Source organism: Salarias fasciatus (assembly GCF_902148845.1).
Source record: "Salarias fasciatus chromosome 7 unlocalized genomic scaffold, fSalaFa1.1 super_scaffold_4, whole genome shotgun sequence".
NCBI lineage: Eukaryota > Metazoa > Chordata > Actinopteri > Blenniiformes > Blenniidae > Salarias > Salarias fasciatus.
The window spans coordinates 21,605,462-21,727,357 of record NW_021941229.1 but is presented as its reverse complement, the minus strand read 5'-3'; the positions used below and the strand labels follow the sequence as shown (position 1 = coordinate 21,727,357).

The 121,896-nt window shown below is 43.7% G+C and overlaps 1 protein-coding gene across 2 annotated transcripts; it reads right to left on the bottom strand.

The window, feature by feature from the left end:
* Nucleotides 1–17,716: 17,716 nt before the first annotated feature.
* Nucleotides 17,717–91,670, bottom strand: col5a1 (procollagen, type V, alpha 1). 2 transcript variants are annotated; one of them, XM_030084604.1, is made up of 66 exons: nucleotides 91,274–91,670; nucleotides 74,279–74,446; nucleotides 67,986–68,199; nucleotides 67,407–67,569; nucleotides 57,368–57,499; nucleotides 56,518–56,619; nucleotides 55,978–56,427; nucleotides 54,894–55,382; nucleotides 54,729–54,785; nucleotides 53,234–53,275; nucleotides 52,775–52,837; nucleotides 52,599–52,673; nucleotides 51,080–51,172; nucleotides 50,739–50,795; nucleotides 50,526–50,579; nucleotides 50,367–50,420; nucleotides 50,170–50,223; nucleotides 50,025–50,078; nucleotides 49,884–49,937; nucleotides 49,412–49,456; nucleotides 48,691–48,744; nucleotides 48,189–48,233; nucleotides 47,420–47,473; nucleotides 47,286–47,330; nucleotides 46,027–46,080; nucleotides 44,942–44,986; nucleotides 44,687–44,740; nucleotides 43,919–43,963; nucleotides 43,603–43,656; nucleotides 40,338–40,445; nucleotides 38,119–38,172; nucleotides 37,631–37,684; nucleotides 36,571–36,615; nucleotides 36,336–36,389; nucleotides 36,202–36,246; nucleotides 36,062–36,115; nucleotides 35,916–35,969; nucleotides 35,778–35,831; nucleotides 34,755–34,862; nucleotides 34,119–34,208; nucleotides 33,686–33,739; nucleotides 33,338–33,445; nucleotides 33,138–33,245; nucleotides 32,079–32,132; nucleotides 31,901–31,954; nucleotides 30,686–30,793; nucleotides 30,545–30,598; nucleotides 30,349–30,456; nucleotides 28,902–28,955; nucleotides 28,136–28,243; nucleotides 27,995–28,048; nucleotides 27,858–27,911; nucleotides 27,724–27,777; nucleotides 27,582–27,635; nucleotides 27,383–27,490; nucleotides 26,181–26,234; nucleotides 26,041–26,094; nucleotides 25,539–25,646; nucleotides 25,393–25,446; nucleotides 25,275–25,310; nucleotides 25,116–25,169; nucleotides 24,746–25,013; nucleotides 22,811–22,923; nucleotides 21,136–21,204; nucleotides 18,025–18,258; nucleotides 17,717–17,935 (listed from the first exon to the last, which is right to left on the bottom strand). In XM_030084604.1, exons 1-66 carry the CDS (start codon nucleotides 91,371–91,373, stop codon nucleotides 17,789–17,791), a joined length of 6,015 nt encoding a protein of 2,004 aa, XP_029940464.1. In that variant the 5' UTR covers nucleotides 91,374–91,670; the 3' UTR covers nucleotides 17,717–17,788. The 2 variants fall into 2 exon arrangements, with proteins under 2 accessions (XP_029940464.1, XP_029940465.1); XM_030084605.1 differs by lacking the exon at nucleotides 21,136–21,204 and adding an exon at nucleotides 21,013–21,081 and having other exon boundaries at nucleotides 17,789–17,935.
* Nucleotides 91,671–121,896: the final 30,226 nt, after the last annotated feature.

The window sequence follows — 121,896 nt, the reverse complement described above, 5'->3', positions numbered from 1 at the left end:
ATACCATTAGATGAATTATTCTCCCCATCAGTCAGTCTGGCTCCGGACAGCGAGGAGGAAAAGCCTGACAGGCGTTTCTGCGGCCGGTCCAGCTTCACTCATCCTCTCTGTCTCCCCGATGTCATCCCAATGCACAGAGCACATGAACAGAGACTGCACGTTCAAGTATTTCACTTAACATCTGTACTATTTTTAGTCGCGTCGGCCGTCAGCTGGCCTCTCATGGAGGATGTCTTGACAGCATAGGAAGCAAAGGTGTGAAGTGTTCCTGTAATGGTCTGGATGCACCAGAATCTCAGATCAACTTCAGGGAACACGGACAAATTCCCCCTGTTATCTAATAGTCATTTTTCTCCCTGAGACACAGCAGATGTACACTCAGATCATGGCGGTTGCTTCATAACGCAGGACGACAGGGTTTTTTTTCCCTCTCATTTCAGTATGAAGAATAAAAGACAAACAGATCTGAATTCAAAAACCAATCTGCCTCAAACAATGGTGATCAATAACTGAATACATGTTCATAGTCTATATATGAGCAGTTCAATATTTTAGGAACAGTGCTTTAGATTAGAGAGTATTCAAGCATTGACAAAAGCCATTTAGAAACTACAGCATTTGACCTCTTTTCATTGCAATGAAGAGGAGTCTTAGTTGATTTAGTTTTACATCATATCACCAGAATCTTACTTGATGTTCAGTTGTTTTCAGTAACACTAAACTTCAGAACATTGGTGTCAAGCATAAGGCCCGTGGGCCAAAAACGACCTCCAACGGGCTCCAATCCAGCCCGGCAAGCCAGCAAGCAAATATTGAAGAAAACATTTATGTATTTTTGTATTTATTAAAGTAATTTTCATCTTTTTTTTTTTTTTTTTGCAAAAGTATATACATTCTCTTCACATATATTTGGTGCAGGATTATTGTAGCACTATTTTACCAGTCTGGCCCACCCAGGATGTGATTGGATCACATGTGGCAACTGAACTGAAATGTGCTTGATACCCCGCAATTAGAATGTGGTTGAGGATTTAGCACAGTCTGGTGCATTGCGGTATTTGCGTTTTCCTATCGTAATGTTTTTCTTTATTCATAATTAATGCATAAAAAGCTTATGCTATTTCTAATATCATCTGTACATGCATAGTGGTGGAGTGATTAGTATTCCTGCTTTATCAATGCAACATTCCCAGTTTGAGTCCAGGCTGGGAAGGGTTTGAAGTGCTGGGTTTGCATGTTTGGGTTTTCTCCCTCCGTCTGGAAACATGCATTTGAGATTAACCATGAGTCCTATAGTCTTGAATACGACTGCGTGTGTCTCTGTTGTGACTGTCCGGGACGTTTCAACTGCTGTAGCGCATCCTCTTCCTGAGTTAGACAAAGATGAATAGATTGACCACGGATCACATGATCTCAGTACTGATTTGCATTGTCGCCTCACAACAACGTGGCATGGGTTCGACTTAGGGCTGAAGCATGTGTGGAATTTGTATGTTCGAGCCATGACTAAATGTCAAGACGAGCCCGTGAGATTAATTTGACGAGACCGGTTGGTAAAATGAAGAAGACGAATGACTGAATTCATGTTCCTTTGATTGAAAACTGTGATTAAAGACAAGGATGCTATCAAGCAAATCCAACATTAGAGGATAAATCCACTGTGGGGGGAAAAAATGTGACACTGATGTTTACAAATGAAGTTAATGGTCTTAAATATTCATGTTACTCAATCTGAATCTTTGATGAACGGGCATGTAATAATATTGACACAAACCGAATGTAATACATTCTAATATCCTGCAGCAAGTATCCGCTCTGCAGGAACAAATACACAATCATTCAAGCTCTGTTTGTGTGTTCACACACATGCACAGAACACACAATCATTTACAGGTTTTGGAAAAGGTCACATACAAAATTGGCATCATTATATGCAGTCTCATTAATCACATACTGAATTAACACCCAGAAAAACACAATAATGGTGTTTAAACACTGCAAGGAGTGAAGCCCAATATTGAAATGTTTCTCCTCAGGACTGGTTGGAAATCTGTCTCCTGCAGGCCAAGGATGCTTCACCGCTTTGACTCTCCTTGGCATCGCCGTCTCCTCTTGATGTTTAATCAGAGGAAGCTTTTTGACCTGCTGGAAAGGTGTTGATGCTGAAATGACAGTGATGAATTACCTCCATGTGCTGCGACCTCAGGTGGCACATTCACACGTTGGTAATTTCATCTTCCCTCCCTTTTTGTTTTAAATAAATAGACAGGTTTTTATGGCCGAAGGGATTGAAACTGGTTTGTTCCAGGTGATGCTCGTCAAGACGGACGAGTTTGAATTTTTTAAGAAAAAAAGAACTGAATGCACGAAAAGCAGAAAGTTAAATAATGCTAATGATTTCTTTCCCTGCACACATGCAATGACAAGTCATGTCTGTAAAAGTAGGATTACAAATCTTCTAAAAAAAGCCATTTGCATGATACATTGGCATTTGATGGGGTCAAGGCTCGTCCAAGGATTAACACAACTGTTATTTCAGTCTATTAGGGTCAGCGTCTCTATCTGCTAAGCCCCAGAGGTCAGAGAGCCTTAGGATCTTCTTTGTATATATGTATATACTGTGATCTATAAAGCTGACAGTTTTAAAGAGAGCACTGAAATGCACATTCCGAATCGAGGTGGGGGGGGGGGGGGGTGAGCCCTACTTCGAGCTGGCAAATAAACACTACACAGACTGGGCGGGAAGGCTGGATAAATAAATACACCGAGGTAGAGGGGGAGAGCCAGAGCACGAGCGGTGCCAAAAACAGCCCCGATAACTAGAACAAGAGCAGAAGCACAATAACAATGATGATCTGGCGGCGCGTGGAGGGACGGCGAGATTCCGAGATTCTGCAGCATCGACACAGCTGAGCTAATCAGACAAGTGGCTGCAGGTGGGCTGGCGGCAGGGAAATGGGAGCAGGTGAGGTGGGCGTGGCCAGCTGGAGACCGGACACCTTCGTGACCTCTGGTGGGAGGAAGCTGTGAGAAAAAAAAAACCAAAACAGGTTGTTTAAACTGAGAAGTGTTGAAGAAAAATGATTCCGACTGAAAAATAAGCATCTGATGAATTTATTCAGGCTGTTTTGCTTGGTTGAATTGTGAAAAGTGCAGCTGATGAGGCAGCAGAGGAGCTAAATTAGCATTTTTATTCTTTCACACGTGCACTAAAAGTCTAACGGTAAGTCAATTTCTGAAGTTATCAGATTAATCAGGAGGCCATGTAAACAGCATAATGCAATCTGATTATGACAAATCAGGTCAACACAACTCACATTTCCCCCATGTTCCACGTTCTCGCCTCCGTTTGTACATTCCAGTTCATCTCATTTATTTCACACTTTGACATCTCTGAACATGAATTAAAAATAAAGTGATGAAGATGGAAATAAAGACGTCACAACATAAACGGAAGACAAAACGCAACAGGAAAGGCAGTCTTGGGCGTATGTACTGAAAGTCACCATGCAGAATATACACACACACACACACGCACGCACGAGCACACATCCACTATGGAAAAATCATTATTGCTTTTTTCATATGCACATAAATGCTTCAGATCTGATTATTACCATTATCTTACTGTCATCACATTTTCCCCAGATGTGATATTTAAGCTGTCTGATAAGATCGGCTGGTTGCCGACATCAGTACCGGTATATCAAACTGGCAGTAGTTCCCTCGTAAAGCTTCATGTTTCCACGTCCATCAATCTTTCTTTACCCATTTGCAGCTTACTCAGAGAATTTGAACTTTATCCGACACTGTAGAACTTTGATACTACTTGCTTGTTCACTTTAATTTAACTTGATTTTCTTCAATAAATATACCCTAAACTTGAGATTTGAACTCTGACTTTTTATTATATTAATGCTGTCTGATTCAAGCCCGGAGCAACCAATAATGTAATAATGTCCAATAATGTAATTCTCGCGATTAACAGAACCATTCTGGCCATTTTAAATTTAATGAAGCCAATCGCATAATAACTCTATAATAAAATAGAAAGAAAAAAAAAGATTTACTAGCATAATTGGGAGAGACATTTGCATCCTTAATGAACATAATGACTGTGGTATATATTATATTTAGTCTTAAACATTATTGGCTGCAGTTTTTTACATTTGCAAGTAACTGTGTTAGTGCTAATTTCATAAAGTAATGGCTTGTTCAATTATCGTCCAAATTTTATTATGATATTCCCTCAAATACTGGAAAGTGATGGCATTTATTGCTTTATTATTTTTAAAATAAATAGGCCTATAATTTTATTGGCAGGTATTACGTCACCGACCATAAATACAGTTTTGTTTACCGCAAAGCCAAAAGCCGAAAAATAGGGCAGCGAGTGCAGAGTTACGTGGAGGAATAGATGTTTAAATTGGGAGAGCTGGGTCAAGGTGGAGGTGGGTGTGACCATCTGATAACCAGCTACACAAAAGAGTCACTGGGGACCTCTAGAGGCTCGAAGGAACCAAACAGGAAATTACTCTGCTGGAAGAATGACTGAAGGGCACAATTATGGCCGTGCGCACGCAGACTAATGCTTGTACCTTAGTGTCCTTATGCTAATGTGTACATATGTTTTAGCGGCCGAATTTGCATCTGCAAATCACCTTGGCTGGATTCGATTTTATCATTCTGCAAATGATTTAAACAGCGCGTAAAACCACGGGAGGAGATTGCGAGATGGAGCCGCCGGCTCCGCTTGCGCGAGCGTCATGAAATATTCAGTTGAGAGTGCAGACACTGAAATGATTTTATCACCTGATTCATTTGGATGGAGTAGGCATGTGCTGACGGGGAGCTGGGAGACGTGGTCTCCTCGCAGACGAGGAGCGACTGATGAGCGACTCCAACTGACTTTTTCTTCATATCCTTTAACTCCATTTCTTGAAGTCCGTGAAAAGGGATATTTCACACTGTGAAGTTTATCTGACCTAAATCTCATAACAACACATTATTGGTTTCTTAGAAATGTTTCCTGTCGCACCAGTGCATCAGTGAAAATGACACCACAATGTTTGATTTTGTTTTTTTTGTCGATTCTTACAAATCAGCACGGACCTGAATGTTAAACAACGGCACATCAATGTTGACACAGGCTGATTTCCTCTCCTTGCAAATCCAATAACAACTCCCCACCTGTGTTTAACCAGCAGAGTCATCAGCCAGGATGCAAACGAGTTGTGACGAGTGGGATGAATAAGGAAAGACGAGGACGGGGGGGGGCTGAAGGGAGGAGGCACAGGAGTGCAGGGAGAAATTGCTTGCTGACAGCTAACAGAGTCACAAATAAAAATCTCTCGATTGAATCTGAGAGCAAACAATATTGGTTTCTGTGTTTATCGACCCCAGTAAGCCCTGCTCAGTATATACAGAAGCTTTTTTTCCTCCTTTGTGTCTCTAAATGTCAGAACATAAGAGATCTCCATCCCCTACTCCGACTCGAACGCTGAACTCTTCTCATTGAGGAGTTCAGTCTTATGAAAGGATTTTATTAAAAAAAAAAGTCATGTTCATTGCCTCAGGTGATTTGCTCCCTAAACTTAAAGCCAAACGTCTCGGCTGTATTTCACAATGGGGGCCTCTAACGACGGCTGCACTGAAACCGCCCATTTCCCGCCTTATCGGACGGAAAACGGGCAATCTGTTATGAGACCGAATGGTCTTGTGTCGTACAGTGAGATCTGCTCATAAATGATTCACATTATGTTCATGAATCAGCGAACACCTGTGAACACTGCAAAGTCTCCACTTTCACAAAGAAGGTGAGTTTCTCACATCATATGATTATGTGGAGTTTTTATTTCTCACACAGCAGCTGCCCTCAGGCCGGTGCCCAAGCTGTCGCTTTCATTACTGCCTGACATATCCACCCTCCTGGTGAGCCGTATGTGTTCTCTAATTCTTCAAAGTAATGGGAAATAGCACTCTGATAGCTTTGTCCGATGCAAACCTCAAAGCACATGTGGACGGAAAAAAAAAATCACTTTGAACCAGGTAGGGTCGGATTTTCTTGTGGAGAAAATTTGACAAAGGCACTGAAAATATTGAAATAATCAGTTCAGTTAAGAGAAAGTAAGTGCGTCATATTTGTATTTGGTCAGAGAAGGGCTGATCTTTATTAGAGTGGTTGTGGCTGTTTTGCTTCGTTGTAATGTTTTGGCAAATTTGAGATTAGAAATCAGGTCCAGGGGAAACTGGAGGGGCTCCAAGTGAGGAAACCTCGGGAGCCACTGCTTTACAGAATGCCAATGCAGATTAATTCACCAATAAAATCTTATTTTTTTCTTCACAGCAAAGGTCGGAAGGTCAGGATTGTTTACGACGGACGCGTGCTCCGGCGCATAGCAATGGGTTGAGTTGGTCAGTTTCTTTCTGTTGCCTCAAAGCTGCAAAACAGTTTCAGACTAACATGCTCACGGATGCACAGATGGCTACAAGCGATGCCAAAAATACAACTGCATTGGTGAAATTACTAGCTAAAACACTTGAAGTCACGATGCACCTGCAGCATGATGGGGCTCGAACGCTTCGAGCCGTCAGACCCTTCAGGTTTAGGGTAGCGTATACGTCGCACAAACAAAACAAGAGAATTGAGTTAAAGAGCATCATTTAGGTGAGTAATTAACTCTGTTCTTGTTTGTCTCTCTTGAATGACATCAAGGGAAAGAAAACTTGCTCAGACTGAGGTAATTAATTTTAATTTCGGCCTGTCCTTGGCTGCTCTTTGGTTCCTGCATCACGCCGTTCTCTTTGACCCCGTCTCACTACAGGGGACCGGCGAACGTGTGGTGGAGAAGCCCGCGGCTTCAAAGCCGATACTCTGGGATCCCGAAAATAGAACAGAGCTACTGTATGTGAGTGAAGGGAGGGAAAAAGTGCAGGACCATATGCTCTTCCTTCTGGCCGTGAAGCGAGACGATCTAATTAAATCAAGTGCTAAGTTTTACATGAGTGGGACAAAGATGCTCCTGCTGAGAAAAGGTTCAAAGTCATATTGTTAGCTGTTCTTTTTTGGCTCAGAGTTCACAGAAACACTTCAGTGCCGAGAGTTCCTGGAGCAATCGCGTCTTTGAAGGTCGCATCCACCTACACCGACACGCTGCATTAAAAACAAGATGCACAAAAATAAATAAATAAATGTGTTGTTCGTGTTAACGTGACAGATTTTAATGTTTTTAATTTCAAACTTTCAGCCATTTTCTTTCCGGAGACACGTGAGCCTTTCTCCGACCCCCCTTGAGAGGATCGCGTCTTCTGAGGAAGTGGAATTAACGACATCCCAGATGTTCTCATCCCGGCTGACAATAGCTGAAAGGAACAAAGGAGAGGCGCAGGACGACGGGACTAATTCAATCTCAGCATGCTAATGATATCCACCGACACTTATTTGAATATTATTCTAAATTTGAACCGAACTCATGCGTTATTTACCTGAGTGTCTGCAGGGAAAACATCACCGGGTGTGTGTGTGTGTGCGTGTGTGCGCTGTATTTACACATCAAACACCTCCCTTATTCCTCCATCACTCCTTTCCTTGTCTTCTAGCTTTTCTGCGATATTCTCCCATCTGCTGCTATTATTGGTTTTACCTGCCTTCTAATCATTTTGCATCACTTAATCTTTTTTTTTTTTTTACCAAATTGTCTGTCCCTCAACACAAAGGACAAGGCTTATCTTACAATCATTATCCCGCTAATCTTCAGCACTAATCATCTCAAAATGAGACCATAAAGCGAATGATTACCTTTGTTACGTGTGCTTTAGCACTTGAAATTAAATGAAAGCTGAACAGCTGAACAGAGGCGTCGGCGCCGCAGATCAGAGCTTAAAATGCTCGAGGTGATCTCCGATACTTTTAAGATAATGAGGAAGCGCTGACACAACAAAATGAGATTATTCATACTTTGGCAGCTCCCATTGAGAGTCTGCGTTCCCGTGCAGGCGTTGGAAGTGATGCACTGTGGGCGCGTTTGACTGACATCTTCCTCACTTTTTTTTGTTGTTAATAATACGAGGGGGTACCCAAAAAAAAACGGAATTTGGTCAGAAAACAATAATAATAATGAGTTCCGACTTCTGGCCGTCACATGTGCTGCAGGTAAACCTCATGCACATCTGTGAGAAATTTGAGCTCCGAGAGTTACACTGACGCCTGTCAGGAGCTATTTATAGCAACAGAGTGCAGAGGAGGTCTGCGATTTTTTCCAAAATGGCGACATTGACGGGGAAGCCAGAGCAGCGCGTAAACATTAAATTCTGCTTTCTGCTGGGAAAAAACAGCAGCAGAAACACTCACCTTGTTGCAGCAAGCCTACAAGGATGATGCTCTGGGGAAGAATCAGGTCCATAAGTGGTTCGGGTGGTTTAAAAAGGGCCAGATGTCGGCGCGTCAGGTGCGCTCAGCCGTGAAAACAATGCTGAGCTGCTTTTCCGCTGTCCAGGGTATCGTCCACAGCAAGTTTGTCCCTCCAGGTCAGACTGTAAACCAGGACTACTACATGGAAGTCCTCAGACGGCTCCGTGAGGAGGAAGCGGCCCGCGGAGTGGCGGAGTGGAGCCGGTTGATCCACCACGACAGAGCGCCAGCGGACACGGCGCTGCGCGTCACGCAGTTCCTGGTGAAGAATAAGATGAATCTCCTCTCCCATCCGCCTAATTCGCCAGATGTAGCCTCGAGTGACTTTTTCTTGTTCCCCAAGCTGAAGAAAGAGCTGAAGGGACAGCGGTTTGCAGATGTGGAGGAGGTGACAGAAAAATCGCAGCCGGCAAAAAATGGCACTTTTACGCGCGGGTCTGACGACGCATTGGTGAAGTGGGAGACACGGCTGGAGCGCTGCATTAATGCAGATGGGGATTATTTTGAAGGCGACGGTGGTGTTTTATTTTGAAATGTCATAAATAAAAAGTTATAATCAAATTCCGGTTTTTTTTGGGTACACCCTCGTAACAATAAAATGTTCTTGTTGTTCCGGGAACTGAAAGATTTGTGTCTTCATTGGAAAGCTTGCAGCTTAAATTCTCCTCCAGCTCGCCATTACAGGATTTACAGCCCCGGCCTGATGCTGGGCGCAGTATTAAATCCAGCTGAACTGCAGCGGAGGTTGTGGCACAGTTTGACCCGTCTACAAGGCGGCTGCAGAGAAAGAGTGCCAGTACAACGTATTATAGCCACGAAGGTCGAATGAAAAAATGGCAAAAAAAACCATAAATTGGGCTTTTTGCTCAATAACTACTGAGGTTATGTCCTTGGTATTTAAAAAAAAAACTCAGTGTGTGTAGAAGTGCACCTCCTTTGAAAGTGCAGATATTTGCTCGAAAGAAAAAAACTGGTTAAAGCAATAATACAGTTTCAGCTTGAAATGGAGTAAACATAAGACCGTGGCCATGAATGTCGTTGTTGTGTATCTGGTTCATTTCCGATTCACTTGGATACTTTTTTTGTACGCCACCTTGAAGTTTGTTTGGTTTCACAAAAACGCAATAATTGACAGGAATGGATACTTTCCATTGTTTAATCCAGAAGTATCAAAGACATTTTAGTTCAGGGGCCACATGTGGTCCACTGTCCTCTTCAGAGGGACGAACCAGTATAACATGGCCATAATGATCTTTAAAATTAAACTTTGAAATGTTCCCCTGTTGTGGCACAGAGTCTTTTTTTTTTTTTTTTTTTTTTTTACAAAACCAAACAATTACTACTCAAAATTAATATAATCTCAAAATTTTAATGATAAAATACAGTGAAACGTCAAAAACACTTCTCCTGCATTATGGAGGTTTTTGAAAACTCACCCTGTCTGTGTTTTTAGTGTAGTTTGTGTTTTTATTTTCATCTTTCATGGCAGCATGACCGATATCTCAGCTCAGACGTCAGTGTTGCGTTGGGTCTTTTACTCTTGAGAAATTTGTTTCAAAATCATTATTTTGTTTGAAATGAGTTCCGTTCACTTGATCATTTCCTCTGCTGGATTGGAGCCTCTTACGGGCTGATTTTAGCTCACGTTTGACACACCTTATTGAATTCATTAGAATTTTTTTTTTCTTTTTTTTGTATAACAGCTTATTGGAAGTTGGAATTCCTCTTCAGTGGAAACTAAAGAGAAATTATGCTCAAATTGGAGCTGAAAGATAAGAACAACTCTGCGTACGATTCTCATTACAAGAAGAGATAAAGCTTTAACTTAGCACAAAATAATGTCAAAAAAGGAATGTTCACACAAGTTTGGTGAATGAATAACTCCAGATTGATCATAAAGTAAGCAAAAATGCAATTTTTAAAAAAGCCAAAGTGACCATGTGCAGTTACAACATTGGGAGAAGTGGTAGCCTACCAGTAAAATGTGAAACACACACAACTTGCAAACCAAGTAATGTACTTTTTAGTTTTTAATCTTTGCTGGGCTTAATCCCACCTGCAGCTTTCCTAAACTCTTTCACTGCAGCTCATTCATATTCTGCTGGTTTATCACTGACGGCGTACATGCAAATTTCGGTTTTTGCTCAATTTTTATTCCAAATTCCATCTTAATAATTCTTTTTATTAAAAAAAGGTTCTGTGATTTACTGTTCCGCTGCCTTGGATGTGCGTCCTTTCGCTCCACGGAGATATAATGACTCTGCTGGAGGTTGTAGTAGCTTTTCCCTGTCTTTTGTATCAGCTAATTGGATCAGCTAATGACTGAGGGCCTGCAGCTGTGAGGGTGGAGTCGGACCGCTAAGGCGTCTCACCGCAGTGAACGTGGCTCCGGGCCGCTGCAAGATAAGTGTTCAAGTGTCTTCTGCCAGCCCAGGATGAGTCTTTCTCTGGGTGGCTCAAAGTCGTCAAAATCTGCTACAGTAAATCTAGAAATTGGAAACAAAGCAGACCTGTTCTGTGTATCCAGTGACCATGAGGCTGAAACTGAAACAACATGCACACTGCAGTGAAGCGGCATGTAAATTCTTGGGTGGCCATTCCTAATCACATTTGGAAAAACTAGCAATTTAAAGCGTACTGTAGCGCAATATCCAGTTATTAATATTCTAATACGTCAATGGCCGTGTTGTGACACTATCTCCTTCACTCTGCGCTATCTGATTCGTATGTAAGTAGGTCAGTGGTGCCGGGGCCGGGCTATGAATGGGCTCTGTTAGCCCCAGATCCACAGGCTCAAAGCAATTACACATTAACTCGAGGGGCTCCGTCCCAAATTTCCCTTTTAACATCGGGCACTTGATCGTTCGGGTCCTCTCCAACCGGCCCGGACCTCACATTAAACAGCACTTTTTAGCTTCTGACTTGGACAGACGGAGATAATTGTTTTTAAGTGACCCGGAAACTTCTTCCTGACAAGAGCCAACAGAAGTTTCCGACATCTGAATCAAATAATGGCAAACGTCATGTGACAACTCCTCCTGAATACTGTTGATTTACACAACACTGGTGTCCAGGAACACACTCACAGTGTGTTTGGGTTTTTGAACGGGATCCTGGTTTTCTGGGACGCCTCAGAAATGGCAAATAAAAATCCCAGACAGACACAGTCTTTGTCTCCCCGTCAACCAATAACATAGAATAAGTCCATAAACCCTCTCTAATGCACAGTAAACGTGAAGGGCGTGAGCTTAAAATACCTTCATTTGCTGCTATTTCAGGTTTCATTCCAGAAGTTGGGTTATTTCTATTACTTGAACCGTTTTATATTCCTCACATGGCATAAGAAAGTTTCACATTCTCAACTTGAGCCAGTTCAACACTGAAGGCGGACTTTCACCTTGCCTTCTGCATTCCTCACATCGTAAATCCAGTCCAGACTGTGGAGGAATGTGATCAAAGGCATTAGGAGCTGCAGTTAATGTGATGGCGTTTTCAAAAATAGCAATACGAACAGGTCACGCCAACCTTGACTTTATATTTCAGCTGAAGATCATTTGTGGCGAATACAAAGTCGTGATCTCAGGGATTACTGTTGATGATGCTTAAATGAACAGGGGCGCCCATGGAGTCACGTCGACCTTGACTGTTCATCTGTCGCCACCAAAATGGAGCTTTTCTTTTGAGTGAGAGGGAATATCTCCACACGACACATCCATGGACGTTAAAGATAGAGTTTTTGGTCTGCTGGTTGTTTTTTTTTTTTTTTTTTTTTAGATGATGCTTCTTTTCAAACATGTAAAAACAAAATAATCAATGAATCCAAGTATTTTTCTGTAGCACAATTCAAACAGAAGGCAATTCAAAGTGCTTCACTGGGGCAAAAAAATGCAAACAGTTACATTAAAACCATATAAATAAAGCAAGATATTAGGAAAAGAAGACCATTTAAAAGAAAAAAGGAAATTAAAACTGGAGTGTAAATAGTTAAGATTGAAAATGAACCTAATAAGGCATTTAGAGTAATGTACTATGAGTGTTTTCCATATTGACTGCTGTCTCATATCGCCCACAAATATCACGTCCTCTAATCAGAGAACTGCACGTCACGCTGTTTTCCTGTACCCTCGAAAACAACTGCACACCACATTCAGTACAGAAATAATTCGTTTCTACATGAGTGGATTAAGGGTTTCACTGCATCACTTCCAAAATTAATCTGAGATTAATTTCAAGGAGGAATTTTCAACTCAATCCCTTTTCCAGATGAGACTTAAAGGAATTAAAAACAGCATAAAAAAGAGAATATAGGATACAGATAAAATGTCTCTTGTCTCATGCAAATATCAGTGTTTTAAGTCACGATTTAAAAGAAAGAAAATGCCTTTCTCAGGGACCAACACTGACTTTTAGGCAATAGGATGTGAACCAGCAAACTTGTGATTACAACGATGCTTCATTAAATCAAGACCAAACTCCCCATGATGAGTCAAAACCCCATGAATCTGTTTCCCAGCCTATTAAATTAGAGCCCCCACTTCAGAGTAGAGCCCATCTCAGCTAACTGTGGCCGAAGGCAGGGTGTCTGGACTGACTGCCAGTCTGCTGCTGCATAAACAGACACACACATTTCAGTGTGGGAATAAAAAAGCCAGGAGTCACAACCTTTGACCTCATAGTTCAAACCACCACTACAACACAGAGAGATGGATTCAAGACATCTCTGTTTCCCCCCCCCCAGATTTCTGTCTGCAACAGCATAAAAACAAAGATTAATGCAAAACTAGACCAAGCCTGAAAGCAGCATGCAGGAGCTGGCAGGGTGTGACTTTTATAGAAGTGAGGGCTTAACGAGACACAGGTGAAGACAATCAATCAGAGGGGGCGGAGCAACAGCACACCTGAACCAGGGTCCTTCAGTCGCAAGAGCACAGCCTTGAATGATTTAGAAATCACACACACTCACACTATCAAGAAACTATAGAACCTTTAGACCAAAACCAGACATCATGCATTTTGATTCAATATAAAGAATTTCCCCCGCTGTGATGAATATTCTGTGTTTTGGTCCAAGAAGACACCGGAAACGTGCAGGAGACCCCTTGACAGTTTTCGGGTATCATTAAATTAACATATGTATAAAAAGCATGTTCCACCTTTGTCAGCTTCATTTATTCATTCAAGTTTAAAGAGCTATTTGTGTAGAAGACTTACCTTTATTTTTAAGATGCCTTGTCGGAGTTTGCAGGGTTATAAATCATTTTAATTGAACCAGTTTCCTAATTTTTAAGAGTAGCTCTCCTGTCATCACCGGGCTGTAAGTGTTATTATTTTGGGGGCTTAAGACAGAAACAGGGCAGCAGCGAACTGCAAAAAATAGAAGCTGAAAATGAGCTGGTATCGCCGAGTCCAACAATGAAATCTGCTTTATCTGGTGATCCTCTGGACAAGGGCCAAACTGTGGGATTGTTAAATAATGACTGTAAATCATGACAAGATCCTCACAGTTCAGAAGCACAATGTGTTTTTCATTTGCTTGTATCTTTCTGTTAATAGACTCTTCTGTGTGGTGAAGGATTTGGGTACTTTTTTTAACTTGATCCCTGATCTCACTTGGCACACTTCAGCCTGAAGACACATTTCCTCCTCTATAGATTTCCTGGATTCCTGCTTTGCTCTGAGAGTATTTGCATGTCCCATATTGATCTCTTCATCCATCCTAAATCTCGGCCCATCCCAGACCTGAAAGCTCTCACAAGCCTAATAGGCTCGGCGCTGCTGTAGGCTTTTGACACATCACCTGTTGCCATAATTGCATTGAAGCTAAATCCCCACCCCCACCCCCCCATTCCTTCCTTCTCCATCCACCACTCCGCTTTCATGCCCCACTTATCACCTCCGCCATTGTAAGTGCTCGGTTGAGGAATTAACTTTTCGCTTTGGTCTCCGCTCCGCTCACCCAGGATGCTGCCTCAGTAGAAATCATGCATTCTGATCATCCCCATACTATCCTGTAAACAGTGCATTAAATATTGATCCCGCCGTCGTGCAGAACAACTTTTAAAATTCTTTTTTATTTTATCCGCCTTGCTGCGCTCGGCTTAATACTCACCGTGCGAGGTTTTTCCTCCTAATGAGACACTTGAAGCGCTGCAAGTCGTCTCCACTATCACAGATTTGATCAAAGCTTCGCAGATTGTTGAAATTACTGTTGGATGACAGGGTCGAAGCACGCTTTTATTATAATGATTCCTGCAGAAGGCCTGAATAAGTGCACACAGCAAATAATGCTTTCTTTTTGTTTTTTTCCTCCTCCTCCTCCGCCGCTTATCGTAATGAGACGCAGGCAGGGGAAGGAAAGACAGGAACACATACATAAACTATCCACAAACGAACGTCCAGGAGGCCGGAGGATGGCGGCAGATCTGATGCAGTCTGCTCCTCTTGTGGTGGAGACAGTTGGACACTATTTAAACATCCTGTGATACTTTGACCCTAATGGATCCAGTTAAACAAAGATAGCACTTGGATGATGTAAAAGTTTACCCAAAAAGCATGTTTCCTCTCTCTCTCTCACACACACACACACACACACACACACACTCACACACAACAAACTCTGTTTTTTTAAAATAATGTCATCATCACATGGTCATTTCCAGAACTTCCTTCCATGTGCCTATAAAGAGGGGGCCTCTTACACTTACACTATGGTGTCATTTAACATTTATTCTTTTTATTTTTAAATAATACAATAAATATACTACAAACGAACATTGCGGCTTCTGTAGAGTTACAAGTTCATCATTTGCTCTCCACTTCACAATTGCCGAACATGACCTTTGGTTTCATCTTGCAGCACTGATGAAGAAAGTCGGACGAATCCTGATGAATTAAGCGCGGACTGGAGATCGTGTCACTCTACAAAAATCATAACAAGAGAGGAAAAACTTTACAGATTCATGCATACAGATAGGTTTTAATGCTTCAAAAGACATACAAGAGTGGATGGCCACAGTAAACTTGAATTTATTGACATAAAAACCAATATATCTTCTATCCTCTTATCCTTACACAGGTTTGACAAGACCGTGAAAACAAACAAAACAGACAGACGAACGGAAATCTACAAAATGAAACAAAACATTGGCAGCATCACTGCTGGTTTCTGGAAATTTACAAAAAAATGGTTTGTCCTTTTTTTCTTTTATTAAGAGCAAAGTGTTAAATTTGGGCGTACTGCATCACAATGGAAAATAAAGCCAAAGATCTACAAGCATATTGAGTTGTTTTAACAGAAATGGTTCAAGTCACATATTTGAAGATTAAAAAATAAAGGAAACAAAAGCCTACGTATGAAGAGCTGTAAAAAAAAAAAAAAAAAAGAAAAAAAAAGAAAAATTCTGTGGTAGATACTAGTGGTCATAAGCATAGAGAGTGCATAGTTCGAACAAAGAGCGTTGTTACAAATAAAGGCGAAAAAGTCGACCGGCGCTGAGCGAGCAAACTCCTCCATCGAACTAACTGTGACTTGTTTCTACTCTGATTAAATCAAGAAAAGTAACTTTTCAAGTTGTTTCCCATGTAAAAAAAAACAAAACAAAACACAATTTCAAGCCACCTTGAGTCACTTAAAGCTACATTTAAAAAAAAAAAAAAAGAACAACCTTTGGTGGATAGTTTTAAGGCCTCAGAAACCAAACCTTTGGATGAATCACTTCCGGTCAAACTCGAAGCGGCAACGAAGATCGGACGACGCAAGAGTCAAAAACACAAACACACACACACACACAAACAAACAGAAAAAGCTGCATCACAGAGCAATTGATACGCAAAGCCAACGGCAGCGTCTCGTCTTTCCTCTCATAGTTCCAACATTCGGCGCGAGTGTCGGACACCTTCACCGATCTGCCGAAGCATGAGAGAACACGCGGCATGCTGCGCTGATCGCTGAGGGGAAACGTGGAGGAGAAAGGGCATGCAAATATCACAGCTGAACGTAAAAGAAAGAAGAACAAAACAACAGCAACGGAAGAAAAAAAAAAAAGAAAAGAATGCAGCAAAGGTAAAGGTACGCCTGTGTCACGCGTGGTGGAGGGGCGGCGGCGGGTTACGGACTGGGACCACCACAAAATTTCTTTTTCGTTCAAATAACAATAAAACAAAAAAAAAAAAAAAAAAAAAAAAACTAGAAAATAATACATAGCACCACAGAAGAGAGAAAATAGCACCTAGGTTTTGATTTCTTTTGTGTTTTCATTGAAATGTGACATCTCGCACTGCATAGTCAGACAGGTAAAGTATTTCAAGAAAAAAACAAACATAGAAGCCGTTTATTAAGTTAATAATATAGCCACCAAGGTAGGCGTTCTGTTCAGAGGGCAGCAAGAGGAGGAATGTTTTACTTTTTTTGTTGGCAAATCAACTGTCACATAATATCACAGAGCTTGTTTTCTTCTTTTATTTCCATTCTGTTCTTAAATTACAACAAGGTGTGCTCCACATCTGCCACAAGACAGGAATACGTCCACCCCCCCCCCTCCCCCTCCCCCTAGTTTTAACGTCAGTTTACAACTCGAATTTCCTCGCTTTCGGTGCGTTCCTACAATTTAGATGTTATCCCCCTACCTCGCACTTAATATAGTCACATGCATGTTTTGAAGCCAGAAGCAATAAACATTACCAGGAAAAAAAAAAATATACAGAATGTACTTACAAACATTAAAAAAAAAAAAAAAAGAAAAAAAAATCATTTATATATATTTATATATATATTTAAGGTCCATTCCAAGAGAATGGGGAGACAATTATGCACAAACGAAAGCTCCCATAGTGACTGAGCGAACAAAACCAACGATAGAGAAGAAACAACAAAGCCAGAGAGATGAGGGGGAAACATGAGCCGAAAGGAAAGAGAAGCACCAAATCAGACGGAGTCCGTGGCAAATACTGCGACCATCTGGATCGGCTGCAGCTCTCAGGGTCGCCTTCGATGTTTGGGATGAAGGAAAAATTTAAAAAAAATAAAAAATAAAAAAAAATGAAGTGATGACTGGGGGCTAGGCTGTGTGTGCGAGCGTACTGTGTAGGAGGCAGGATCTGACATCCAGTTTCAAAACTTGCATGTGATGGAGAAGGCACACTGAGGTTTCAAGGTTATTTCGTTTTTCCTCTATCCCTATAAAATTTCACTGTATCCTCAACTTGATTTCATTTAACTCATACGCTTGTTGCTTTATGGAAAAAAAAGGTACTTTTTTGTTTTTTTGTTTTTTACAAATAGAAGTGTCCTATTATTTTTTTCAATTGTTTTTTTTTTCTGAGAAAAACAAAAATATGCTTCTTTTTTTTTCTTTCTCCATTTTGCTCGGTTGGAAAGTCTTAGCCCATGAAGCAGACGGGTCCCACTTCGAATCCGAACTTCTGCGTGGAGCCGCCAAAGTCGTTGAACATGATGTCCACAAAAGGCACCTGCTCCACCTTGGGCGTGCTGATCTCAAGTACTGTCTTTTCGTAGCCCTTTTTCGACTGCGGGAGACAGAAAGCAACACGGACAAGAGCATGAGTGCGAGGGGCTTTTCGAACGCCGCGAACGCAGGCGCCGCCTCCCGGCTTACCGCGCAGCCGTCGACCAGCGCGTGGATGTAGGGGTTGTTGTCGTAAGACATCTCCTCGTCGTTGGAGCCCAGGAAGCGGATGGCCTTGTCGTAGTTGTCCTGCTCCTGGTCGTGCCAGGCCACCGACTGGTAGCAGTTGTACGTCATGTTCTGCTTGGCGGCGGCGCTGAGCAGCCTCAGGAAGGTCATCTGGACCACGCCGATGGGGTTGCCCTCCGCGTCCACGTAGGAGAGCTGCCGCAAAAAAGAAAAAAAAAAAAAAACCAAGGCGGGAGGGCCCAGTTGACGTTGGGCGTGGAAAAACCGAAGCGGTGGCAGAAGGGGACAGAGTGTGAAGAGTTGAGTGGGCCAACAGGAAGACGCTAAAAAGACTGGCTGTCGTTTCCACGCCGCGTTGGGTTTCTGTCACCCGGGGAGTCATTTCGGTGTGATTGATGGTTCGTAATTTGTATTCTTGTTTTATGGCCGCAGCGGGGATTTATAGGGCGTGCATCTTCTTGACAACAATGTCAATAGGAGGTGTCATCCGAGGATACAGAGTTAATAAACTACCAGGCTCTGCGGTGGCAGAGACAAAACGAGCGCGACTTCATTCGGCGGTCAGTAATATAGGAGAGCATAATGACCCTAATCGCAGAGGCCGGTGTTAATCACCTGTCAACTCGTCTCATAAAAACGGGGAACCTTCACTGTTCACCTTTCAATAAATTCTGTGTCCTCTTTTTAACACCCTGCACTATTTTTTTCTCTCTCCACTCCCGAAGAGGTAAATCTTTAAAAAGAGATCATAAAAATTCAGTTGTCGGATTAAAAAAAAAACCCCAAAACCTCTGAACTGAACTGTAGACTGAACGAAAAGCCCAAAAGGAGACAAAAGGATCAGAAAGTGCATTTGTTAAGAGTCTATTTTCAGCTGTAGGTCAATACAGATTTAGTGCAACATGAAGGATTAAGAACCTTGTAGCGGCCTGCTTTAGATACACAATACTAATTAGTGCATTAATTAATGATTGATTCTTTTTTCATTAAATTAAAAAAAAGCTGTCTTCCCCTCTAGTAAAGCACATTTATGTGTAGGACGCTATTTATGAGAAGGGAAAATATATATTTATTCCGATTAAAATTTCCCAGTTATTTCAGTTGAATTTTTTTGTGTCACAGTTAGAGATTTTACTTTAACAGTTTTTACTGTCTGGTCTGCTGTGGATACACCGTTTCCCCGTGTGTGCTACAAATAATTACGCAGTGGGGCGATCACAGGATTTACTGTATCCCACCCATTTATTGTGTAAATATTTAAAAGTTGGGATCAAATTATTCATGCTGGATAACTTCGAGGACAAATGCCTGAAAGTCATACTGAGTCTTGATGCTTCTAAACCAGTCAAACTCCAGAATATATAATTAAAGCACAACTAAAGGCCTCTTTTTTTACCTTAATTGTTTCACTGTGCAATTTGATATATTCCCATTGTGAGCAAATTACAGTAAAATGCTAAAATTCTCCTCTATCTTAGGAAATACATGGCAGTAATCATATATAAATATTATGTTAATTACCCTATAATTAACCTACAGAGTTGTTTTTTGGCATGTGGAAACACTCTGAGCTCTGCTATGTCCCTTTGAGCCGATTATAGCTCTTCTGCTGACGAACAAGTGGGGAGATTTGGAAGCAGCCTCGTGTTTATTGTCTGCATGTCTGTATACCAACCCTCAGAAATCCATAAGATCCACACGGTCGCTTGGTCTTTCAGACAAACAGGACTTACTGAGTGGAAAGCGCATGCAGAGCTCATGCCATGCAGCTGCAGAGCAGCGAACCGTCCCGGGGTCTGACTTTTCTTGACTTGTTCTTGCACAGAAGCAAACATTCACACACACACACAAGCATGCATGTATTTAAAAAAAAAAAAAGAGGTGCTGACACTCAAATTTGACATTAACAGGGATAATTCATTATTATCTCTGTCAATTTGAGCATCAAGTTAGAGACAATGATTGATTTAACCAGATAATTAATCACAAGGTCTAAACCTCTGTCGTCTAATTGAGTGTCTGCACCGAGGCTCAAACGAAAAACCTGTTTGATCCTCAGTCCGTCTGAGGGTGAAACAGGCCACGCCACGCTTTAGTCATTCACCCTCTGCTCTTCTTCCCCGCCCGCCCGCCCGGCACAGCGTGTGGATCCAGCCCGACATCGCCAGAGAAACATTACCTCTTTATCATCACAGTCGCAAGTCAACAGTGGCTGAGGACCCAGAAGCCCCTGGGTTGTGACTGAGTGCCTGACCTGCTTGGCACGGCGCTACTCTGCTGGATCTAAGTACTGTTTGAGGGAGATACTGCCGTCGTGAGCGTGGCTGCGAGGCGGCGGCGGCGGAGAGGAGAATGGCACTTATGCCTCTCCATTTGTCGGGGGATGGACAACCTGCTGAGGCAGGAGCTTTCCCCAGATCAACAACTAAAAAGGAAAACAACTAAATGTGCAGCGCGGAGACGCTCAAAGTGATGTATTCACTCTGAAATGTTTTGTCCGCACCATTAAATCGGCTGTCTGTGGCTATACCGATGCTACTTGAGACGTGGGGGAGAGTCGAGGCACACAGTCACTCTGGAAGAGATGCTCTCTTAATGTGGAAGAGGTCTGGCGGAGTGGATAATACGATCCGAGAAGCTTAACTGCAAGGATCGGTTTATGTCTTTTTAAATGCATTAGATTGCCAGATGTATTCGTCCGCCGCCTTCGGTTCCCGTCTGCCCGGTCCGCCGGCCTCTCCCGCATTTCCTCATGAGAGCATCGCCTGGGTTGTTGGACTGAAGTTGAGTGCAGCTCGTGCTGAATCATGCACCTCCATAAAGTGTGACAAACCACCAAGCAAGGAGCCAGACTGTACATACTTTATGTGGCAGAACCATGCAGAGCCTCGGCCTGTCGGAGTCCAGGCCACGACCAGGACTCCGAGGCCACAGGCGGGGGCCACTTACCAGGGAACCTCTCTTGTAGTGACTATACCATGTGCCTGGCGAGTCTTTCGGCCATTTTGCCATTTTGCTCTGTAAAATATGAGAAGCATTCAGGGAGAGGAAAGGGACTGGGGGCAGACTTACCAGTTTACCACGTTTGAATTCACTGAACCAGGAGCCGGGATTCTCCTTTACCCAGGATGTGAGCCTAGTCTGAGGGCACGGATTGACAAAAAAAAAAAAAAAAGGTAGAGGAGGAGGAGGAGGAGGAAAAAACAGGCGTGTTAAAGAAAGGAAACTGACAGAATCCCCACATCCCCTCCTTTTCCGTCTTCCTCGTTTGTCCTTGATGGGTCTTCCACACCTGCAACAGTCACTCAGTGAGATCAACCACACCGACCGGGCCGGGGGGGGGGGGGCACAACACTTTTGTAAGCTATCATGCCCATTTTGTACAGTACAAACTGTAGCCGGCGGCTAATTGCTGCTGAAAAATTCATGAGTACACAGTGATTAATTACGAAATGATCGCCTCGCAAGGAGATCTTATACGGCGCCTCCGCTCCCGCTGCTCAGCGTCGGTCCTGTGCAGCAGTGGCGTGCTAACTTTGTTCTGCCATTAACCTGAGAATTGGCCAACAGGGCACAGCTCTAATGGCCTCAGCCGTGACAATGATGGATTCCTCTATAATTAGCGAGCAGGGTTTGATATGGAACTGTCATCAATAGTTTAATGCGTTAATGAATGGGCCGGAGATCACTTATCGCTGGGAGACGGCATACATTAGGCCCACGCTGGCTTGAAGGTGACCTCCACTTGTTTTATTTTTTTTTTTTTTAAAGCAGTCTGGAAATATCTCCTTTTTTTTTTACCACCTTGAAAAGTAGCATGTCTGGTTTTCTGGCTGTGATTCTATAAAGCATGTTGGACAGTGTAGGTAACCTTGCAATAACTCTGTCAATCTCAAACACGTGGGAGTGTTTTTCAGCGAAGACTGACAGCGCCGGCTTTTCTCTTCACCCCCCACCCTGACACAAACGAGAGGCGCCCATCGCCAGCATGCTATATATATATATAGCATATATATATATATATATATATATATTAAAAAAAAGTTGGCTTCATTATTCTGAGCTTAAGCAAACTCCAGCTCCTCTGAGGCCTGGTGAGTGGGATCATTAAAATGGCTGCAGCGCTGTGCCATTACACAACCTGAGACTTGTCAAAGGCGGCGTGCCCGATGTTTCGCCACTCGGCTGCTCCCCGCGCCTCTACACACTCATGCATAATGAAGCGGCAGTCATCTCGGCGAGCCCGTCACCTGCCGGAGGATTTCACATGTGATGAAGTTCCTAATTGGCATTCCGTCTAAAGATTTTCGTGCTGAAACAGGAGAATATACGGCCAAAACGTTTGAATTAGAGGGATGTTTCCTTGGAGTTATGCATCGAGAGAACGAGCGTGTTTGGAGAAACTCTCACGGGAAGCTCGTGCTGAATCATCTCCTACACATCCATGTTAACAACACACGTGGAGGTGTAATATATGGGCGCAACGGAGGTTTGCAAATAGCATCTTGTGATGTTCCGGTTATTTATACGTGCGCAGCAGTTAGTCCCACATGAGAGCAAAACACAATCATTTGTTATCTGGAGTATCCTGCTTACAATTCTCCTGCTTATCTTACCACAAGCCGCTTGCTGAAAATATATATTTCTTTTTTTTTTCTCCACCTCAACCTTTCTGCTTCCAGTACGCTCATCCCGGCTGTCTCCCGCGAGCAGCGGTGAAATCTCGCGCGCACGCGGTCGGACTCACCCCTTCAGATTTCTTATCTGGGAAGATGCAGCTCTCTCCGCCCGCTGTGAAGTTGCAGTAAACCTTGAAGGAGTCCCGGGAGCAGCCCTGGTTCGGATCAATCCAGTACTCACCTGGAGAGATGAAGCGAGAGCCAGAAAATACGAGAGACAGTGAGCGCAGAGATACGATTTGATGCTCTGCTTGTTGAGGTCAAGGCAATGCCTGACATTGCTTGGCTATCACACAAAGAATATCCGTGTCTGTGACCGGTAAGGCTGCGAAAAACTGGAGAAAAAAAAAAAAGTGACACAGCAGTAACTTTTTTATTTTCCTTCTGTATTCCAGGCTGCCTGGTCATGCAGAGCGCTTTACTTTCACTATGTTTGCATGTTTTCTATTTACTTTAAATTGTCCATAGTGTGTGAATGTGAGTGTTTGCTCTGTGATGGACTGGCATGAAGCTTAGGACAATAAAAAAAACCATGGAGCTGCATGTTTAAAATGAAGCTGAAAGTGAAAATGAGTTATTTTGGTTGGTATTTAATAATTAACACTCCCATCAACAAACAGCATAAAGTAGAACCACAGCCAACACTTAAAAGGCTGCAAAGACTCGAAGGTATGAACTCTTTCATGTTTTCACATCAGGTTGGGGCGCAGGAGGTAGAGTGGGTTGTTTTCCGAACCCACGGCTGGCGGTTTGATCCCCATCCCCAACTCTCTATGTGGCAAAGTGTCCTTGGGCAAAAACACGAAGCCCGAAGCTGCTGCCAAGAGGATCGAGAACGGCGGAGCGCAGCTGCGTAAAACACTCCGAGACGTCTTCACGCGGTGAGGAACTGCTCTGTGAATGAAGCCTATTGGCGATCTAATAAAGTGGTTGATGAGTGAATAAATTTTATGAGAGAAAAAAAAAAAAACTGAACAATTTTCCTCAATGACTTAAAGAGCTGCGTTTAGAAAAAAAAAGATATTGTGATATGATTGGAGCGATTGTGATAGATCTGATCTAAAAACCGTGTGGATTAAACGGGACGGCAGATGAAACACTGGGCGACTTTAAATCTGAAATTGATACAGTGAGTCGTGGCAGGAGGCCAAACTCTGGTCAAACTTTAATCAGCTGGTCAAAAACGCCATAAAGAGGGCGGGAAGCCTCTCGTCAGAAATACCACTTTATGGTTTTTACGTCCCGTGAACTGCTTTATATGAGGCCGTGTCCTCAGAGGGAATGGTGCGACGGGTGAAGAGACGTCCACGACACACACCGACTGAGAGCTAAAGCAGTTCATTAAATGGCGTGGTGACACATTTTTTTTACTTATCTAACTGGCTGCCTGGGGGTTAACTGGTAGGCGATGGATACATTAAGAAGCTCCTTTGTCCAAAGGGACATTTTTACTCAAAAGGGGAGGAGAAATCCTCTGAACTACCTTTCAAAATGTGATAAACAGTTATAATATTAAGGGTGAAAAAAGTCAATTATTAATTTAGAGGGATACATTTAGTTGTTTTGATTGAATTATTAACAATAATTGTCATAAATCAGCCCGAGCTGGTGCTTCAAGTTTAGACTCTGAAATGTTAATGAGAACATCTGCTTTTATTTTCATGTTTTTACTGGATAATTTTCAGACAATGTGCTGTAAGTGAGTGCTTCTTCCTATTTTTCATATATCTGGCAGGTTTTCGATACTGGTATGTTTTTTTATAATAATGAGACGTTTGTGATTATACTCGACAAAGTCACAGAAAAAGTACAATTTTTTTTTTCTTCTTTACTTTCTGGTGACTTTTTTATGATTCTGTCAATAAATCTAGTAGTAATTGATATGAAACGTATATGAGCCATCACATAAGTCTCTTTAAAAAGAGAAATATCTTCAGTTGCTGCCACATAATGAGTGATTTCACTGCGGAATAAATTAGACAGTTCTCGTATTCGAGACGAACCGTCGGGGAAGTCGGGGTGGCAGAGCTGCAGGTCCTTGCAGGTGCGGGCGGGGTTGCCCTGAGTGCCCAGCGGGTGCTTCATCTGCTCGATCTCCAGCTTCAGGGAGTTGAGGGAGCCGAAGATCTCCTCCATGCCGTCGTCGTAGTCCTTGTAGTTTGCGTCCGCGGCGGCGTCGTCCACCATCTGGCTGGCGTCGATGTTCCTACGCGTCCTGCCCTTGATGGGCGCCTGGATGGGGAGTGGGTGGATGACGTCTCCGGGAGGACCCTGCGAGGGAGAGACGGGGACGAGGATGGTGATAGAATGTCTAGAAACCGAGGAGACGATGAGTCACACTGAGGAGGAGACAGACAGGAGGCCAAGACTCACAGGAGGGCCAGGAAGTCCAGGTTGACCAGATTCTCCCTTTGGTCCAGTTTGACCCTAAATCCCAAAAATTAAACGATTAATTTAAAGAAATGACATTATAGGCGTCGTGAGAGAAGCTCGGCGTTTCTGACGGAGCAGGGCTTTGAGGAAGTGACTCACCGATGATCCTTTAGCTCCTTTGGGACCAGGAGGACCCTAAAGACACAAAGACGGATCAATAGTGGCGTTAAACACGTTACGCTCTGCTCACTGAGCAGCAGGACGAGCACCGGCTTACCGGTGATCCTGGAGGGCCGAGGGGACCGATCGGACCCGAAGGACCAGCGATGCCCTAAAAGAAACAACAAAACCGATCCGTAACTGTTCTGTGGCACCAGAGGAAGCACAGCCGACTCAGATTTTACTCGGTTTCAGTTCACTTACATTGTCTCCTTTGGGACCAGCAGCTCCAGAAGGACCAGGAAGACCTCGGTCACCCTTCTCTCCCTGTTCACCCGGAGGTCCGATGAGACCGATGAGACCCGGGTGGCCCTGAAGAGACACGAAGACATTCAGATAAAGCCATTAAAATGCTCTTCTGCCTGAAAACAACAGCTTCTAAAGGTGAGGGTGATCATTTGAGCGTCAAAACTAAACAACAAACTTCATCTTTCATCAAACGTAACAAAGTATTTACACTGGACAGTACATTTTCGGGTATCTGTATTTATTCTGAACTGATCTGTGTCACTGAAAATGACGAATCTGCCGTGTGTCAGTCACAGATATATGTGTGTGTGATTCTCTGGATATATGTGCATGCATGTGACACACGACCACTAAAAACAGAGTATTCATGCAATTAAAAATAGACTTTTTAAATTCATTCGAGTCCGTTTCAGAACCTGCGCCAACTGTGTCCATCAAAGACCCCGGAGCGACTCACCTTTTCTCCTTTGACACCAGAGTCTCCTTTCAAGCCGGGCAGCCCAGGAGGACCCTGTCAGAGAAAACAAGTCATTCAGATGAGCTTCACGCGACACCAGAGGCTCCTTTTCACAAAGGTCAGGAGTCGGTTCAACTCACCATTGGTCCAGGGGGTCCGTCTGGGCCCGGGGAGCCTGGCAACCCTTGCTCTCCCTGCAAAGAAACACCGATTATCCTCCGTGTTTGATTTCCTCCTTCGGGGTTCGAACCGAGCAGCTTTCTATAAATATCATGTATCCTCTATGCAGCTGTAAACAAAAGCAGCTGTAACAACACTGCATGAGGAAAAACCTGACTATTAGGGTCGCAGAAATTCCGGGAATTTTGAATTAACGGGAATTAATGGGAACATGTGGGAATAAACGGGAATAAATAAGAAATTTACCAAACTGAATGTTGGCCCTTAACAGGGAACTTAAATATTGTTGTAAGTACACTCCTCAATCGCATGCACACAGCAGGGCTATTGAGGCCACGCCCCCAACATGCACTGTGCATTCCTCCATCACATGCACAGGTGGTTTCTTGCAGCCTGGAGGCCACAACACTATTGAAGCCACACATTTGAGCCTGTGGACTATATGAAGTCAAGTAAGTTGTGATAATGTCATGGGGTAAATATATTTACCCAAGCCCTGTTAACTTGCAAATATTAAATAAAAATGTATTAATACATTTGCAGTAGCTAACTAGCTGGTAAGTTAGATGCTAAATGAAAGCTCGTTTTCATTTCATTGACCATTTAAGAGGTCAGCTAATTACTGTGGTTTTGGTTTGTTCATTAAAATAATTGTTCGTATAAGAATAAAAACTAAAGTTCTGCTGAAATAAATCAGTTGAAATGTCATGTTTTTGTATTATTTTGCATGGATGTCTGCTTATGACAAAAAATATTTACATTTATGTTTGGATATGAGACATTTTGTTTAAATTACCCCCAATTTCCAGTTAATTCCTATAAATTCCCAATAATTCCTGTAATTCCCATGGAAAGTTTTTCATTTGGAATATTTCCAAAATTTCCCAGCTTAACTTCCCATGGAAAGTTTCTGGAAATCTTCCGGGAAATTTACCGGACATTTTCCTCCCCTTTGCAACCCTACTGACCATTAACCTGAACTGGAGCCGTATCTGATCCTTCACGACGGCTCCAGCGGCACAGATCCACTTTGTTTCTCGTTTCAAACCGGATCTGAACCACTTTCGTATTTGGTCTTGAGTCGTGTAAATATTTTGAACATCAGGCCTGTGGGCTCGTCTCACTGGAGTTTAACGGCGCGGACTGCGGCGATGCCACTCACAACTGCACCGGGGATTCCTCGGAGTCCCTCAGAACCGGGCTTGCCGGGTGATCCTTGCGGGCCGACGGGGCCGGTCTTTCCTTGGGGGCCTTCCAGACCGGGCTCTCCCTTTGACAGACGGGATTCACACACAGAGCGTCAGGCGGCGGCTCGTCTGAACGCCGGCGGAGCGAGCCGCCGCTTCCTCGCCGTTTATTACCTTGGCTCCCTTCTCTCCCTGCCGTCCCTCGGGTCCTGCGGGTCCCGGAGGCCCCTGGTTTGAAACAAGACGAAGGAAACTCACGCTGCGGAACATTTTATCCGACCTTCAGCGGAAGAAAACACAACAGGACGGAACTCACTCTCTTCCCCGGTGGTCCAGCGGGACCGGACTCTCCGGTGGGTCCGGGTGAGCCCTGGGGAAACATGTCAGAGTGTGAGTGACGCTGAGATTCGACCGAGAGCGGCGAGGAGGAGGGGGAAGACGGGCACTCACAGCCTGACCGGCCTCTCCGTCGTCTCCCTTGTCGCCGGGCGGGCCGTCTAATCCCTGAAATCAAACCGTGTCCGTTAGGAAGCGTCAAATCACACACACACACACACACACACACACACTCGATTGGCAATACGTACAGCAGGACCGGGCTCTCCAGGGGGACCGGGGTCACCGGGGAAACCACTTGGACCCTAAAGAAAAAAAAAAAAAAACATCATATTAAGTTTTGATCAGTTTGACCCCTGAGGGGCCCCAGGGGGATTTCCTGAAGGACGTACAGGGCTGCCTTTGGGACCGTCATCTCCAGGAGGGCCTTTAGGGCCGGGGGGTCCTGCAGCACCGGCCGGACCGGCCTCTCCCTTCTCTCCCCGCTCTCCTCTCGGCCCCTAGAATGAAAAGAAAAGCTGAATTTCTGACCTACAGAAGGTTCGAGTTTGTTACGAGAAGAGAATTAAAAACTTAAATTTAGCTAATGTAGATGATTTTGTCTTTTATATGGCTGCTTTTAAGTGTTTATATTGTTATATAACGGCTGTAGCTGCATCATAAGTGCAACAAAATATGAAAACTATGCCTTCATCAACTTCATATTTCAATGGAAATCCTCATTACCAGCTTCCACGTGTCATCTTTCTAATATGGGTCTCAAAAAAATTGACTCTCAAAAGCAAATCCTTCACAAATGGAGTAAGATTCAAGCTGCAGAGTCGAAGTTAAGAGCCGGGACTGTCCGAAGGCCTCGACGCGCCTGTGTGTTTTCATATCCTGTGTAAAACATGCACGGGAGGCTGTAGCACTGCCTGAGTGTGTGTGAACGTCTCTGGCCTTATCACACACTGGCAGCCCGTCACTCTGGCTTCACTCAGACACTTCCCTGAGTTGGATAAATGGGTGTAGGAGACGGATGAATCTGGTACTTTTCGTGTCATTTCCCTGTTTGTTTTCAAGACTTTCTTTCATTTTGCATATTTCAACCGTCTCTTTGATATGCTTGAAAACTTTAGATGAACCAATATAGAGAATTTCACGTTTGACGACACTCACTGGTGGGCCGACTTCTCCCTGAAGACCAGGCTCTCCCGACTCACCAGCATCTCCCTGAAAAACAGAAACAGGAAACAATGGCGGGTTGTATCAGAGACAAACACACCTCTACGTTATCGGCGGGTGTGATTTGTTTATCCAACGCGCTTCTTGAAAATCCCATCCGTCACGCCGCCTCTCGCCGTCCCCGGCGCCCTTGTCGCCCGAGCGGGAACGGAGGAGAGATGACACAAGAGATTTCAATCCATCATGCGCCGGCGGATTGGGTGGCTGGAGCAGGAAGGGCGCTGACCCGACGCTTCTCCCCGGACCCTGCCCATATATCTTGTCCCGCTCCCCTCGCCGTATTGGACCGTTGCCCTGTTGACTCACCTGCCGTTACTCAATGTCACATAAACTCCCTGCCCTGTCCCGCCGGCCGGGGTTCACTGCAGACGCCGGGCGCCACACCTGCTTTGCAGAACATTGTCATGTTTTCGGGAGTGTTTTGGTTTTGAGGACAATGGGCGAAACTCGTCCTCCTCGCACGAGCAACAACATCTCCATTATGAAGATGAATCCGTACAGTAAATCAGCGGCTGGCTGAAGTCCAAAAGCTTCTATTGTTGCTGCTGTCGAGAAATCCACTCTGCGCCTGTTAAAAAAGCGAGACTGATCCGTGAACCGCTCCCCGTTCAGGCCTTCCCTCTCTCTCCCTCTCCCTCTCTCTCTCTCCTGAACACAACCTGCTGACATCCACCCGAAGACAAATCTGCTGAGAAGAGGACGAGCGAGAGCGTGAAAGACAGCTGCTCATCACAAATATCGAAGAGATGCGTTCACAGCAAAAAAAACCCCCAAAAGGCGCGGGCTCTGCGGCGTGCCAGCTCCCCGCGCCGGCTAATAAAAACGCCAGTTCAGCTGAAGCGCGATTCGCCCGACGAGTGTTGTGTTTGTTCGCACGGCGAGGAGGAGGACGGGCCGTCCTCAGGGAGATTCCAGCAGAGCAAAAGGTGACGCTATCGACTGAACCAGATAAAACAAATCGCACCATCACAGCGGAACCGGAGCGGAGGAAAAGTGCGCAGCGCTGCGAACGCTGCCAGAGCACGCCGCCATTCTGTAATGAAATGGCTGCAACAAATAAGAGTCCCGGACCGTTTTACGAGCGCCGTCTTTAATAATGCATCCATCTTCTTAGAATTGCAGTATGATGCCTGCTTTGACTATTTATTTATTCTCCCTCTAACCGGCAGCGTCGCTCAGGGACGACAGCGCGTCCATTAGATTTGGCGTGCATCTGTCCGTCTGCGGTCGGAAAAAAAAAAAGTGATCAAGCCCCATTTAAAAGGGCCTCATATGAATAAAGATTTGAAATATTAATGCCTGCAAAAGCCTTGTAAAGAGGTATCATTCAGATAAACGGACGGGTGACACTGGATCCGTCTGTCGCTTTCGAGAGGCTCACCTTCTCTCCAACCGCTCCAGGGTTTCCAATACCACCAGGAGGTCCCTGAGGGCCATCGGCTCCTGGGGGACCAGACGGACCTCTGGGGCCCGGAGGACCAGGGGGACCCTGCGAGAAAGATGAGCAAAATTGAAATTTTTTCCCCAGAATGTTTCCTCTACAATGTGAGAAGCAAAGTGTTGGGATTTCAACTCACCATCTGACCCACGTCTCCAGTTTCACCTTTCTCACCAGGCGGACCGGGTAAGCCCTGCGGAGGGTTTGCAGAGTTTAAGCCGCGTCGCTCACGAGTGGAAAACGTCTTTTCACTGTTTCAGTTATTCACTGTCATCCACACCTGCAGCCCGACCGGGCCTGGAGGTCCGGGGAATCCTCTGGATCCTTCGTCTCCCTTCTGACCAAACATCCCCTGCTGGCCTCTGGGACCGGGCTCCCCATCTGCACCCTGCACACACAGACCAATAGGACTCTTTATGATATCAGGGACGACCATGCAAGCAGATCGAGGTATAAAATATATGGAAATTAAGTATTTTTCACTCTACACTTCAAAACTTAAAAGTTAGCATGAAGCTGCACCACTGTACAATAAATCTGCTTCATAATGGTGTGAAACTGAGCAGAATCACGCTTATTTTAATGCTTCTCGTTAAAAAAACATCTCAAAATGGGATTCAGCTGCCCATAAAGACTGTCTGCACACTATTGAGTGTCATCTTCATTCAATGCAATGTGTAATTCACAAAAAGAGTCGACTAAATAGGATGCATTAGACGTATATGGGTTTTTTTTTCAGAACAGAAGCATCAATACGGTGCACTAAGTAGGACTAGGGGATGCTTTGCAAACATGTTTCTTTTGCTATAAGCAAGAAAATATTCTAATATCTCCTTATATCTTCAACTGTTACGTTAGAAAACACCGTGAAGAGACTGAAAAGTTCCTGAAGACGCTCGCTTTCCCATTGAAAGGTGAAGCTGGGAAGGCGTTGCCTCTCGTATCAGTATATCTGAACTTCTTGGCGTCGTTAATCATCATCCTGCAGCCTTCCTCTCGCTCTCTTGTGTTTTCTTTCAGCTCCTCCACTCATACAAACAGACACAGCAGAGCGGAGCGGTAAAGATAAGTCGTCTGATCAGCGGCTTGTTACCGTCTGTAAATGCATACAGAGCTCTGCGAGTGGAAGAGCCAATCCTTTAGCAACACGAGTTCAACGGGCATGAAATTTGAATAAATGACATCTTCACTCGCTGTGTCGACAATCTCTCACACACACACACACACACACACACACACACACACACACACACCGCCGCTGTGTTTCTGCACAGCCGGAGTACCTCTGCTAATACCCGGGCTGGGAATCCACATCGGCAGCAGTGGAAAGAATACAGATGAGAAAGGAGGAGGAGTCAGCGCACTTTCCCTTTCTAGTGCTTGTTAAAATATGGATTTGAAAAGAATCTCAAATTAATAATTGAAAATGGCAGATAAAGGCAGTGTCATTAAGAGTGGTGGCTCGAATCGATGGGAAATAAAAAGAGGCACTTACAGCTGGACCAGGAGCTCCAACAGGACCTTGAGGGCCGGTAGGACCAGGCGGACCCTGCAGAGAAGAGGAGATAAAGTCAAGAGAAGCAGTAAAAGAAACATAGACGAATACAGAGCTGTTCAGATGTTTTTTTTTTTTCTTTTTAAATGTATTATAAGTGTAAAAAAAAAGGACTTACATGCTCTCCTTTGTCGCCTTTGCTTCCTTTCTGACCGGGCTCTCCGATCTCTCCCTGTGAAACAACACCGACACAGTTTGCATTAAAAACAGGAGGCAGTAAGAAAGGTATGATATTTAGCTGGTGAGATATTATCAAACCTTCTCCGTCACACAGATGATGACATCTCAACCCCATTTTTTCTTTTTCTTTTTTTTTTTCGAAGACATGGTTTAGTTCTGCTGTAAATATTTCAATTCCATCTCTCCTGCTCCGAAAAATGTTGACAGATACACTTATGAATATCTGAAACGGGGCTTATCGTGACGGCTGAGTCACTGAGCAACACCAGGGCGGATAATTACTCCCATCTGAACCTGTTTGCATAAGATTATACAGAAAGAACAATTTTTGCACCGAATCTCTCGAAGCCTCCACATGCAGTGGGTGTTTGGAGAACTAATGCTAACTACCAAGAGCCAAGAGCAATTACTTATGGGTACCAGTCAGACAATGCGCTTTGTGCAGGCTGCACTCGTGTCTTAAATAAAGGCCCTGGGGTTGCCTGCTCCCCGCAGACAGGACTTATAATGAAAAAGTGTGTGAATGTGTGTAAACATTAGCTTGCAAGATCCTGTTTTATCTTGCGTGGCGAGTAGCCGCTCTCTTCTCTGTGTCCGTCGAAGCCACAGGGACCGTCGTAAGGCCGGTTAAGAACTGAGGCGTTCTTCAAAAAGGATGAGAGATTATCCTCCGAGTATCTCTCCAGCCGATCTGTTTTTTCGGGGGAGACGTGGAGCTGCTGTTGCTCGTGAATACTAAAGGGTCACTTTCGCACATTCTGTCACTGCCAGAGAAAATTCTCCCTCTCGTCGGTCTGTTTGCGCAGAAAGCAGCACAAAGCAGCAAAACAAGGCCAGTTCGCCTTTTTAAAGATTCACTAATCAATGCAAACTCTGTCAGACAAATTCCCCTCAGAGCTTTTTAAGGTCGGAGAGAAACAGACGGGAGAATCTCTGGTTGAGATCTCGTCTATAAAGTTGTGCCAGGTGATAAATCTGCATGTAGTGCAGCTTTTACCTTATCTCCATCCTCTCCGGGTGGTCCAGGAGGTCCTCCAGGTCCAGGCAGACCGACGGGTCCCTGAATACCATCTCTTCCCGCTGGGCCTTGAGGTCCTTTCTCACCCTAAAATGATTTTTTTTTTTTTTTTTTAATCAGAAAAATCTGCATCGTATTCAAAATTTCCTCCTAAGTTCAAGCACGTGGCTTTTTCTTACCGGTCCACCTTTCTCTCCAGCTGGGCCCGGAGGTCCCTGAGGGCCGGAACGTCCAGGAGGACCCGTAGGTCCGGCGGGGCCAGCAGGTCCACGTTCACCAGGAGAACCCTGCAGTCACCAGATCGATGGGAAGTGATCACAGTCTTACTCTGAAAACTGGGTCACGACATCAAACACATCTTGTGGATCAAACAGGTCAGACCTGCCTCACGTAATCAGCAAACTGTGCATGTCGCTACGTTATATAAGAGCCTTTATCAAGTGAGAATAGGAGCTGTGGTATCCACACAGAGCAGAAAGTGGTGGAAGTGACAGACTGCGGACGTGAAAGTGGTGAATCGTACTCACAGCGGGGCCAGGTGGGCCGTGAGGACCCTCGTTCCCTTTCAGACCGTGAGCCCCCTGCGGAACAGAATAAAACGGAGAGGCTTCAGAAAACAAACACATCCGCCGGGGAGGCACACATCCCGCCTCGCGCTGGACTCGCTCGCCTCAAACAGGCTCAGCGTGAGACGGAAAGCCTCCCGTCGGCTCCGGAGCGGCGGCTGAGAGCACCGCCGCTCGCCGCAGCGGCTGCAAACATCTCTCACATCGCACGGGGGTTTGTGCGTTTCTGCGTAATGTTTCTGAATGGGAAAGCTTTTGCTTCTGTCTCTAGGATTAATTTCTTTCTCACAAATGTGCAGTGAGAAAATGTGCCGAGATACTGAAACATTACATAATGACCAAACTGTGAGAGACGCCGCGTTTTGTCAGGACTCACTGAAGGAAAGCCACTCACCACAGGGCCGGGCAGGCCTCGCTCTCCGGGGAAACCTCTGGGACCGGGAGGACCGTCCTTCCCTGCAGGGCCCGCGGGGCCGGGGTCGCCCTGCGGGAGACAGAACACACTCGTTTACCCCTGCGGATCGCTGCAGGTCAGGGAGCCGGGGGGGGGAAAACCTGCCCTGCAACGCTCCTCCATCACATCCCGATAAAGAACAACAACACAAACTCCAACTGCCAAATGAAAAAGTATAAGATTTCTAATTCAGGCAGCGCCCATTTCCAACTTCCTCACATCTTCATTTATGTTTTTTTCATATTTTATTTACATTTATTTTGTTGCTTATATTTACTTTTGTGAAGACATGCCTGTAGGAATCATGTTTTTCTAAACTGTGAGTCTTTTCTTGACATAAACCTGAACAGGTACATTTATTTTCCAGATTGCATTTTTCCAGGTTTAATATTTGTTGTGCATTCAAATTATGGAAAAACCTCGGATCGCTGGTTTTCATGCTATAATTTCACTGCTCTGGCTTGTAAAAGGTGTTTGTACTGAATGTGATGAACACGTCCGTCCAGCTGGAAGAGGAAATAGGCAGTGTTAATATGATGGGAATTTTTTTTTTTTTTTTTTTCATTTTCTTTGTACCTTGGCGCCTTCTTTTCCTGCAGCTCCGGGTAGACCCTGCTCGCCAGGTGGGCCTGGGGGTCCGGGGTGACCGCGCTCTCCGATCTGTCCGGTCTCACCTGTTGGTCCCTACAAAAAAAAAAACAAAAAAAACAAGAGGAAGACAAATTAACGGCAAAGAAATAACCACGAAAAGAAGAGAGGTGGAAGAACCAGGCTGCAGAGGCGGTGTGAAGCAGCAGAGAACACTGCGAGCAGAAGCAGCCATTTCAATAAAAACAAAAAAAACACACTGTTACGATTCTCTCCGTCTCGTGGCGAGGGGAGCATTTGCTGTGTGGGAGGCCTACTAGTCATTAAAGCCTCATACGGCTCCGTTATCATGAACGTTCTCAGCTGGCATTAGCGGCGAGGCTGGGAGGAAAAGTCTGTTAAACGTTCATGCATAATGGATGGCGAGCCAGCCGCTAATATGAAAGAGGATAAACAACACTTACCATAAAGGTACGGCTCTCCAGATATAGGTAAGTGAATACGTCGGGTTTTGTTGGAATAACAAAGCGCTAAGAAAAATGTCCTTAATGATGATTGTTTGGTTTTCCTGTTGCCTTGTGCGCAGACTGTTCTTTTTGCCGAGCGTCTTTACTTCAGTAAAGCGTTTCACAAGCGGTGTAGGTCGAGCACAATGAGCACCAAGTATTCATCCTCTTTACTGGAGGTAAAAAGAAATACTGATTCTGAGAAGGACCAAAATGTGATTTTTGAGGTGTTTTTTACATTTTTGAGTGGCCCATGCATGTAAATCCACACCTGCACATAATGAGCATTGCTCTGATAAAAGATGCCAAATCATCATGACTCCACTTGATTACTTTGTAGATGCAAAATTATTTACGGAACAAGGATTTGGTCCTTTCACTGTAACTCTGAATAAAGATTAACAAACAAGAAAGGAGCCAGCTTGAAGAAAATAAAGAGTAGAAAGTTTAGATTCAAGGAGTAGAAGTGAAAAGCACAGCTACTCGTGATCAGCGGCTATCTCACCTGAGGTCCGACCACACCAGGAGGACCAGGGGGGCCAGTCTTGCCTTGGAATCCCTGCGGAGAAAAGAACATTTTCCATTAAAACGACTTGAAGACGACGACAGGAAGTGTTTAAAACACCCGAAGCAGAGCCCTTACAGTCTCTCCTCTCTGCCCAGGATGTCCGGGCAGTCCGTCCTTCCCTGCAGGCCCCTAAGAGATTTGTACAAAAAAGACGCTTTATTGTTGCAAAAAGACAAAACGAAACCGACATCACAGGGTTTTAAAGACAACGCCGCACTCACAGGAGGCCCCTTCGGTCCAGGGAAACCGGTGGGTCCCTGAGGTCCTGGCAAACCCTAGAAAATAACGACGTCATGAGAAACAGTCGAGTGTCTGGAGATCTCCTCACATCAGGAATAAAACCAGTCCTGCAGGCACCTACCCTCTCACCAGGGGGTCCCGGTGGGCCGTCGTTTCCTGAGTTGCCCTGAAGAGACCGAGACGAACAGAACAGTGAGCGTTTCCGTGTGCACGTCAACCACCGATAATGAGGATTCAGCAAAACGTCTGACAGACCTTTGGTCCAGCTTTTCCTGTCGGTCCTCTCGGTCCTCGCTCTCCTCGAGGTCCCTGGACGGAAGAGGAGATGATTAAAATCACAGAGAGGAATCCTGGGAGACTCACGGCCCGGACGCGCTCGGCTTAATTATTCGTATTTTCCCTCGAGCCAGCTCAGGTGGAACCGACACTCGTGCTCAGGTGCCAAGCGAGCCATCTGCGTCCGGGCAGGAGTCTGCTGAGTAAGACTCACCGTGGGGCCTCGCTGGCCGCGTGGGCCCGGCTTCCCCGCCGTTCCCTGCAGACAGAAAGAACACACACAACCATCAAAGGGATGGAATCATTAACAGGCTGCATCCTACTGGAAGGATTAATCTGATGCCGGCAGACGGAAACATTTGCAAGAAGATATCAACATAATTTGGCTTTTTTATTAAAGATTTTTTTTTCACTGCAGAAATACTGATATCTCTCTTATGAAATCTACAAAATTCCGACTTCAGGACTTCTGCAGCACGGACGTCCAATCGCAACGAGATTCACACATTTGTAAAATGAGCTTCACAACAAACAGAAACACTCAGTAACACTGAGGAACTGCCAGGTATTCCGAGTAGAAGTTATCAGTGAAAACCAGCGCTGACTTATTCAACGTTTTCAAACGGACTCCACAGCCACAAAATCAAACTAAACCCCAGTGTCCTCATCATAAAAACTTTTAGATGCTGTGAGATGATATTTATCATTAACTCAAAGCAACACGTTCCTGAAATTAGCATTAATATTTGACTTGCTGTGACCAGGAAAATGCACATTACAACTGCGCTACAGCACAAGAGCAATTCCAGCAGCTCGATACAAATCTAACGAGAAGAAAAATCACGGCTCCGCTTCGCTCTTAAGTTTGAAACGACGGCTGTGAAACTGCGGTAATAACAGTGTCATCCTTTTCACTCTGAGAGCTCGGTCTCATAAACTTCACAAATGTTTTGGGGAAGATGAAAAGCTTTATGTGCCTTGCTCCACTCACGCTGACAAACCATTACTCTTCCAGCCAAGCTAATGGTCCATTCCTTAAACAAAGAAGATGAAGCATTGCTCGAGCGCCACGGCGTGATAAACAAAGCTTTCGGAAGCTCCGAAATGTGTTGTGTAAAGTGCTAATGAAGAGGGAACGGAGTCGTCTCCTTGTCCTTGGTGGGAATCTTTCTTTTCGGGCCACACAGCCTCCTCTATGTTGATAAATCCGGAGCTGGGACAGGAGCCCGCGTCTGGCGGCGTCCGCCGAGACGAGACAAATAGCACCGACGTACCCGAGTTCCCTTCTCTCCGTTGGCACCAGGGAAGCCTTGGAAACCCTGAGATCCCTGTGAGTGAAGAAGAAAGGTAATGAATCGTTTGCCAGACAAACTTTAAAAAGATGCGTCCGTTTTTTTTCCCCGACCCCTCCTCATTAAATGCAACAGGAGACGGCGTGCGCACAAATAACAGCGGCGGTGTTATTGCTGAAGCCCGACACCAGATAGCATATTCAAATCCCCGCCGCTTTGATCAGGACGCTTCAAGCATGTCCATTTGTCAGACTGCGGCTTCGCCTCGGAGAGGCTAAAAAGGACGAGCCATCAAAAGATCAGAGACGGCGGCCCTCACATGCACACGCCAGCATTTCTCATTCTCTTTCAAACTCACACAAACACACGTTAGCGACAGTCTGGACGGCGACTCTTTCTCTCAATCTGAAATTCAAACCTATTTTTACCTAAATAATGATAATACTGTTTAGCGGTATGAGTGCACTTGCCTTTGGTCCTTGTCTTCCTGGGTATCCGGGCAGTCCAGGCACTCCGAGTTTACCCTGGAAGAGAGAAATAGTTCATTAGATTTATCGGCAGGGCAGCGCGGTGGTGTAGTGGTTAGCGTTTCGAGGCTTGAGGGCCTTTTTGTGGATTTTCTCTGTGCGTGCATGAGATTCCTCCCGAGATGGATAAAGCAATGTAGAAGATGGATGGATTTATTTACAAACGAGTAGTGGAACTGGATGCAGACTTTCAGCAGAGAATAGAAAAAAAAAAATAAAAAGTATTTTCTGGCAGAAAAACAAGTGCATAAACAATCACATTAAAACATTGAATGCACTGGAAGCCGTCATTTATTTATTAGCGGTGTCTTCTTGCTCCATGCTGCATGCAGACCTCGTCCTGCAGTTTATTAGATTGCTGCAATCATCTGAAGGCAGCAGGACACGGCGGCAGTCCACTGTGTTTTGCTTGATTAAATCATGTGCAAATGAGGCCGGGCTGCGACACCCGCTCGCCGTCCTCCAATCAGCCCACCTGCATTCGCTCGCCTGATTGCCTCAGCAGTGCATGTCCTCCAACTTTTCCCCACAGCTCAGAGCCGAATCAGTGCGACTGGCTCCGTCTGAAATCACCGGGTATTTACACCATACTGCACTGCATATACGGACCGATGCTCTACTCCAGCGCGTGGAGTGTGGAAGTGTCAGAAATATCACAATGTGAATGCAACATTGACATAACGCACCTCTTTACTGTTTAATTACCACCGCATCATCTGCGAATGCTTATTAGTGACGAATTAGAGTCAATAACTTTTTCTTGCTTACTATTGAATAAACCAGTGAATCCATGAGGGATTTTGAGAACGACCATCGTTTTTCTGTTCTTGAACCTCGGCCCCACTTGTTATCTCCTGAGTGTCTCGCCAGTATTTGACCCCCACAGTCTCCGGAGTCTGCCTCTGCTTACCCCTCACACTTTGCCTGCCTGTTGCTGTTGCCCTATCTGCCTACTCCCTGGTATTTGGCTTGCACCGTGCGGCTGTTGTTGGTTCACCTGCTGCCTGTAAATAAAGTTCACCCTCTGCCTTCTGCACGGCACATTTGGGTCGTCTCCTTGTGAACTCTTAACATTCACAATATGTCACATTCAGGTTGTAAATATAACAAAACCTTAACTTTACAGTCACAAGCTCCTGACTCTGACCTCCAGGCCACCAAAAAAACAGACGTACCAAACACCCCTTAACTCACCACACCCCTCAAATATCAATTTTGGGTTTATTCATACTTTCAGTCAGACTTCGTGCTTCTGCTGCACCTACATGCACCAAAATAACAGGACGGCTTCAGCATGCCCACACAAGCCGAGCAGGAATCTACTCATGAGATGAGCAGAGTATAGAGACTCTGCCGGTAAATTTAGAAGCTCTAACTTTTGCACAAAACAGGCAGATATACAGTATGCTATCCATCTATAATCGGCTGATTTGAGGTTTGCCGCTGCTCCAACAACACCTGGATCGAATACATGTCTCACCACGAAAGGTCTGAAAACAAAATCCTCATTACAAGTAGGTGTGTTGAAGCAGCGCAGCTCGAAAAAGAACATTGGTGTTTCTCTGCAGGATCAGATTTAAACGCCACAGATCTAAATACATACGATAAAAGTCATGTGTGAGGAGTTATAACTGGAATCCGTTTGCACAAAAACAACAAGTCTGACCAAATATGAATGTTACTCAAAGTAAATGAAGTAAAATCCAGATACTGACTAATATTTAACTGAACTGCGGAATATCCAGCCTAGTTTTAATATATTTTCACTTAAAGAATAAGAGAACAAAAGTTTTACTTCATTCAGCTTCTGTAATAAAGATAATTCCTGAAACTTTCTTAAAAGATCATCACGAGAAAGCTACACAAAATAAAATATTTTCTCATTTGGGAAAAGAGCTGAAAGCGACAGCAGACCCATCGCTCAGTTCCACATTAATGCTTTGTTGAATCCATTTATGCTCTCAGCGGTTCGGAGAGTGAACCAATGAAAAATTGGTTGCTCCGAACAGAACGATTGGAAAAGCTATTTTCCTTCTCAAACCCTGCTGTGTCATCACCCTCCATCAGACATGATACAAGAGGCAGAAAAAAAAATAGCTCGATTCGGTTTTATCTGTGACTGAGGAAATCAGAAATCTGGAAAAAAAAAAAAAGGAGCTCACCTTTTCACCGGAGGGGCCAAGAGGACCAGGATCTCCTGGGAGCCCTGAACGACCCTTCGGCCCCTCGGGGCCGTCTTCTCCTCTCGGTCCTGCTGCTCCCAGCTCTCCCTGGAAAATACACGAGGCAGAAAACACAGAGAGTTGAACGTACTGCACAGGTAAATACGCCTGTCTGACTGTGTCTGCATCGATTCTGACAAGACATCGTAGTGAATAGGTTTGGTCCTGCCAGAGCTCAGTCTAATAGTGTTCGAAAAAGAGGAAATACGGGTGGAAAAAGACAATCGGCTCGCTGAGAAACCAACTCCAGAGGATGTAAGTAATGCATGAAGACCACACTGAAAACAATGTGTGGCCTCAGTGAACACATTATCCACAGCTCCCCACAAATAAAGGATTCATACAAGTATTTATGATTGAAGACCTTCATCGTGAGCTGAACACTTTATTTCTATGTTGACGCCTTTGGAATCATTCTGGTTCAGTCTCATATTTTTGATGATTTTAAACTGATGATATAAGAAAAAAAACCGAAGAGGAAATAATTACAGCTGAATAAAATCATCAGATCTCAGTTTAAAGATGCATATTTCCACAGGTGGAAATGTAACTTTGTGTATTAGCATTACTGCCAGATACCATGATGATAACATCTGAACGATAATTTATCCCTCAACTCGATGAATGACATAATTCATTAATAAAGATTTGGACTGAACGTGAATGTGTGGGTGTAAACACCCTGCGGGACAGTTTTTTTTTTTTTTGCTGAACCTTGAAGGCATCTGCTCCCCGGTGACGTTTCCAGCGGCTCACGCTTTGCTGAGCGTGAGATGCGAGTGAGGTTCGTCTCAGAACAACAGGCATGATTGGCAGGAGATGCTCAGTCAGGACAGATGGGGGACGCGCTGGTGTAACGCCACTGTGAGCCGGGGCCGCTCATGTTCCCGTTCTGTCCTGACGCAACTAAGCTGCGGCTGCCTGAGGACACTGCTAAACACATCAAGTCACTTTTTGTGAGTAACGTGCAACAGGAGGCTCATTAGATCAAACGAAATTGTACCAACTTTGAGTCTTTAATGTGATAATCGTATATTTCCTGCTCCTCTGACTGACTGAACAGACCTCAAACCGCACAGTCACTGCCATGCAAAGACATATATTATCCACTAACAGGTGCAATTGGGAATTTACATAGCAGTTTATTCCCAATGGTTTTTGCAAGCTATATGTGAGTGTGTGTAATCACATGCTTTTTATATAACTGGCTCAGGTAATTTGTTCATGCGTGTCCTGCATGCACTTTCCAAAGAACTCATCACGCATTTATCAATTCCCACGACAGTGCTCTCAATTGCATCTTATATTGGTTTTAGACACCCTGTTAACACAAGCTCGTGCTAAGAACACTGCTCATTCCCGTCCCTTTAAAGTAGTTAGTGATTCTATTATTGCTCCTCTCTGTAAGTGTGCTCCTGTTCTGGCAGGACACGAATTAAATGACAGAGTACAAACTCATTCTGACAACCAGTCGCTGCTGCAGCGACCCGGTGGTGTGTGAAAGGTATCTAGTTAAAGCCTTGTGCAGAGTCGTAGCGCAACACACACACACACACACACACACACACACAATGCACACAATCAAGTACACATGAAACGGCATCAAGCAAACTGTACTTGACTCGCACTTTCAAGCTCATCAAAGAGAACACTTTAAATTGAGCACTCTCACAGACTCTCTGCTTTCCTTACACACACACACACACACACACACACACACACACACACACGCACACACACACGCACACACACACGCACACTTCTCATAGGCATGCTTCAAAATTAGTCATTTAGATTCTGGAGCATCTCCAGAGCGTAGGGCCTCCTCAAATCTTTGCTTTCATCGGGATCGGCTCCATCTCCAGAGAAAAACACGGCTGGAGCGCCGTCTTTCTCTCTGGGGCTTGGGGGGTTTGGGGGGGGGGCTTGAAAGTGCCATTGATTTTTCCTTCCGTTCTGCACTCAGCCAGGGACAGTCTGGTCAGGGATTGCAGGTTTGACGTTTGAAGTGCAGACAGGAGCGAGTTATGTTTTGCACTGGAGGCGGCATTTTTTTTCCTCCAACCTGACAGTGTAAATCCCTAATGCGCTTTGGAGAGGGAATCTGTTGCTGGGCGCACCTGTCAGCCTCACGTTTCTCCTCGTTAAGCTGCCGAGGTCCGGATTGACAGGGAAGTGGTGAAGTAGATGGAGAGAAAACCAATTGAAAGGTGCTCTCACACACACACACACACACACACACACACACACACACATGCGCGCACACCAGCAGCTGGCAATTGGAGCAACACCTTATGTTTGCTCATTACCCAGAATTCCACAGAGGTCATGCGGGCTTAAGCACTGAGGTTCTAACGTGACTCAAGTTTATGGTACTTTCACTAAGTGCAAGGAAAGGTCACGTCTAAAAGAAACAAAACCAAAAAGGAGCATTTAAACCTGCAGCAGTCAAAGGTAGAGGTTTTTAAAGTAGGGGGGGGCGTCTCCTTCAGGGGGTGCCTGAAAACTTCAGCAGTGAGTCACATAGTTTTAGAAATACACCAGCTTTTAATATCCACACTGAGAGATGGGATCAAATCTGAAGCGAATAAAACATAATTAGGAAAATCTGGAATTATTATAGACTAGATTAAATGACTAATAATGACTGTTTAAGACTGTAGGGATGGTAATGTCACTCAAACACTGAAACTCAGGAACCCAACATTGACCGTTTCTTTTTAAAGAAAGCTAAATATGGTCATAAAAAAGTGGTAGCGACTGAGACATCATATTGCACACTTCAATGCATGGAGATCTCATCAAAGTTCCTGCTTTTCCCAGCATGGCTTGCTCCCTGTGGATTTCATTAATGATTCATAACAGATGTAAAAAATTATATAAACTATTCATTGTAATATTAGACTTCAGCTCTATTTTTTTTAGTATTTACCATTATATTCTGTAGTATAGCTTCAAAGTTTCATATTGCATAACAATTATAATATGAATAAATTTTGAATAAAGAAAGGTTAAAATAACACATATTTCACAACTGCACATTGTGTCATGAAGACAAATGAAAGTGATAAAATGAGGCATCTATGAGATAAATATAGAGAGTCTCCTCTCCACTCAGAGTAAAACCATTCAATTAGCACACTTCAGCAGTGTGGCTGTAAAAGAAGCGATCGCATGTTGGTGGAAAAACAGAAACAAGCCTCACCCTGTCGCCCTTGATGCCCATGTCTCCCTTGAAGCCGGGGAAGCCGTCTTCTCCCTGGTGAGAAAACGAAGATGACAGAAGGATGATGGAGTCCTTCATAATACAGATGCTGAGGCCGTTTGTGGCGATGGGGAGGGGAGAGGCACTCGAAAACAAGCTCATATTCTGCTGCGACAGCAAATTACCGCCTTAATTGAGCTCATCATTAGCATAAAACCGCCATTCACCAGTAAACCCATGACTATCATCACTGTCATTGTTATCCATGTGTTAAACTTCCATATAAACATTAATTTTCTCCGCTGCATCGCCTCACCTTTTCACCCTTGTTTCCTTTAAGGCCGCGAACACCATCAGCACCCTGTGACAAAAGAAAATAGTCAATACTGGGCAAGAAAGAGACATTTACTCTACAACAACACGGCGCACAAAGCTTTTCTAAAATAACCTTCCAAAGTCATCTGATGGAGCTGACAGCTACATTTCTTCCCCCATTGTGTGCATTTGAATACCTTTAGAAGTGCTTTTTTCTCCCTTTAGTTTAGTTGAGGAGATCCCCACATCTCTTCCTTTTTTATCCCCCCCCCCCCCCCCCCCCCCCCGACTCTTGCTCTCATCTTCCCTGAGAGCTGATTTCCTGTCATGTGACAGCGGGACTGTCAGCTGCGAGTCAAGCCACTTGTGTGATCCTCTTCCTCGCTGCGGAAGCTTGTATGATCGCATCAGTCACACCCTCTTGCTGGGAATTATTTGATGGGGCTCCTTTTGTCTCGGTTTTATCAGCTGCTAATGACACCAAAACAAGAAAAAAGGCTGCACGCCTCGGGCTGTTGTCAGCGCCACCTTCTATTCGATGAGCGGTTCTAAGGTCTGGAGTGATGTCTTCCCCCCCAACGCAGATGCTATTAAACCCGTCGAAACCGTTTCATTACAGCCATGTAATTTATGAAAGCAACATTAATAATCGTTTTCAGAGATGCTGGAGTAAAATAATGGACACTATTAGTCCACAAGAGTTGCTAATTGCAGAACACCAGACAGTGATATGGAAAGTTAATCTGTTAGCAGTTGATAATAAGCTCACCTTCACGCCTCGGGGCCCTGGATAACCAATGGGTCCTTGAGGGCCGGCGGGGCCCTGCAGAGACACATGTTTGATGAGAGTTTGCAGCGAGCCTACACACAGCTACAATGCTAATGTAATCTAAATTAATGCGAAACATTTTATGCAAATGTGGCTGAACTAGGACAACGGGAGTAAAAAGAAAACCTAGAAATCTGTAAATAAATGCAGGCTAGAGAGAGAGAGAGAATAATAGAGATTAAAAAAAAAACCCACCATGTGTCCTTTCTCTCCATTAGGCCCTTCTTTTCCAGGGTGACCCTGTGAATTATTAAGAGTAATATTATTGCATATCATTTCAGGATAATTACCACCATAAATACTACAACACCCCTATAACAGAGGAATTAGGCTGTAAAAATACTGGAGGACGCATCGGGCTGCAAACGGCCTTTAGAGTCGGGTCTCGTTTGGGATTTTTAGCTTAAATGCAAAGTATTATAGAGGCACCAGCAGCTATTACTGAGCTCTAAACGCCTGGACTGCTGGTATGAAATATCACTATATATATATAACACACAAACAGTACACGCATGTGAAGACACACTCACACACAACACAGATGTCACAGAAATACCCATCTAATACACACAATGATGTCCAGTTAAAAAGAGAGAGAGAGAGAGAGAGAGAGAGGCTGGAAGGAAATTGATTGGATTCTCAGGAGACAAAGGATCTTTGTAAATCCCCAGATGGGTTTTTAGTGACATGAGGATGAAGAAGGAAATAGATAAAAGAGAGGACCGAAATGAGGGCCGGAGACGCTGGGAATATTATGGTCGATGGTACGTGCAACAAATGGCCAGACAGAGAAAAAAAAGAAAAAAAAAAAAGAAAGAAAAAGCTTAGTGTGTTAATGGGGGAAAGCCATTTCTGCTCTGAAAAGAGAACCATTAAAAGACGGGTGGGATGAGAAGCGGTGAGGGCTATCCTGGCCCTCGCTATCTCCCCGTCGTTTCGCATTTCACAGCCTCTCTGGTCTCCGTCTCTCTCCGGTGCCACCTGCCGTCTCCTGGAAAACATCTGCCGGGCGTGCAGGTGTCCTGCATGCTGTCTGAAGGAGTGTGTTTGCATACGGCGCTATACGTGTGTGTGTGTGTGGGCGTGTTGATCCACTGATTTACATCTGTGATAAAAGGTTGCATCATGCATATGTTTCATAATGTGTATTTAGCTCGGCGTGTTTTTGCATGTGTTAAGTGGCTAAAGATGTAATGATACAGCGTGTCAGAGACAGAGAGCGAGAGGTTAAAGGAGGTCGCTGCAGGTGTGTTTATGAGGTGTTTTCAATATTAACTCACTGGTGGCCCATCAGCTCCTGGCATTCCTGGCAAGCCTGGTTTTCCAGTTGGTCCCTAGATAGGAAGAAAAAGGCAGAAGTTTCAATAAAAGTAAAGTATAAATCTCGCAGAAAGTCTGTAAAAGTAATAGTTGAGGATCATTAAGCAGGGATAAAAATGTTCAGAATTTTCCTCAGGTAGCATGCAATAGGGGGCATTTTACTTTTAGGGTAGCTACTATATATATTATGATAATTAAACATTAAAGTGTAAAAATAAAGATGATTTTGTGCTTCATTGTTGGGAACGATCTCGAAAACCTTCAAGTGTCTTGATAATCAGATCAAGACTGTAACCAAAAATTTAAAACGTATGAATCTTCTCTAAAACAGGGAGAACTGTGCCATTGACAAACCAGTAAAAAAAAAAAAAAAGAAACGCTAATTGAAATCGTCCAGAGTCTTGCTCTGTGACCCAGAGTGTGACGAAGCTGTCCGGGACGGCTTCATCCGCAGAAGAGAGATGAATGGGTTTCTATGTTAATGCGGCCCGGACTTGGCACCATTTTTCATTTTCATGCAAACAGTGTTGACAACCTGCAAATGTCAACTTTGTGATGATGCCAGAGAAACAACTGATGTGGAATCAAAGATACAGATGATTGCCTCGACAATGGAACTACCAAATAATAATAATGTCAACAATAAAATACAAATTGCAACATGGATGCAGAACAGTATTTCATGTCATCTCTGTTCGTGATCAAATCTAAGCCAATTTCTTTGAAAAGTGAGGTTTTGCAGCACACCTGTGGTCATTTCCTTGTTAAAAGGTGGATTTCCTTTTACTCATTTGATAACACATCATGTAGCGCTACAGCTTTGTAGCATTTCCTTTAGATTAAGGCAAAGCATAATGGATGCAATACCTTCATTTTCCAAAACAGAATGTCCTCAATGTAAGCTGGCAATTGCGATTTAGCTGAAATTGGATTAAAATGCATCCGGATCTAAATCTGCCTGCGCCGTCTCCTCTCTGCAATATCTGCTCCTGTGTTTGGCGTTGCGTTTGCATAACAGTGTGATAAGCATTTGGAACGGGACAAGATGGCAACTTGCCTTCCTGCTCATGCAAATGAATGAGACAATTTACTGCAATTCTATCGGCTGCGGGTCTGGATGGGTCCAGGTTTTACCGGCTGGCAGGCCGTCCCGTCCCGTGACGCTGCAGGAGTTACACGCTGTGTTGTAATGACATTCGGCGATCACGTGATCTCTCACCTTCTCTCCTGGGGGTCCGATGGCTCCTTGGGGCCCCGGAAGTCCCTGTGGAAACAACGCAACGCGCTCAAAACGGGTCATGTGACGGACGAGAGGAGAGGAGCTTAACGCCACACAACATGCTCATCACTCACCTGAGCACCTGGGTTGCCTTGCTGTCCAGGAGGCCCTGGCTCTCCTTGAGGTCCCTGAAAGAAATTAAGCATTTTTTTTTTAGAGATCTCATTATGAATTAAAAGATTGATGACTTTATTTACCCGACGAAAACCCATGTGAAGTGAGGAGTAATTTGCTGCTCCACAAGGTTCATTAAAAGCGAAATGCACCTTTAAACAGGCATCAATTAAAGGACGTCCAACAGTGCATCGGTACATTCCCTTTTTATATTTTTTTCTCTACAAAAGAACATGACGTCTTGCTCCTCTTTAAAGAAAACAACCATAAATACTAAGCATACACTCTCAAAGCTGCTTTTTTAATGAAAGGAACTGCTGAAGCACGAACGCAAAACACCTTCCCTGCCAGATAACTGGCAATCAATTATGTTCCCTCAGTCCACGAGGCTGGGGAGGGTGTTGATCTTCTATCTCCACCTTGTTGGTGAAACTCCCAAAAGAGCAGACGGGCTGCTCCGGTTAGATATTCTCGTTGCGGCAGACTATCAGAAACTGAGCTGAAATGATAAAATTGGCCACGGTGGAGTGCTCCGACGGATCCCGGCACGGGCAGCAGATTCTTCATTAGCGTGACACAGCGAGAGAGGGCCTTTAAAAAAAACATTTGTGGATGTGAAATCCACCTCTGAAGAGGTGCTGCGTCTCGGGGTTCAGCAGCAGTTGTGTATTTGTTTTTTGTTTTTTTTTAAGTGCATTAACAGTTTCACCTAATCTCTTCTGCACTTACGATGTTTCCTTTGGGTCCGGAGGGGCCGTCCATTCCAGTAACACCCTAATTCACAGGACACAAACAGCACAAATAAAAAAAAAAGGCCAATAAATCTGCAAAATAAGGCATTTCAGGTGCATTTTTTGATAAACTATTCAGCTTCATCTGCACTGTGTGACTCCTAGTGTGTGATTTATTAAAGTTTGGGATCTTTAAAACCTGCACAGATCTCAGACTACTGTTGAAAATCAGCAGACCCAATAATTATATTAGGCTTAAAGCTTCACTCTGCATTTGTCTGAAACACTTGAGTTGAAGCCAATAACACAAGCTATGCTTTGTATATTCTGTTTGAGGTGCGATGAGTTTTTGAACCTCCCTGTGGGTGTTGTTCTGCAGCGCCTTTTGTTCTCGCTGCTCGTGAGACGCTATGAAAAATTGATTGTGCTCACTAAACAACACGTTTATGGCAACTGTGTGGATGTGAAACGATAAGAGGAGGGCAGGAGGGGGGACTCACGGGTGGTCCTGGAGGTCCCTGAGGTCCTTTTGGTCCCAGCAAACCGCGTGGTCCCTGTTGGAGGGAAAAAAAAAAGAGGGAAATGAAATGGAGAAAGAGATCACACCTGTGGAAGGAGGAATGGGTGTTTAAACACATTCAGCTGAGTCAAGTTTTAGAATCATGCGACTGTAAATAACCTTGCTTCCTAAATGTCCTTGAAAATTCTCAAAAGAGTAGAATTGTGTCTTTTTTTTCTTCTCTTTTCTTTCCTATCAAACACTGCTTTGAAATTTCGTGCTGAGCCTCAAAGCCAGTTACCTAACTGGAAAACCTGCCTGCAAACCAAAGCAGCGCACCCTTGTGGACAAAATAAATCATAACAGTAGATGTCAAGGACCTTGCGATGATTCCTGCCTTCCCTGCCTCGTTTTCCCTCCTCCGTGGGGGCTATCCTGCCTTCAGAGAGCGGGCGGCTATTATCACAAGCCTGATGCTTTCTTCACCTCCGAACGGCACGAGGAAAGCCGGATCAGCATGCACTCTTCAGCAGCACAGACTTTCTGGATTCATATGTATATGAACAGGGAGCGCAGTCTGCAGATGATCTATGGCACCATCAGACCGTATGATTGTTCGCTAACACAATAACACGGCGGCTGCAGGCCCGGGAGCGCTCCGCTCTATCGGCGCAATCTCCGGGCTCTGTGAGGACCGGATGGTAATACGAGCGATCACTCACTGGTTCACCAGGAAGTCCCCTGGGTCCGATCTCTCCATCATCTCCCTGGGAAAGAGACAGAACAGGTCAGACTGTGGAACAGACAGTGAATGATAATGCAGGGGGGGAGGGGGGGGGGGGGGGGGGGGGGGGGGGGAGATGCGTGAGCGCTGAAGAGATCAGAGATAATCGAGAGACATGGAGAAAAAAGTAAAGGGAGAGGGGATCGGGTTGCATCAGCTGAGGGTAATGATGAAGGAGGGAGAGATTAGAAACAGACAAAGGAAGGAAATTCAGGGAGAAAGGAGGTAAAGAAAAGTAACTGGAGGTAACGTTCAAACGGTGGCAAAACAGGTGAGTTCGGCGAGAGGAAAATGTTCAATTCGACTGCAAAACAACTACAGCAAAAAGCAGAGATGCAGGGGATGTATTCCTCACAGGCTCGTAGGGAAAAACAAAGAGGCAGGTGTGAAAGCAAATATTTCTTTATTACCCTCTCTCCATCCTCTCCTGGAGCACCAGGAGGTCCGGAGGGACCCGGCTCGCCCTGTGAAAACAAACATTTGCATGTTTAACGGTTGTTTTCGTGGAGATTGATGCACATTCTGCAACCCGGCGCAGGAGAAGGACTCACTCTGTGTCCTTTTTCACCGGGAAGTCCGGCCAGACCGTCGAAGCCTCGGTCTCCCTGAAGAGCAAAAACAGAAAGCGCTAAGATTCAAATATATTCAAAGGATTAGGAAATATGGTGCATTCGAGTGCAGTGGGACGCGGGATACCTTTGGTCCGGTCTGTCCTGGCATGCCTCTGGCTCCATCCGCCCCTGAGCGGCCCTGTGGAAACAACACATTAATGTGACGACGCTTACTGAGCAGTCACTACATCACACACACGCACACACACACACACACACACGCTCTGAAATGTATATGAACTGCTTCAGTGTTTGATGCTGACAACTCGTTTGACAACCTACCCTCCTGCCAGGCTTTCCAGGGGGTCCGGATCCTCCCATAGGCCCACGTGGTCCCTGAAACAGACACACTTGTGCTCAATATGAAGCCTTTTTCATTGTCATTTTTCTTCATTTCATGTGTCTAAAACCTGAAATTACTGTGAAAAATCATTTCAGTACCTGAGGTCCCGACTCTCCCGATTCTCCCTTCAGACCTGCGATACCAGGAGGACCCTGGGAGGGAAGACAGTGGGTTAAAAAAAAAATGCTACAAAGCTTTTCTCTGTGACTGTTTTCATCATGGCTACTGTAAACTACACTAGCAGCTGTATTCTATTGTTTAGAAAGAATTTCTATTGATTTTTTTTTCACTCTGCTTTTTCTGATACGTACCAGAGGTCCGGGTCTGCCGGTCAAACCCATTGGTCCTGTAGGTCCACGCATGGCGAGCTGAACACAGAAAACACAACGACAGGATGAAGCTAGACATGTAGAAATGGGAAAACAATTAAGATATTTTTGTCTACATCCCATTCTGTTTGTATATGCTGTGTTTGAACGATGTCTGAACGATGTACATAACATGTTCCCTGTAACAATATGAATAAATTCAACGAGACAGCTGTATGTTGTTGACGTTGAAAAGGGAAAATGTTGACCAAATCTGCACCTTTTTTCTGCAGAACAAGCATTGACATTGGTGAAAACTACATAATACTGGTTTGAACGGTTACCCTGGCCTGCTGCATGATGGCTTGCATCTGAGCCTCCTGCGCCGACACAGCAGGTCCCTTCTGTCCAGAGTCTCCTCCAGCACTCATTCTGAACTGCAGCGGGAACGAAAAAGACGATTCAGTTTAGCTAAGACGAAACCAGCGAAGAAAAATCATCCACACTTCATTAAGAAAATATTCAAACGTTGGAACTGTGCAACAAATGCTGATGCTAATGAACTTAGCATCGGTTCCCAGCTGTCACACCAGCTCTGTCAGTGCCTGTCTGGGGATAAATGAGGTTCAAATTCTACTGCCATCTGGTGGCGATAGGGCGGCATTACAGGGAAAGAGAACACAAAGCTTGTGAGCTGCAGCGGGAGCCTGGACGGCGGTGGTGTTGTGAGCCAGACGTCTTGGGTCGGATTACACGGCGCTGCGGTCGGCCGACAGATACGCATCAGCACCGCAGTGAAATACGGCGCAGGAGCCATTGTTACTAAGACGCAAGAAATACAAACAGTCGATTGAAAACATGAGGGCTGAGTCACATCTACTGCAACTCGACCACAACAAACAGTTTTCTCCACGGCACCGGGGTTTCACAACTGTTGTGCGTATCTGGCGTTTGTATTGATTTAGGCTCTCTGCTGAGTTTGATTAGCCTTTATATTTTGGTTGTGATCACATCTTTTTTTCTGAAAAGGAAAAAGATTCAGCACTTTCAGTGGGAAGATCTCACCACCAAAACCTGTCCTGCTGTTTCAAAAGTTTCTGTAGAAGAAGCCCAAAAAAGCATCCGAATGGGGCGAGGGTGCAAAAAAAGAAAAACAATGTGTGTTTCTGATTAGACGTGTAGATTTTAGCTCCTGCCTTCAGCAGTGAGTTGACTCACTGTCCAGACGGAGTCAGCCTCACGGCTCGGCCAGACAGCTCCGCGAAACCCCTGAAAGCCGCAAGTTCACATCTGCACAACTAATCAGCTCCTTCAGACATCTCCCCAATATGAGGAGAAGAAAGCAGAGAAGGTAGGCACGGCGCAACGCCATCTGGACGTCTGCTGCTGCTGCGACTGAATCATTGGACGCAGCTGAAGCTACAGTAGGAGCCGACTGCGCCGCTTCCTGTCGACAGCCAGACGACTTCCTGGGCAGACACTCGAGAGCCTGAATTTTGGCAAAAGAATGTGGGATAGGTTGCGAAGAAGTAGGTGGAGGAGAGCTAAGCGCGAGCACAACAGGTGGCGGTCATCTGTCTCGGGCGGCAGGCCGCACGGGGCTGCTGGAGCACGGAGTTAAATCGTCAAATACTCCAAAGACATAAGTCTCTCAAGCATGCCCTTCATCGGAAATCCCCCTCATTCCAGCACGCGGTGTAAAGCACATGTAAGAGTTCCTGATAAAACAGCGAAACATACATCATACTTGGCATTGACCGCTCTCTTTGAGGAGACATGGAAAACGCTTCGGCACGAAACGCAGGGGGAAGAAAAGCATGTTTTACGATGTTGTTTCCTCCTTAGCAACTGTTATTTACTTACAGGCAGCATCAGGACAGTACCAGGGGGTCCTGGCAGACCATCTGCACCAGGAAGCCCAGGACGACCCGGAAGACCCTTAAAATGGAAAATAAAACACACATACGTGATTACACAAACTGCAACTGCAACTGGAACTGAGTTGGTTTGGTATTCAGTAAAGAAAACCGCCTCCTCACCCTCTCGCCAGGATCTCCAGAACTGCCTGGTGGTCCAGAAGCGCCTGGGGGTCCTGGCAGGCCCTATTCGAAACAGAGGACCTCATTTGACTTGTATGCATATGTGAGCCCATGTAAAGTTGTCCGACGCAGAAGAAAGGAATGCGTGCAGCCTTATGGGCCAGCTGGCCGCGCTGTAAATCCTTTTGTGAGGGGCTTATTTGTCTATACTGTAGCCGAGGCATCGAGCGGACGGCCACTGAGGGAATACATCTGCAGGATGTCAAGTCGCCCTAAATAAACGATTAAATCCAACCACATCTGAGTGCATATCACTTCCACCAAGCTGTTTCTGGAGTATTCTTCTACAGTTTACACACAGACTTGGTACAGAATTCCAGAGGAGACATGCGAAGAGGGAGAAACAAAGAGGAAGTTAAGTTGGTGTCAGTGAGCCTTTCACCAGAAAAAGGGACTTACTGTTGGCCCTTCAGGCCCGGGCGGACCCTCCACTAGCATTCCCTGAAACACACAGACACAGAAATCATCAGTCAATACTGTTTTTATCGTGTTGTGATTGTCATGTACACATGTCTGTTTATAACGGTCTTAAACGCAATCAGGAGCTTCCACAAGCCTATTAACACACGGCTCTGGTTCACTAGGAACACATGAAAACGTGTCTCAACACACCTATCTATTAGGTTTCTGTTTTCTTGCTAGCTTAACGTGCATTCCTGCCTGTCATTTCAGGCGCGTTTTGCGATTAATCCTCGGCACAGGAAGTCAAATGACACCGCACAAAGACAGAGACGCCCTGAAGTGCTTCTCTACCTGCACACGCTCCGAAGAGTACTCATCAGGGATGATTAATTTATTTCACCCAAGCAAATGAGCTATTTGATTATGCATGTTGAATGAAATGAGAGTATCTGTGTGAGTATGCTTTGATATTTCAAATTATGCTTATTCGGGTTTATTTTTTAATGTAATGCATGAAAAAGCTGCCAGCACTTCAGCACAGACTCCCATAACTGAGATATGCAGTGTTGTAGCTCTGCAGCGACACACACACACACACACAAAAAAACCCCTACTGTCTTCGTTTGTGCTTGAAGTAACAATCTGGTTTCCGTAGTTTCATGCGAACAAAAACTTAACCGTCGTTCGAAGATCAGACCTCAAAGCTGCGCCTTTTAGAGCATTTTCATCGTAACGTCAATGCAAAGATCTCTGCCAGGGAACACGAGCCAAGTTCCTGCAGGAAGGGCACGGCTATGCGGCGTTCGGTGCCGTCAGATCTCCGAATGTTTAGAAGAGACGAAACAGTGCACTTGAACATGCTCACACACAAAATGGGTCATCGAGGAAATAGAATCAAAAACACGCACTCCTATTCTGCTCTCGTGTATAAACAGCGAGGCTCTCAATCACGGGCGCGTGTATACTCAGCACAGCTCGGCGACGTTTGTTTGACGAGGAACAGCTGCACTTGTATCAAAGATATGAGCCTTTTCCTGATGTACTTCACGAATAGATAAAACAGGTCCTCCACAATGTCACAGCATCACTTCCATCTACAAGTATCTGAATGAAAGCTGGTTGTATTCCACCTGTGTGTAATTGGATCATTTTTTTTGGGAAGAGAAGCAGGAAATGTATGTCTGACTCTCCTGTGTTTCTTCCCACCCTCCACTTCCCCTTGTGTTTACACACTTCCCACTCTGTGTTTAGAGGTTATTGACAGTCCCTGCATGGCTGTTCTCCAAATGTTTATGCCGCAGTTCCACCGAACATCCAGCAGAAAGGTCTGGCGGGCCCTGATGAGTGTGTTTGGATCGAGGATTCTCGATCAGAAGTGAAGAATGGGCAGTGTTTGGATGTGGATCACATGTACGTACGCGTGAACGCCCCTCTGCATACATGCTTCCTAAATCTGCTGCTTGGGGTATGTTGTCCAAATAGTGATACTCACAGGCTCAATAACAGCAGGCTCTCCCTTCTGTCCTTTCTCGCCACGGGCTCCATCGACCTACACAACAAGGACAGACACAAACAAGCAAGATCACCCTCTTTGCTCTCATCACGCCGTCAGCCTCGTCTTCATTACTGTTTGTGGAAGTGCGTCCTGATTTTTCACCTGTCCGTAGTACTCGTCGGTCTCAGCAGGCAGCACTTTGCCCTCCTTGTCAGGGTAATCCACATCGTCATAGTCGCCATAGGAATCCAGATCACCGTAAGTGATGTCTTCCTCCTTGAACCCATCCAGATCTGTGTAGTCACCCTCGACGTCCACGCCCAGTCCGGTTCCGGTAGCGATGGAGCCCCCGGCGCCGGTACCGGCGCTGGCTGACCCGCCGCTGGAGGTGGAAGATCCTCCAACCGATACCGAGCCGCCTCCTACGGACACAGATCCGCCTCCTCCAGAAGCTCCGCCCCCGATGGTGATGGTAGAACTGCTGCTGCTTCCGCCGCCGCCAATGTGTACGGTACTGCTGCTGCTGCCGCCGCCGCCGCCGCCACCGATGACCACGGTGCTGCTGCTGCCGCCGCCGCCGCCACCAGTGGTGTAATGGCTGTCCACGCCATAGTCATACCCATCACCGTAGTCATCGTAGGAACTTCCTCCCTATAAATACACAGACGTGCTTCATAAGATACAAAAATCTTGAAAACAGCGTCGGTTTCAATACGAAACTACATGATGCATGAATCAAACCATAATAACCACCATGATGTTTGCATTCTTCTTCTTCTTCAGCTACTAAACAAGCAATGTTGAAAAATAATAATTAGAACCTACATTTTTGGGGTTTTCTGTTGCATATTAATGCGGCAGGGGATGATTATATCCACATCCAACTCATGATTTGTTTATTGTGGTAAATACCCCGCAAATAGAGAAATTTTTACAATCACTGAAGTCCAAAGTGATCAAACTGCTCCACATGATAATAAAGATTAAGATATGACACATGATAAGAAGAAGATCAGAACAATATACAGTTGTGTAATTCAAACAAAAATGATTCATAGTAAGAATCAGGTTGATTTTGGTCATGAGCAGTTTTCACACAGGACTGTTTGCTTTGATTTCCCCAGTGAAAGCAGTGAAACACAAAAAAGACACCAAAGGATTCTTTGCACTTATCATCACAGGTTTCACAAAAAAAAAAAAAAAAAAAAAAAAAAAAAACTTCCTTTGGACGACAGAGTCAACTTACTGTTTTATTGCTGGTGATCGTTATCGAAGTTCCTCCGCCGCCTCCGCTGCTGATCACCTTCCTCTCGACCACAGTTCCCGTTCCGAGGTCGACCTTCCCTCCTGCTCCCAGGTTGAGATCGCCGCCGGTGCCGATGCTGGTGATGGTCACCCGCCTGGTGGTGTCGCCATCGGGCGCGGGGGTGGATTCGTCGTAGTAGGTCTCGTAGTTACCGTAGTTGTCGTAGCCGTCGTAAGTGCCGGTTTCCTCTCCGTAGGCGTCCCCTCCTCCGGCGGCGGTGCCAGAGGAGCCGGAGGAAGACGATGAAGACGAAGACGAGGAGGAAGAAGAAGAAGAGGCAGAACCGGAGGAGACGGAGGTTGAGGTCACGACTTTGCTGCCGGTGCCGCCCAAAACGCCACTCAGACTTTCCTGCACTCGGGTCACCACATCGCCGTCGCTGTCTGTCACCTGCGACACGACACGAGGTTTACATCTCACACGGCCGCATTTCAAAATAATACCTTTGACATTTGCAATAAACACTGACGGATGGACTACCTCGACTTCTTTTGTGGTCGTCTCAGCATCAGAAGTTGATTTGAAAGGCTTGCCATCCATGTCCTCATAGTAGGGGTATTCATAATAATAGTTCTCTGTGTCCTGAAAGCGAAGCCGTGACAGTGAGTGATCACATCTGTGACTGTGAGATGAATTACAGCTATTTTTAAACACGGTCCGCTGCTCTGTTGCTCCCGGCTGGCTGACGTATGCCTGACAGGTTACTCATTGATCAGAAGCACACAGGAATGCCTTCCACTTCATGCTGGATCCCCCTGTTGCAACTTGCAATGACCAAATGACAAATTACTTTTCTTAATGAGTTTGTCAAGCGTCCTTAAGGGGGGGGGGGAAGAAACAAGTATGTAAAACGCCAGGCTCAGGCAAAGCAAGGTCAAGGGGAAGAACTCCCCTGTACTCTTTTTTTTGTGCTTTTTAATGAGTTTGCACACAGTATATTGGTATTCAGGGCAGAATACAGTACCATAGAGGGGAGCAGGCTTAGGCAGGCACCACATCATTCCTGAACATTATTAACTAGCTGCGCAGCCCGATAACCCCGTTCTTCACAGTCAGCACTTTGCTCTGGCACATTGCACTTCTCTTGCATAAGCGAACCGGCCCTTTGCAGCAAAGGATGCAAGATCTTATTCAAGCATTAGGGATAATTACTGATTAAAGGAAATTAGCTTTAACACTAATTGTCTCTCTTTCCGTGTCTTACAATGGCATCATCTCTTGAACGTGGCGGGCGTTTGTTTGGGAAGCTGAGCTCTGAGCTTTGATTTATAAATCAATTATTACACCATTAAAGAAATACCAATGAAAATAAAAATGTGGAGGCACTTACATATTCATCGGTGTTGGGGTCCTGGTTCTGCGGCTGATCGGGCATTGGCACTTCACAATCGGGGCTGTAGTGCTCACAGTAGTCATAGGCAGCTCGATGGTCTGCTACAATCATTAGCTGCTGGATGTCTCCCTGAAAGCCACGAGAAGGAAAAAAGAAAAAGGCAAAGAGACTTAATGGACACAGCTAAAGGACTTGCATGTAAATAAACAAGCAAACGGAAGAAGCAACGGTGTGGCTCGGCTCTGACCTGCAGGGGGGGAAAAAAAAAAGAAGAAAGTATCTACATATGTGAGACTGCTGCTGCAGAACAGGCTGTTTTAAAACTAGGTCAAGCCACGGGAATCAAAGGGTGACTAAATGATGAGGAACTTTGTCAGTGGTCCAATAGGGGCCGTTTTGCATCGGAGTCAAGCACCGAAACGCTTCCAGCAAACAGCTAGAAGTTACAAAAAAAAAAAAAAAAAAAAAAACGCAGGACAACTGACTTCATTTAGCTGGCGATGACAACACAAACACACACATAACCGGGGACTGACAAACACACACACTGGGAGAGTCTTGAACAAGATGAATTATTTCAAACGGAGCGTGCCAGCCCAGCCCTGAGCGGATTGTGTAAGACAAATGGATCGGCTCTGCCCGCGCCACATGACTTACAGGAGCAAACCTGCAGATACAGATAGCTGACCTGCACGGCCTGATTTAAAGAGGCGTATGTATGTATATGCCGATCCGAGGCGTGGGGGCGGAACGGCGGAGAGATCTCTCAGTGAGAGAGAAACTCACAACAGAGACGGAGCTGTGGAGATTGATAGAAAAAGAGCAAGTGAGAACAAGAGAGAAAAAAGGGCTCAGAAGGATCCCCAGGCTACATAGGGAGCCGGGTGTGTTTGCCACATGTTTCTGAGAAGATTGCATATGGCACAGAAAACACAGCGCTGCATTTATCCAAACATATCCTGATCACAAGCCCAAATGCGCTGATGTCATCTCACATCAATCAACAACAGCGCCGCAAATATATTTGTGAGGCGAGGAGGGGGGGAGGGGGGGAGGAGGGGGGGGGAGGGTCGGAAACTCATGAAACAACGGAACTGTAGCAGCGGACCGCCAAAGAGGATAAAGTGTTTTTAATTATGTCCCAATTGCCAGCCTGCTCTAAAATCCCTCAGCGCCTACTTCCAGCTGAAGCTCTCCGTGGACTCGGCTGCTCTTCTGAGCGATGGATTGAATTTGTGGTCGAACCGGAGCCCCGATCCCACTGCTACTTCCCAGAACTCCCAGTCACAGATCCCTCAGTAACCCTTACAAAACACTTTGCAAGATGATGTTTCCTTGGCTAATGTTATCAGAGGGGTTTATACTAGTGGATGCAGGCAAACAAATCCCTTCCTTCAAACCAAAAAGAGAGAGAAAAGAGGACTGCTGGAGCCGTTGCACAGCTCTTCCAGCTCTGAGCTCCCAGGAAACTTCCAAATGGCTGATGAAGGTTGCACACTGCGAACAGGCATCGGCTCGATGCTCTTTTCTCCTCATTCCTGAAAAATCGTGTGTCACAGCTGCGCTGAAACGGGATGATGGGTATTCAGTGTTTGAAATGAGGTCACACTCAATAAGAAATAAGCCCCTCGTACCACAAAACAGCTCCACTGTCTTCGAGCAATGCTGCCATTTCTTTCTTTCTTTCTTTCTTTCTTTTTTTTTTTAACTGATCGCTCAAAGCAACCGGAGGAATATCACAGTAGATTATGACCACCATGGGTGGGATCCGAAGTTTCCCAGGAAATCACAATTATTCATAAACCTCAGGTTTTCATGAGACAATAATCGCAGAACTGTGTTTAATAATGTGTGACATCTACACAGTGAGGGGGGGGGGGGGGGGGGGGGGGGGGGGGAAGCATCTGCATGCCTAGAAAGACAAGAGGGTGGATGTAGAAGCTCTACTGAGAGAAGAACGAATGATGGCTCCATCTGATGGTACCAACTCTATAACAAAAGGTATGTGTGTGAAAAAAAAAGCAAACAAACAAAAAAACAAAAGACTGAAGTGGAATGTGGCCCTGGACTCAGTCACCTTGGATCATCCAACACACCAGCAGCTCCAACTATCTTAAAGTTTTATTCTGCACTTACAGCCCTGGACAATGAAAAAAAAAAAAAAAAAGAAAGAAAGAAAAGCAAGCCTGAAACTGAGCCCTGCACAAAACTAACTTCAGATGGATAGGCAGAGAAAAGTTAGACACACTTTTATTACTTGCTGGGGCATTCGAGCAACTTAAAACTGCACTTAGAGGAGAAAAGAACCGTTAGGAGTCAAGCGTTATGGGCACTTCGGCGCGGCCTAAACAGAGTTATTTTTCACACGTTGCAGCCTCACAGTGTGTCTTCATTACACCTCCGTTGCCAGGTAAACGCACGCATCAACATATTCACCGCTTTCAGACCTTCAGTGGCACAATGTAGCCTTTCTGTGCACAATTTCACGTGTCAGATTAAAAATAACCTGATATATTTTAATCATAGTTTCAGTTTCAGTTTCGGTAAGCTCTCTTTGCTCTTCCCTAGAGACGCCAAAGCCGTCTTTTAGCCTGCGCTCTGCTTTTCACCACATCTGTTGATGGGTACAATATCACTGTATGATGAAGAGAAATCACATTGCAACTTGTGTATTTCCTGAGTCAGATTTTCAGCACACACTGAGGCTGACTGCTTAACCTAAATGCTTAATAAAAAAAAGGGAAATTGTAGCTCATATTTCATTTTAAAGTCATAGCAGAGGGAGATGATGTGCAACCCAGAGGCAGGCCTAAATATGCCATATGTGAGATGATTAATACACGGTAACAAGTGCAAATGCAGGCGCACAAGCACAAGCGACCCAAACCCCCAAAACGGAGCAACAACAAGAGGAGCCAGGGATTACAGCATCACACCCGGGTCTCTGGAGGGGGGGGGGCCATAAAACACACGCAATCAGCTTTGCTGTTAGCAAAGGGACAGTGGCATTTATCACTCTGGAGCATCATGTGGCACATCAGAGTGCTGCTTAAGGCATAATTTTCAGACAATAACAGGGCTGTCAGCATCTCCCTGGACTCGGCTGAAATATGACGCTGCTCCTGGCCACTGCTCTCCTCCATGTGGAGCTCCGGTGGAAAAGCCTGTGGCTGGGAGCAACTGCTCAACTCGCTTGACATACTTCATGTTAAAGAAACTGTGGAAGGTACACACACACAGACACACACACACACACACACACACACACACACACATATCCCACACATACACAGGGATAATAAATACATACTGATCAGTGACACCTCAGTGTGGCTCCAGACAGAAAATCACATCTTTTTTTTCCTTCTTTCAGGCTATCATTTCTCAACCTCATCCTGTTTTGCCCCCCACTCCCACACACACTCACACACACACACACACACACACACAACTATACCCAGCTGGATTTTCTGGCTGTGTCCAGATGGGGGCAGGAGAGAGCTCTGGTGAGTGCAAAGCCAAACATCTGTCTCCATCTAAACCTGACCCACAATCATGCAGGGTGGACCAAGTTCATTTTGTTCCCTCTTCTGAATTAAAAAAATATGATGCATGGGAAGAAAGGGAACTCTGGGGCCGTTTCAAAATCATCGCAATGCAACGAACGAGAGCAAATGGGGGTAAAATTGCTCCATAAGGAGCTGGAACCTCAAATTCTCATGCATTAGTCCTTGTTCTCCCACATGCTTGCAGCATGAGGAGAAAGGAGACTAGAGACTGACAAAGGGTTATTTAGATGAGAGGAGGGTCTTTAGGTGATGCCAAACAACCCCCTGCAGGTCGGTTTCAGCAGAGCCGGGCTCAGTGTCCCATAAAATCCCACAATTTCGTGAGCTTAGAGCAGCATACCGAGAAATAAACAACACAAACCAATACTCATTATTTCACATGATCCTAAGGGACACCTGAAAATGGCTCTGTTTACCTTCAGACACAAGATGCCGCCCACAAGTTTCCAAGAAGAAAAACTTTTTTTTTTTTTTTTTTTTTTGTCTGGTGAGGTGACAGCAAAGAAAAATGGGGAGGAGGGCGCCACAGGGCAGGATAAGACCCTGGGAGGTCCCGAGCCCTCGCTGCATTTTAAAGGGGAGTAACTTTTCCCGACATATTTACACAGTCACCCCTGAGCTCTAACTGAGCCAGGTCTCGGTCCCACTGCCAGCCCACACCGGCACACTCGCCTGGGCATCTTCCAAAGCAACCACACAAGCCAAACAACGACCAACATTGTCAACGCTGTTGTTTAAGCACATACGCGCAAACAAACATGGCCGCCATCAGCTGGCTTTAAACCTTCAGCAGACATCAGCGGCACTTTCTGCCACATTCGCTATTCCCTCCAGACTTCCCAACAACTCAGAGACGCTGCCAAAAGCAACAAGCCTGTCTGCCACTTATCCAGCGCCCCAGCTATTCCCTCACCTCGCTGCTGCTGTCCTGTTTTCCTGACTCCCTCTCAGTCTTCTTCACCATTGCAGCCGTCTCTTTCCCAGCCCTCATAAACACTCCCTGCTGCATAAGATTTTAATCCCACGTCTCAAAGGGCTGCGGGCAGCCATATTTCCCATTTCCTGTTCTTTTTGGACGAGTGAAAACCAGAACGGCTCACCTCACCTAACAGACGTAGATTCTGCGTGTTTGGTTTGGCCGTTCGCTCAAATCTGCATTAGAAAAAAAAAAGTGCTGAGGGGACACTTCAGTGCTTGCTGACACAGTGAAGGAATAGCAGTGAGAATATGGGGGCGAAAGACAAACATCTGACATTAGTTAAGGAAATTCTCTTAATTAGGCATGATGGAAACTCCATCTTCCCCTGAGCGACTGAAGTCGGGGCAGAAATGTATCAGTGCAGTGTGCTCTGTCAGTGAAGCGCGATATATACCTTGGACAAGACAGCGCAGACAAATGTGACGCTTAAGAAAGAGCAACACAAAGGTTCAGTAATCTAGATGAGTTTGCTACAATACACAAAGATTCGTTTTGTCTAAAAAAAATTAAAAAAAATAAATTATTCAACCCGCCTGATTTATAACCGTGAAAACAGAAATGGTGGCGTCCTGTTTGTATAAAAGGTGGTCGTACTCTTAGTACTCTTGCCTCACAGTGAGAAAATCCCTGGTTCAGGTGAGACTTGAGGCCATTTCTGTGGAAAGCTTCAAGTTTCTTCCCAGTCTGGTATTCCAGATTAACTGATGATTATATAAAGAAAGCACATAGTTGCAAAAATGACAGATTGGCAACCTGGCCACGATATACCCTGCATTCACCCACAGTCATACGGGATAAAGCTTTATGGAAAATGCATGGATGGATTGTGTCAGATTTAAAGATGTTAGAATGTTTTCCTTCATTAAATGTCTTTACAGCTTGTCTAGATTGTCTTTTTTTTTAATATAAAGCTTCTCCGAATACAGTTTTAAGGCCCTTCTCCCAGGAGCCTCAATGTGACAGTCATGAGAAAAATACAATAAATTTGTGGTCATCGGTTGGCAATTTCAAAGTCGGACACCTGGAGACAGACAGCGGCTTAAAGTGGGATCAAATTCTTCCAGTGCGACTGCGGCTAAGACGCGAAATGACAGGAAATGTGTTGACCGGTGCACGTTTCAATAAAGCGTCAGGAGGAATAAAGGCAGAACAACAGAGATTTAAAGGAAAACGTCTGTGTGACACTGGTGAGTGTTTAAATCTGTGCAGAGCTGGGTTTCTCAGGCATACTGAGTGAGCAGCACATCCAGAACACACATGCTGTTGACATATACATCCGCATTGAAATGCAATGACTCATCCAGATTCACTGCCGCATGTGTGTTAAATTATCTACGCACTATTTACACATAGCTGTAAGTCTGAATGCCTCCTCCTCTTCAGCTCCAAACCAATCCTCCAAGACAGATTTTCGTTTAGTCTGAAAACAGTCTGAACGCCCACTCGTAATTTTTTTTTTTTTTTTTTTTTTTTTAAAGTAGCACAGTCATGAAGGCCAAAGCAAGGGCATCAAATTTCCAGGTCTCCTCTAATGGGGCTCCAGGAGAGAAGCCATTATTCACGCCTTAAACAGTGAGCGAACTGTTATTGCTTTTTGACACCCACTTGGCTTTTCACAGTTAAAAAAAAAAAAAAAAAAAAAAAACTGAGCTCTGGTACATTTGCAAAAAAGCAAAGCCACCGTTTCAAAAGCTTTACTGCAGCTACTGAGGGTTATTGTTAGGAGAAGCCAAGCCAAAGCCTGGCAGAGTCCCTCAAACCGACCGTAAAAATAGAGTCAGAGTGTTCTGAAATCATATCAGGATGGCTACAAGAGAGAAGAACAGTCATGAAAACAGGATGTGTAAAACTCATCAGACCGATACAAAATTAAACAAGCATCGCGCTCATGTTTTTTTGTTTTTTTATTACATTTTCCTGTCTCTGGCTGCCAGGCCCCCCACCTTCCCTCATCCCGGTCCTTTCCTTATCGCAGCGCCTCAAACTCCCCCACTCATACCATCTCTAATCCTCTTCTTCGGTATATCTCAGCCTCCATCTTCCTCTCTCATCTTCATCCCACTCTGCTGCCCGTCCTCCCCTCCCACAGACAAACGCGAGCCCCCCCCCCCTCCCAGGGCGCGGTCGCGCCACCGGCCCGGGCCTGGATATCAGCGGATACCAAGGAAACCTCTGGATGAAGTCATGTGGCGCGGCGGCCGTTCCAACACTGACATCAGCGGGGAGAGAGCGAGAGAGAGAGAACTCCTCATTCTTTCCAGAGAATGACCCAAAATTTTTGGCTCCTCTACCCCCGAACCCACTGGCTCCTGCTTCCCCTCCTCCTAACGCTCCCTCTGCAACGCGCACTTTCTATCTTGTTCTCTCGACGTCAGATCTTCCTCCCGATCTCCTCCCTTAATTTTTGTGTATTTCTAGTGGAAAAAAGTGCTCCATGTGATCTTCGACCTCAGCGATTCCCCCTGTGGATCCCCCCATGTGTTTCCTCAGACCAACCAGACACTCGCTTCACTTCAAACTGAAAGGTATGGATGTCGAATCGTCCTCGGATTTTCTTGGCAAGCTCACTCGGAAACAACAGTGAATGGAGAAATCAGCAGACACAATCTCCTTATTCTTTCTTTCTTATTTTTTTCCGTAGTTGTCTGAAAACGCTTTAATGTACTCAACATTCACAATCTGAAACTAATCAAGGAACACGACAGCGAAAAGTCACTAGCTGAGGATAATTACACTTAATGACTGATTTTTACATTTGCATTACAGTCATTATAGGAAGACTAATTGCTATTCCCCTTTGCCACTCTGATTACAAGGTGGAAAAAAAAAAGAAAAAAACAAATCTGTCTGCTTACATAAACTTCAATCAGCTTCGTATTCTTTACAGCTATAAGAACATGCATGGTGTTCTTATGCAAACCACTGAAAGAAAGAAAGAAAAAAAACATTACGGTACTTATAGAGGGCAGACAGTCTCCCAGTTACCGCAATAACCGTGTCAGAAACCAGACCACAAACCACCTTCAGCATCTAAGTACTACTTCTCCTCTAAACGCTGTATGTAAAGAAAGAAAGGAGCAAGACCCGTCTGTCAGTCAAACTACGTCTCCTCTGCCTCCTCTGAGAGTCAGGATGGTTTTTCATCGAACTCCATCACTGATCAGAGACCTCACATTCGACTTTAATTCGCTGTTTTGTTGGAATCAACTGAAATAGATTACACATGCCTTCATGAGCAGTAACCCACTCTGGCGAAAAGTCAACACAACATCATCCCAAAGTGTGAAAGAGTGAGGACGGAGCGAGGAGGAGGAAAAGCCGGCGCAGCCGGAGCATAATTTGGAAACTATGTGGCATATTTTCCATTTTCTGCACGCACTGGAGCCTATCCTGTCTCCCAACTGGCAGACGCACAGCAGGAGGGCTTTAAACATCCCTCACAAAATATCGGACCGTTCCCACGGTAACCGCTGGACCGTTTCGCCGGCTCTGATAGGCAACCAAGATTTACGACGCTCCTTCTCCTGATGGAGATGCTGCGGCTACAGCACAAGCTTTTATCAACTCTTGACTGGACTTTTGGAGCTTTGAGGATTTTATTTTTTTTTCTATTAGCTTCTTAAAGTTTTCATGGCTTTTTATTCCCACACCTGTGTGACTGCTGCTGCTGTGCTCATATATGACTAATAATTACTCATAACTCAACATAAGAATAAATACTTAGTATTATTTATTATTAATATTAATAATATAACTTATCCTGAATAAATGGCATCGTCTTGTTGGCAGCTGGAAGAATTCACAGCGAACAGGCTAATGGGAAAATAATAGCTATAACACACTTAGTGCACTATAAAAACATGTGTATGCACGCCTCATTAAATATTTCACACTTCATAGTTTTACTGAAAATGTGAACACGGTCTACACGCTATAAAGCAGCACTGTACCTCCCTCCTTCACCAATAAACCACATCTTCATTAAAGAAAAAAAGGAAAAAAGAAGTACAGTTAAAGTAATAAATATGAGTCTTTGTTGAAAAGCGGTGACTGGATCATGGTTCTGACTGAGGACAAGCAGTTAAATCTTAGTTTTACAGCCCATCATATATCTCTCACTCCCATGGCCCGGCAGACTTAACTAAAAGAGGAAGGGGGGGGTTGATGTTGGCGGTGATGTCATATTTCTTTCTTTTGGTCTGTTCTCGCTGAGCAGCAGTCAGGTCAAAGGTCAGCTGGCTCAGCATCAGTCACATCAGTCAGCCTCTGTTACTAATTATTATCGAGGGCCTCAGTCTCACGGACTAATCCCCCTTTAAACAAGCACGACTCTGAAGGGACAAAGACAACAGTATTCCTTGTGCCTTGTGCCGCTCTGTGTGTTTTGGTGTGTGCACTGTGTGCCCCCGGCAGGAGTCACGTTCAAGAGCCAGAAATATCCGCACGGGCGCTCATTCCAGGGACGGTCCACATTCATGCCCGTTCTCACACTAAATTACACAAACTGTATTGGAATGATATCAGATACATCAAGGTTTTTAACAGGCTGTCTGTCTTTTATGCCGTACCACAAATCTTCCACAGCAAAAGCTTTCAGCAGAATGAACCGATCGTGTCGCAACTGGATCAAAACGCTCCAGGCTTTTTAGACGACTAGACCAAACAAATATCTCTTTAGCTTTCACCACAGCGTCCACAAACAACAGCAGATGCTGCAACACAGATTGAAACTGAGCAACAAAAAGATGTGGAATATATTCCACTTAAAAATCTGTGTAATTTGTGTGCATGTGGGTGGTGCAGCTCTGGCCATCAGATGCTGAGGAGTCCACAAACCAGAATCCACACTTCCATAAAGGATGTGGGAATGACTACAAGTGGTCAGGCTTGAGCGCTGACTCAAACAGGATGGGGAGAGAAGACGGACATCACACATGTACGTGCACTGTCATCATATGATTCAGATAAACTCGTCTTGCTTATGTGAAAGTCTGGATGGGCCACTGTAACATATGTAGTACATATAAATGACAGGTATACGGTTATAAATCAGACACTTCAAAATCTGGCCTCCCTTTGAACTCTGTGGCCAGAAACTTTTAACTAAAAATCTGAAATGATCCACAGAAAAAGACCCGTTAAAATACATGTTAACTGGTTCTGCTCTTTAAACTCACCACTTCAAATGCTTCCCTTAAAATAGGACCTGAAATCTAAATTTGTAACTATCTTGTTGATATTTTGCTGTTCGCCTACTAATTCTCCCTGTCAAAAGGTGCATTGACTCTTTTTTACACGTCGCGCATGAATTTCAACAACAGAAACACAAAAATTAGTTTTATCATTTCACTTTTTTTCCAATCTATTTCAGTACTCTGTTGCTTTGAATACAGATTCAAACATTTGTGTGGAAATCGACTGGGAATCCACCACAGGCAGTGAGTGAGGCTCTACATGTGTGGATAGATGTTGGTTTTGTTGTGCCTACCTCAAAGACTTCTTCATCAAGTATTCTTGTTCCAAACACTAAAATTCCTTTGGTATCGATGATGGGGTGGGGGCTTCGGAGCAGCCTCTGGGTGGCCTTCTTTTTACAGTCCAGAATGAGCGTGATGGTCTGCTTGTGCACACTGATGGCCACTCGATGCCACCTGGAACGAGAGGTCAAGTTAATTCACACACTTACTGGGTTACAAACCGGTTACAGATCCCTTTTGTCATTCAAATGTATGACGATGCCTTTTTTTTTTTTTTTTTTTTGGGTGAAATTGAAACGTTTTTTAACTAACAAATTAAAATTCTTCATGATAAAACTGGTTTCAGATACAAACTGCAAGCTTAAGTTACACAAATGAGGATTAAATGTACAACAAGGCAAACAGATTTCGACCAAGAGGCGCGCTGGAAGGAAATCTGAAACACCTGCTTCAGGTGCTGCTCAACCACTTAGATGAAAATAAACCACTATCAAAGCCGGTCACTTCCACCTGCACTCTGATTACAGGGAAACGCGCATGAAACGGAGTCTGACGCTCATTTTATCTGCGCTGCGCCGGGGTCCACCTACTTTCCGTCAGCGAGGTTGACTCCTCTGAAGAGGGGGTAGTCCTCGGGGCTGGGTTTGCCCGTGTGGTCCTCGTACAGGAAGACGGGAGAGCGGCCCACTTCCAGTCCGAGCTGCTGGATGCCCTGCTCGTTGTACACAGACAGGAGGAAGGACTGGCTGCCCTTCCTAGGCTTCACCGTGGCCATGATGGAAAAGTCCTCAGGGAAGACGTCACCTGGACGGAAACGAACGGCACGAGAAAGGGAGAAGTTTTAAGCAGCCGTGACCGAACGTCAGCACGAGAGGGATGAAAAATGCGATGGGATAATTGTTTTAGCAGTCCTGACTGTGATCTCTGGTGTCAAAAGAGGGCATAACGCTTTTATTGTTGCTTCTGCTGGAAAGTAATGATAGAAAAGCAGACAAGATTATTTAGACAGGAGGAATTAGGACGATGGGTTTCGAGCACCAAAAGGAAACGCCAGCAATTTGCTGAGCGCCCAAAATGTAACAGGATAGGATTTATCTGAAGCCGAAAAGCACGGCTGGCAGAGTGGAAGGGAGAGAAAAACCAAAAGTTAGAGGAGAGGAAGAAAGTGGCTCGTTTCCAGCGCAGCACAGGATGAGAAGCATTAATGGCAAAAGCATGTGATCCTGGGAGACTCTGTCAAACTATCCCTCAGTCCCCTCCTCTCCGCTCCGCTCTCCCACAGCCGATGGATCTAACAGACGGTGGAAGCGTCCCGATCAGAGCTGGAGGCTGGAGAAGAGCTCAAAAGTCTCCACCGGAGAAGCGATTAAAGCACATCTGAAGAAAACTGAGCAAAATCAACAATATCTCACACAGTTTCTAATCTGACAATCAAGCCTTGTGAAACCAGATTTCTGGATTCAGTTTAACATAAGCAACCTGCAAGAACTCAACTATTGATCTCTTGTGCATGATTGCAGTGCTGTAGCAGCTCCTCATGCAGTCATCAAACGGTTTCCTCTCAGAATAATAGAACACAGGCTGGAAAACGCTGAACTGGGGTAACTATAGTTAAGGGAGCCAATCAGAAGAGAGAAAAGATGGGATCACTGACAGAGACGGGCTATACAGTAATGAGTTTTACTAGTAACCCATCCGCTTTAGTCTCTCTCCAGTTTTCATCCCCTCTCACCCCGTCAACATCTGGATGTCTGTTTGCCTTCCTGTCTTCTCTTCCTGCCTTTTTCTATCATTCCTTCATTAATGCCAGGCGTCGAATCACATCATGCGGAGAGCACATGCCTTGGCAATGTGCTCCCTCAGGAATTCAGCTTGGCATCATATGAGGAACATTGCTTTAATTGACAGACGCTTCACAAGGACGGCGTAAAAGCAGAGAGCGGGAGAGACGGAGAGCGCCGGAGAGAGCGAGACGAGACAGGCAAACCTCGAACAAAAAAAGGCTTTGAATGGAGGATTTTGATGAGGGAGACAGATTTAGAAAAGTCTTTTATTAGGTGAGTGAAATAGAAGAGCTATGATGTGAAAAGAGAAGTCGAGGGGGGAAAAAAATTAAAAGAAATACAGAGAAGAGAACTTCATTGCTGTATCAGTTTACACCAGAGACTCGTCTGCAGCAGAGACAATGACTCAGAATCATCTGTGTGGAGGTGAAAAGGTCGGCTCAGGGTGAAACACATGGACACCCTGAAAAGTTCTGGGGGTGGAAAATATTCATTTTTAAAAGATTTAGCACAATTAGAATAAAAATAAACAACTGAAGTGGAATCTATCGTGTTGGATTTTAGGATGTGCTTCAAACTTTGCTTATTCATCACATCACAACTTCTCCTTTCTTTCTTTCTGAGCCCTTTGAACTAATTCAGTCAGAATCGCCAATCCTGCTTTTCCTGTCACATGATGTTCTGGGAAAATCTACATTACAGTGAGCACCATAACAGAAGGGTCACAGCCTCCCCTTTCACTCTGGAGATCCAGTAGGGGGAAGAAAAGATGGGATCCAAAAAAAAAAAAGAACGCTCTAGTTTCTCTGGAATGTGTCTCTCAACCTGCTACTTCAGGCCACCAGATGAGAGATACCTCATTCCCCTTTTAGTGTGTGAGTGCATTTTCTGTGTGGGCGGACATGGAGGGCGGTGGGAATGGAAAGCTTTCGGTGCCAGGAGTCCTGGGAGTTTACACTGGCATCACCGCCACCACTGATGTCGGGCCAAAGACCGTCTGGGAGATTCAAAGACAACCCCAGACATCTGAACCGCCCGATAAGGCACCAATCTATCATTTCTCCAGATTGAATAACTAAAAAGTGCTTCCTTCTATTTTGATAATAAAAAAAAAAAGTCTTTAGTATAATATGGCCAGCTTTAATTTCCTCTGGGAGAGGTTTCAGGGCTGATAATGAGAGGTTTAATTTACAAGTTCAAGCAGTCAGAGAGGGTGAGTTTGCCCTGAGACTGATCTCACACCACGGATCTCAGACAGGTAAAACTCAACTCTCTCTCTCTCTCTCTCTCTCATGGGGGGGTCAGCAGCACTTGAACTGATGTTCTGTCACTTTGCATACAAGTGGCTAAATGGAGTAGAAAGTCTTGCAGCCTGTAGTTGATCATTCAGTCATCACTGTGTCAAAACGGAGATGTGTGTATGAGACCAGCTGCATTCCAGCATATGGCTGCAGAGACGACGGACCCAATGGACTCAGGTGGTTGACCCTGAGTGTAAGTGGCTCTAATGGAAACGGGGGACAGCTAGGTCTTTGAAGAAGGTCCAAGTAACTTTCTGCAACAAATTGAAAGCAATTTTCTAAAAAAAACTTGCTATTTAACTCTCTTTTACACTTTGGGATGTTAAGCTGTTCGTCTATTAACTTGCTGTCTTCTCAAATTGACACAGACGTGATAAACTGCGCAATTAGACAAAATGAGGTAACTCCTAATATAATTACCTAAATTAGCTATAATGATAATTCAATTGCTATCTAAACTGTTAATAGACATCCATAAGACCGTGTGAAGTTTCTCCACCAAATGTCACATTGTTTACTCTGGTTTTAATCAATAGAATAATCCTTATAATTCAATCAGAAGCTCCTTTTTGTTTGAACTGAAAGTTGCCATGGGAGTATTATACAGATAAATTGATTTTGAATAAATAGAAACCGCTATTGTTACTACAGCTGGAGATCTTCTAATTTCTCTCTGTGCTGCATAAGACAGCTGTGGACACACTAACTTAAACTAACTTAGACAGAATTAATGAGCTAGTTAGACGCTGTTACTTCAGTTTATTTCATCTTATTACAAGAAACACAATTCAAACCAGAGGTCCTTCTATTTTTTTTTTTTTTTTTTTAAATCAGACAGATGTTTTAGTCATAGATGCAGTCAAAACAGTGGGTGTTGTGGAGGGAGCAGACGGCTAAATTTGCCTTTTTTCTTTATTTCTCATCCACATAATAAAGGTAAAAGAAAGCTCTTTTCTGTTCCCAAAGCTTCAGTACTTTCAAAATGAATCATCTCTTCCACATGTTTGCCTAATGAGTGCACGTCTGAACTCGCTCGTTTCCAGCACATCATCACAGGCTGTCTCTGGTTATGGGGTCACGGGCCAGGCTGTTCTCCAGCTCCAACGCTACGGTCGCGAGAAAATCTGAGTTTATATGGAAGTCTCAGTTTATACATATGACTTGTTTGTCACCTTTTGTGGAGGCGGGATGCTGGGTAGATAACTCAGGCACACTGCGCCTCCAGGCTTCGGGCCAAAGTCATAACTCAGGAGTGAACTCAGTTGAGAGGAGGGGGCCGAAATGGACAGAATGATCTCACACGTTCAGCTGCCTTCTGGAATATATTAGCTGTGCATTCTCATGGCGTGGAGGCGAGAGAGGGGCCACAACATGAGCATCGCAAGTGAATTCTAAACCTCCAAGCCACAGATAGCTAGTTAAGACCGCGTGGTGCCGGTTATGAACTCCTCCGACTCGGTTTGTTTTATGTAGACTGTTATTTCGGATGATCCAGAGTAGCGTGTGTGTAATTACAGCATGTGTGTCTAAACAGAGACGCATATGGGGCTGCGCTGTCATACGGCATCAAAGCGAACAGTATTTGTTTGATTGGGGAGCATGTGAGGGCATGCCGGCCACACGAGGCTGAGCTTTAAAGCGATACTTCAACATTTTGGCAAATTGGCCCATCTAGGGCAATTCGGTAGTCATTTAGAACAGCATACTTACTTTTTTTGTGAGGGCGAGCTGTTGTTTATTCAGCGGTGAGTCTGAGGAGAGCTTCACGGCGGACATAATGGAAGTGGACGGTACAGTAGCTTCCCTCGTCAAACTCATCAATCCAACACAATCCAACAACCCCAAAACACACTTTGGTGGACACGTTATAATCCCCACATTCACTACGCTGTGAAATATTAATGCAAAATTACGAGATTGAGCGTTTTTTTTGCAAAGATTGCTAAGACGGAACTACTTACTAAACATGGCGTCTGGGCGTAGTGATCTCAAAAGAAAAAGTAGTTCCCAATATTTGCTTCAATGTCGTAACGCTACAATATTATTTGTTGGTGTTTCACAGCGTAGTGAATGTGCGGATTATAACGTGTCCACCAAAGTGTGTTTTGGGGTTGTTGGATTGTGTTGGATTGATGAGTTTGACGAGGGAAGCTACTGTACCGTCCACTTCCATTATGTCCGCCGTGAAGCTCTCCTCAGACGCACCGCTGAATAAACAACAGCTCGCCCTCACAAAAAAAGTAAGTATGCTGTTCTAAATGACTACCGAATTGCCCTAGATGGGCCAATTTGCCAAAATGTTGAAGTATCGCTTTAAGCCCCGACAAAGAGTCATGCTATGGATCAAAAGTCCCCTAAGGCCAGTGTAACGTCCCAATCAGGCTATCGTCCAATCCAAGCGCCGCGGAGGCTAAGATTACAGGAAGGGACATTATACATATCTTTATTTTTCAAACTCATAAAAACAATTACAGACATTTGTTGTCTGACCAACTTAATTCTGATTGGGAATGTCGAGAAGATACGATAACAGTACAGAGGGGAAGCTCAGCACGTCGCACAAGGCAGAAGTTAAATAAAACGCAGCAGTGAGAAATGATAGAGGGAAAAAATGATGACGCCTGAGGGAAAACAAAGTGGGAAGGAGGCAGGAAAAGGCTGCTGGAGAAGGAGGAGAGAAGGAGAGAAGGAGAGCGCCGCAGCGCTGAGCCACGTCAGCACAATAGAACAAGGCAAAAGTGGAACCCCAGACTTCCCTCCCTCCGCCACCCCTGTTTTCACTGCTTTTCCATCATCCAACTCCTCCCACAACATCCAGTATTACAGGGCTGGATCGCACACATCTGCTGCGTACTTTCAAGGGGGGGGGGGGGGGGGGGGGGGGGATTTATTATCTATGTTTCTCCAACATTTTAATCTGACTAAGCAACAAAATGCAGCCTGTTACTCAAAACTTTGATGGATCTTTTTTATTTATTTATTTATTTATTTATTTATTTTTATTATGTGGACCTGGCTGTAAAGCACGCGGACATTGCGCACATGTTTCACTGAGGAGTAAACTCGTTTACGGGGAAGTGAAAGATTAAACAGCAGGCAGAGTCCCGCCTGAGACCCTATGAAGTAAAAGCAGAGTTGACATAAATAATCAAGTTATAGGAGCCAATAAAAGTGCTACCTGGAGGGGAAGAAAGGAACAGGTTAGGTGGGAGCAAATACAAATTGCTTTCCAGTCATGTTAAAACATTTTATCTGCAGTTTACTATGAGGAAGGGCGAGAGGTCACACAGCCGACCAGATGGCGATGCTGGGAAGTGAGCTTAAAAATGTAGGACGGAGCACAAAATAAGAGTAAAAAGGTTAAGAGTTTTGATTTAATAGACTTCAAGTAGAGATACAGGGACAAGTCAAGCAGTCTGAAGCAGGAATTTCAAACACATTTTAGTTCAGGGGCCACATGCAGACCGGTGAAATAGTGCCATAATAACCTTTAGAATTTAAACTTTACAGTTTTTCTTTATTTTGGCTCAGAGTATATGTCAAAAATGCCTATATTTGTCAGTCTAGAAGGAGGAAAATGCTTAGCAAACAGAAAATAAAGCGATAGTAGTAGTTTTAAACACTGTCCCTTAAATATATTTTCAAATTCAGAGTAATTTGATGTATTTAACTGCATTGAAATGCTGCAGAAGAGAGACGACAGTCAAGGTGAAGATTCCCACAGGACGCAGACTGCAGTCTGATGGTACTGCGGCTGTTTGCGTCACAGCGGAGAGGCGGGCGGAGGCGCACACTCACCTGGGTACAGCTGTTTGGTGGGGGCACTGAGCTGGGCATCTTTGGATACTCTGTAAGCAACGTCGGGTCCTTGTGTTGACCGCCTTTGTGAACAGAAACCCGTTGTTCTCGTAACACCCTCAGGTAAACTGTGGAAATCTAAAATCTTCAAGAGGTCTGCTGGTTCGGCTGCAATGAAGGGAAAAGAGAAACATAACAAAAAAAAAAGAGAGATGTTAGCGTTAAGGAAGAATAAAAATGGAACAATGCTTTAATTTCCCACAGACATTGGCCAATTTACGTTATTGTTTCTAAAACACGCAAATGCAGACATCAGCAATTTTTGCATAAAGACATAATTATGCCAAATTCCTTTCACCATTCACTCGATTTCTTTTTCTTTTTTTTATGTTTTGCTGACTCAGATGCAGTTACTCAGCAGGAGTCATGACTGCTGTAGCTCAGAGACGATTCCTGCAGACTCTTTCGGTACTAAAAAGAGATCTACCCATTTATAGATGGCCACGATCACGGGTTAGGGCTGCATAAATACCCATCCCGACTGTCCATTTCCGTGCACGGTTAAATGTCCTGCTGCCTCCCTGTTGACCGCACACTTGTAATTTGCACACTGTCGAGCCAGTCGGTCCGGCTGCAGTCGGGCCGCCGCAGAAGTACACCGGGTCAGAACAATGCAAAACGGGGGTTTGACCCTGAACCGCGCCGTCACGTGCCAAAACCGCCCAGGACAAACACTTCCAGCTGTTCCTGCCGCCAGACGCACACACAACTAGCTGCACCAAGGCACACATTAGCATCCAGGCTTTCTCGAGAACAGCAACAAGGCCATGTCTTCGGGGACGGCTCTGGACGGGGGGGGGGGGGGGGGGGGGGGGGGGGGGTGTTTTAGAGCAACGCAAACACTAAAGCGAGGAGGCAAACTGAAAACAAGACATGGGAGGGATTTTATGGCGCAGGAGTTGAGGAAATAAAACAAAAAACAAAAAGCAAGTAGGCTGTGGTATTCCGCCTGATTATGTGCAAGCGCAAAAGGAAAAAACACACTTGGCCGAGATTAAAAGAACACACACACACACACACACACAAACCCACATGCAGGTGAAGCAGTCCTTGTGTCCGCCTACAAAGACCACACACACCGTTTGTTCCCAGAAAAAAAAAAAAAAAAAAAAAAAAAAGAAGCTCTGAATAGCCCCATCCATCTGAGAGTGAAAGGGCTGCTGCTGGCGGAGGGGAGGCGGCTGATCGAAGTTAAGCCTCAGTACAGTCTGCACTGCCCCGCAACCACCGGCAGCTGGATGTCATTACACATGACTCACGTGCAGCAATGATCAATTAAGGAGAAAAAAAAAAAGGAAACAACTTGGGACATTCTTATGCAGAGGTTTCCATTTATGAGCAGTTTGGCTGCACGTGTTCCTCCACAGCTGTGCACCGACTGTGAAAGACGACTTCCTCACCCACAGTCTGATTGCATCTCACTTCCACTATCTGCAAGGCAGAAGGCTCGACAAAGTCTTCATCCATAGTAATAAGTCAAAACGCATCTAACTCCAGAGATGAACACACTTGTTTGAATTCGCATCAATCCTAGGAAGTGATTGATGTGAATTTTAATCTCCGAGCACCCCGCCCGTGCGTTTGAAGACCCACCCAGAGGGGCCCGTAACCACGTCGAAAGGATAACTACACTCATATCCCTGTCAGTCCGGGCCACTGGATGACAGAGCCTCCAAGCAGGTGAAGCGTCCAAACGGAAAAAAAAAGAGACAGATTTGTCTGTCATCAGCTCACAATGAAAAGGCACAGAATGTCTCCCACCAGCCAGAAAACGTCGATCATTCACCGCGATGACAGAGGTTCACTTAATGAGGCGGACTCTGGAGCTACCCTATAACCACGCTGGAAATGCGCTTTCACTGAAAAATGTCCTGATCCATCTGTCTCGAGTTAACGTTCATGTTCTGTCATGTCAGAAATTATTGATGATTTTATCATCGTCAACATGATTTTGCAATAAGCCACAGTTTCAAAATGATTTATTTGCAAAGTAAACCACTGCTAAATGTAGAGCTTATGAAAACTGTTATACAACGGTCAAAACTGTCAGACTGAAAACAATAAACCATAAACATATTTCTGTTCAAGTTGTTTTTCTTTACAGTTTATTTCAAGTGTTATTTGTCAGTTTTTGAAAGTTTATCACTTAGATTTTGATCCTTTTTGTGTGGCTGTTAATGCTTTGGACACAGTACCGTTATTAGAAAATAAACTCTGTGATACAAGCACAAAACCAGCAGGTATAGGAACATAAAGTCTGAGGCTCTTGGTAATATTTTAAAGCTGACGATGCTTGAAAGGTTCTGCACAACCTGATCACCAAGATGGTCCATCGAGGGGAAACAACCGCTGTCAACTCAGAGCCACCAATTCATTGAACACGCCCGTCTGGATTACCTGAAGTACCCCAAGCCTGCAATCCAGTAATGATCCCATCCTTGTCATCCCAATGATCTCCTATTCACCTGCGTACTTAAAGAGGTGTCACAACAGCAAATCCCTGGTAATGTGCGCTGTAGACTTGACTACTTAGTACTCTGGCTGCTCTTCTTGCCACAACTGGAGATTTAACTCAATACTTGAACTTTGAGACTTCTTATGGATCAAATGTTGAGTCAACTGCTTCTTTTTACAAGGCTCCCCACCTTAAGTCATTTTAACTCGCACCATAGATCTACCTAGATTTTACACCAAATGCTAAGTAATCTCAAAATTGCCAGCTTTCTGCAAGACTGCCCTCAAGTCTACAGTATATCAGAGAAACTTTTATTTTTTTAAATTCCAGTGACGGTAATCAAGAAAAAAATAAAAGCTCTGCACTTGCCTCTTTAATTTATTATCAGTTTCAATAAAAACACAGAAGGAGCGACTTTCCCCAGCCGCCGAACCAACAGTCACACATAAAGTGGCACAGGCAGGCCGCTCTCATTTAAAACGAATTCTAACAAGAGCCATGGTTGACCCAAGAGTAAGCCCCGTAGGCTTTCGCCCTTTTTTCCTCAGACGGCCACAAATGTTCCCCGAGAAAGCCGCAACAGTTTTTCTCTGACACAACAGTAATTCCCTTCCAACCCGCCAACATCCAACAGCACATTATCCCTTGGTAGACACATCAGTCGGCCGGTGTCAGCTGCACGAGGGCGGCCCATACAAGGCGTGGAAACGGCGGGGTTACAGCTGACCGCCGTGTAATTGCCCTAACTGAACTGCTGCCAAATTAAAGCCAAAATATAGTGTTAAAATCCGATCGTAACGTTGGCAAACAGTGGAGGGATGTTTGGGATTTGAAGACTTTTACAACCAGCCAGCCACTACTGCCTCCGTTTTCCGTCTGCCCCCTGAAACTCGTCCCCGTCGTCTCTCCCTGCCACACACATTGTTCTCGCTTCCTAATTTGGACACAGCTTTGCTTTGCCTCCACAGACGGTGCTGTGACAGGTGAAATCCCCTCAGATCATCTTTAGATAATTCATGAGTGGAATACCGATTGAGGAAACCATCCCGACGTCGACATCGCATTTCTATTCAATGGAAGTCGCTGTTTTTTGGATTTGTTTTTACTGCTTTCTAGGATTGTTACAGAAATGTCACTGCTAGATGAGGACAAGCTGAAGGTAAACGAAGTTAACTTATCAGAATGAGCCAGGAAATATGAAAAGGGCACCATGTCTGATACATGACCCTCAGAAAAAAATTTAAAATAAAGGGATAATGTCTATAAAACAATTCAAGTTTCTCACACTCCAACCTTTTTCGTGAACTGAATTTACTTCACGATTACCATTTCTGGTTTAATCTTATTGAAATCGCTTCCATTACTCATGTTCTGAATGTATTAAAGCGTCTGTGATTTCATTTCCCCCTGACATTTTTGTTTACCTCTCAAGACTCCAACTTTAATTTCAAAATTTTCACTCTGACTAACAAAATATAAGCCGACTTCTTGAAACTTTACTTTAAATCTCAAAATTTCAACACTTGTTAACATCACCATCCAGTTGTGCATAACGGCAAGTAAATATTGTACTCTATTTGAACACAGACACTAAAAACATCGAAAATGAATCAACAAACTGCCCCATGGTGGTCATAGAAACAATAACAGTATCATGGAAACATCCACGGGGAAGGAAAAAAGGTGGAGTCAATGCAAACTGTGTCATGACCCCTGCTGAGCAGTGTTGCCTTTGCTAATCCACACTGACACCGTCAAATCCCGGGAAAGATCAGCAGCTTTTTTTTTTTTTTTTTTGGGGGGGGGGGGGGGGGGGGGGTGACTGTCACCAGGTTCTGCCATTCACTGCATGTCCGTGTTAAGCGCTCCTCTCATCCATCAGTCACACAATCGTTAACGTTATCAAGCTGCGACACTTTCTCATCTCCCCAGTTTCCCTTAATCCTCACATGAAAATCCTTGTTTTTTTTTCATCGCAGGTTCTTTTAGATCCCCTCAGATCTGAGCGCAGCCACGGGGCAGGGGCAGCTGGAAGTGAGCCAGGTGGAAAAGGCCAATAAGTTGAGAAAGGAAGCCTGGAGGCGAGCATAATAAATGGCCTTTCGGGCGCCAACTCCAAATAAGGGACCTATCGAAAATCCATCTGAGAAACAGCAAATGTCTTTTTCAATAAGTAATGATTCACCTTGATGCAGAAGGGGGGAAAAAAAAAAATCAACAACCATTTTCTTTTGCCGGGTACTTCAGAGAGTTATAAAGGTACACACATTATCACCTCTGCTTCGCTCTCTCGTTAGCATATCCTCAAGCAACTTCATTCATAAGCCTCTGTGTGCCGACCCTCCAGCGGAAGCAGCACTCACCACATCCCAGACCACAGGTATGGCTCTCAATCCCACCTTGTTAAGACGAGATGTTTACCTTCTTAGGAGGGCCGTTCCCTCCGGGGACCGACACCTCTCCGTGCTAAAAATACGTTTTCCCCTCTCCGACCGCAGACCCTCACATCCCGGAGGCAGCTTACACACAAACTGTTTACATGACACGGTCGTGTGTACATTTTCTCAGGGTCAGTCTGGTGGCCCTCTTTGGTGGATTTGGAATTCTTCCACGCGGGCAAACATGACACAGAAATGGCCTTGATACTGCGGAAGTTGAAGTTTCTGCATCCTCACTCAGAACATGGCTTATTATACAGTCAGAAGTGACAATACTGGACGGATTAACGGCAGCTTCTTTCTCTTTCATTTAATTTTCCTCCAGTGTGTGAAACCTCTGAGCCCTAGAGGGGGTCCAGCAGGGGCATCATGTTTCCCCCGCTCTGTACTTTGGCTGTAACAAGAGTCTCGCTGAAGCTTTCTGCACAGATTGACCATTACACGTTCATCAGAACGCAGCCTGTTAGAGAAGACACAAACCCAAAACCATGTCACTGAAGCAATCCAACAAACACATCAACTCCACCGAGCTCTTGGGACTCTCAGCCATATGGTGCGGTATTGCAACACACTGAAGATCTCAGCCAGATGCATGCAGTACTGCGGTTGGCCACAGGTTTCTGCAGCAAGTAGAATTTCATTTAGTTTTTACAAACCAAGCTCATGTCCTGCAAAGTTCATGTTATAAAGGCTACAGTGTTTTCAAGCTTGTATAAAAAAAGATATGGTGTAACAACACGTGCAAAGGGGATAAAGTTGTAAATGAGATGGGAGAACAAAAAGTACGAGCCAGCAGAGTGCCTTCTTTTTATGTGATTCTCACAAAAATTAGTGGTTTAACTTTGTTTTCATTCTTTTACAGGTCTGTTTGTCAGACATGGGCTGAAAGAGTTGCCTCGTAGTAAAATGTAATGAATTCATAAAAGTACAGATTAAGCATAAGTTATTTTAAAAGCTGCGGCAAAAAAAAAACCCTTTACATTACAGCAAACTGCAGCAGACAGAAGGAGGCCTGATGTGCTTTTTTTTTTCTAAATATGTTTCCCTCCCTACCTGACTGCACTTTCTTTTTTCTCTCTTTATGAGCTCCGGTGCCAGATTCATAATCCCGCTTTTGGCTCGGTGCCAGGACTGTGGTGTATCCCATTCCTCTAAATAATCATCCTCGTCTCTATTTTCACAAATGCACACTTTCACGTACGCACACACCGGCTCTGTAACAATGCTCAGTGACTCCAGACGGCACCATTTCGTTTGACAGGAGGAGGGGGTGCTGCGCCAGTGAATTAGGACTTTTTCATGGAGGGGTGGTGGGGGGGATTAACATTCTTCCCGCTTTCACTGCCGCCTATCCTCCTCCTCTGGCCCTTCCTGAAGTGAGGCCTGACTCTCCAGGCACATGCTTGACCTGGCGCTGAGGACAAGGAGTAATTAGCAGCCATAAAGAGGACCCTGCCCCTCTTGGAAACCGGCACAGCTGAAAACAAGGACGCCCAATGAGAGACTTCCCCCTCCTAGAGCGCATCACCGACAGCCAGGGTGCAACAGGCTTTTTTTTTTTTTTTTTTAATTTCACCTGATTTTGTTATAAAACTTGAAGTGAAGCAGGAAGCTCACTGTGAAAGCATCGGGTTATAATTAAACGTCAATTAAATTGAATCTGTGTGAAGTTTAAAACAGGAAGAGCGACGTCTCGGCACGCAGTGTTTAACAGTAAAATTCATAACCGATGAGAAGCACATGTTTAATTGCAGGACGGTCAGGGGGCTCAACACCTGAGCCTTATTTGGGATAATATATCCCACACTTCATGCTGGGTAGTGGTTCACACACTCACACTATGCAATACTCCTCTGCTACACTTCATCTGAGCATTTATCTTTTCTTGCGGTAACAGTGGCTGAGGTTCAGCTGAAGATATGAAAACTCTCTGATCAGTTTATCTTATTATATCATTTCCCCTGGAATCCATCTGGATGCTAACACAACAGCTACTGACGGGATCCCTTTGGTTTCCAGAGGTCACACAAAATTAGAGCTGCACGTGGCAAATAAAACCACAATACGACACTGGAATCATAATCAGACCCTGGAAACTTCCCATTTGTTATATTTTGATGGCCGAGTGTGCACGCACGTGTTTGGCTTCACTGTAATGTTTTGGCAAATCAGAGATTGGAGAAGTGGTCTGAAGCCTTTCCTGGAGTACATCTGTGTGTCAAGGAAACAATCAGATGTATAATCATGCCAATTCTCTTCATCTCTGTCAATATATACACTTTTTACTTGGAAGTGGCAGAATCTTTATTTACTAAGGATAACCAAATAACTAAAAAAAAAAAATACAGTCTTCATTAAAAAGGAAGGATTTGAAGACTTAACGCCCATTTTTACAGTCTGTTTGACGACAAGGCCACAGATATACGAACCAGGTCATGTTTGTTGATGAGAACTGGTTCTGAAGTGTTTTACCAAGTAATAAATAAAATTCATAAAATATACAGCAGTCATGTGTCCATCTGGTGAGAAAACTGCCTCTATGATTAGGTTGACCAATTATTCTGCAAACATTTCTTTTAAAGAACTTGTTTTATGAAAGCCTCTCAGACTTTTACAGTTTTAACTTGGTACAACTTGTTCTGACTACACGACCACAAAACATAAACGTCTCGGCCAAAATTACAGTGTAAGATTTATCACTTGACTTTTTTTTTTTTTTGTCAACCAACTCGTAAATTAAAAGAGCTTGAGGAACTCAAATATATGCATTCGGTTTCTCTGCCAGACAGACAAAAAAGAAAGAAAACAATCCACCAACAAAACCCATCCGTCCTGCGCTCACCTCGACTCGCAGCTCCTCGGCGTCATGTGACCTTTGACACATGAGTAAACTAACACAAGCATGTACAGGACTGGGGACGCCGAGGTGCGAGATGTCAAGCCGTCACACATACCTCCACACCTCAGCTTAATTAAAATACCCAGACAGGCTTTTTGGCAATTACAGCAGCAGCTTGTCTGCCTCGCTTTGAAGTGAGGCTCCAACGAAGACTTCAGTTTCACCACCATGTAGCACACTGATCTAACGCTGACTTCCATCATCAAGGAGAGAAATTACATCTCTGCATTTTAAAATATGCTGAAAACTGCTGTAATTTGGAGATTTTTTTTTTTTTTTTCAGTCAGGCTGGTATTTTGTGGATTTTTTTAAAACATACTCTGAATAGCGTTATTATGCGATTATCTGCTATGATAAGAGTTCAGTGATTGCTCCACCAGATTTTACCTGCGTTCCTATTAGCCGTAGCAAACGGAGCAATGTTGTCGGCAGCTTCTTTGTTTGGAACAAAAAAAAAAAGTTGCAAAATTACAGCACATCACTATATCATGGAGGAGTTTTTGCCTCCGAGCCAACGAAGACGCACACAGGCTTCACTTGCCGGGTTCAGCTAAGTTTCCTTTTATCTGCAGACTCCAGGTCCAGGCATTTCAGGACACTGACACAGTGACCTGGGCTGTGAGCCGCACGTGGAAAAAAGCAGCAGGGAGGACCGGGCAGAAGAGGAAATGAGAGGAGAGTCGGGTCTCTCTGTTTATTAGCCAAATGCGTTCACTTCAGTGGCTCTGATCAACACGTTCTGCCAATTTTCATCAGATACTGCTAAATAAATCCCAGCCTGTGACTGTAAAAGGGCGAGACAGCAGGCAGACGAAAACACATGCAGGGGCTCAGAAAAATCCACACAGTCTGCAGAATTGGCACACACACGCACACACACACACCTGAAAGATGATCCAGAGCACAGAGAGTTTTTCTGACCAGAGCTCCTCCCGAGTACTTTGGGGCTCAGCGCTTCAGTTCGGCTCTTATTGCTTTAACAGTGGGAATACCAGATGTTTTACTTCACTGTCTCCACGCTGCAGCTCACAGCAGCAAAGATAAATCATTGTCTGCTGTCCGCCGCAGACTGAGATGGAAAAACTGAGTCAAGATTCCACGGCGCACCTCCGAACGCTCGTTCTGCACCGGGAAGGAGCAGGAATAGTGACTTCAGTGATCGGCGTGATCCCTGGCTTTTCATCTGTTTATCGCCACCCTCCCTCTGTGGCGTCGTCTTTCCTCTCCACCTTCATTCAGTCGTATTTTCTGTTCTCCATTTGCAGTGACATTTCCAACGGCCTATTTCATCTGTCCCTGCAGTGAAACCTTCCTCTTATTTTGCCTCTCCCGCTGCAGATAGAGTTTTAATGGCTGGGCTGCTGAGAAATTAATGAAAATGATGGCCCTGCAGCTCTGACACAACACAACCTTTCTCACTCGCACAGCTATACAGATTATTCCGGATGCTCCGGCACCAACAGTTTGACAAAAAACAGTGGAGCAGACTCTAATGCACACGATATCCTGCACAGAAATGAGGCTTTTATCTTCGTTAAAGACTTTCCGGGTCTGACAGAAGTGCAGCTCGTTGAACCTCGGCAGCACATTCTCCAGCACTTCAAGGTGGTGCAGCGCCTCTGGCTAATATTAGGAATTGATCCAAATATGCAATGTTTTCTGGCAAAGGATGAGCTTCCTCATCAAATTACTGAACCCAACGACCTCAAAACACTAAATCAATCGCCGATATTCAATATTTACTTTCAACTGTGCACTTTAATTAAAGAAAATACATTACATAAAGCCCTTGCTATCTCGACTGTTTCTGTAGCCAGGTTAACCTACAGAGGATAAGATAATTCATCAAAATGTTCAGTTTAATTGAGATGCAAGTTTGCATAGCTTCATTTCTTGTTTATGTGCAACAAAAACATATAGCTAAAAGTTTAATGAAGATAATAACTATTTGTAGCACTAAAGTCATGTAATTTAATTAAATTGTCAGTATTTACATGAGAGCAGGCTTCTGAATATATGTTGCATGAAAAGCTGTGGATAGCTTTAAGTTGCACATTGCAGCCTTGCCAGGTGTCAAAATGACAGGTAAATCACAGGCAGGTGCAAGCAACCAAAAGTTTTTCAGCAAGCTGTAAAAAGTGTGTCAAGATACAAAGCGAATACTTAGGTTATCAATCACTGCTCTTGTACGGCTCTAGTGCTCTTATACACACACACACACACACACACACACAAACGGACTGAAGCCTGAGGAAAGGAAAGATTGCCATCTCATGCATAGTGCCAAATATAACGCACAAGTTGCAGTGACAAGCCAAGTCAGCCATCAATTCTCCCACTGACACGTTGAGCAGTGTCATGCCTGAAGAAGTTCTACCCTGTGGCTGAACAGAGGTGAACTGCAGAGGCACCAATTAGCTCCTTCATCAGGTATAAATGATCAAAATCACCTCAACAGTCCAGCAGAGCTACTGGACCACAATTAATTGAGCTGGAAGCTATAAAAAAAAAAAAAAATACAGCAGAGATGTCCAAAATGTGCCTCAACAAGCTCTCTTTTAATGATGTTACCCCGTTTTTTAGTTTCCTGCGGTGTTACGCCACATTAGTGAAGGACTGGCAATGACAAGTGTTTATCCGAAGCTGCATGACTTATATTAGGCACTGGCCACAATCAATTAGCACTGGTTCGCATTAACTTCATGGATTTATCTGTGGAGCCAAGCACCAGAGTGTTTGCTGGTTGCAAAATGAAGATTTAAAAAAAGATTTTCTGCACATCAAACTTGTACTTAGAAGAAAGAAAAATAATGCTGGTTTGTTATCTTTTGTGCAACACTTTACTGGTCAGTAACACATGATGGTTATGAAGCTCCACTTTAAATCAAAAAAAGGCTGTCTTGAAGAAATTAAAAAGCAATATACAGCCAACTGCGATGACATTTTAATAACTATTGCTCAGTCCAGTCTAGTCCACAGGGATTTTGGTGCAATTGAACTTCTGATGCCACAGGCTGCGGTTTGCATCTCCAGTCCTCCACGCGGTTGGACTTTGCCGAACCGAAGCCAAAAAGGGCCTTTGTTGCACAAAGGTTGCGGTTTTGGCTGTATGTTCAGGCAGCATCCGAGCATCTCGTGCTTCAGAAGACTGCTCATTTTTTCAAGATGAATCAATTCTCCAACGTGGGAATATTTCAGCATAACTGCAATGAGGCTGTTGCCTCAATTCCTACATTTTTTTTATATTGCAGAAATAGACACTGATCAGAAGGGATGGGTATTCACCATAATTGACAATATCTTATACTTACTTCCACTCTACAAATGCATAGAATTTCTAGATAATTCAATCAACTGCTCCGAATGACACGACTGCTAATGTCTGAGGCTGACACGTGTTGCTTTTTTTCATTGGTCTACCACATTTCCTTGCGCTTACTTCACTACATAAGAGCATCTGTGGTCAATCTTCGGCTCCGTCCGTTTGTCGCAATTAAACCAATTTAATTAAATCCCTGGTTTAACGGCGAAATACTGCCGAACGAGCAAAAACCTGCCCCGCTTTTAATGCTGCCTTTCCAGTCAAAGTTTCAACAACTTTGCCACCAAATAAATTCAAAATAGAACCCAACTCACAACAGTAAACTCTCTGGAGTCACCAGAAACCATTGTATTTCCCCCCCCAGAAGGGGGGGAAAATGCTTACAGTCAGTACTTCTGCTGCCCAGGCTGTGGCTAAGCTCGGGCTGGGGAAGGGGGAAGGAACGGGGTTGGAAAGGATGACTCATACATTGCTTTCCATGCTCAATGATTATAATACCCCATTACAGAGAAAAGCTCTGTTTCCCAGCTGAAGAGAACTCTCGGCTTGTGAGCCTGGACCAGACTTCACTTTTCACTCTGCCATGCACTGCATGTTGCAACGAAGCATACTGGTAAAAATCAAACACGGGAGAGGGAGTTGCATCATGGGAAAGCTCGTCCAACTTTTACATCATTGAGGTGCTTGTGTTGACATTTCAGATACAGAGTTCTTGTCTCTGTGAGAGGAAAGAACACTTTTAAAGCGAAATGAGCAGACGCTAGGTTTGGGCAAGGATCACCTTTATTAGCCACTAGCTTTGAATCAAGCACAATGTTTCATGAGTACAGGGCACCATTGAGCAGTTCAAAAACAATTATTTGAGCCTTAATTAGTCTGGAAAGGACCATATAGTGTCCAGGATATGGCAAATAATGTACTATTTGTGCAGCACAAAGGATCTGCTTAACTCTGACACTGGGTCAAAACCTTGTCCCGCATACTTTGTTTTATCTCCCGTGTTATTATCAGGCATTAGAGCTGATTTACAGAGTTCTTTCCACAAAGCCTGCATTTACAGGCTGAAGTGGCACATGCAGTCGAGGGGTCACTGCGTCTCTGCAGCCCACCTCACTCAGATTCCTTCCTCGCCGCCATGGCGATAGACGCACTCACAAGAGCCCTCTTATCTGATCGACTCGGACATGATCTCAGGACTGCTACTGAAACGTGCACAACAAATAGCTTTTTTTAAACGTAAAGTTTTATGACACTCTAGGATGACTGCCGAGTAGAGGAACCTCTAGGAAAAAAGATGGCTATATCAACAGTTTATGCTTTTTAAGGACAGTGGGACAGACGGTGCTCTCTAGTGGACATGATGATTATGGCAGGACCAATGAAGAAGAAAAAAACAGAAATCAAAAAGTCCTCTCTAGGTAGGAAAGATGATATTAGTTGCCTGTCTGTAGCCGTCTTCCAGGAGACAACTGCTGGGGTGGTCTTCTAAAAGGCTTTGGGTGCCTGAAAATAAAACCACCACTGTGTCACAACACGGACAATGTGTTTATTTTTGTTGACATGATGATGAAGGTGGAGCTCACTTGGCACTGGTATAAATATGGATATGAGGTTTATTTTCAGTTTGGAAACATCAGCATTTAAAAAGTTCATGCACAATGATGCCAACACCCTTTCTGGAGGCTTGGTTTGACTGAGAGGAACTGGCTTCCCTCTCTCTCTTAGTGTAAGTACAATATTTGAGAGAGACAATATTTGACATTACTGGACATGAAAATGGTCTTTATTCTATATTTCAGGGTGCAGCAGCTTTCAGATGATCATATAAATCCAAGAAAGCTACACAATCTTTCCCAACTCTGTATGGAAAGTTTCCTTGTGACGATCTTTACACACAATGAAAAAAAGGAAAAATTGACTTATCCAAATAAATTCCTTTTGAAGACAAATTGTACAGATATAAAGAGACTGTAAATGAAAAGCAGCTGTGGACCAGCTGTATTCGACCTTTAACCCTGTCATAAATTTGGCTCGCTTGAACAAAAAAAAAAAAAAGAACCTTTTAATGACCCTGAATGTGTATGTGCGAACCTGGCTGAAAGGCAAGACATGCTGCTATTATTTTAACAAACTGTGCTTTGAGACTGCAGATGGTATTTGGTTAGAAATTTTCTCCAAAACCTAGCACAGGATGGTGTATTTTCCCTTGAAAAAAATGCAACAGTATTCCTTTTTTTTCTTTTTTTTTCTTTTTTCGTGGTCCCCTGTTCCACCAAGAACGGGAAGAAAACATCTGGAAGACATTTTTTCTGGCTTTTTGGAGGGCTTAGCAGACAGCACAATGGAACTTATCAAATCCAGATGGAAAGGCGCTCAGTAAAACAGCAAGGCCTTCTTCTGGTTATCCCTTTTAAAATGTACATAAGGATTAAAAAAATATATCAGCTGCTAATGTACAGCTCGATTCCTAAATCGGGACTACGTTTCATGATTTCTTAGCACACCGACTAGTCCTTTCAATCGCCATCGATGGCTTTGGCCAAAATCCATCCTTGTTTTCATTTGCACAAGGTATTCAAAGAATGTTATTCCAGTATTTTTGATGACTAAAACACTTGGTTCAAGGCGATTCTGCTCCAGTGTGAATGTTGGTTACAGGCCATCCAAAAGACAACAAACCAGGGTGGAAAGAGTCAGCACTGATTTTTTTTTTTCTTTTTTGTAAAAAGAGTTCATTGATTGAAAAGAAAGCAACTCAGCACAATCACAAATAGCATGTGCTGAAAAAAAAGCGTTATTTGGGTAGAAATTATGACCCAGTTATGGCCCACACACAACAACAAACAAGGGTTCAAATCTCTTGCAAACTGCTGCATAGTTTTTTTTCCCCCTCTTTCACCCCTCAAGAGTGAGAGAATTCACTAAAACAGGAACCAGTGGAGCTACGACAGAAAGAATTCCTTTCTTCAGGCCATGAAACTGTAAACCTGACAGCAGCAGCAATCTGAAAGTCCTGACCTTCACCTCTGAACCCCGACCTCCCCTCTCATTCTTGATCTTTATGTCTTATGGGCCTTCTGTTATTACCACTTTTCGCATAGCTTGAAAAGCAAGCTTTCCTCGCAAATGCAAAAACAAGATGACCTCCCAGAAGCTCTGCGGACTGGGACTCAGGCTGAGGAACAAAGCTCGACTTATCACCAGTGTGCTCATCCTCAGTGACCCCAGCGTGCAAGGCAATTCGGTAATGTGCAAAAAGAAGTAACGGGTGCTTGAACGTGTACGTTCATATTTCACTTCCTGTGTAACCTTCTATCATTCCAAAGTTAAAACCATTAAGCAGGTAGACTAAACTACTTGACTGTAGACGTCACATCTTGAAGTTTCAAACCTTCTTCTCATTATTTGTATTTATAAGGAGGACATACAACCGCCGAATGGGAAAGGACTCCCTCACTTTTGATTTACAACTAGCATCTCATCGTTTGTTTCCTCGAAAGTCATGTTTTTCTCTTGTTTGTTCCAAGGTTCAGCAGTTGGCAGAAATTCAGAGTCAGATCAACTTCAAGGAAACCAGCTGCGTCTAACTGGCTGAAGACAACATGCGCCAGTTAGCTGCGAGCTAGTTAGCACATTTAGCTAGTTTGAAGATATTTACTGAGGTGGTGGAAATGACAAGAAGTCCAAAAGAATCGTGAGACAAATAAAAGGCTAAAATAAAATTGGTTTTGAGTCGTCATTTCCGTGTTTTGCTGCCCTCAAGTGGCGAAAACAGTGAAACTGCTACACTCAGAGCTAAGCCATTTAAATTTAGCAGTGAGATTGTTCTAATAAATATTGAAATTATTGACAAATGGTGTAACTTCACTTTTGTGAGGCTGTGGTTTTGACCACATTAGGCACTTGGGAATTGGATTAACCGAGGACTCACTATTTAATCTATTGAAACCAATGCAAAATACACAAGTTTTCATTGCTAAATGATTAACTGGAAAACATAATGGCACCAGGTCTGTAAATCAACTTAATGACTGTATCTGCTAAAGGAAAAAAAGCTTCTCTTTCTCCCTCTCTCGCTTTTTTTGCTTTACGTATAGACCTGACAAGTCCCACATAACCAGTGATGGGAGGTAAAGGCAGGCCTCTGCAAGCCTTTGTTTAAGTGTACACACACTCCCTAAGGCTGGAGGTCATGAGTTTTTGGTCTGGATGGATGTATTACGGTTGACAAACTCACTAATCACCTGTAATTACTGTTTGTCGCTCTGAAGGTTAAGATACACATGATCTTGAGGTAACATTGGGTTCAATATGACCAGAACTGAACATAAAGAAGTATTTTTACCGTGCATGGTTCCTGTTTAACTGAAAGCAAAAGAGCATACAATGAATAAAAAAACATTTTTTCTTGAATTTTTTTATAGACTAGAAAATTAGTTTACACGGAGCCTGCATGTAGTTGGCGAGTTGCGAGCAGTCATCAAGTATTTCCCACTTGGCATGTGTCAAGTGTCAAGTTTCAGGAAGTGCAGCAGTCCCCCAGAGGATCACTTACATGACTCTGGTTCCTCTATGTCACTTTTAAGAGTTAATTAAATCCAGCCTGCAGCATCAGAGAGACTCCAGACCTGCATGCGCTTGTCATCCCAACCTTCAATCCAAAATTACCCAAAATCTGGATCCAACTATGATTCAGTGACTTAAGTTTAACTACCAGCATTTATAGGCAACATGAAAGTAAACAAGCTGCAGTATTTCTTTGCATGTCTCGCAGAGCATTGAAGTCTATAAAAACCGCAGAGATTTACACAAACCGTGCATTTTCTGTGGCGAAACCGGCTTTTAGCCCGGCATTTAGGCCGTGCAAGGCACCACAGCAAATTCACACCATCAGCAAACTGTGCAAATCAGACAGAAGAAGCCACCTGTTCACCTCAAGGTCCCGTGTCAGAGCTGTAGAGCGGAAAGCACCACCAACCATGCCAGGCACTCTCAAGGTGCTAATAATACATATAGGCCAGGCCCAAGCTCCACTGCATGACCTCTCAACAGCCCAAACAGTGGTACTCTGGGATGATGAACATATCACATCTTTCATCCAGCCTGTGAACGGAGCGATATTTAGGCAAGATACCAAACTGTAGCATGTATATTTTCAGACTCTGGGTTATATAACTGCTACTAACAAGCATGGGGGGAATTTGCAGAATGCAATTAGTGAGATATGTGTTTGTTTGAGCCTCTGCGTTTGGGCCCATATTGATTTGGAGACTGTGCTCCTAGATGTTGGAGCCCTTGAGGCGGCTCCACCCTACCACTCCAGACACTGGAGCCCCTCCCTCTCATGAAAACTGTGCTCATCCTCATCTGTTCAAAAAAAAAAAAAAAAAAAGAGGAAGAAAAGCCTATTCAAACTTATCCTAAATAGTCTTCTTAAACTGACTTTTGAGAATCACTTTTCCAGTTTGCAACCTGAAACTTTCTCGTGCATGTAGATTCCAAACAAAATGCACACAAGATGCTGCTGAGTGCGTAAAAACTTTAACTCCACATCATTAACGTCCTTTCCCACCAAGTAATATATTATATTTCCTCCTTAAAAAGCTCTGACAAGTCCCATACTCTCAGACAAACCAATCCTGAATACATTAAGGCTCCAAATAAAGGAGGAGGGGCAGACATCAGCGATCCTCTATACCCAAAGAGAGAGGGGGGGAAAAAAAAACCCTTTTTCCAGCAGCGCTGCGCTCCTGCGTAAAAAAAAGAAAAAGACAGCGTATCCAACAAAAAAAGGGGAAAAACTCCCGCCGCTGCATCTTACCTGAAGTTGTGTGCGACGTGACAAAAAGCAGAATCACCGCTAAAGTGATTTGAGCGTCCCTTATCCTCCGTTTAACTTTCCATCTTATAGGGGTATCCATGACCGCCACAGAGCTCCACTGCAAAGTGGATTCACTTTCTCACTTGGAGCGTCTAATTGGACTTGCAGCAAACTTCTGTTCAGGACAAAAGAAAAAGGAAAAAAAAAAAAAAAACTAAAAGCCAAAAGTCCCAGAGAAAGAGAAAAAAAGGGGGGAGGGGGGGTGTATCGTTATTTCTCAAGCAGCCATAAGGGTTTGTTAGTGTGGGTTCCTCCAACTGGCTGACGGATGGGTCCGTCTCTGCTCCGCTCCCTCTGCGCGTCTCGACTCTCCTGCAGGGCTGCGCCTCCGATCTGGAGTGTGTTGCCCCCTCTCTCAGTCGTCACGTAGAGAGAGCCCCCTTCAAGTCAACTGGGCAACACACACACACACATACACACACACATGCACACGTTTAAAAAAAAAAGAAAAAGAAAAAGAAAAAGGTCTTTCCCTGGGCTGTCACTCACTTCCAGGACAGCAGGCTCAGGCAAATCAGAGGAGTCCATTTATTAGAGCCAGCCCTGTTATTGGCCGAGGGTGGGAGGAAAAAGTTGAGGGGAAAGTTTCACGCCTCCAATTCTTGCTCTTTTTTTTTTTTACATGGAGTCCTCTATTTCCAAGAGGAGAGAGCACAAAGCGAGAAAAGATACAAGTAATGAAGTGAGTCTTGGTGTTTCATCTGCACCGCCTGGATCTGTAACTCTCCCGGACTTTATGAAAGCTTTCATATCACCAACAGGTGTGTGGACTGCTCCAGAGTTCATAGCTGCTCTGTGCCTTTATCCTGTTCAACGTTCAGGTTTTGATGGCACACAGTGAAATGTTATATTTAGTTATTTTAGTTATCATGCAATATCTCCAAAAAACTGGGTTTAAAGGATTAGATAGTGACTCAGCAGTCATTATATTTTTAAAACTAATTCAGAGAACTTCAATTGTTCATCCACACAGAATTTAAAGTCACATTCATCTTCATTTTAATGTTTTCTAGCTTTCAAGAATTTAAAAAAAAGCTCAGCAACTATTACATGCAGTTTTTTATCTACATTTTAAGAAATAACTAAGGATTTTTTTTTTTTACTACTACCCCAGATTATTTGCATTTGAGACGCCTGATCGCTGGTTTTCTTCTTTATGACAAGACCTCGGTGCCTCACTTCACCAAATATTCCTAATGAGAAGCCAGGGTTCACACAGGGCAAACAGTTCATTGTACAGTCATTGATATTGTATTTCCATTGTGTATATTCGGCTAAACGTCTTAATAAATGACATATAAAAGTGTGATGCTCAAAATTTGCGCTCAAATTATGTGAAATTTTCCCCAACTCATCCAGCTGTGGATCATTTCAACACGCATTCATGTGTTGTGCATAACTGCAATTTATCAACAGCACCAATAAAAGACCTTCAGATTAAAATTTCAATCCTAAAATAAATAGTATAGCTGAAAGAAAAAAAGTATAAATTAACATATATATATATATATAATGAAAACTTTCAAATGATGCATACAAATCACTTTGCCAGCTTGACTACATATTAAATCTAGGCATAGTGAACAACGGTGCTTTTTTTATGTAAATGATTTCCTTTTTTCGAGCTTCGCTAAGTGTTTGACGCCAGCTCTGCCCGCTGCAGTCGACTCAAGAACTGCCAGAAATGACAGCTGTCTTTTATAAGCTGTCATGTGGCTGCTCCAGTGGGGGGGGGGGGGGGGGGCAGACATTTATTAACTGTCTAGTAAAAGTTGGCTTTAAAAACCAGTAAACAAATATCTCAGTGGATATGCTGGTGGTGACACGTAGCGATGTGCAGGGAGGGTCTGGGTTTGATGTGAGACGGAGCGAGATGGTTAACTCAGACGTGGTGATGTCTCTTTTCAGGAGTTAAATTTGGCTGTTTCATGCAAAAAGCCGGTTTCCTGCCACATGGGACAGCTCAGCTTGCCTATTTATTTAAATTCTATCCAGGCAAAGCACCTGGTCCCCCTTAGCATTGACTTCTTAGTGGTTTCAAGCAGGCGGAGTTAATACTCGCAGGTCAGATGGAAGCAGCGCAGGACTCTGAGTGGTCAGAAGAAGAAAAAAAAAAAAAAAAAACCCTCATGTCTGATGTGTTATTGCATGACACAGAACATCCAGCACCAATCCATTCTTGTTAAACAACTCAGGGCAATAAATGGCACTTTGTACACTCATACATTGGATCTCAACGTCTCAGTTTCACTGCCAAACCTGTCGAGTTTCAGATTATTTCACTGTGATGCCTCGAAGCAGCGATATATGCACATATATACCCTCCCCTTTCGTCGATTCCATTTACTGCATTTGGGAATGAAAATGTTTTCTCCATCTTAGTGATTGTAGCTTGGTCACCAGCAGATTTTCTCCCTCTTTCGAATCGAGTGAAAACTATGCGATTAACTCTAAACTCACTGCACACTGTGCACATCCATCCACCTGGAAAATATTGACTGAATGCTACATATCTGGTATTATTATAATAGAAAATAAATGTCTGACAGCTGACACAAGCATTCGATGACATTTATTGACATTTGAGGCTTTAGACTTTTAAAGTAGAGGTTATATTCTGCAACTGGAGAGTCTCTATTATGGTCTCACATGGTGTGACCACATATCGATTTTTATAAAAAGAAATCAAATTGCAACCACAAACTAAAAAGTTCTCTTTTCAGTACTGCACTCTCGAGAAGATTATGGGTTCAAATATTGGCTGGATGCATGTTCTTCCTGTGCTTCAATAGATTTTTTTCCCCCACAAAAAGCATACATGACACAGTTGTGTCTGTCTCTCTGTGTTTCAATCCATGTTACTTTACAGAGCACTTTTCATACATTAAAATGCAGAACAAAGCGGTTGATATGTTGAAAACAGAGGCCGTTCTTTTAGTGGTCCTGTCCCACCACGCCTACTAGTCTCTTAAAGGTTGTATACAGGATTTTACATGGAGAGAGAAATCCAGTGAACCGATTTGATCACGATAAAAACAAGGCTGCTACAGCTTAATAACGCCATTTTTTTAGCTTTAATTCATTTTTGTTAGTAATAAAGATCTTCTATACAACCTTTAATGTGATTATAAAAAAGTTGGATGTCTTCCTGTGATGGAATGGTAATCTCTTCAGGTGGACTGACTTTTATGGCCAGATTAGAAGCAAAATCGCTCTGATGCCTCCTTCGTCAACTTGTGAGTTTTATCAATGTCTTGCAGGAAGCACTATTCAGGTTGAGTACACACTTGATAGTCTCTTTAAAAAAGAAGAAAACCAGACATTTTCATCATTATAAACCACAGATGCCCTGAACAAGATGTGAAAAGAGGAAAAAACTGGTCAAACAGGACATTTGATCAACCACCTGACTCAAGACAGAGTCAAGACAAAGACCAGAGCATACCAAGACTAAACTGGGTCTAGACCGAGTCGACATCAGGACCAGAGAATACCAAGACCAAGACTTGAAGGCAGCAGACCTAGTCAAGACCAAGACCTTTAAAATGTGGTCCTGAGACCAAGACTGATCTAAAACTCTAAAACTACATACTACAGCACTAACTGACTCCGCCCCAACCTCTGCTTTGAGTATAAATGATTATGAGCAACAAATTCCAGAAAAATCCAGAGAAGTACTTGTTCCAAATGCAGCTGAGTTTCCGCAGCCAGTGGGAAAAGGAGCTGAATAAAGACGAGCTGTGACAGAGCTGGTGCATATCTGCATCTGCATTGGGTCACACTCAGAATGAACACCTGTTATTCTTCCTCAGAAACCAGCTCTGTGCACACAGTTTAACCTTGTGTAACCCTTTCCACCACATGTGAAGACTTCTGAGAATCTAAAGACGCCCGATTCCCGACTCAACTCCACGAAATTAGTAGTTGATCCTCAAGATTTACATTGAGAGCGAACAAGTGGACTGACCACTTAGCCATATAACAGTTACGTGGTCAGATGTATGGGTGAAATTATGGCCTGGGCCCGATGGTTAAGGTGGGTTTTTGCCTCTGCTACACTGGTTTTAAAAGTCTCGCAAACTACTCCTGTGTTAGACGTTCGCTTGTCCACAAAATTTTTCATCTGACCAAAAACATGTCACTTTTTTCTTTTTTTTCTTTTTTACAAAAACTGGAACATTAATGGCACAGCTTCATCTGAGTTTGGCTTTGATCTTTCACCAACAATATGACAGTGAGATATAATAAATGACACAGGAAACAGGAAACAGTGATTTAATGCCCGACTGTTTCCCTTCATGTCTTCAGCTCCCTCGCTTTTGTGTTTTCCACATCCACATTTACAAGGTGTCAGACAGGACATAAAAGCCAGAAAGTAACCAACACCATGAATCTTTTTTTTTTTTTTTTTTTATTCTCAAGCAATAATAAAGCAGCACCTACACACAGAAACATGGTTACTTCATCCTGCTGAGATATTCCAAACTCACGCTTGGCAGTGGCCTTAGTAAACAACAGCGTGCACCAGCTGTTCTTAAGTTCAAACTAAGCCTAGTTGTAACAATGGTGAAGTAAAGATTTACGCAGCACTAAATCAAAAGGGTCTGCGCCGCACAAAGTGGTTCATATGTAGAGAATAGCTGACCCAGTGACTGCCAGGTGTTGCAGCGGTAATGACTGAGCCAACATCTGAGTCCTTATATATGACCCTCCATCCCAAATTCTTGCCTTTGAATATTAAAATTTTATGAGATTATTAGTGATGCAAACACACTGTTATGATGTGAAAAAAAAAAATCATTTTTTTACCAGAAGTTTATTATGACTGTAGCATCCAAGTATGTGGAGAATTTTAAAGTACAAACTGAAAAATGCAGCGTTTTTTTCCCTCTCATCTTCTTCCGGCTTCAGTTTCCCTGTAAGTCGAATCATTTATCAAGAAGCTGTAAACTTTGCATGGGCTGGAATAACATAGATCCAATCCTGCCTGTTCGATCTAAACCGATAATCTTTCAGAGAACTCACGTCAAAACACGGAATTTCCATTGTTGCGAGTGGGATGATTTACAGCATCGAGTGGATTCTTCTGTGGTTTCACTTTAATCATGTTTCCTTAAGGAGCTAGAAACAGGGAAATGCTGCACTCCAAAAGAGACTAGATAAATAGCAGGATCCTGGCACTGAGCTGCTCCTGGCAGCTCAAAACACAGATTACACTTTTACATAACGCAGGATGTTGTACTTGAGTTCAGAAATCTTGGTACAACAAGAGAAACATGTACTTACAGTGCCGCATGTGTGCCTTTGCCGGTTTTATTCTTTGTGTGCAGTTTGCATCAATGGAAGTCTGAGAATGCAAGCGAGGAAAATGCACAAGCAGAAACATACATTTCTGCAGATAATCTAAAGATAATGGAGGAGTGAGCCAAACATCAGACTTGTGTCTTAATCGGGGGGTGATTAACTTTGAAAGCCACCTAAACCACCTCTGGATTATAAAGACTTTGCAGAACAAGATGCATTAGTCCATTAATTTATCTTGCAGACATCACCAGGAGCAGCTCCACAATGTGAACCCAGTGCCTTCTCACTCAGATGTTGTTGTTGTTGTTATACAAAGCCTGTTTTGGCACCATGGATTTTATGGCAGGACACCATATTTTCCATTCCATGTGTGACTCCTTCCCTCGCCAGATTTTTTTATCGTGGCAAACCTCGCCAGTGAAAACCGTAGGAAAACTGCCTCAAGACATATAAAAAAAAAGTTTAAAAAAAAAAAAAGTCTGAATTCGGAACGATGACAGCACAGGATCTGTCAACATACAAGTGAAACGTTGCCTGATGAGTCACCCTCACCTATCTGCTGCTCGTCTGCTCTGACATGGAGCATTGGAAAAAAAAATTGCAAGCACAGGTTTTCCTCCTGTGGGCCAAAAAATATTGAAGCCAAGCACAAATCACTCAATGTGCATTAGCGAAATTAAACAGCGGTAACATTTCGCTGCACGTATAGCCTTGTGGCACTCGCATAAACACGCAGAGTGCGAAACAGGTAGGTTCAGAGACAAGAGCTGAGCCGCTGCCCTCCTCTCACGAAGTTTCCCCAGAGAAAATCAGTTTGAGAGCAACAAGTTAAGTGTATAATCCATGTGGCAAACTCTTGTTTGCTGCAGGTTTTGGGACTCGTGCTGTCCAGTTTCAGCAGCACTGTGCTTCATTCAGATCGTGCTGCTCCAGAAAGTCACAACATCTGCTTGCACTCTCCTCAAGTGTTCACTTCTGGGAGCTAACCAATCCTCTAATCCTGTTATTTTTTAGTGTTAAGGTGGTGTTAAGGTTTAGCTTTTTTATACACTGCTGATCATTTTAATATGCTACCTTTGGCATATCGAGGCTCCTGAAGTGTGGATTTATAAAGCAGTCTTGGCTTCTTCCAAAGCCGAACGTATCGCCAGACCAAGAGACACAATGAATTTAAGAAACAAAAGCTTCCTCAGTGCCACGGATGTGCATAAACACGCAACTGTACCATAGCTGTATTTTTATTTTATGTAAACAGGACTCACCTTCGTCTCTTTCTAAATCTGTTGATGAGAGGAGTTACCCACAGACCCCAGTTACTCCAGTCTGGATGATTACTGTTAAACCAACCCCGTGTCACAGCGATCCCTGATAAAATGACAAAACTTAAACTCTCGATTCGTGTCCAAGAACACAGATTGTCGTCTTTCCTTGTCCCAAAAGGCAAAATTGAAAAAAGGCAAAAAAAAAGGGTAACATTTCAATTGGAATTATCTTTTCGCATGTTGGCCACTCCACCCTCCCATATAAGCAATGCATACGTCGTGAATTTGTTGTCTGTTTTCTTTGGACAGTCAGGTATTAAACATCTTACTGTTATGACCCTGTCCACACTAAAGATAACTTAAAATAAGTGTGCACTCACACTGCTGAATGTTAACATTCTGTAAACACGGGTGCTGATCGTGATTCGTATCATTCAAATATAACAGAAAAAAAATCGAAGATCTAAACACATATTGGCAATCTACATGGTCACATTCTTGGCTGAAATGTTTTCAAATTATATCAAGAGAACTGGAGCCAGATCAGACCGCAGTATGCAAGCCGTTTGTATACTTCAGCAGGAACAGTTTGCATTCTAATCATTACACTCATATGGAATATATACTTTTGGAGTATGTATACATTTCTAGATGATTCGACATTTAAGAAAACAAAAAATTGCAGCAGCGTCTCCACACAGCTGTTCCACTGCAAGTCTTTCCTCACCGTAGAAATGGAGAAACACTGTTCTGAGATCGATCTGAAAGTGCACCCAAAAATACCATTCATAGCTATTGTTTATCTGTGATAAAATATGTGTGTATTTGCTTTTACAGTTGGCTTAGTGCTTTTTGTGTCTATCAACTTTTTATGACAGGTTCTTTCAACAATCTCATCATTAGCTACGCACAAAGCCAAGATTGCTTGATCATGCGACCATGAAGCAAAGCATTATGGGAACTTGGCAAACCAATAAAAATATCTCGGTGTATGCATCGTTTAATAATGGAGGGGGGAGTGGCAAATACACAAAAGATGATTCCAGTTGATATGTATTAGTTCACTGTATCACAAACTGCTGTGAGACTGGGTTGCCATGCATGGGTTTCTTCCCAAAGCTTAAATATAAGCATGTAAGGTTAACTCGTGACCCTAAGGCTCCATTTAACAAAACATGTCAAGTGAAAAGCGTCTTTTTTGCATTAACATTGCAACGTGAAAATCATGTCCATTTACAAAGAAACCGCACAAACACTGAGAATGATGTAGTTGAGCACTTGAGTAGGTGCTGCTGTTTGTTTTTGTAATGAAACCACACACAGGGGCAGAGAATAATATGCTATGAACATTAACAAAGGTGATTACAAAAAAATTCTTATGGACAGATCAACAAGATGGATTGCTATTACAGTAACTCTCAGTTCTAAAACTACCAAGTCCCAGGAGCATATGGGACTGAGAGTCATGACAGATAGCTCCAATGACGTTACTGTCCACCTACTCACGTATGTGAGAAGTGCATGCTACAGTCGTGGTGAAGCATTTCAGAAAAGAGGCATTTCCACGAAGATGGAGTCATGCTTTTAAAAAAGTTGCACCCAAAATGCAAGGAAAGCTTTGAATTTTCTCTTGAAAACACTGCTGTGTAAACTTGTGAATTCCCTGCAGATGTGAATTAGGGTGGTTGTGATTCTGTCTCGCTACTATTGTCCTGTGACGACCGGTCAAAGGTGTACCTCTACCTTTGCTCATAATCAGATTAAGACGGGCTCCAGCATCCCAGGATAAAACAGATGGGAGTGCAGTAAGACCTGCAGATTTGACATGCGTTTATTTGGTTTTCTTGAAAAATAAATTTCTATATTGGCAAAAATCTGAAACATATTTGTGTTTGATTCAGAAAATATCACATAAATAGCCACAAAGTTGCTAAAGTTTTTTTTAAAAATACTCATTATTTTAGCTGTATTCTTTGAGAGAACCAAGCCATTTTATCCAAACTTCCATAAAAAAAATACAATCCATTCCTTTTCCTCTTTTTTTTGAGTTAACCTTGAGGTACCTTGGCTCTCCTCTCACTTCAATGTCTCATCTTTCTATGGCTTGAGGCTGGCTTGTGCACGAAGTGACAGGTGCAGATGATATAGTTTATAATTAGTGGCAGGAATCAGATATACATATAGAGGGGAAAAGGAACATGTGAGCACAGTTTAAAACCCGCCTGAGATACTCAGTTCAATCCTATAAACACAAAAAGTACACAAACGGGCTGAGTAAGAGTTTTAAAGTTGACTTTATTGATATAAGTGAGACATCACGGAAACATCTACTGTTATTCTCATCTGTCTCAGTGTTTAACATTCATCATTAAAAAATAATGTGATATTGATTTATTCTTCATAAAGTTGATTTCTTTCATACCAAATAAAGGTCACACGTCCTGAGGCAGCTTTCTTGCATTTTTCATCACGCATTAATGTACCAGTTAATGTGAAGTTTAAAGGCTTTACTGGCATAAATCAAACATTCAGGACTCAGATCCAAGGAGCAAACTGGGACAGTGACCGTGGGACGTTGCCAAAAAAGATGTTGATGGAATCGAGTCTGCACAGGTTTTCATCTGAGGAATGAGGAAAAGACTTCATATTTACTTTGAAGTCTGTGTCGGTGAAGTGTGGTTAAAGTTTTAGCACTACTTTATAGTTATTCCGATGTGACAATATCTGTTATAAAAATTACACATATGAGTATCTATCATTTTGAAATGATCTTTTGTGACCGACCAGTCAATTCAAATTTGGACTCATCGTCAGGACTCCTATGAAGAAACCTCATCCAGCCTGAAAATAAAATCAACCTTTCCGACCAAAGAAACAAGATTAAAAGTGCCCAACTTGTCGCCTGTTGTCTCAGAAGTTAACTAACCATGTCTCCTTCCCCACGCCTGCGCGCCCAGCTCCGCCCTGTCGGCTCTTTGTAGTGGTGAACGTAATTATGGAAGACAGTTTAAACCCCACGTATTTTAACAAGACACTCTTGTTATGTTCCTCTGACTGCTGGAGGAGGCTCGTCGCGTAATTGCACGAGTCTAAGGAGCGGCGCTGTGCCGACAAGTAAGAAGTCCCGATGTGACCTTCTCTGGACCTCGAGGAAGCGTGCAAAGCTGTTCAAACAGGATGAAATCCAACATCGATTATGAATGATTGTTGCACCTGAGATCAAATTGTCCAATATAATCTACCTTAGTTGTTAGATTGCTGTATTTTTTGGTCTGTGGGTGGCATCTTTAAAAAAACAATAAAGAGGAAATAAAACACACAGGACTTAAGTGGCACTGGTGTTTAAGTTGCATTAATTTTGCTCATTAATCAAGTTACTCAATAATTTGCATGACAAGCTCAACAATTAAAAAAAAGTAAGACATATACCCTGGAAACTACAGTAACTGCTCTGCAGTATTGCTCTAACTATTAAGTGGAATTTTTGAAACAAGAAACATTTGAAGAGTTGATTTATTTTGGTCAATGCAAATTTTCTTTCTGCAGGACAATCTAAATCTAAACCAGTAATTTATTCAATGCAGCAGAACAGCTCACTGTCACATCATTTAGTTCCAAATATTTCATTTAGAGGCCAAATGGAAGCTCATGAAGACTGTATGAGGGATGGTCTGGATCCACAACAAGCTCCAAACAAGGTATTTAGTTTAATTAATTATATTGTTTTGGATAATTGTCTGTTCCGTGTTCTTGTGAAGAGCTGTAATGTACTGTTCTATTTCATGGACCATCATTTAATGATACATTTTCATTCTGTTTCCACATCTCACAAAAGTTACATTAGAGGTATGTGGAGGGTCATGAAATGTCAGCAAACCAACCTGTCTGCATTGCCGTGGAGAGAACTACAGTTGCAACGATCAAATTATTGAAAATGATAGCAGCTAATAAATACTTGGGCGAGTAAATCAAAATCAGGCAGACTGGGGATAGACGGCAGGAATTCTTCAAGCTCTTTTATGAGACTGAAACTGTGTGCGTGCCACTGTAAAAGTGAGCAATTTCTTTTCAAGATGGCCAAAGTGAATCCAGAAGAATCTGAAAAATGCAGACCAGTTTGGATTTCACTCACCTTCTCAAACTCTTTTCCATTCTAGTAAATTCACAGAGGTTATGGCCTGGCAGCTTCTCGGTGACTCTGCTGGGTTTGCATCAGAGCTGAATCCTGCACAGAGATGCCTCAAATAAGAGCAACACTTTAAACTAGCATTATTGAATTAAGCTATATGATATGGTAATATTTATTTCAGGTTGACTGCAGTTTATTCTCAACCTAACAATTCAGTCTATTTTTAACTAAAATGGTTTGACAACTATTTACAGCTAAGCGCCCCATAAGGGCGGGTCAGAAGAACAAAGTGTTCATTCTGGAGCCAAGACGATGACATTCTTTATTCCATGAAGCACAGATGAATAAATCTCGTCAGATACAATGCTTTAATACATTTGCTTCAAATTCCAAGCCTGATAGGGCGTGATTCAAACAGTGTTATCCTCAACTCGGGTGATTTGTGATTAGATACCCCCCTTTTCAGATTAATGGGTAAAGTTAAGACGATATCTCTATGTTGTTGATATAGTTCTGCTCCCAGTCTATGGGGCCCCTCTCAGGGGACTGTCCTGGCTCCCTTTCTTTCCAACCTCTACACTGCAGACTTCTCGCACCACGAGATCAAGGACTGTCATCTAAAAAAGTTACTCTGACGACTCTGCCATTGTCGGTCTCATTACTGACGGAGACGAGAAGGAGTCCAGAGAACTTAAACAGAACTTCGAGGACTGGCTCCTGCTGAACCGCCTCCAGATCAACGCGGCGAAAACCAAGGAACTGGTGGTGGACTTTAGCAGGACCAGACGCACTTCGCCTTCACCAGTGAAAATCCAGGGTACAGACACCGAGACTGTGAACTATTTAAAGTATCTGAGTGTTCACTTGGCCCATAAACTGGCCTGGACTCTCAACACTTATGCACTGTATAGGAACGATCAGGAAACCGAGGTCTTTTGGGGTGCAGGGGGCATTTCTGAGAAACTTCTACGATTTTGTGATGGCATAAGTCAGCCTGTATGGAAGGGTCTGCTGGAGCAGCAGCTTCACGGCTGCAGACAGGAACAGACTAAACTAACAGGGGAAGAAGGCCAGTTCTGTCCTGGGCCGCCCTCTGGATCCTCTGGAGGATGATGACAAAGCTCTTGTCTATCATGGAGGACACCTCCCACCCCTTCCATGAAACAGAAGCATCACTGGGCAGGTCGTTCAGTCACACACTCCCTCCACGGTGTCTAAAAGAGAGATTACCGCAGGTCCGTCCTTCCTGCTGCAGTCAGACCGTTCAACCGAGCCTGCTCCCAGGAGTTCAGTCCAACCAAGCACTAACTATGCAATAACAATTATGTATTGTTTTCTCTCCTCATGTTGTAGACTGTTCATTTTTCCAATTTTTATACCATTCAATCACTTGTATAACGACTTTTATTCAACACTTCCACACACTCTTTTCTTAGTAGGACATCCATGAAACACTCTCTCCAGTAGCCTCCAGCTCTCAGTATCCTGCTTATTACTGCATACATGCTGCAGCCTCTGCTGGGGCCTCTTTTTTTTAACACAGTGTCACCCCAAAGTGTTGATTACAAACTTGTGGAGTATTACGTAACATGGTACACAAATATATCGTTAGTTAATTTGCTCTCTTTAACCCTCCACATTCTCCGCTTGCGGCTGTCGTCCCCGCACTGAAAGGAAACAGCTCTGGGTCGGGGTCATCTTTCAGAGGGTTTGCTGCCTCTCACAACAAGCCAACAGCTTTTGTTCGGGCAAAACACACAGTTCATTTTCCAGATCTTGTGAGTTCACGTTTCCACAGCGATTTCAGCATTCTTTGGAAATAAAAGAGGAAAAACAAGAGGGCAACTCTGACAAATCAACATGATTAGACTAAGACTTAGATTTCGCTGACAAAACCCAAACGTGTGACCACTGCACTGCCACACTGCCCCGTTGTTCCACCCGTCCAACCGTCCCACCACATCATCATCTGCACGAGGCACTCTGACTCCACCACGATGCCGCCGGGCGCTGCGGTTGGCAGCTCGGCATTTTGCTTTGGCAGGTCAACCCGAAAAGAGCCCAGTAAAACATGTGACTCTTTGAGCTGTCCATTACATTACCAAAATTAGGTTTACTGAATAATCCATGGCTTAAAAGCGATCAGTGTGTTGTCTGTGGTGATGTTACTACCAACCTCGTGTCAGTCGTGGCCCAGAAAAGCCAAACACTGGAACTTTGTTCCCAGGCTTCTTCTTCAGGTCTTTATAGTTAAACCACCGTTCCTGCGTTCAAGAAATTTTATTTTTCCAAAACAAGTTGGAGGGAAAAATCAAGCTGCAGGAGTCAGTTTTTCGATTCCAACCTGTGGGCCAACGAAGACTCTCCGCTCCAAGAACATGATTACGAGATTTCGAGTCTGTAATGGATCCGTTTGGCTCCCAATCTACCCTCATCGGCATAAACTGAGATAAGAGATCTGCCGGGCAGAATCAGGCTGCGCAATGTGACTATGCATAGTAGCAAGCAGTAAACAACACTGTGGCATGTTGAAGATAATTGTTCACATACTGACTTTTATGCTTTACGTGTTTCTCAAAGAATTCAACATGAGCCACATGAGAGACGAAACTATAAAACAGGACTTCCAGATTTGCATGACGTCAATAATGGTCACCATCTCCTGATTTCACAAATTTTCCACTCCAATGCACCACCCTTTATTTATATTTTTTCCTCTAATTTTCCCTGCCTTTTTTCATGCGCATTGTTTTTCATGCAGCAATTGCGTATTTTGAATACAGTCTTATGTTTGCGTTTCCTCGTTCCAAAGTCCTGTCGCATTCCCAAAACTGCCCTAATTTTTTATGCGTGCATCTTTCAGATCATTTCTGTTCATTTCCCAACACGTGCACAATCAAACACACGCAGGGAACGTGCAGAGCGTCTAAAGTGGCATGCATTTCAAAGTAAACACCTCCAGCCTTTCGGATGAACGTGCTTATGTTTGAGTTTCTGCGCAGGCGTTTTTAACGGTTGCTTAAAGACACCTATACAGACGTGAATAAACTCACGTGACAAACCCCCTCATTTCACTGTTTGTCTCGGTCATAATAATACAAAGTGCAGAAAACACAGAGTTTCCATCAGGCTTTCAGTTGGAACTGAGCTCAAATAAATATTATCACGAGTGCATGAGACTTGTGCACATGTGTAAGTGTTCAACAGCTGCTCGCAACCCATCAGATTAGACTTTAGCAGCACGAATATGCACACGCACGCAGTTTCACACAGACTTAACAAACACAAAGATACACAGATTTCCCCCTGCGCACAAACACACTTCACACACTTGACACGTTGTCATGAACTCACCAGCTGCCAGTTATCACCTGAGAGCGAAATCCCACATTGGCAGCGTCCCATGGCCTGAGTAATGCCCCTTCTCCCACACGTCTACAACCTCTCTAACCTTACATCTGTAACCTTTTCAGTGCTTAAAAACTTAAGGACAACATGTCAGGATTTTACAGTGTGCTAAACACAGACATTTAATGATATGGGAAGTTTTGGGTGGTTTGATCTCGAGCCAGCCTCTACATATGTTTCCTGCTGTCGTATGTCACGTTTTGTTCACTTTTTGAAGGCCAAAATTATTTATGAACATGTCAGTCAGAATTGGGCTGTGATCACATTTGCTTCACAGCAACTGTTGCAGTGACGCTGGGGCCAAATGGCATGCATTTCATATTGCTGTGAGACACTCAAACCTACACCAGTTGCATTCCATTAATATTATTAATGTGAATATTAAATATATCATTAGTTTGGAAGGCCAGATAACAGTGAAAGGAAAACAGTTTGGTGAGAGTTCGCTGTCACAGCATATTTGTTGGTTGTTGCAATGATGAAGTATTGACTTCTGTTTATTGACCAAGTTGATTTCATCATCGGCGACAGTTTCGGTCTTTCAAGTCTCAACAAATTAAACAGCTGCTGTCGCAGAAGAACCCACATCCATTATGAATTACATTACCAAACTCACTGATCAACATGATCTTATTAATAAAATTTAATTGGGTAGGAATAATCTTAAATTATGATTTGATTCAAGATGGAAATCATTAATTGCCATATGCACAACAGACAAAAACGGTAGTTTGCAGCAGGAGGTTTAAGTATGTCTGCATGCAACAAAATTAAAAGAAAAAAAAATTGAAATATAGAAGAAATATTGTGCAAGAATGAGAGGTGAGGGAGGGGATTATTTGTTGGCATTTGTCAAGTTAGAATTCCTGTAATGGTTTATATAAGTAAGCTGTAGTTTCAGTCTGGGCTAGACTGTAACAATGCAAACAGAAATGCGCGTCGGAAGAGGTTTTGCTTTACATTCTTTTGTAGCTTAATGACTCCGCTGACTCTGTCATCAGGTGCTTTGCATCTCTGCCTGCGCTCTCGACTCTGCAGGCAGATACAGATACAGTACCCCGGTCGCACATGTGGCAAGCAGCCCCTGTTCTTGGCTCACATCGGCCCTGCTGTTCTCAGCCCCACTCTGATTTTTTTTTTAATTTTTTTTTTTTATATTCTTTACAGAGCTGATGTCATAAATTAAACATCACATACAGGCTGTAATAATTAAGCACCATCAGAGACTTCTCGATCGAAGCGGAGCATCAGAGATGGAGCGCAGGCCAGCTGCGGTGTGGGTGGGGGTGCCCGTGTTTCGAGAAAAATGTCTGAAGTGGAATTGTTTAAACTTAAGCGGTGTCATCGGGGGGCTGGAAAGGGGTTGTCCCAAAATCTGGATTAAATTTTGATTTTTATCGCGGAACATTCTCTGTCAGTTTGTTGTTGCTTTGATGATTTTTGGATGTTCTGAGAGATTCCTTCCCTGTGGTCTGCCAGAAGATAAAACAGAAACTGTCATAAATCCTAAATTACAAGGGAAAGTAACATAGTAAAATGTTTATCATTGGCAAATTTTTTTCTTTCGTAAAAGCTTAAATACTTTGAAAAAAAAAAAACCCTGAAAGTCGATTTTGTTGCAAGGTTTCAACAGCTATTACACGGATTACTTCCCAACTTGGTATATCCACTTAGTAAATTTTAGTATTTCCCATTCTGTTGATGTGACTATCATCCCAATTTTGGAAACCAGGATAAGGCCGAGATAGCGTTACACACAAACCTCCCGTCCCAGTTTCTACCAAACTGAATTTATTATTTTGCCAGAACTCAAACACACAACTGAGATTGGTGCATATAAACAAAGTTTATTGGAAACAGAGCTCAGCGCGCAGAAAAGCAACTTCATCCAAGTGAGAGCACAGAAGCGCAAACCTGAGACCAGTGGAGTGAAAACCAAGCCAGGGAGCGATCAATGACTAGAAAATCTTGAATAAGGATGCAATACAAGAAGACAAGATGATTATGAGCCGTGACACAGTCCAGGAATACTGAGACGAACAACTGAAAAACTACTAATACACCGAGAGAATGGAGCTGTGGACAATTGGAGAATAAGTAGTCTGCACCGATGACACACAAAGGCAGGACTGAGGACTTGGAACAAGGAACAAGGAACCCTGGACTTTGTCAGGATCTTTATCCTGATGGAACAAACAGGAACCTGGAACTAGAAGATCCCAAAATTACAAATACACAATATGGCCATGAAAGACAAAGACAAGTTTGACCTAGTAAATACAAGTTGTTGACAAAATATATAACAATTTAATCAATAAACTAACCATGCCACCTTGCTAAGGTCCCAGTTTCACTGAGAAAAGGTCATGTCTGGATCCGATCTGTGTTTCCATTACCAATAGAAATGCGCACAACCTAAATATCGCCATGAAAAACTAGTAATGGAAACATCTGCATTTCAAAAAACTTCACAAATATCGCAAACATTTTTTAACGCTTTCATGAAGAGGTTTTTCAGGCTTATCGATACAGAAGTGTATCGCAAAAGTGTAATGGAAACAGTTTTTTTCGCATTTACACATCCGCCGACCTGCTGTTCCATTCAGCGCTTTGTCTTGCCTTAGCCTTGAAAAAAAGGACATTTTTGAAAGACCTTCTTTCTTTTTTTTGACTCACAACTTACCTCTTAGACATTCAAGACGTCATCATCCGAAACCTTTTCAGATTTGAACCTTTTAGTCAGCGTCTCCAGCTCTTCCGTGGAGTACACGGTAGGACTCTCAGGAAATGCTGGAAAGAGTGGGACGTGCTGAGTCAAGCAGCCTGTGGTCAACTTTTTCCCCCTGACTGGTTATGATGACATTGGCTGAGCCTCCCCTCTGACTAAGAAGGCCAATTTGATGGTTTTCATTCAGCCTCATGCAAACCTTGTAAAAGAGACACTTCAGGACAGTTTGTGTCTCTTTAACGCGCACACGTCTTCGCTCAATAGCTGACTCCAGCGTAGGGACATTTTCCTACTTTTACAAGGTCAGACAAGTACAAAGCTGGGGTTGATGAATCATCCAAAATGTATAATGCTCACCGAGATCAAGAGCCGATACCTGCCTTGCCCTCGTCTCACTTTCAACCTTGATCTGCCCAGCAGATGTTCTCAGGCGCATAATAAAGCTCCGCCAAATGTAATACAGCTCCGTCCTTTATGCAGATAATGGGCCTTTCTGGATTCCAAGAGCAAACCTTTCAGACATGCAAACTATTTCCCCGAGGTGTTTTAAGCTTCCAGGGAGGAACCCTTCTCACCTCGGCCCTTGTTTCTGCTGTCGAGAGAAAATCCCATGTTTATTGTATGCATGGACGAGCATATTAAGGAGAGGTGCGAACAGCCAGGTGGAGCCGGAGCCGGAGCCGGCAGCAGGACCTGAGCTGCACGGACTTCACTCAGAATCCGCCATCATCCCCTCCCCCTGCTTCTCCTCAAGGCTTTACACACAAAGAGTAATGGCTTTCCGAGTATAACGCGTGTTTATACAAGCATCCCTGTGATCCTGTGTGACTTTTAGCGCACGTGCACACGCTCACACAAGTATGCAACGCACACATGAGCGCAACTGTTCCATCGCTCATCATTTCGCTGGTAATCTCCCCGCTCGGCCCTGTTTAATATACTTTCCATCTAACGCGATTCATCACAAACATCTCATTGAGGTTTGGCAGCAGTCCCGTGGAAAATCTTAACACTGCAACTCATCCCAAAGAGCTCGCTGGGCTTGATAAACAACAGCGTCTGGAGAGGAGGCTTGTAGCACAGCGGTGACCTCTCATTGCAGATATACAGGAAAAACATACACGAAAATCTTTTAGTTTTAATCAAAGCTGAGATTTACTTTCATCTTTACTTTCAGGGGCATAATTTACCCGTTCGTACCATGCCTGTTACAGTAACACCACCCTTCAGATGTCTGTCATTTTATGGCCGCTACTTGCCGCTTCTCTTGCTAAGATCATAAAGGCCTGAGCTGTTACCATGTAATGGAGTGCAGTTGAAATCCAGATGTCCGCTGGTGAATGCACAGTTGGAAAAAAAAAGTACAGGAGGAGGGTCTTTCTCAGTGGAAAAAAAGAGGGAGGGAGCAGAAGAATAAGAGAGAAGAGAGTTAGAACGTTTGGGGGGTCGTGAAGGGCTAAAATCTGGTGAAGACGGATGATCTTCAGTGGGAAACCCCATATGGTGTAAAAACTGTTTTGGTGTTCTTTCTTAAAACACAGATGGGCACAAGCAGACAGCCACAGGTCATGACATTTTGAAGACACAGTGGTGCCAGCAGGGTGCCAGCGTATGTCAGAAATCCCAGTCCCAAAGCTCCTTTCATGTGGCCGATGACACACTCGCACGACCGCGCCGCAAAACTCTCAATGAACAATAAATGTCTGTAAAGATTTTCCTTTAATGCAACCCCAGACTACAACAGACTGGCTCGGGATTAGGTACTTTGCTCCATAAACAACGCATAAAGTGTGGATGTTGAAATCATGATGGGAACATAATGAGAGAAAAACCCTCCAGAAGCACGTTCTGTGGTGATGGTAGTGGAACATCCAGCCGACTGTCTGCTCACTGTCTAAACCTTGAGTCAGTCCAGTTCAGCCCCATCCAGGCCTGCTCCCTGAAGACTGGAAGCACTGGTGTGGGAGGCAGAGAGGAAACAGAGATGTGAGGAGGGAGGAGGGGATTTTCCCACTGCTTTCTGGGAGCTATTCATCCACTCTGTGTCTACGTTTCATTCCCTCTTTGCTTGTTTCTCTCACTTCTTTTTGAACATCATCCATGGTGTTATGCAGACTTCTGAATGTTTCGATCTCTTATTAATACTAATAGTTCTGTGGCTCTTTACAGTCACTGCAGGTCAGCTAATCCACCTTTGCTCAAGGGTTGAATATATATTTTATTTCATTCCGTTGAAAGCTTTGTCTCACCATTGTTAATGTTTATAGTGCATTGTTCTTTATGTGCATGTGTGTCATTTCGACAGCGCCAACATGTGGCCTGGCAGTCTAACTGCATCATTTTCAGCGTGTCTGCCTCGTAAACACACATCATTTTCAAACATGTTGCCATGTAAATGCAAAACTTTTCCATGGAATGCAAAAACTATGTGTTTTCACTAGAAATGTTATCATGGGACCGAAAGTGGACTCGGAATTTTCTTCACCCTGGTTTGACTATGGTGCAAATGACCAATTGGCAAGATGAAGAAAATGAACAAATTGAGAAATGATTTCTTTCAGACGTTACAGTATTATAATTGTGAGAATTTCAGATCTTAAATACTGTTTTTATGAGAAAAAATGTGTGATCTAGGCTTAATTGGGGATTGTTGGTTTGCGTTTTAGCTGTGGATATTACAAGGTGCTGATGTTCTCTCTGTAACTGCATAAGTTTCGTCTAACCACTTCTTCCTTTAATCTAATTATATACTTGTCACAAAAATGGGATCTTCTAAATACATTTTTCCTCTTTGTTAGCCTTTGAAACCTTGTCCAAAGGGCTTACTGGGTTGTTGCTCAATGTAAGGGATCCAATCCAGCTCAGCTTCATCATGAAAACAAAATAAAAACATTGAGGCTGATCGTACTTCTTCATGGTGCCAGAAAAAAATATTACTTTAGCACTGGCTTAATATATAAATCCAAAGAATGTGAGGCTCTGCTAATAGCGTTTAGCACTTAATGACCTGCTTGGCTTGAATTTCCTTCAATAGCAGTGATGAAAACTGCATAATTATGTATTTTTGTGCTATTTTTGTCAGCACTGCAATCACTGAAGATCTGTTTGAGGTTTTTTGTTAAAGCTCAGTACATGTGATTTCTTTCTTTCATAACATTATCTCTTTTGGGAGTCAGACTAGCCAGCTCTTGTAACTAGTCTGGATTAGTATCAATAAACTGTTTTTGTTTTTTAACCCGGGAGAGACGACATCCTGGACGGCATCAGGATATATCGCTTGAGTTCAGCTCTCCCAGGCATCATGAATGTGCAAGCGAACCGATGCTGTCATGTCACTCAGTTGGCCAAACCAACTTTAGCAGCTGTTTATTCACCACTCTCGAAGAGATTTCGCAAGCAACAGATTCAGTCCTTCAACCTGCCAGCAGCTGTCTCCCGTGGCAGAGAAACGGCGTCACTCTTGTTTTGCTTCTGCTCCTCTTGCAGAGGACAGGTGGGCGTGGCAAAATGATCATTTCAGTTTTTGTTAATTGCAGTTTTATGTGAAAATCTTCGGTAGCAACCGGGCGTCAGCGTGTGTTGTCGTCTGTTGCTAGCGTGTTGGATTTAGACCAGAACAGACAGAAGATCTATTGTGTTACAAAGTGGAAGAACAAGACAGAACATCCCTGAACTGTCCAATTGCTCGCCACTCTCACTCAATATCTCCACAAACACAATACGGAGATGTTTCTGTCATGATGTCACGACTGTTATTTCCTCGTGATCACGCATAATTGTTCTGGGGTCATTTCGGGATACATGTGAGTATTTTTACATGGAGGATTGTGATTTGGACCAGTTATATCAACAAACCAGAACTGCATTTTTACTATTGGGATCATAAAGTGTGCATGATTGGACGGAACTGACAGTATTACACATTCCGAGCGTGGCTAAGAAGTTGTGTTTTGCCACCAGTTCAGTCATTTGAGGACAAAGAGGGCCGTATAAATATTATCAAGCTCCATCGCTCCTTCTGAAAGACAGCGACAAAGTCCAAAGGGGGACGACATAGTTGGGGAAAGAAATAATAAACTTAAAAGAAGTGGAGAGAGGCCAAGATGAACAGAGGAGGGGGGAGACTGAATGGTGAGATGGGAAGAGCGTGTCTAGACTGTTCCTGGCCTGCCTGAGCTCCGTGCTTTGAAGTGAGCGTTAGCAATGCGTGCTGCACTCTCAGGGCATGTGTGCAGGGCTCTGATGAGGCTTACTCCAGATCTTCTGTTTTTAGACCATCATCTCCGGGTTTATAGTCTCCGTGCCCATCACACGGCGCTCCCCCCTCCGCTCCCCTTTTCCCATTCATATTCCCTCCGCTGATCCCTTTCCCCTTTGTGAACCCCCCTCTACTTCTTCTTCCTGCCTTCCCTCACGCCATTTTCCGTCCTCTCTGCAGCGCTGGCCCCCACCGCATTCCTAGCAGATGGTAGATGCATGTGTGTGTGTGTGTGTGTGTGTGTGTGTGTGTGTGTGTGTGAAATAGAGAGACAGATTGTACTTTTCATCAGAGTCAAAGACAGGATTCATACCTGGATACTCTAATTGATTTTCTGTCTGATCTCTCTTGAGGCCCTGAAGCTGGGGTCAGCCACTTCCACTCCAAATTGCAAAAACATGACAGTGGTAATGACTCTACCAAAAGCACAGGGGGGGTGAAGAAAAGGTGTATATTTTTAACATTTGGTGAGCTTTACCGTCGCTGAACAAATGAACAGGCTCTTAAAGAATCCCGATTTAGCAGGTTTTAGTGGAAAGTCAGTAAGTCACACATCAAGTATTGCCCTTGTTTTGTTAAGGAGCGGGGGGTTTATGGAAAGGGGGTGAGGTAGCCCTTTCCAGAATCTTCTGAAAATTACAAGATGGGGTGGGAGGCCAGGGGGAAGAAGGTAGGGGAGAGGAAGCATGGAGGTTTGTCTTCTCAAATGGGAGCTGCTGGGAGTTATTAAGCCATACAACCCACTGAGAAAAATGTGCCGTCCGAAACTCGTAAAAACCCAAAGTGGCAGGCGAAGTGTTTCTTTAAAGTGCGTTTTCACAAAGAAAGTGGCTGGGACAAAACGTGCAGCATGAATTAAAGCGGATAACGTAATGTCTTCCGCGGTCAGTGCTGCTGTAGTTTGGCACACTGCAGAGGGGATTTGATACGATGTTACAGCCCCCCGGAGAGACTGCAGAGGTCTCAAACAGAAGTAGACGGAAAGAACAGTTAAAAAAAAAAAAAAGACAAAGGAGCAGGTAATTAAAAGAAGTAGAGCACGCAGATGGAACTTGCTTTTTATAGACAGACAGACTGCAGGAAAGCTGACAGGCGAATCATCCCGCTCAGCGCTGACTGGCACACCTCAGCGGAATTAACAGAAACCCAGTGAGCTTCAGCGCACTGACAGCGCGGCACGAACGGAGGAGGTCACCGAGTGTAAAGTCCCACGTAGATTTGCTGACTTCCTTTCGCCCTAATACTACCTCCAGCAGTTCCAGCTGAACCCAGAGAGGAGGAATCCTCCTTGCCAACATTTCATCGGCATGCCAAAACGCCCAGATTGGACCAGCATGAAATATTGGCTTTGCACTAGATTGAGCGCATTAAAAACAGGTTGGAGGCTCTTCGGGAGAAAGTTTGCTGATCTGTCACTTCAAGTATTAATCATCCGACATACCATGGCTCATAATTCATGACAAGCACAGGAAAAATGTATGAGAAAGTCAGAGCTCCAGAAATCAGAATTTCAAAAGGATTTATAGGTTTGTGTAGAGGCAGTTCGATTCAGACATTCTCCCACACTGCTGCCATGCAGCATGCTGACCTGCCGCTGGAAGTATTATTCAGTTAAGTTTCCCCCAAAGACATTTTGACATTTTGAGAAAGAGTTCATCTTACTGAGGCCATTTTCACAAAATGCTTTTTCCAGTTAGAACAGAGAGCGTTTGTTGTGTTTTTGGCCGTTTGCATGACAATAGCGTTATGAGACGCTGACAAGAAAAGACAAATGTGTCTGGCTCCATCTCCTTCTAAAAGGGGGAAAATGACACTTTTGTGAAACACGGAATACTGGCACAAGTGCACTACTGCTCCAGTCGATAGTGTTTCTGCACATGCTCGAGTATATTCAAAACAATTATGTGTCCACTTATGCTATTTCAATTTATATCATGATGTACTTTAAAAAAAAATTCAGAATCAATCTTGTACTGACTTGAAATAAAAATCAGTTGTGACGTGTACAACAACCACGCCTTACTTAACTTAGAGCTAAAATTCTAAATCGGCTAAAATTCTCATTGGATGTCTTTCAGGAACATTCGTAATGCTGTTGTCTCATCCTGCAATAGCGTTGTTTTTATCAGAAAAGTGAGGTGGTCTGTAACTGTAACAAGAAAAACCTGAAAGTGACCATTTATGGTAACTTGATCCATAAAGACAACAGAGAGCACATTTACTACACTAGTGGCCTGGCATTGAAACTGCAGAGTTTTCCATGTTTATCTTGTTCTTAACAGAGCGTTCACAGTCCAAATGTTTTCTTGCTGTCTGCACATGAATCGTTCCTCGAACAAAAACGTTAAAGTTGTGCAGTTTCTAGCCGATTGTGACAAGTTTAAACCGGGAGGTTGATCGGAGGTGCTCAGATGTCTGAGAAACAGAACCTTCTGGCCTGTGTGTGAGGGATAATACGGAAAAAAGAAAAGAAATATATCCCAACTCATGTCATGGATTTAACTTAGTATTGAACTTGGAAAAGATGTTACTTCAGTAATAAACCACAGGCCATGAGCTTTTCTTAAAGCCAACCAAACAGTTCGGTAGCTTTATTTCATGAACAAATCACCATCATCTCTCTGAACAAACATATTCGGAAACACCTGCTCTCCAGAATCCCAAATTCATCCTTTACTGGGAACTGATGGAAATACATAGAAATGAAATAATTTTCCCGTGCTATTATAAAATATTTATAAAAAAAACTGCTTTAATTAAATAATTCAATTGAATGCTATTTATATTTGATAAAACAGTCGACCAAATTTATATGAGTTACATCCCTAAATGTAATAAAAAAGTTCCTAATTTTAAACAAGTTCTGAAAAAGGTGCATCTCTTTATTACACTTGTTTTCCCACAATATATTATTTGCTTCAATTTAGTCGAAGCATGTCTCTTCTTGTGCACATTACAGCAGAATTCATATTCACTTTTACAATCACAAGCCATGCCTTTAATGATTATAAGTTCTAAATTACAATGAACAGATCTCCAGCCTGCCAAATATGGCCATTTAGTGTGTACATTTATTCTGCAATTAGCATAAAGTTGTCACTATATAAAACCATTTTCACCTCATGTTGACATTTGAGCGACTGACCTTTCCACTTGGTTTTTAGCTTCACTGGCTGACATCACCTCTCTAATGCAGAACTAACGCCCACGACGGCTCATTCAGAGCGTTTTAGACCTAATTTTAAACACTGGCGGAGTTTCAGTCGTTCTAATTCGGTTGGGTCCTTAATGAAGATAACAGCTTAGATTCATTACTGTTTTACAAACTTTAAAACTCTCATAAAAGTCATTTAAGGAGACAGTGGAAAAACAGTGTTGCTTCCCTGAAAGGATGCGATGGCGATCCATGTTGCTGAGATGTTCAGAGAAAATGTCAGAAAATGTCAGCAGTGACAGTCTACCAAGTACTGTAAACAACAACGAGGTACATTATCGCCACCATATGGAACAGGAGAACTGCCACTTGTTGTAAATTAATCTAATTAAACTTGCAAATCTGGTCACTTTTATTCATCAGAAAGACATCACCCGCCAACCCTCCAGGTAGATGTTTTTCATTTGAAAAGTAATGAAAACTTGAGCGTATGGCTTATCTTTATCAAAAGCAAACTTTGTTACTCAGATCATATCTGCTGCCTTTAGAGGCCTTTGGCTGTTATGATGAAATATGAATCCGCTATGGAGTCAGCAATCTTTATTTGTTTTTATTCCTTTTTGATAGCTCGTATGTTTTTCGCCCCTCTTGGTTGCGCGTTGGGTTGAGACCCGACGGTGGTTCCAATCCCGGTCGAGGCAGTTATGGCCTCTGATGTTAAAGTTGCAGTGATTCGCTGCAGGGTAATCTAAATCATTAAAATGTCCACAAAAGGCTCTGTTGAACCATAATAGCTAAAAAAGATAGGTGCCTCTGAATTTCTTTCTTCAAGATTTTAGGACTACAAAGCTCCAATCGGAGGGAGTAACTGAAATTCTCTTTGTGAATGGTGAGAACAATCACTCCAGAGAGATTTTATTATCCTGTGTAGCTGCGTGTGATAAAAAGTTCCAAGGTTGAACTTACTCTCAGACATTAATAATAAATTTTGTACCTTAAACTCTGTACCTGGTGAAGAAGTTGAGAACGGCTAAAAATGATGAAGGTGGAAAAAAAAGCAGAGAAAACATGTGAGCTGAACTGATTCTGTCGATGTTCAGGAAGAACCTTTTACAATTGTTTGTCCATCTGTGTCACATATGAGCTTTTGGGATGGTTGTTAATTCCTCTCAAATTCCTGATTCTCAGTCTTTTGAGGGTTGGTCTGCAGCGTAGGATTCTGGTAAATGATCTATTGAAGATGACTATATTTATCCTCTGTGGTTTATTGACACTTCTTGGATCACCTGACTTGAAAATAGACAAAATGACAGTAGAGTGGTTTTAAACAAAGCCAAGCTGGGTGACGGCGAATGCAAACTTGAACCCTCTGAACTGTGCACGTCGCCATTTTCTGTTAACATATGCAGGTATTTAAATACACGGAGGCGTCAAATGGAAATATGTGGGTATAAAAAACTATAAGAAACGCGCAGCACTCATCGGTAGTGATTTGGCAAGCATCTGGACTTCTCTGTGTTGGAATGCAACCCGACAACGTGTTGGATCATTCACAATTGAAATAGTGCTGATTTAAAAAAAAAAAAAATCATAAACCACAAGAAAAACTATTCACATTATGCAACAGCGCAACAAAGCCAAGATCTCTTGAGGCAGATGGGAAAAGGCAGAGATATAGCAAGCTTAGCTGAATAATCAATAAAGACATCAAAAAAGTGCTATTAAGAGCAAATAAAATGCCAACTGGCTTGTTCTTTTTCTTCTGATCAAGTACATTTATGCAGAAAATGATATGCTTGGCATCGGAGGCACTTAGCTTTTCTTTTACATCCTCTATTTTCAGTAAAGGGCCTTTGATTCTCATCAATCTGACTTTTGCCACAATATAGCACTGCTAGATCAAAATCTTGTTACATTGCCAAAGTCATCATTTGGTCACATTATTATTATTTTTTGTCTTTTTGTTCAAAACTGGACTGGCACTCTGTCCAGTGTGTACTCAGCTTTCACCCACTTGGATCTGCCTTACCGCCCTGTGACTCTAAGATGAAAAATTTTAAACATTTTAAACGTGGTGTTGGCATCCTGTTCAGAATGGTACAGAATTGATCACATGTACACCTCAAATGGATCCAAAGCAATGATAATTAAAAAAACAAAACCATGAAACAGGACTGGCTGTTAAAGTTACCACTGATCTTCACTGATCTGTGGAGAGCTCAAGAAAGTCAAGATGTCCTGGTTTTGTCTAAGTCCATTATCCTTTCTTCATATCTTGCATTCCCTCATGTGTCCCTACATATGTTCAGTGTCCTCCTGCTCCACCCTCCTGTACTCTGGACTCCCTGTCCTCCCCTTGTTACCCTTGATTGCCGTCTGCTGTGTCTCATCATCCCTGTCTCCCGTTAATTTGTTGCAGAGTTCTTTGGTGTTCATCTCTCCAGCCCTGCTTCTTCCCCCCCCCTTTCCTTGCTCTCAGCTGTGAGTTTAGATATCCTGATATGATATAAACAAAACAAACAAAGAAAAAAAGCAACCTGACTTCAACATGAAATGGTTGTTTTTTTTTTAATCCTCCTTAAACTCTCTGGAACACAACAGTGTTTCACTGTACACACCATTTTTGCAATGGAAACTTAAAATAACATGGGAAGTATCCAAACAAACCCACAAGATTCTTGAGATATTGATAAGTATTTTAAGCTACTGAATATACCAAAGTATGTACATGATAAACATCAGCAGATTAGCATTGTTTGTGTATGTTAACATACCAAAATCACAGCCATACAGAGCCACTGCCACTGCTGTGGAATGTTGGTCTGAACAGGCAGCGACCAGAGTGACCGTTTCCCAACTTCATCCAATTTAGGTTTACTGGAATCAATCACAATCAAAGATTCCCAATCTTATTCCTGGAGAACACCATCCTGCATGTTTGAGGCCATATTTACACCCTGTTGGGTTTTTACATAAATGGATATTTCCCCCTCCATGTTTTCCAAAAAAAAAGCATCATTCACACCAAATTTTGGAGCTCCTCCTAAATGTGGCGACAGAATACCAAACAAGTAAAATGCAAGAAATACATTGAACAGAATCATCTCAAACTGTAAACATAGGTCGCGCACATATGATGCATATGTTGCATGCTGTGACGTTAAACTCCGCCTACATGCAAATATAAAGACAGAGTTTTACCAAATCTCTATTTTGGCTGGCATTTACAGATATAATCATTTTTGGTGACTTTTAGATTTACTTACGTATAAACAAAATTCGAAAATGCATTGAAATCTTAGTTTTTCCTTCACGTAAATGGGGGCCTTAGCTCTCTCCCTTGCTTCGAAACACATTATTGCATTGACAGGCTCATTACTGGGATTTGTTCACCTTCTGGTGGAGTGAAAGAACTGCTGGGGACACCTTTTTATTTGTCTCTTTCAAGATGTTTTCTCATTCTCTGCAGAATGAATAGAAAGTTTCCACTGGACAGTGATACACGATTGATAAACCTCTCACATCATGAACTGCCTTTGCTGAGCAGTACTTATGCAAATATGGACAGCGAAACTCCATTTTCCCTTTTGGCAAGAAGTAAAGGAACAGACTCAAATGACAAAGCTACAAGATCCACCTTTCAGAGATCCTCAAGCTGTAACGCTCCAGCTAACAAGCACAAATCAGACAAGGCCCCGAACACTTGGTTAGATGTACGATAACATTAACTACCACCTGTGCATACTGTTTCAGTGATGTAAGACAGAGATGAATGAAGAGAGAAAGGAAGGGTCAGTCCGATTTATTTAGGATGGCCTGTCTATATATACAAGGCCCCCCCCACTAAATATAAAGTCTGTTGACACGGGACACTCACAGCCCCTATCTCCATTTACTCTCTGTCTGTGTCTTTACTCTGCCCCCTCCAAAATACACACACCGACACACACAGCGTGTTTACAGCCCGCAAATTTTGAAAGCACACAATTAAAGTGACGAATGCCCCCCTTTTCACACCGGTGTGTACATCTGCACTCTAACGCACACTAAGTGTGAGAATATAAACTCATTAGCATCGGAATTTCTCCATTTCTCTCTTTCATTTACATTCTATCCCACACACAATTTGTTTGACAGGCTCATCAGCCACGAGTGGATGTTAAAAGCATTTCCTCTCTTGTGCCTCTGGGGTATTCATGTGAAAGGCGTGCGCTTCAGCTTTAAAGATATGCGGCTGCTAATGATTTCACACACAGGGCACAAAAAAGGTTGAAGACGTGACGATTACATTCAACAATGACATGAACATAATAGAATTTATTTAAATTGGTTTTAGGCCCTATGTACAAGATTACATTTCAAATGATAATAGATTTTGTGTTTAAGAAAGGTTTTTGTTAGGAGAACAGGTCATTTAGAACGCTGTGTTGCCCTTGTGGTGATAAAATGTACCACATACATATTAATCATTTAACCATATTCTTTAATAGACTTGCCGAGCTGGTTGAACTCAAATGAACAGGTGGTTTCAGTGATCTGGGGCGTGGTCCAACCCTGGCCATCTATCACACTCGTCGTAGTCTCAACGGAGCCACACTACGGTCCGGAAACTCCATTACAGCGCTGGATAACTTACACGACACGGTTCATCAATATCAGTATTGTGTCAGCTCCAAGCGAGAGACTGTGCACACGTGGTGCAAAATGAGCCCCTATAACTCAGGACTGCAGCGTCCCATCAGGTCGCAGATGATCTCATGGCGTGAAATCACAGCAGCACCTTGCTTCCCCCCTCACATCCAACACATTCCTCATCCACCTCAGCTGTGGCAGAGACTTGCCAGACGCCAGCATCATGGGACTGACGTGCAGACGAGGCGACACAGCGGCCACATACCACACGGGCTTTCATGGAATTACATCACCAAGCTGTCCTCGCCCACGGAAACACCGTTACAGTGTGAACGAAGATAGCCATGCACACCAAAGTGACCAATATAATTACCCCACAAGTCTAAATCCATTGTTAAATGCTGCCAAAAAGAGGAAGTCGACTTTAACTTCAGCTGCGTTTTCAAGACTGGACAGGTGCACGACAGCTGTCAGGGTCTCAGACAGGAGAGGAGGTGAGGCTGCTGACAGGTCTGGATAACCCCGAGGTTAAATATTCATTGTTCAGTACGAGAGGCAGCAGCGGGGAGAGAGAAGGAAAGAGAGGAGGTGGGTCCGATCGGGGCTTCTGGGCCCCGGCTGGAAAACTTCAGGCACATGAAGGTGGAGCTCATTGTTGGAGAGGCAGCTTTGTCGATCTTACTCCACCCCCTGCTCTCTCAGCCCCCTCCCAATGCACACACAGATACGGTTTTCCTATATTTCCTCCACAGCCTATCATGTAATAGTAGAAACATATGCGCAGTGGTGTGCTGACATGTGCATGGGCCCTGGGTCCGCAGGGAGGCTGAGGGATACACGGTGCAGTGAAAAAATACTACTAATTCTCTTCCTCCGGTCTTTTTTTCCTTCCTGTTTTGCTTTAGTTTCGTGTCTGCTCTGTTGATCTTTTCACTTTGGACTGTGTAGATTTGCCTACGATCTCCTCCCCACCTTTAGTTTGTTCCATATGTGACCAAACTTAGTTTTTTTTCCTGACTTTTTCAGAAAATTCTCGCTCCATTTGTCGTTCCCCCTTGTCACATTTTTCTCTGTCCTCGCTGATTTACACTTTTAACCCTCGCGCAGTGTGTTGAAACAAGTTGCCCAAAGATCGAAAGATGTTTTTAAAGAGAACAAAAGTCCTTGACAGCTGCGCTTTTTGCCTTGGCTCCTACTTTTGTGCAAATTCCATCCCACCCTTTTGCATCACTCACTGCTCCGCCTGCCTCACGTTCTCACAGCTCCCACGTTTTAACTTTCCGTCACTTTTTTTCCCCCTCTCCACTCCCTCCTTCGCCTAAATCTCCTTCTCCTCTCAAGAGCTCCTCTCAACCCACCCCTCTTTTCTTTTCCCCCAATTTCATGACCTCCTTCTTCCAGATCTCTCTTGTCCCCTCTTCTCTCACCTCTCTTTTGTAAACTCTCTCTCTTCTCTTCATCCTGATGGATAGCTTTGCTTCCATTTCTGTCTTGGACGATAGGATTGTCATTTACGGTGACAGGGTATCCAATATCGTGCTGTCAGCATGATTTAAACCAATCAGAGTGAAGGCTGCTGTGACTCCCAGAAAAAAAAAAAAAAAAACGTGGAAGAGATATCAATAATCTGGATAGACGAACAACAGACCTTCAGTCAAGCTGAAGTCTGACACCATGTGACAAACACC

Coding starts and splice junctions, on each gene's coding strand:
- col5a1 (XM_030084604.1), bottom strand. CDS start 91,373: ATGGATACCCCTATAAGATGGAAAGTTAAACGGAGGATAAGGGACGCT. Junction 49,457..49,883: donor CAGGAGAGGATGGAGAGAGG/GTAATAAAGAAA, acceptor TCTCTTTCCCAG/GGAGATGATGGAGAGATCGG. Junction 35,970..36,061: donor CTGGACCGAAGGGGCCTCCT/GTGAGTGCGGCG, acceptor CAAATCTCTTAG/GGGCCTGCAGGGAAGGACGG.